The 144,179-nt window shown below is 37.1% G+C and overlaps 1 protein-coding gene across 1 annotated transcript; it reads left to right on the top strand.

Moving 5' to 3' along the window:
* The first annotated feature begins 32,772 nt into the window (after positions 1-32,772).
* Positions 32,773-124,048, top strand: PCDH17 (protocadherin 17). Its single transcript, XM_068395405.1, has 4 exons — positions 32,773-35,400; positions 59,826-59,884; positions 60,039-60,211; positions 123,366-124,048. Exons 1-4 carry the CDS (start codon positions 32,773-32,775, stop codon positions 124,046-124,048), a joined length of 3,543 nt encoding a protein of 1,180 aa, XP_068251506.1.
* Positions 124,049-144,179: the final 20,131 nt, after the last annotated feature.

The raw sequence follows: 144,179 nt of genomic DNA, 5'->3' as shown, positions 1-144,179 counted from the left end.
TGGAAATTTTAAACTTCAAATCAACCCCAAAAATTTCATGTGAATTTGAATATTTAAATACAATTGAGAAAGACACTTAGAAGATTTATATTTTACTCTCTCCCATAGCATATTCAGTGATTATATCCTATCTAACACATGAAATTACATGTGAAAATGGATAAGAACATTTTCTCCACTGGGCTTTTTGTGCTACAGAATTTCCCACCTTGTCCCCTGTCTCAGCAAATGACATCCTTATGAGCACCCCTTGAAGAGACAGATGAAGAACTGGGTCCTGTACCTCTATGTAAGGGGACTCCTTTAAGGAAGGGGATAACCAGTTGTTCGCCTTTTGAAAAATAAAGATGAAATAACAATAGTACATATTATAATTAATAATGATCACTTTCAGAATACCTTACAGCTTCAAAGCACTGTGAAACCATCAAGTAATTAATGTTTATTTAATGAAATTAGCATAATTCAATATGCAAAGACGCTGAAGCAACAGAAGAGTTTTAAAACACACAAGCCAGGTTCCACATAATCCTTGATGTGCCATGTATGCACAATGTCCAACAGCAGCAGAATAGATCAGCGGAATAAATCACTTCGAAAACAATAAAGTCTCAAAGGAGATTCAGGCTTTTAGATGGCTCTCCAGAGGTTCAAAATCACATACCTGGATGTTCAAGGTACTCATGCTACTAATAGACAGGAAATAAATGACCAGATAAAGGTTGGGGTTTTTCAGTAAACAGTATAAGATTTTATTGCTAATTGATTCTTACAGTTTATTCACAATATGATTTTGCATTTTTGTATACTTAGAAGTTCCATTGACTTAAATAGGAGTAGTAACTGCACAAGGAATGGAGAATAAGGCCTTTGAAGTTCAGTATCATTATTTAGATTTCAGGCATGCCTCGAGACTGCTCTCTAGATTAATAAAATGCTTTGCTTCAATTAGCTCTGTGTCTCCTGCATCCCTCCCCAATTCCCTCTGCCCTTGTTTAACATACTCCCTTATCCCTTTGCATTATCCAGACAGGTGCTCTCTGCTACCACAGACTGCTTGAAGTTTCATGGAGGAGGTTCAGTGTGGGAAGGAGGAGGGTGTATGTTGGTTTCTTGGCTGTGATGCAGGAAAGGAGAATGTGTGAGTCTGTATATGAGACTGATTTGTTCTCCCCGAGTATTGTTTCAGAGATCCATTAAAAATATCTCTGAAAAAAAAAGATCTTAAAAGGTCTCTTGAATGGATATGCTCACTTCCATGTATGGCAAGCACATTTTCTCAATCTAGCATAGAAAATGTAAATCAAAGGAGTATTACTTCTAGCTGATTAATTTTGGGGGAGAGGGAAGCCAATATAAAAGAAAAAAAATATATTCTTTTGTATATATGAAAGAAATCTTTAGTGTAGTAGAACTCAGATTTCGGCCATTATTTTCTCTGGTTTTCCACTATAATAACCCCCTCATTTCAGATTTTCTTGAAAGAGGCTTAGGAGTATAATGCAACAGCCACTGAAAACTGACGCATCCTGCAAAGCGGGGACAGGAAATTATAAGTTTCACATTGAGTTCAATGGGAAAGTCATGAGGCCCTGCTCCTTCTCCCTTGGGATATTTTCCTATTTTATTGTCAGTACTATAATGGGCAATCAGTTCCTGAAATGGTGCCCTGCTGTCTCGATGAAGCAGTTATAGGTTTTTTAAGCAGCCCATTTGAACACTGCAGAATAAAAAAGTCAGCCCTTGTAAGTTCAGATTTTAGGGCCCTGATCCTGCACTGAACTGTGTCGACAAACCTCCTGCCCACTTGGAATTCAGTGCAGGATCAGGGTCTCGATTTCTACATTTTCCGCTGCAATTCAGACCTTTATTTATCACAGCTGGAAACAATATTACAAGTAAAAATGCTTCTAAAAACCAAAGTGTCTATCCCTTTTAAAAGTTAACTTTCCTAGATTTATGTACATATATTTACATAGTAATCCTCTGAATGGAGATACTGCTTCTAATGAATTAGGGGATTACTACAAAAATATATAAATAATCACAAATGTTTTCCATGCAGAAACACTTTATTTGGGGAAAAAAAAATCTGTTCAAAACTCTAAGAAAAAAGTCTTTTTGAGAGCCTAACCAGATCCAAGAAAGACCTTATGGGCCTGATCCAATACAGGATTTAGGCCTAAAATAAAACTAAGATAATTTAGACATCACTTAAGGTCAGTTTAAATTAGGATTAGAAACCCAAGCTTGACTACAGCCCAGACCACTATCTAGGTCATCTCTTTTCAGCACTGCCTAATCCTTACAATACCTAAATCTATAAAATGCCTTCCTGTATGGCTTGAAGTTTCTTCTGCTGAAAGTGGCCATACTTGTTCAGACGTGGCTACTGACATACATGCCCATTGCCCAGATAGATTCCAGGTTTAATCAGAGGATAATAAGTCAGTAAGCTATCTACTTCTCCAGAAAAGTCTGAAAATATTGCCATGGGTTTTTTTTCCACATCTGCTTAGTGCTCAGAAGGCTTCTTCACAGAAGCTGGAGGCCCATTACCAGCCTTGAGCCAGCATTTGACGTAACCTTAATACCAGCCACAGGAAAGGGCATGTTCCACCCACCTGTTGAGGTGGGACCTCTGTGAAGCAGGAGTCACGGTATTAGAAGCAATAGCAAGTTTATGAGTCACTCTCTCCTAGTTGTTATGGCATTTAGAAGGTGAGAGATAAATCTGATAATTTTTTCAGGTCTTTATTCCCAGGACTATTGTCCTTGTAACCAAATGGCATAGCAAGTACACATCTATTCTGAGACAGAGCAAGAATATAGTTTCTGTCACACTCAAAGGACAGTTGGAGAATCCTTTCTATGGTCATTTGACTTTTCTGGATGCAATGGCTTAATTGCAAGAGCAAAGGAAAACATTTATCAGCAGCTCTCCTCACCAACTTGCTGCTCATGTCTCAGGAAGTCACAGAGATTAAGGCCACTGCTGTATGTGGGAACAGGAGGCATCAATTGCTTCAAGATTTGAAAATCTGCTTACTGAGTGAATGGCTTAACTGCCAGCCTACAGTTCAAAAGACAAGGAGTGCAATTTATCACCACTTTTCAAATTCATTCCCTTTGGTGCCTATTCCCCCAAGGTGTGTAGGATCTCAAAATCAGCATCTCACTCCTTTCATCTGAATTCTTTCACATCAGAGCAAGAATTTATTCATGGAACAAGCTTGCTCTCAGCTGAGTGACATATATCTGAGTTCACCATACCATTTTCATTCTTGGGCTCAATTAACCTTGTCTCATGTAAAATGAAAGAGAAGTATGATAGCATGAGCAGGACTGAATTTTCCATGAGGATTTTTTTTTTAAACACATTGAAAGACTGAGGACATGGCTCCATAGACAGACGTAAAGATTCATATGCCAACCTATCCCAGATTTCAGCTGGCCAGCTATGAGCTAACTCCAGTTCCAAGGCTTAGTGGTCGTGTTAACACGGCACTGAGCTCAAGTTAACCAAGCATCAGGAGACTCCTGAGAATATGAGAGCATTGGCAACTTTGCAATTTTGAAAGGCTTGAGACTGTGTTTTAGTCACTCCCTCAGCCTCAATGAATAGTTCTATTCAGTAGCAGGTGATTATCCTTAAGAGCAGGACCTATATGCACTCTGATAGAGAGCTAGTAGAGACACCCTACTGTGACTTTTTTTTGGCAAGCCTCACCAGAGACTTTGGCAGCCTCTCTTTCTCTAAAGTGCTACTGTGCTTTTGCATGGTTGCATTCTTCATGCAAACAAATATCAATGCCAACCCTAAGAACATGAAGAACTGATAATAATTATTGTTTTCACTGCTGGATAGCAAAGAACAACTGCAACATCAAGAAATATCATGCTTTCTGAGCGTTTTTTAGAAAATGTATCTATTTCCTTTAGCTTAAGTAATAAAATCCAGTTATTTGCCAACATATATGAATTGTGTTTTCATTATACGCATGTACATTTTGCAATGGATTACAATTTTTAATTAAGGCCCCATGTGGTTATCAGAATAATTAGTAACTTCCAATAATAATTTTATGTTACTTTTTATGAAATAATGTATTAGACAATTTTAGAACAAAATAAATAAATTAAAATGTGGAATGTCTTAAAGATCACATCGTTTGAGTCCAAATAAAATTTTTCTTTTATTCAAATATTTTACTCCATTCCATGTTTGACAATGTATTTTTAGTAGATATATGTTTCAAAGGTCAAAAATATTTACTTGCTTGGATTGAAAATATCTCTTTATAGTATTTCTAATGCTCGTTTAACCTTACTTCCTCTGCGCTACTTTCTGAAGTTTTAATTCTGGGAAGAAGGGCAAAACAAGGTCCACAAAAAATTGTGATAAAGAGATGAAAGAGAAAGGAATGCAAATGGAAAGAGACATAAAAAGACAAATGTTTTCAGAAATAGAATAGGAGCAATACATCATGTGTTCACAATGTTAGCAACGAAATTTATTTCCAACTTTTGTAGTCATGGTCTATTGTTTGCATGAAACATAATAGCCTAAAAAATCACCTAGGGCAGGTGTCTGCCTAACTTTTGCTAGTGTTAACAGCTGTTGGGGTGGGAATAAGCAGAGTTTTATTGCTTGTCCACTTGCCTACAGGCTGCAGCTCTTTGCAACACATTCCCTTTATGAACCTTGTTGGCCAAAATCAGGGAACAATAAGATCTGTTCACAAGAGGGAAAGTCCCCTGTCTCTGGAAAAGATAAAATGTTCTTGGCAAGATGTCTCCAAAGGTTTTTCTGAGACACTGAATATTTGTGCTGGCCTGAAGGTTTGCTCTGCCAAGCAAGCACAATTCATTCTGTCTTGTGAGAAAGCCACAGTGAGTATGTAGGGAGCAGTGAAGTTTCTGCGAGCCAAGGTGAGAGTTACCACCTTCTAGTACTCTGGGTTGTGATACAGGAACAGTTTAGACTGCCAACAATATGTGTGTTAATGACTAGTCTTGCTTCCAACATCTCAATAGCAAATGACTCATCTCATGCATCACAGTACTTCCTAACCTCTTGATACTGGCTAGATGCTAGAGAGACTAGAGACCTATTGGAGAAAAATGTTATTGCAGTGCTCTGAATTATGCCACGTTCTAGGCTGACAAAGCTGTGTAGGTGGAAGATATCACTCATACTACATGCATCTTCATTACTGAAATTCCCACACTAGCTCTTTTTGACTCCAAGTCTTTTGTTTACAAACGAAAAATGGGATCTCTAATTTGATAATTAATTATCACACCAGGTATTTTTGACTGTGTCTTTTGTTTGCTCGTAGTTGGCATGCAGGGGTTTTCTGGTCTAAGGGCCAAGAGACAAGAGATAAGCAAACAATGACATAAGACCTAACCACTATTTATGTTCATTTTTGGTGGCTGTCTCCTACATGTAACCAGAATACATATGTTTATTTTTTATTACAGTTTTAAATTATTTAGGCCAGCAACTTGAAAACAAAGGAAGATATGGATAATTTCTATCAGTGGTTCTCTTGTCATCCCTTTGACTCTAGCACAAGGTCTGTGTTTTTTATTCATCTTCAACAATCTACCAATCAAATATTTATCCTCCTAGTTGTCTTACCCTGACAGAGGAATGCCACTGGCATTTCCATGGGAAATTCTACTTCTTCAAAAGGAATAGAAGACAAAAGTTTTCATTATCCCAATGACAGGACATATGGTCTTAAAACTTCCCATTTGTTAACACCTTCTCCCCACAATTTCCAATTTTCTCTCAGATGGTGTAAATGAATAAAGTCACCAAACTAAACTCAGTGATGTTGTCTTAAAAATAATTTAAATTTGAATGTTGATATTTATATTTCAACACTGTAGAAGGTTTACATGTGTGCCTATAATTTTACTGGTTATGAATTAATCTATCGTAAGGTATCACCTAGTTCATATCTAGTCTCACTTACTCAGCAAGAATTCCTGTATTTTCCATATCAGCAGGAGCTTTCGAGGAGACACTATCTAATATTGGCAAAAAACTTAGAAGTAAAGGGATAGAAATTAACCAGACCCAAAAAATTTTGTTTAACAATTCTTCCAAGACTCCATGTCATCTCCTTCTCAGAAAGAGGAATCTGACAAAATATATATGTCTTCGAATAGAAGAATATTTTCAGCAGTTTGGAAGATTTCAACACAAACTAAAATTTCAAATTTAGAGTTCCTTATATGGAGACATTATTATTTCTCTGTTTCTATTATTTCTGCTGAACTGATTTTACCTGACACATACTAGGGTTGTAATTGCCTTCTGAGGGAGCTGCTTCATGAGGGAGTGTTGTTCCCTGATAGACTATTACAGCTAGCTCTTCTTTTTTTCACTCCCATCTGATTTAGCTTCCTGTTTATTGCTCTCTAAGATAATGATACTGCACTCAACACAAGTATGTTTCATTCTCCTTCTACACTACAGTCATCCATGTCATCCTTTTTTTCTCATATCATGATCTTCCATTGAACTGGTGATCCCTCCCAATGTTTATGACATTTATGCCAAGGTCATCAATGGAATATCAGTAAATTCCCATCAATGATGTTTCTGGATCTTAATATTTTTCCAACACAAAACCTTTTCTCTAAGGAATGAACTATTGTTGGTTTTATTCATAGAAGTATTTTCAGATGTTATCAGACAATGATCCAAATTGCAATAGAGATTTTCTTGAGGAAAAAAACCCTCTTCAGACATGCAAACAGGTGGCAGCTCTGATATGTCACTGAGACATCCTGTTTATCAGTTGTACCTGACATCAATTTAGCAGTTTAAGAAAGGAAGAAAACATAAACTTTTTTTTTTTTAAAGAAAAGATCCAAAACCAGTAGCAGCCCATAAACAATACTTGAAAATTTTATGACTTTAGACTAGTTTGATGGAAGACTTGGGGATTAGAAGGCATGTCTACATTAGGAAGCAGTATAGTGCAATAGGGGTGAATCTGTGGAGTTAAACTGTTAAGTCAGGTGATCTATCCTCTGCGGTATAAGCATTTTACATGGAGTACTTTAGAGAAGCTGCCGTCTTGTCTTATGCTGAAGTGCAGGGAATATATTCCTATGACACAATTCTTCACCTATCTTCCACGTAGACCATATATGGCATTAAAAGGTATTCTTCAGCCATCCCTTCAATAGCTACAAAGACTGGCAAAAATACAGGGTGAAAAGTCTCCCTAGAGATAAAGCGATTTACTGTGTACTTTTACATGTAACGAGAGACATCAAAGTAATTCTACATCTAAGAGCTCTCAATTTTTACCAAACATATACCAGTTACACCCACAACTCTTATGACATCCTGAAAAAGAATTGTCTTTGGATTTGTGTTAGCTAGTTATATAAGTTAGGAGAACTAACATATCTCTTTCTTTTCACAGAGACTTATATAAATCTGAATTTTGAATGTTCTTTAATTGACATCTTTCATATAATTACTATCTTGTTTAAATATCACTGTGCTATTGCCTGAGGTAAATGCAGTAGAAAATCACTACGTTCAATGTTACTGTCTTACAGTTTCATCCCCTCTGTCAAACTGAGTACTTTTTTTTAATTCTGGAGGGGAATTTTTATTTCATTTGTTTGTTCATTCCTAATGTGGATGAATAAGTTGCTGGCTATCTACTTACAGTTATAGAATATTTCCTGTGTCAGTTAGCCAAGCTTAAAATGGATCTGTGGACTTCTGTCATTGTCACAGATGTTTTTTTTCCCACTGCACAATAATGAAATGTAGAAAAAATACACATTAACTTTTTCAAAAATCTATTTAAATGATTGATAGTCAAATCAACTGCTGTTCATTCTAAGTCAGATTCTCAAACTTAATACAGATTAACTTTAGGAAAGAACTGAGCACATACTTAAATCAAACTTTTGCTTCAGAAGAGCTTGGAGTGAATTCAAAAGGTGGGTGCCAAGCAGGAATTCTACATTTCAATACAACAGATGTGGAACAATAACAGCACAGTGCTTGAAGTACTCAGTATCAGGGGGAACTGGGCACTGGCTTCCCTACCCAGTTTACACTAAACTGCCAAAAAAACTTATGGTGACAGCAAGAGTATGGACCAGAACGCAAGTCTGGCTCTTCTCTACTAAGTGCAGTACACTATGAAATAGGAGATATAGGTTTTATTCCAAATCTCCAGCTTCTGTGGCAAATGCTCTAACTACCAAGCTACTGTGTGAAAGGCAGACTCCTAAATGAGGTCCAGCCTCATCCAGGCAGCTAATTGTGTCTGATAGTTAGGTTCTCAAATTGGAAGGGAAAGGGTGTTTAGACACATATTTTTTATCATTTCTAGTTGTCTGATCTTGAAATCACCCTGCTCAGTACTCCAACATTTGTATATTCTGTTCTTAGTTGCCTAATTCAGCAAAAATCAGTTCTTGGGATACAACAAATAACCTACACTTGCTCATAAGCTTTCCTTTGGAGCTCGTCCTTAGACTACAACTACTGCTTTAGGTATCTACATCTGAAGGCTTTGTACCAGTGACATTTGCAAATCTCTGATATCACTTAGGAAGTGACTAACATTTTCAATGGTAATATCCCCACTATAACTAAGCTATTGCCAGAGGACATGCATGTTAACACTGAACTTCTGACAGCATTAAGTTGGTAGGTGTCTAGATCATTTGATTCAAAATTAATAAAATAGACATTACTCAGTGTCCCGGTTTGGCCTAAACCAGGCCAATTTTCCTTTCAGTGATTTTTACTTTCAGCTAAGTCTTTTCTAAGTAACTGCACTTTCTGAAACTAACTGCATGTTTTGCAGACAGTGTCTGCTTCTAGGACTGATAACGCTTGAAGTTTGTAGTTATCGCTGAGGCACCGGTAGGGATGTTATGCAGAAAGGCTCTTGCTGTACTTAGTCTTAGAGAAACCAAGGTCACTGCTAAATTCCTCACTGCTTACGAGTGAAGAGCCGAAGGGGGGTCACACCTACAGGGAGGAGCGGACGAGGCAGGTGACCCAAAATTGACCAACGAAGGTATTCCATCCCATACACGTCATTCTCAGTATAAAGCGGGGGGATCACGAGGGTCTCGCTCTCTTTCTGCTATGGCCGGTGTCCGAAGAGGACTCTGTCCGTCTTCCTGGTGCCCCCGATCCTGAATCCAGCTCTCGACCGTCACTAGGCCCAGCCTGGGCCTTCCCGGAGCCTGCCCTGCAGTGCCAGTGGTGACATGACCGACATAGGGGGAGTTCGATCTTGGTTTTGTATGTACATTTGTATATATTTGATTATTCCTATATTATTACTATACTCTTTTTCATTATTATGGTTTATTAAAACTGTTTTAACTTTCCAACCAGTAAGTCTCTCTCCTTTTTCCCTTTCCCTTCGGGCGGGGGAGAGGGTTAACAGAGAGCATCTGCCGCAAGTTTAATAGCCATCCCAGCTTTAAACTGTGACACTCAGTGTACTCCATAGCAAAGCCTGTAACACATTCTTAGTATTTCAGCCAACTGGAATATCTACAAGAGCTTTGGCAGGACCCCAAATCAGCCAGATCTTTGAGGTGGACCAGTCTAGACCTTTTCCCTAGAATGGTCTCTCTAAAAGAGACTGAAAACACAGAAAATCCAGGCTTTAACAGTCTTTCAACTAGGATAGCTAATTTTTTTTTTAGACAGAAAAACTGAAAGTGACTAGGACAGATAAATAAATCATCTATTTATGTATTTATTTATTTATAAACCATTTTCCCCCACGATCTTAAAGGTAGGTCCTTGCTTCTACACTTTATCTCAGTCAACCTGGCAGCTTCCCAGCTGGAGCAAATAGCACAGTCCTCTGCAGTTAGTAGGGACCTTGCTTCTGTCATCACTGAAGCCTCTAACAAGGCTTTCAGTTTGCCCAAGACCTGCAGGATCCCAATTCATTGCTGTACCGGTCACTGCCTCCTACTGCTCTCACCCTTAGCAATCCCCAGAACTTCTTATCTCCGTGCTTGTTCAGATGCTCTCCAGAAAAGTTCCAAACTCCCCTACAGAGGGAATCCACATGGCCCACTCATTTTGAAGGAATATAAACATAATTTTGAACAGTGAATTAAAAGAAATAAGAAAGTAAAAGAAATTTCTCTGAAGGATTTACAGCTCTGAGTCTTACCCCAAGAAAGCAAACTTTATAGCAGGCAAGTAAACATCTAGGTCATCCCATTTCTTCATGGCACCCTTATTCATGTCTCCTTGTTCAGCGTGCTGGCAATTTTGTATCCCAGGCCTACTAGTCCAACACACCCTCACACTGCAGAGCAAGGATAGCACCTAACTTTGCAACACTGAGGCAGCAGTTAAGGGCTGCAATATTCATTAGTAACACTGCTGCTGTCTTAAGAATGATGCCCAGAAGCCTGGAGTACCTAAAGAAAAATTGACATTACAGCTACAGAAATTGTTTGAGATACAAATTAAGCAAAACTCAGATTTGAACGTATATTCAAACTGGTTTGGCTTATTTGTTTGTTTGTTTTTTTCAAATTTAGTACTGCCAGCAACATTTAGAGGATTGGTTTCATAAAGGGAGTTTGAAGCCATTGATTTCATATGGGCATTACTGCATCTCATAGGAGTAATGAAAAAAGAAAAAGATTCTATGCAGAAGTGTTTATCCATTGCTATTCATCTCTTAAAGCCTTCTGTACTCTGTGATAACATGACCTTTGTATTTTCTGTTGACCACCAGACTTGTATTCAATATAATACTGTATTTAAATATTTATGTATTAAAGCATATAACTGTACCATATGTTACCTTTTTGTTCCATGTCTATCTTAATTTATACTAGAGGGTTTAAATTTGAAAAAAAAAATGAAATATGTCCTTGAAAACTTGTAACTAGATCTTTATAAATATTACAAAAACAATAATTTTGCATCAGTATGGTGAACAAGTAGCAAAGTGCCTGAAGAATATAAATTGAATGTTCTCTAGAAGAATCGGTAAAGGTTAAAATTCATCATTTTAACTGATAGGCTTTCTTTGGGAAACAACTGATGCGGTGAATATAAAATGCTATGATAATTTTGTGTTTCTCCTCAGTGGCTTTTTTTTTCCTTGAAAAACAATATCTCTTCAATAATAAAGCATACCTTTTTCCATTCATTCTAGAACTAAAGCTTCCTACAATGCTTGTCTTCATACACAATTGGTAGTGTTTTTCACTTTAAATGGAAACTTTTTATCTGAATAGAGTGAACAATTCTGTCCATTTCAGGACAGGCTGCAATCCTATAGGAAATACACTGTGGCTTATATCTTTTTAGGAAAAGATTTAACCTAGACATAGTATGAAGACTGGTTGCTAAATATCACATTTACTACCACAGTTTCCATAGTGATTTTCAGACTGTAGCAGGCTGGAGGCTAAACCAGAAAAATAGTCATAAATACAATTTATGTTAGAAATAGCAGTAGTATCTAGAAGCACCTGTTTGTCCCAGGCACTGCACCAATGCCGGTAACAGATATCTTTTCTTTTCGAAGTCTTACTGTCTACTAAGTGAAGTAGAAAGGTACTGCCATCTTTCTATAGTTAGGAAATTGAATTACAGAGAAATTGAATTACATTTTTTTCACAGTCATATAGGAAGATTGTCACAGAAATGAACCCAGGTTTGTTGAGTTTCAGTCCAGCTTATAAACCAGAGTTCAGCTTTCCATCAAGTAAATTTACTCCCTTTAACTATTATTCAAACTGGAGATTAACCTCCTGTGCTGATGCCCTGAAGCATCTGACTTGCATGTAAATCAGGGATCAATTTGTGGAGATTAGCTAATTCCAAGCAATATTATTTCTTTCTACCAGGTCAATAGTTCTGCCCACCAAAAACTGACAGTACAATGAGCTTTGTTAATTTGTGGTGCAAAACAGCCTTTAATGGCTTTGCCAATTTAAAACTTACTAATATGATTAGACTGTGGTAAAACAGGGGCTTACAGGGTCCAGATTTGTACTTAGTATTGCTGGCAATCTGACTATCACTAGTTCAAACATTTCCAGACTTTCTCCACAAGATAATCATTGCCCACCCTGAGTGTTAGGCATCCCATGATCCCCAGGAACAAACTCTGTGTCAGACAGACCCAGTCACTTGGCACAGAGCACCATTGCAGTAGAAAGGAGCTAAGAAATGAGCTGCAGGTACATGTACCCAAGTCCCATGTGCAGAAACTGCACTGTAGCACTGCGGGTTAGGGACAAATTTTTCTTTCTTAAATCACCTTCAGGCAGACAGATCTCCCCCGCTCAAATGTCTCTAAAAGTTCACCACAAAAGGCACAACGACTCTGAGTGTGTGTTTGTGTGAAGTTCACCCCTAGTCTTTACATGAGCTGAGAATTATTCCTGCTCCCTTTATATCTTTCTCTTTTTTTTTCCTTTTCTTTCTGCAGGCTAGTCAGATAAGGATTTTCATTGTCACTGTTCCCACTTTACTCTGAATAAGTGAAGTGTATGAAAAAGCAAAACTCACAAAAGAATGACTTGCAAACACTGATGACACCATAGGACTGGAATTTAAAGCTATCACACAAGGACACTGTTAACATTTATCCTCCTTTCTGTAGACTGACAAATTAAAATATTACTTGAAGTCTTGGATCAGTTTCTTCTACAGCGTTTCATTTTGACTGATGTCCTCTATTAATGTCAGTAATGCTAGTTAGCTTTAAGACACCCCAAAGAGTATTCAACTAGTTAAAACTCCAAATGAACCTCATGCCAGCTGTTTAGCCCCTTGAAAGTTTTGCTGAGCATTGACGAAAGACCTTATCAATCATTACAATTAAGTGCATTCAGACTGTCCCTTCTAAGGGGAGTCAGTTGAAGTACCATCTGCTATTGCTTCTAAAACTCACTGATCTCCTTCTCTAAGGCAGCCATTTCACTTTTGAAATTATGTTTCTTTTGCAGGAGAGTGATGGGCTGATGAAGAAAAATTTTTGTTTTAATTATCAGCAGTTTCTATGATGTGACAGAATTTTTGCAGTGCTCAGGACCTTTTACAAATCAAAAGGAATCCAACTAAAACAGTAATTAATGTCAAATGACTAGTCACATACAACCCTATTTAATTAAAAAGTTCTAATCTTTGATTAAACCTTCTCACATGTTCTTGTGACTGCAAACTGTTGTCTGAAAAGGGAAAGTAATTGGGTACATAATCTATTGTGTTTTCTAACTGACACCTGCTAATTGCCTCAGCAGCAAATGGCAACAATCTAATTTAGGAAGTTAAAATGTGTATTTTAAATATTCAACAGATTTTTTTTTTCTGTATTGTGTATTCCTTTACTACACTGGGAATATCTCTTCCTGAATTTAGCCCTCTAAGAATTTTCTGCTCTCTAAGAAAATTATCCCTTTTTTTTTCAACAACATGCTTTCCTATAGTAAACACAAAACATATGATTTACTGGTCCATTCTTTTAATGTGCAGTTAATGTTGTAAATGCTACTATTAATCTCTAAATTTTTTTTCCTAAATATTGACTAATCTGCACAGCAGCCATTGCAAATGGGTTTCTATACCCACAGCTTACAGGAAGAAAACCAGGAGGAATGAGCCACAGAAATTACCTCCACAGGAATTCTGACTAATTCAGAATTTCATCTGGGGAAAAACTGGCATCTATAATCCCCCCCTCTTCCTCATCCTCTTGGGATTTTAGCTTCAGCACTAGCAGTACAAAGATGACTGTTAAGGCAAGAGCACCCCAGATGAAAGAATATCCTTTACCAGCTTCATGCCTTTTTTTTTTTTCTTACTCATCAGTGCAGAGTCTAACTGTGATTTAGCAAAAATTATAGTCCCTATTACGTCTGTGTTTACTGCTGAGGTGCTCTTGCTTCATAGGTTTATGGCTAATCTACCAGCTAGATTTTTTTTTCTGTCTTCTATGGCATGATCATTTGTTGTTTGCAGTATTTCTGAACTAAAATTGTGACACTCCAAATATATTCATATTCCCAGCTGAAATTCCCAACAAATATTGCATCTGCTTTATGTCTTATTTTACTAATATTTTAAAAAGTCCTTTTGCACATTGAATGAAACATTCTCAGGGAAGAATACCACCACTGTCTTTTGACAGTACATGTTTCAAATCCACACATAATCTCCCAAGCCAACTGGTAAGTGAAGTGTGTCTATAAATACTTTTTGGTTATGATGGCTTCAGACACAGCTGAGGTCTCACACTTCCAGTCAAAACTACCTACTTAGGCACAGCCATTTTCGAATTTCTTGCAACCTCAAACACATCTGGACCCATCCCAGTATCTGGAACTGGTATGTTGCCACTGTAACATACCTTCACTCCCTTCACATCCCAGTGGTTGGTGTGAAGGTGTCCATGTGGGATGGCTCGGGGGTATCTTCTAACCAAGCTCTACAGAGAATTCTAAGCCCACTGAACAGGATCTATCGTTTTTCACCTATGAGTGTACAAAGAAAGGAAAGAACTGCTTTCATTGTTTTACAGATGGAGAAACTGTAGCACAGAAAACAGAAATAACCTGTTCAAGATCACAGGGCCAATCAGTGGTAGAGTCAGCAAAATAAAGCTGTGTCACCTGATTTCCATATTGCTGCTCTATGGTCAAAATATAAAAATAGCTCTCTATCAGTACATGTGAATGTGTAGAGATAGAAGAAGATATTTCCGACCTAGATAGCTTTGTGACTTTTACTACAGCAAGTTGGCTGCACCATGCCAATAGAATAGTAAATAAACATAGCAGAAGCCTTGAATACATTTTTTTAATATAATCATTGACTTTCAAATGTCCAAATTTGAGCTCCTTGGACAAATCATGTCTTTTCTCCATCTACAGTATCTTCAGTTACTCATCTTTTTTTCCTCCCTGCTTCATGCCTTCACTATCTCTCACCTGCTGTGACCTCTTAGCCGCTGTAAACTTCTTCCCTCTAATCTCCCTCCTCCAGTCCACTCCAAACACTGCGGCCAAGGTTATCTTTCTTGTTCACCACCCTGATCATGTCAAGTCATGTCTCAGTCCCTCAGGTGGTTTTCCACCTCATTACACAAGGTCAAATTTCTCTTCTGCAGTTTCAAGGCTTTGCAAGAGTCTGCCTTAGCCTACCACTGGAGAGAGTCCTTACTCTTTCCTGGCTCAGATACAGTCCTGCCTACTGTGTGTATCCATATCACATGCATGACTTCCTGTTTCTATTCCCAAAACTGTTTTCAGTGCCTGAAATATCCTCTCTTCTCTATCATGCCAACCAACCTCACTTTCATATTTCAAGTCTTTTTACGCATTCCATGTAAATTTGGTTATGAGTGCTTCGGGGCAAGTGGCTTGTTTTTGAAAAGACGAGGCATTTGTGAAGTTGCAGGTATAACAATGACATTGAAGAAATAATAATTATAAAATTTACTTTGTTGTCTTGCACCACACTGTAAATAAACATACAAAGTAGCATTTAAGTGTATTTGGACTACGTAAACAACAGAAATGTCTCCAGTTCTCTTTTCCTCTGGATTTATACTCAAGCAAAGGAAAAGGAATAGTGGTTACTATGTGTGAGTCAGATATATTTGATGAATTTTATTCCCTCACCAGATTGCCTTTCCTTTGGAGGTTGACTACAACCAACTGATACATATTTAAACCACAGCTTGGATTTCATCATGGACTAAAGCATACTTTTGACTCTCATTAAGACAAGAACCCTGACAGCATGCTATGAGCTCTGTGACTTTCTCAAAAGAAGCTTGTGCCATAGTTAATTCTGAAATAAATATGCTGCCTTTCAACCAAACAGCTCCTACTGCAAAAAAGCAGTAAAACAAAAAAAAAGAGGAAAGTGGATCATGGAAAGAAATCATAGGCAAGGCTTATATAAACTAAAAATGTTGGGGAAAAGTTTATGGAAGCAGTTTGATCTCTCTTCTCAAAAAAAGAAAGAAAAGTTGAGAAAGAAAAAAAGCTACAGACACAACAGAAGCTTTTATTCCCACGAATTCCCTCAGGCAAGGGGCATTTCAGTTTGTTTATCATACAAATCTTTCCTATAATTCAGCTATTAGGCAACAAGATTCTATAATCTATTGTCAGTTCAATTAATGTCTGTAAATCTTTACTGCTGATGATATTATAATATCAGAAGCATCTAAGAAAAACTGCTTTCAGCTTTATTGACAGAAGCATTGGGAAATGGAAGGAAAAACTTGCAGCAGCAAATCAGTAACTCCTTCTGAAGCAAATGTGGTGTATGTGATCTATTTCTTTTAGCTTAGCTACGAAAAGAACTAACAGAAGCTATTAAAAAAAAAAAAAAAAAAGCCTGGCCACACAAGGTTTCACTTGATATGTAATTAACTTGATTAATTAGCAATATGCTCCTTAAACTGTAACATGTAGATGAGTTAAGTGAGAAAAAAAAAATCCACTAAAATTTCCTTTATCTGATGCGACTGTGGGAAAACAGTCCCCCTCCCCAATTTATCAAAGTAATTGAAACAGCAAAAGAGATAAAAAATATGTCATCATAAAGTGGTATAGAAATTAATCTGCTTGAGAGCTCAACATGTTACACTGATCACTAGCTGCCTAAATTCAAACATGCATTCACATTATTTGTGACATATACTGCACACATCTGGAGATGTAGACTATAATGAAAACCAACTCTTCATCTATCTGCTCTAAGAATGTTGATAGAAGTTTGCTTATTCCTCTTTCTTTGAAATACAGTAACAATGCTAGAAACATTGACATCTACAATTAAAACACATCTTGTTAAATTCAATCACACCTGTTAACGTCAGGTGTGATTGCACTGGTCCTAGTAAAAACGTACCAGAGACTCTGCTCTCCCCTTTGTGGTGCTAGTGAGTCAGTGTTGATAATGAATAAGTCTAAATATTTTGATTGACCATATCTCATTTGGAAAAAAAATAAAATCAAAATCCACTGGAACAGACTACTTTTTCTTTTTCAGCATGTCTCTGAACAAATTACAACAATATTTCAGTGTGCTAGCCGAGTATATTTACATACTTAATTTTAAGTAATTTACACTACCTTTTACTGGGATAGATTTACTCTGGCTGCTATGGTAGAAACCTTATAAATTATTGATTACAAACTAAATCATTGTTGTGCTCACCTATATTAAGATAAAAAAAACCCTTTTCAGTATCACAATGTGTACTTTTGCTGCCATGATAATCAATGGCAAAATTCTATCTGATTTCAGAAGGATGAAGATAATTCCCCATGTTTAAATCTGGCTATCTGTCTCCTAGACTTTCCTTTCGAACGAATTGAACACATTTATTCAATGCAAATTCCTCAAAGTTGTTTATTTGACAGCAAATAAACGACGTATAATTGGAAGTGAATTCTCATTTATGCTTCTGCAAAAAGTGTTGTATGGACAGAAGCAATGATGTAAAGAAATTCTGATATTTTTACAAAAGAAAGAAAGAAAGAAAGAGAGAAAGGAAGGGAGTGAGGGAGGGAGGAAGGAAGGAAGGAAGGAAGGAAGGAAGGAAGGAAGGAAGGTAGGTATATGCCTTTCTTTAGGATCTGCCAATAGTCATCACTGTTTTTTAGCTCAAAGGTCTCAGTTTCCTTGCTGTTGTGGAACACAGAATCTTTCTATTTAACATTCCAATTTTGTCCCTGTGTGATTTTCTGTGCTGTGGCATTTAGAAAGGATGACAAAACCTCAATACTTGTTTATTCTGCAGGTCAATATTCCAAATAATTGTCTTGATACATTAGAAATGTTAGCTGCATTACTGTTACTCTTGACACCTGCTATTTAGCCCACAGAAGGGAAAAAGCACATGGTTTTATCATATTTTTCTTCCTAATTAATTGCATAAATATGCTTAATACCAGAAAATGTCTGTTAAATCCAATGAGAATTTGTACTTCTATTCAGTAGGGCAAGAGGTAGGCCTTGGTTATAATATAGCCAACTATGAAGTGATTTAATCATTTTAAGTTCATGCCAGTCATATACAACAGAAAGTCCCCCAGTGTTAATATTTGCCTAACTCTGATCATTAACCATTTTTGTTCCCTTTAAGTGACTAGGTGTGAACACTAACTATTGTCGTTTTTCTTTTTGGTCCACTGACTGGAAGGACAACATGTGTATTAGAATCTGCCAGAGAGCATCCACAGTGTCAAGTCTACATGAGCATACTGAAAAAGAATTCTTTCACCAAACAGAATAAAGAGATTAAATATTAATCTGTAAATGAACTTTAGGTTCTTAGTAAAGGCTATATACTTTGTGCATGCGGGCATTTAGTGATGTATTGCTTAGGTCTGCCAGCCCTAACTTTGTATTATTTCCGGTTTTAAACGCTTTGAGCTAGACAGCATAGACAACAATTTGATCTCTTTGAGGTCTTTCAAAATCCTCCTATGAACCTACTCTGTGTCTTTTACAATTTTTCTTTTATGCACTTACTCTATGATAAGTGGCTTTTCAGAGGTTTGGGCCCAGTTCCCAGGGTAATGTAGCCAGTTGTTTAAGACAGTTGCTGTTTACTACAACACAATAAACAATGGCCTCTGTTTGTGAACTCTTTCCCATAAAGACTGTAAACGAAAGAGCTTGCTATATGAAATGCTTAAGAAGAGTCACAAGCTAAAATTTAGAATTCTTCTCACTCATTGGTTAAAAAAAACCCAACCAAAAACCTGAAAGAAGTTCTGATTCAAAGTTCATTAATTAACTAAATGTGTTTCTCTATAACTTCAGTTGCTTGGGGACTTCTTTGATTTTTGCATCACACAGGCCAAACGATAACAAGATGATCACGTAGGTGAAGGCTTAAATTTGTCTGTGCTTTGATGAGCCTTTAGTAGGAAAACTCTACAAGTAGTTACTTGGTAAAGTTCTGAAAGAGAGCAGAATCAGGATTACAGCCATAATACCGCAGAGACAATTTACGTCTGCTGAAGAAGTGAATGCTACACTAACATGACCACAGCCTTTAAAGATCAGAGACGATGATCAGGAACTCCACTTTCTCTTAGAGAAGAAAATAGCAAAGCAATTTAAAATGCACTTCTTCAGCAGTTTTCTGTGTGATTATGTCTTGTAATAAGAGCTCAATAATGTCTGAATTCAGACATTTTGGTGACCTAATATATTTCATACAGCTTAGGTCCCTGACACAATCTATTAACAGTGACGTTATCTTTCTTTTGGTCATATGTGGTCTTGTCTTCTCTGATATACAGATTTTTGATAGACATTCATCACTGTAGCATGAAAACATCTAATATTAGTGTACCAAGCAGTACAAATTAAACTACTTTAATTTTGTTCTGCTATCCTTGCTTCAAAGAGAAAAGTGTGAGTTGTTTTGTCTTAATAAATTAAAGTTACCTACATATAAATTTTGCTATATATTTCCATTAAAGCGACCTAAGTAAAGAGAAAAGCCTTGCACCTAAAGCAGAAATTTTCTGAGGTATATAATGGTCATTGTTCCTTGTGAGATTTCATTCCACTGTATCAGGCCTGTCCACTGAAGGTGCCAGGTCCTTCTCCAGGTAAAATATATTTCAGACTGCTTTACTGGGACAAAAAAGTTAAATTGTCAACCACTGTCTTCATGAAGGACTCAGTCTTTTCAATACACTGAATCACTAAGCACCTTCAGATGAGGGCGAGATACTGAATTTGATGTACCCTGAGACAGGCTTCGTGCTCTCACACATCAGGTGGCAGCCAGTGTTATGGAGGAGTTACACTGTGACACCATGTCAGCTGGAGTTTCCCATGCAATGAGGCTGTACGGCCTCGCCACTGTAGAAATGAGGATATAACTGATGCTGGGTCGTTATTCACCATAAAAAAATGGCATGCTCTTTTACCCCAGAGGTGTTTACATACCCTTGATTTGGCATATAAATTAAGTAATTAATTAAAAGGTAAATTTTACTTCTTCAGTAAAACTTTAAATAGCAATCCTCCAAAAAGCATTTAATTTAGGTTTAATAGGATTTACTACACATTAAACAGCAGCTAGTTATTAAGAGATACGGAAGTAAAAAAAAAGGATAAAAATCAATTATATAGTCCCTACAACTGAATAAATACATTTAAAATAACTATCCTGTTTTAGTAACATAACTGACTCATTAGATCCAAATTAAACACCTGTAGTGTAAAACAAATCTTAATTTAAAATATTACCCATCTTAATATAGCACACTCCCCTTTACACACTACAGTGGACACATTTAGAGGAACAGGCAAATGGCAGAAGTTAGCCATTTAAATACTTAATGACTGTGCACACTAAATAAAAACTTCTGCAACATATATTTTGTAGTGATTTATTTGCAATTCAGATGTTATCTCTAGATGTGTGTAAAGCCATTAAGTCTGCTAACAATTTAAGATATTATAATAAAACAGAAAATTGTAGCAATTCATTGATGTTAGTTTATTGACACTATAAATTCCTCAGGGCAGCAGCCATGAATACACTTTCCTATGTCAAACTAAAAACTATTTTGGTACCTAACAGGCAAAACTTAACAATAGAAATACTAACTAGGATTTATATTTGCATGCATTTTTTTTCTGTTTCTCTTTCTTTCTCTATTTTTTACATAGCTAATCCAACAATATGTGCTTTTTTTTTAAAGACTTCCAGAGTAACAAGTGATTTTATGTACTCATCAATAAGATGCCCTAAAGGACCTAATTTCCCGGACACGGACACTTTGCAATTTTGAAAAATCAAGCCTCTTTAAAATGTCTTTTATAAAGACAGATAAATTCACTAAGTATTTTCTGTGGTCTCAAGGATACAGTATTTCATATTTTAATTTTAGGATCTGTTTTTGTTTTTTCAGCAGGTTATAGGATTTTTTAAATGTTAGTTTTGCATCTTAGTTATTATATTTGTTTTTTTATAGCACTGGATTCTGACTACTCACTTATGACAAGACTGTAAGACAACAGTTTGCCTGCAGAAAGGAGGATGCATAACAGCACCATCCCAAGAGCAAACATAGAAGGGAATTATGACTTTTAGAAACATAATTTCCTCTCTTGCTTGCCTCTGGCTCTAAGGGGGGCACAAATCCCTGCTTCTCTGTGCTGGCAGCCAACTGTCAGGTCAGCTCATCTCAGATGGCCAATGTGTTGAGGGAATAAAGTCAAAGCCCTGCATGTCCCTGACCACCGGCTGACAATGCCCCAAGGTGATGGGGACTGGTGGCCCCTCACAGGCTTCTGTCATCACTCTCCAGCTTTTGCTGTGGCCTGCGGTCCCACTAGCCCATGCCAGGAAGCAAGCCCTCAAGTCTCCCTTATTTTCCTGCACACTGGTGACAAGGACGTTTGACAACCTTGTTTGCTGATCATGCCACTGAAACCAGTATTGAGACCCCAATTTGGTAGGCAAACAAGGCTAAGCAATCATCTCCTACCCTGTTATCCACTTGTGGCTATACTGGACATATCAGGCAAAGAACCTCATCTTGTTATTCCTGTGAACACCTGCAAATTCATCAGAACTGGGGCCCTCCCCAGATCCTCACTCACCATCAGAAAATGAAAGGGATTTTCATACAAATAAATGGGTTGTGTTGCATCTACAGACGTGTCAAACTGAAAACCTCATGTTCTAGACAGCCTTGCCTTGCTGCTAATTGCTATGTTTTTCTTTAAAAAGTGAAGATTCTAACCTTTTACTTGACAGATATGTGGGTAAAATGCCAGGTAACATTTTGAAAGCTTATCTATAGTCTGCTGTTTACGAGTCTTGTTTATGTTGGAGCTCACACAAAAGTATACAAATGAAAAGTGTTAGCAGGAACAAAACAGAGTGGTTGGTTTCAAATAGATGTGTAAACTAGCGAATAAAGGTTTTCACCTACAGAAAGTCTAAAGATGTTGCTCCCTTTTAAAAGCAACCATACAACTGTGACACTTGCCTCAATAGATTTTTTTATTATCATTATTTATTCCTAGTTGTGTCCCTGGACTTTTGGGGTGGAGAGTAGAGGCAGTTTCATTACCTACTTTTTTTTTTGTTTTGTGTTTTTTTTTCTTTCTTTCTTATCTTATGAAATTGCAGCTAGGAGAGAGTAAATGGGATTCCATTTCTCTGTGAGATTTAGCAATAGAATTGTTTACAATTTTGCAATCAGTCATGTTTAATGTAGAGCTACTAACTGCATAACTGAATAAAGGAATACTTTGGAAACAAAAGGGTTGCGTAACAGGCAAATTTAGCTTGTAGAATCTTTGGCATGCAATGTATAAGAAATTTCATAAACCCTAGGGAGAGTTTGCAATTTTGTCAGTGGGTGCAAAATGCTAACTTAGAAAAACTAAAATGACAAAAATACGGAAATAACTGACAATCAAAAAGGTAGCTTAATTACTTTTTTTTAATATATATTTTTGTTTTGTTTCCAGTAGGAACTTCATCTCCTGCAAATTTATACACACAGATTACTTTGCACTTATAGTTCAGGCTTATTCTCTTCAGGAAACTAAACACCGCACTTAGAAACCAGAAGTTTCAAAGACGGTAATATCTTCATCCCTCTTTGGGAGTAACTGTAAGAATACCAGCAGAGGTGAATTTCTGTGACTGAGGAATACATAGTATTTTACATCTAAATTATTTTGGAGTCTTTATCAATCCTCTGCTTCCTGCCACTACTGGGAGGAGGCAGCACCAGCTCTGAATTTCCACAAAGACATTGGTCTTGCCTTTAGAAGCAAATTGGCGACCTGTCTGACTGATGTTACAGCTTTCAACCTCTAAGTAGTGCTTTGAGACGAAAAAGTGGTGCATTTAACTCTGCCACAATTCCGTGGCCACTGCCAGTAAACAGTAGCTCTGAAGCAATTGTAATACTGAAATACTAGAAGACAACGAACCACAAGAATCTACCATTCCATAAGAAGCAATACACTGATGCTTAAGATTTGGGAAAATGTTTTGAATAAGTGACTCAAACTTCCTGCAGCTTGAAGGTGTGAAATGGGGGAAGCCTGTGATGTTCCAGTTAAAAAACTTATAGGCTCTTCTGTGCTAGCCAGAAATTCAACTTGACTCAACAACAATACCAGCCTGCTTTCAATAATATTGCAACTTAGAAGGTGCAGTTATTTTCTTCTTAAAGGAGGTCCAGTGACACATTATACTGAAATTTCAGTGAATTCAAAATTATTAATTATTATTAATTATTACTACTAATAATATTATTAATATAATATCCTAATATTATTATGGATATGCCTGCCTAAGAAACATAAGAAATATCCAGCAGCTTCCTCAGACTCTGTTGGGACAGTAATCTTGTTTGTTTAATCTTTTTGTTTGGTTGTTTTTTTAATGAAGAGAAGGAAGAAGATTCATTCCATGCCTAACCTCACTGAGCATAACTTTAAAGTCTACTTTCTTACAGTTCCATGCAGCACATGCTTGTGCCTTTAGACTGCTCTCATGAAAAACTTTTGTCAAGACTTTTGTCAGGGCCCTCATTTTCTTTCACTTTCCTGACCTTTCATATCATCAGATATGTTCTTCTTGAAATATTACTTTAATTTTAGCTTCTCCAACTTTGTCCTCTATCAGTACTTTACCAGTACTTCTATCTGTACAATGTATGTCACTTAGCCAGATCTCTGAGCTGGATCTGCTTCTACCTTTTCCTTAAAGAGAGCACTACTAATGCTCCCAGAAAAGTTTTAAGCCTCAAAGATCAGATTTTACTCCAAAACAAAGCTTCATAAAATATCCGAAGTGAGACAGAACAGAAAAGGTGCAGATGAACATCCCCTGGCTCACCCTGCTGTAAGACGACAGGTCCGCTCGTCTGTGTACGGTCTCAGTCCAGCAACTCCACAGGTTTGCAGAGGATTATGCACCGTCCTCTCCCCAAGCCCAAGAGAACGTTTTCTTTCCTTCCCCTCTGAGACTTGAATAGCAGCTCTGTTCCCTGTTTTTCTCAGCACTTTCTGGAGTTTCTGCTCACTCTTGTCTTTTTTTTTTCCCTTCCTCCTTCTTTTTTATCCCGCACTTCCTTAAGTTTCCTCACTTGTGCATTCTCAGGGAAGGCGCAATCACCCCCCTTTCCAGAGTGCAGCCTAACCCAGACGGGAACAAGAAGACAAACATCTGTCCTGTCCTGCCACATAATCTTTGAAGGATATAGGAGACATTAACCTACAATAACTGCTAACAAACTAAACACCATCTGCTGAACCAAGTATTTAATAAATTTTAATGACTTCTACACATTTCTAAACAAAAATTTAAATTATTATAATAATAAAGGGTATATGTGCTCTAATCTCTAACAAACTTGTCACAAATAATTCACAAAACAGATTTTCATCAGTAAAGTGCTTCATTATTTAGTGTTACATACCATATTGCTGAATTCTATAGGGTTTAATGCAATTTACCACAAAAATAAAAATTGCCAGGTTTAAGAAAAATCCATAAAATATTTGCTTCAGAAAAGTTTCTAAATGCTTCAGAGAATATCCTTTATTTGAAAACGCAAATATTTTCTATTCTGTTACAAAATCTAGTGTATATATTTACACAGTATATTCCTATCTCACTGGTAATACCAGTGCATGCATTATGACAACATGCCAGGTCATATCATCATATTACCGTGCCATATCATACCCCCAGGATTAGCACCATGTTATATCAAAATGGTTAAAATGTTGTAATTTTTAACGTTCTAGGTTTTTTTAAAGGAGGCTATGTAAGTAAACAAACAGCCCACCTGACCATTACCTGAGTATCTCTGTCTCTCCATCATTCTGCCAGTAACTTTGTGACCTACTGATCAATTTCAGTCAAATTTGCAAGTGGGATAGACATTTCAAAGGTGATCATAGTTTAAATTTCATTCCAGTTGGTGGGTATGTATGGGAAATAAATTGATACCCTAGCTGAGAGAAGGAAAAGTAGCCGTTGTACCTTTCCAGGCAGCTGTTGACTAGCCCAGCAGCATGTCCCTCTCAGCCAGCCACTCATGTCTGCAGGGTAACCATCACTGAAGACACAGGAGGAAGCTGGTAGTAGTGACAGTGGGAAAATGAAAAGACATACCTGTAGGAAAACGGTTTTCATTAGTTTGATTGCTCTTAAACAAATTGCTTTATTTTTTAAAATCATTAAGAAAACTTTTACTTAGTCTGTTGGAAACACACTGGGTTTGATCTCAAAGTGTGCCCTGTTTTCACTGTAATTAAAGAAAAATGTTTCTGTATTCTGTGCTAAACAGTCATTAGATAACACGCCTGAGAAGAGGCATGAGAATCCAAGTCTAAAGCCACTTATCTGTGCCTAACAAGTCACCCTTTCTCTAAGCCTAATGAATCTTCGAGTGTGTGTGTGTGTTTGTTTGTTTCCAAAATGACAGAGGTGAAGAAGTAGGTATCAACTGTTTCTGCAACAACCTCAGGCTTATCTCCTACTTGCTAATTCCCTTTGCCTGAAGCCTTTTTAGATATTCTTATGCCCCACTTCAACATCTCTTTCCTATTTCTGTCTCTTCTTGGCCCCAGCCCCTCCATTAGTCCACTAACATCATTTGCAGACACTTACCTTCACTTGCCTTTACCTACTGTATTGTTATTTCTTGTTCCCTTTCTCTTCTACATGTCTTGCTGGTGTGGACTCACATTTAAATTGACATAAACCTGCTTACATACAGAGTGACAAAAGTAATTTTATTTATTGTTCTGTTGCGAATTTGAAACGATACTAATAAGTGGAAGAAATGTCCTTTTAATCTATGTAAATTGTGCTACTTTGCTATGACGGGATGAATCAAATCAGTGAAAAGGTTTCTATTGATTTCATTGAATTTCTGGACAGTACTTCTCTTACATTTCTCTAGATGCCGTATTATTTCTATTTTTAATTGTCATTTCAACTAATTTTCCTAGTACTAAAAGTAAAGCTTGGCACACTGTAATTCCTTGATCACCCTTTTAGTCCTTTTAAAAGACAAACAGATTTTGCACCTTTTAATCCTCACACTGATCTTAATGACTGCATATTTTTAACAGTTCATTTACCTCATTTTCAGATTCTGTAAGAATGCTTGATGACTACCATTTAGTTCGATGCTTTTCGCTCTTTAAGAATCTCTCTGTTGACACCCCAGTACACACCCACATCTCATCTCTGTTACTAAAAAAAGTTGACCTGAGGAAATGTCTTCATTTACTATGAGTGCTAGAGTACAGAAATTTAATTTCTCTGCAATACTTTTTCTTTTATAGCTGGCAACTAATAGGCCTGCCAGTTCTGTGGTGGCTTCCTCATATTGGTAAAGCATATGTTTGTTTTTTAGCAGGCAATTCATTCTTTTACATATGAGTTCTTTATTCCTCAAATTCCCTCCTTGGCCTTTCTAATTTTACTTCTTTCTATTGTTTTCAAGATGATTGGATTTGGGCTTTCCCAATGATACATTTTAGGCTCAAATAACTTAAACATTGAACCTTGACATTTAACTATATTGATCTTTCCCTCGCCTTCCTATTTTCTTTTATTTGTTTAGGGATATTTGTTCTGAGATTTTTGTGCTATGCTTAAGTATCCTTCATGCTGAGACTAAAGATTTGCATTTCAACACTTCTGATTGAGGATATTTCTTATTTATTTCCTTTTTTTGAATGTAGAAAGGTTTGCCTGTATTTGCTGAGGACAAAAAAATAAACTATTTTATTTTGTTATGAACATTTCCCCAAAAAAGTCTGAATACTGTTGTATTATATTCACGATTAATCAGCATTTTTTAAAAAGTTGTTTTTGAGATGTGCTCTGTTACTATTAGTTATTTTGGTTGATGTCAGACTACAGCTTCCAATAAACAAACATTTCAAGTATCAAAAGATAGTCTTCCAAAGTGTAATCTAACCCCTCCATATATAGGTTATTTTTAGGGCGGTTATACTGGACTTCGCTCCTTTGTTGAGCTTCTCCTATACAGTGTATTTAATGTGTTCTTCTTGATCTGTCAGATAGTGTAAGCCTTCCATGTGTGCATTCCTATTATTAAGGATTTGCATTTTGTCTGTGTATTAGCCTCTCCACAGTACAGCTTTCTTACCAAGCTGTTAATAAGCATTTTAAAATTTTGTTTTTATTTTTTTTTCATTTTGTCCCCAATAAATATAGACTGAATATTCAATACACAGTGACACAGCATAGCACATAGGTATTATTGGCACTCATTGGCATTACCTTCATACATTTTATTTCTGACTTTTCTCTGTGAAAAATGCAGCAATTTCCTGATGAATGTATAGAAAATTATGATGCCAGTCTAAGCTACAAACATGTAGTGTGCTACAAATTTGACAGAAAAAGCATTTTAGACATACTGTAAAATCATAGAACAAATAACATATTCATTACTTGCGCAGGTGGATTAAAATCAATAAATGCCATTTTGTTGTTACAAACTGTCTGATGTAACAAACATCAGCCTGGCAGAGGCATATATTCATAAGCAGGCATAATTTTTAATCTGGCTTTTTCCAGTTAGGCATCTAAGTCTCTGTTGGGTTTAAGAGCCACAATTTTTAAAGATGTCAAGATGATATGATTTCCAATAAATCATTAGAAATTGCTAATAATCAGCCATATCTGAAAATGAGTATTAAAAAGCATCTCTGTGTAAGTTAACACTAAAAACCACAGTAACTTGTAGGGCAAGGGGTAAGCATTTCATTTACGATCTAGTGCTAGTGATTCAGATTTTATTTTTCCTCTAAGTATTCCACGCGTGTTGTTGGTATCAATGAGATGTTGTAAGCTGCAAGATGTTTGATAAAAAAGGCAGATTTTACAAGCAAAGACTAGAGTTACCTGGATAAAAGGTTATATAGTTTTTCCCTTAATTCAGAGCCTCGAGTACTTGTTTTACAAACTGCAGAGTGCCCTCAAATATTTTGACTTCATTGTGGAGTCAGAGTATTCATTGTATAATGCTGAGTCATATAAAAAAAGAAAGGCATTCACTAGGCTGGAGGAAAAAAAAGTGATGGAGACACTAGCCTCCTGAAAAAAAAAAAGTCAAATTTGTCTTGGGTTTTGTGGTTTTTTAAACATAGGCAAACCATGAGAAACATTGTCAGGATTATATTACTTAGTATATGCCACTGTAATAGCGAAATTATTGTTTTATCCTGCTGGTGCTCGCCTGTTTCCTCAGAAAGGAAACTAGAGATACCGCATGCCTACACACTTAGGAGCACACATACACTGTATATACCCCAACTGCAGCAGTACCTCTAGCACGCTAGAGGGAGCCATTACACAATTGCAATGACCCTTTTTTCCCCCCAACTAGGAGAACTTGCATAGAAAATCTCTGGACATCCTGAGACATGCTGCAGGTTTGGCATAGGCTACGGAATAAGGAAAGGAAAGCACAGCACTCAAGTTACAGTGAAACGTAGTCTCCTGATAGCTCAGTGGCTTGCTCTGGTGTTTGCTCCATTTTTAAAATTATGCTACTCCTATAGGGGACTTCTCCAAATAAGTGACTTCTGTGAATACGCTGATTTTCATCAGCCAATCTGAAGCCCTCATTCAGAAAGCAAATCCCATTTTCTAAACATATCCTTTATCTCATCTGTCTGTCGCTCTCACACAGAAAGCTGGCACGTCTGAAAGTAGTGATTTTACACTGCCACTAATGTATGTATAGTTTATTTATATACTGCATTTTAACATAGCATTAGTTTCATAATGGTTACTAGAAGACTCGTTCTGCATGGCAAACTATCCGTTTCAAAGCTACAAAGAGGTCTTCAGGATGGGAAGATGGGTCTAGCAAGAATGCTTATTCGAATTTATACACTTAAAGATTTTCTCCAAGACAAATTATATTTATGGACATCATAACTCAGAAAGGGATGAAGATTATCCTATTGAGCAAGGCGAAAGAGAAGCTTCCTTAACTGAATCTTTTAAGAACCGCTCCTAAAATAATTGTTAGGGGCTCCAGAGTTGATTTTTCTTTTTTTTTCTTTTTTTTTTTTTCTTTTTTTTTTTCTTTTTTTATTTTCCCCCTAAATGATTCATGCTACTTACACTCTCGTCACTCACAGCTCACAAATGGCAGCTCCATTTCGGTACGCGCGGATCGAGACCGGCGCTACGACAATCCGAGCACTCACCTTTCCAGCCTCAGTCCTCCCCCCCCGCGCCCGCCGCCCCCGGACGAGAGCCTCCCGCCGCGGCAGGGGCGGAGGCGGGCGCCGGGGGGACGGGAAGGGAAGGGAGGGGCGGGCGCTGCTGCGGCCCCGAGCCCCGCACCGCGGGGCTGCCACCGCGCCCCCGCACCGCGGTCCGGCGGGCAGGGGGATGCTCCGGCGCTCAGGACTCGCCCCTCGGGGAGGGCCAGACGCGCTTGGAGCGACTCCCGCAGGGCCGGGGCAGGGTGGCGGGGGACTCCCCCTGCACCCGCCTCCCCTCCACATGCATCCCCGGGGTAGCGGGGGGGTGCGCTGGACCCCAGGCGGGACTCGAGGACCGTGCCGCGGAGTCAAGTCCTCGCCCACGCAGAGCTTTAGGGGAGCGTGGAGGAGGGGGGTCGCCTCCCCCCTCCTTTCCCACCCGTCATCACGGAAGACTTGTTAACACGTCTTAAAAATAAATAAATAAATAAGGGCGGGGGGGAATATAAAATCAATAACGCGAAGCCGGGAGCAGCCGGGAGGATCGGGGGCGCGGCGCTGCGGTGCGCGGCGGCGAGACACCGCAGCCCGCCCGAGCCCTTCGCACGTTGCGCGTCTCCCACCGAACCGATCTAATCAATGACACCCAGCGCCCGCCGCGGCCCCGCCCCCGCGCCCACCTGCCTCCTCCCATTGGCGGGTCGGCGTCCGGGGCCGGTCGCCGCCGCCGCCGCCGATTGGCTGGCGGGGAATCCGTATCAATGTTTAAGCCGCGGCGTGAGGTGAATAGAGGCAGTCAGCGAGCGGCGCTGGGCGAGCGCGGCGCGGCGGCCCCGCGAGTGCTGCAGTGAGGAGGAGGAAGGAGGAGGAAGGGGGGGAGAAAGAGAGAGAGAGAGAGAGAGGCAGAGAGCGGCTCAGAGCGGCTCCAACTGTTGAATTTGCGCCGAATTCTCCATTTACCTACGGGCGGCTGGTGGAATGGATCTGTTTTATCGGGAATCGGCGTTCATTTCGCGTGCTGTCTGGCTAAGACTGGCGACCGTCTGTTTGAAAGGGGCCACCCATCAATGAGGCAGAGAAGAATATTTATTTTTTTTTTCTTTTTCTTTTGAAAGCCTCTCTACCACAGGTTGCAGAATTAACTGTGTACTTTGGGTCCGGACTCAAATAAAGGAGGAAAAAAAAAAAACAACAGTGCAGAACTGAGACTCGGAACTAGATCTGTGAGCTATGTATTGGAAACCTATGCTTTGGTTGTGGTTTTTTTTTCTTTTAATATGAAAGATCTCTGATTTATTTCACACATAACACTGAGGAAAGGTGGTTAAAAACACTCAGCAAAGCAGGAGACAGACGCGCCTCTGTGCCAGTGAGTGGATAACAGCCTTGTTTGCCTGATCCTCAGTCTCCCGGAGAAAGAGGTATAGTAAAAGTGTAGCTGGATCCGACACCCTCCCCTCTCGCATTCTCTCTTTTTTTTTTTTCCCCTTCCCCTCTTCCCCCCCACCCCAAAAAAAAAAAAAAATCCGATTAATTTTTTTTTCGTATCTATAGACTGAGTCAGAGAAACGTTAGGAAGAAGCTGCAACTAATGTCTGTGAAGGGAGGAACATGAGGCAATAGTGAATGTGATTTGTTCCACTGGATCTGACTCATCCAGCATATTGAAACACCTGCATTTCTGGATGTGCCGTTCACTTATTTCTGGTTGTTAAAAGAACCTGAAATAAAATTTAGTTACCCTTCCCCAATATTTACCTACACGCCGTATCGCTGGGAAAGGTATATCAGATCTTATCCCCTGTACCGAGATGCCAAGAGAGACTGTTAAAGCTTAAAAGGACTGCAAAAAAATGCATCACACCAATCGGGGAACTGCATAGGTTTTAATATAAGTGAATGAGTCGATTAAAAGATCTCCCACTTTATTCATTGCCGGGATTGTTTTTCCTCTTTCCCCCCCCCCCCCCCCCCCCCCCCCCCCCCCAAATGAAGAGGACTAGGCGGCAGTGTCATTGGAAGGAGATGCTGAATAGAAAGAAAAGAGAGGCACTTGACAGCGCAGCCCTGTGAATACAGAGACTGTTTCCCTTTTAGCGAGAGAGAGAGAGTGTGTGGTGGCTTTTCTTTCTTTCTTCCCCCCAACCCCCTTCTCTCTCTCTTGCTCGCCTTTTTTTTTTTTTTTAAAAAAAAAAAAAATCTATGCCTTCCTGCCATGGGTTGCCTGTTGATTTCCTCTCGGCTAGAGAGAAAAGCAAACTGGAATTAAACTGCATCGAGAAAAGTGAAGCTCCTCAGACACGCATACGCACACACGCATAGATACACGGAGAGAAAGGATGTGGTGGCGGCGGCTACTGGCCTGTCTTAAAGAAACAGAAGTGTGCATCTGATTGAGCACAGCCTGTGATTTCTCTCAAAATATACATTTACTGCTAATGATGACGGTCAGCTGGTGGGTTTCTTAATTTTTTTCCCCACAAAAGACGCGTGCGAGGCTGGTAGTAGAGGGAGAGAAAGGAAACTACAAATCCGGACACTAGTTTTTGCTTGTTTTTTTTTTTGCGTGTTTTGTTTTCCCCTCTTGCCCTACAATCCTCATTCTCTCGCCTTCTGATTCGGAAAGGAAAGAGTGAGGGTGTTCGAGACAGAGAGGGGGGAAATACCGATGGCAGCGAGATGCAGCTCGCCGCCGCAAGCAATGCAAGATTAGATCTCTAAATGCAGCAAAACACTCCCTGAAAACCAACAGCCCCGCGGTGCAATCAGACATTTCACTGCCTCTCACTGCACACGAAGAGGGCTTCAACAACAAGCTGACTTTTTTTCCCCTTCTGTCTGTCTCCCACCCTTCCACTTCATCAATCGCATCACAAGCGATGAGTAGCAAATAAGCTTTTCTACCCCTGCTTACAGACCTGTGGCCACCCCCCTTTCCTATGTATACATAAGTACACATATTTAAAAAAATATTTTTGATCGTTTTTAGAAAAACAACCACTGCCGCCGATTTTTTATTATTGTTATTATTTTTATTATCCTTTGTACATCTGCGGGGAATCAAGGATCGGGAACGCTTCGCCTGCCCGGAGGAGAAGACCTTTTGCAAATTTTCTGATTTTTGAAATCCTCCCACTGCCCAAGTTGGACAGCCGAAGTAACTGCGAGAGGACTGCAAGCACGGCAAGTGCTTGCTGAAACGCTGCCGAAGCTGCTTCCCCCTCCTCCGGCCCCCCCGACTGCTCCCTCCCTCTGAGCTACATGGTCCATTTGCTGCCTCTCATCCTGTGTCTCTGCAGATGTTTTAGAGCAACAGGTTCAGGGACTTAAAATATAGGGGTGGGGAGAGAGAAGGAAAAAAAAAAAGAGAGAGACGACGGAGGAGGAGGAAGAACAAACCCAGCGCGGGAGGCAGAGAAGACGGGGACAACCCTGGTCGCCGCTGCAGCTGCTGCCACCCCCACCCCCGCTCGGGGATGTACCTTTCCATTTGTTGCTTCTTCCTCTGCTGGGCTCCTGCCCTGTCGCTGAAGAACCTGAATTACTCGGTGCCGGAGGAGCAGGGAGCGGGCACGGTCATCGGGAACATCGGCCGCGATGCGCGGCTGGCGGCGGGCGCGGCGGGAGGCGGGATGCTGCCCGCGGAGCGCGGCGCTCCCGGCGGCGGCCCCGGCGGCGGCCGCAGCCCCAAATCCAGTTTCCGGGTACTGGAGAACTCGGCCCCGCACCTCCTGGACGTGGACGGGGAGAGCGGGCTGCTCTACACCAAGCAGCGCATCGACCGCGAGGCGCTGTGCCGACGCAGCGCCAAGTGCCAGCTGTCCCTCGAGGTGTTCGCCAACGACCAGGAGATCTGCATGATCAAGGTGGAGATCCAGGACCTGAACGACAATGCACCGTCTTTTCCCTCTGACCAGGTGGACATGGACATCTCAGAAAATGCTGCGCCGGGCACTCGCTTCCCCCTCACTAGCGCCCATGACCCAGATGCCGGGGACAATGGGCTGCGCACCTACCTGCTCACCCGTGATGACTACGGCCTCTTTTCCCTCGATGTGAAGTCCCGTGGTGATGGCACGAAGTTTCCAGAGCTAGTCATACAGAAGCCATTAGATCGTGAGGAGCAGAGCCACCACACCCTGGTGCTGACAGCACTGGATGGTGGCGACCCACCACGCTCGGGCACAGTGCAAATCAACGTGCGCCTCATTGACTCCAATGACAACAGCCCCGTCTTTGAGGCAGCCTCCTACGTGGTAGAGCTGCCAGAGAATGCACCACTGGGCACGGCCGTCATCGACCTTAATGCCACCGATGCCGACGAGGGTACCAATGGAGAGGTGCTCTACTCCTTCAGTGGCTACGCACCTGAGCGCGTCCGTGACCTGTTTAGCATTGACCCACAGAGTGGCCTCATCCGTGTCAAGGGCAACCTGGACTATGAGGAGAGCGGCCTCATTGAGATTGATGTCCAGGCTCGGGACCTAGGGCCCAATCCCATCCCTGCTCACTGCAAGGTCACTGTCCGCCTCATCGACCGCAATGACAATGCTCCCACCATTGGCTTTGTCTCCGTTCGCCAGGGAGCACTGAGTGAGGCTGCCCCACCGGGCACTGTCATTGCGCTGGTGCGGGTCACTGACCGTGACTCGGGCAAGAATGGACAGCTTCAGTGCCGGGTGCTGGGCAGTGGCAGCGGGCCCGGAGCCGTCCCTTTCACCCTAGAGGAGAACTATGACAACTTCTACACTGTGGTCACTGACCGGCCCCTGGACCGTGAGGCACAGGATGAGTACAATGTGACCATCGTTGCACGTGACGGGGGCAACCCCCCACTCAACTCCACCAAGTCATTTTCTGTCCGGATCCTCGATGAGAATGACAACCCACCCCGCTTCAGCAAGAACCTCTATGTGTTACAGGTGCCTGAGAACAATATCCCTGGAGAGTACCTGGGCTCCGTCTTGGCCCAGGACCCCGACCTGGGCCAAAATGGGACAGTCTCTTACTCCATTCTGCCCGGACATGTGGGAGATGTCTCCATCTACACCTATGTCTCCGTCAACCCCACCAATGGTGCTATCTACGCCCTGAGGAGCTTCAACTACGAGCAGACAAAGCACTTTGAGTTTCGTGTGCTGGCCAAAGACTCAGGTTCACCCCACCGCGAAAGCAACGCCACGGTGCGTGTAACTGTGCTCGATGTCAATGACAATGCACCCCTCATCGTCCTGCCCGCCCTCATCAATGACACTGCAGAGCTGCAGGTGCCACGCAATGCTGGGGTGGGCTACCCTGTGGGCACCGTCCGCGCCCTGGACAGTGACTTTGGGGAGAGCGGGCGCCTCACGTATGAGATTGTGGAAGGCAATGAGGAGCACCTCTTTGAGATGGACCCCACTAGCGGTGAGATACGCACCTTGCACCCCTACTGGGAGGAACTCAGCCCTGTGGCTGAACTGGTGGTAAAAGTCAGTGACCATGGCAAGCCCAGCCTTTCTGCTGTGGCCAAGCTCATTGTCAGGGCCTTGGCGGGGCCCCTGCCTGAGGCTGGTGAGCCACAGGTGAATGGCGAGCAGCATCGGCGACCACATTGGGACTTGTCGCTTCCCTTGATTGTGACGCTGAGCACTGTCTCCATCATCTTGCTGGCTGCCATGATCACTATTGCTGTGAAGTGCAAGCGAGAGAACAAGGAGATCCGCACCTATAATTGTCGCATTGCTGAGTATAGCCACCCTCAGCTGGGAGGAGGGGGAGGCAGTGGCGGGGGAGGAGGAGGCAATGGCAGCGGAGGGGGCAAGGGCAAGAAGAAGAAGATCAGCAAGAATGACATTATGCTGGTACCCAGTGAGGGAGAGGACAGCCGGGGCCCCCTCAATGTCATGAACGTGGTGAGCAGCCCATCCCTGGCTACCTCACCCATGTACTTTGACTACCAAACCCGCCTGCCCCTCAGCTCTCCCAGGTCTGAGGTAATGTACCTGAAGCCCGCCTCCAACAACCTGACTGTACCCCAGGGACATGTGGGCTGCCACACCAGCTTCACAGGGCAAGGGACTAACGCCAGCGAGGCTCCCCCGAGCCGGATGTCCATAATTCAGGTAGGAGACTTTTAGAATACCCTGGACCTTACTTTAGACGCTGGTTTAACTTTACCTTTTTTTCTGCAGTGAAATCTGCTGTAAGGCACCACTGAAGGGACCAACACAAGTCACTAAAGAGAGGTGGACTTAATGAAAGTAGAACCAGACCACATCTGGTGGGTCTGGTTCTGCTGTCACGCTGGTGTTTCCCATGTGATTCAAAAGTAAATGCCCACTGAAACAACAGAGTTACAGCAGTGAAAAAGAGGTGCATGTGAGAGTGCAGGCAGACATTTAGCACGTTTGGGGCATGCAGGGGTATTTTCCCAGAAGACCGTCAGACAGAGGTGGGCACTTCCACAGCTTTCACTTCTCTTTGGTTTGGGGTGGAGAAGGGGGAGGGCTTTTCTGAAGCTGTCATGTCATCTGCAGTAACTAACAGAACGTGGGAGAAACTCTACACACTGAGGACATCTATTACAACACTGTATTATAGCCCTCCAATCCTGTACGTAAATATGAGCTATCGTTCCAAGATGTATGTTTTTAATTTTTTTAATTTCCTCCTTTAGAATATATATACATAAATATTTATTTTTTTGACGCAGAACAGTATCATTGGGGCCCCATTGCCTCCTCCTCTCCTCACAAACAACCAAACCTTCAGCGCTGAAAATTCTGCTTAGTCAAACAGAAACAAAATGTATGTGGTGATTTCCTCCTACCCCCAAATGTTAACAAAACTCACATCTTGTCGTAAACCAGCAAAACTAGTCAGATTTCCAGTAGCCTGAGTCAATATTGGTGATTGATTGCTTTATAGCGAAAGACTTACATGCTCTGTCTTCTACCAAAGCTCATTTAGAAATTACAGCTGGGCTGCATTCTGCTGCCAGTTATATCCACACCGTCCTCTACTGACTTTTGTGAACGTGAGAAATGGCAGAATTTGGACAATTTGGTATAGGGTGCTAATCAAAGAATTACTTAATTTTTAGCAGGTAGTTTAAAGTCCAAATTCAGAAGATGTATTCCAGAGCAGTGAACTCTCAGAGTGAAGGTGAGGGCAGAATTTGGCTCCAGTTGATTTAATTTAAAGTATTACCTCATGATTAATGCAGCTTAATGTTCAAATGCTACAGGTATGTTCCAAAGTGACTTTTAAAGTTTGGGTTGAAAGCAGGCTCTGGATAATGACTATAAAATATATTTGAAATGTCGTATCTGTTTTATCCTGTGGTTCTCCTAATATGCTGTTCTCAGTCATAGGGGAATGAGCTGAGTGTATCAGAAGTGACACAGACTCATTTTGTATATGCAGCTAGTGGGAAAAAAGTTGCACTGTAGACACTTGATGTACCAAAAGAAAATTCATAATACCTCTGAGTTATCATACCCTGCAGTCTGTGAATATCGAATGTTCTAGTTGCCAGCTGCATCTAATGTTTTAAACTAAATAGAAGTGGCCATCGGTAATTGGCAGGTTAAGTAACGAAAATTTCTGTAACTGATGGCCTGTAAATTGAATATTTATAACTGGAATAAAGAAAGAAAGAAAAAAAAATTAAAAAGGCTCTTTGTACAAGGTCACTGTGAACTAATCCTCAACCCACTATTGAGTTGTGTCACAGAAACAATTTCATTTTATGCCTATCATGAATTTGTGTTGCTATCAATTAGGTGAGTGGAGCACTACTTAAAATCTGAAACTGATTTTAACAAAAAGTGACACTTCAAGAAAGAGTTTAGGTTAGGGGACAACTGAAGATAATTTGATTTATAATTCATGCTTTGAAAAACAAATAACTTTCAATGACACTTGTTTAAGTAATGTCAACTTTTTTACTGTAGAATGGAGTTGTCAGAATGCTAAAAAAAAACAACACTTTTTTTTTCCTACTGACAAGTGTAATAACTACTAAAAGACAGAAAATTATACTTTCCTACAACCATGTAATGTCTATATAAAGCAATTAATTGATGTATCGATGCTACTGAGTAGTAAATTTTCAATTGTAGTGTAAAATCCCTATGGAAAATATGCTTCCTTTTTTTACAGTGTTCACTGTATAATATCAATCATGATTTTTTTTGAGATCTATATAAAGCTAAAAGAGGAATTTCCTCCCTTAAAAAGGTGTGTTGTGGTTTCTGTAACAGTTTGTGTTATGACAACTGTGGGAATTGTTAACCGTAACTCCTCATAGCATATACTGGTATATCTAGTATTGTTTTTGCTTTCCCTGAACATCTACGCAGAGTCTTTTGGATGTTTAGATGTTCCAGACAGTAGATTAGGAAACATTCATTTTTCCCTAGTGAACAACCTGTTCAAACGTACTTATTGATACTATATTTTGTAGTTGTATTAACAAAACAAATGCACAGTATGAAACAGAGTAGTTGGTTTCTATTTAGGAAAGGCCCAGACTTAAAGAAGCTAAATGAGAAAATCAGATCCTCTTCACTATAATTTTTCATTACTAAAATACATTTTATATTTTCCATCTCCATATCCCTGGAGTAAATTTTATATGAAATTAGCATTTAGAATGCAGATACTACTTTGTGTCTGGTCCTGTGCTTCGGCCTCATGTAAAATTCAAACTGCAAACTTAGGGAGAAATAATAAAGGATCAGCCCTCTCTCTGGATCTGCTATATTCTTAATCACTCCAGGAAATCTGTGTCTGGAAAAGTAAATTGCACGGTTAGTTAGGAATGAAAGGTATAGCCAGCGCAAAAAAAAAAGATAGAGAATCCAAACAGCTGCTTTATCATCTCCTTTCATTAGTCAATTAAGAAAAGCAGTTTTCTTCATTACCTCAGTAAGGGAAAGGTAAACCATTGTGTAAGTGTTCTCTAGCGAATATTCACTTTAGTTTTTCCAGATATATTACTGAGCCACGATAATCTCACACTATATAATTCATACAATGGAACAGCTTTTCTTTACTCTCGTTGTCTCGGCAAGTGTTTAATGGCAGAACTCTCTGTCAGGAGCCTGTTATCAAAACTTTATAAGTGTATATGTACGTATATATATCTCCATGGATATATGCACATATATTAAATATTATATTATTACTTAGTACATCCAATTGAGTCTATAAATATTTAAAATCAAATAAATAATTTCTTTCTCAGTAAGATCCAAATTTTCTCACTCTTATTAGGAGTGCATAACACTTTTTTTGCTGCACAGTAAGAGCTAATAAAGTCAACAGGCTTTATGTTTCCATCATTTCTCATTAATAGTATTTTATTCTACAGATAGCCCAATTTACATCAATGAGTACCTGTGGAGTAAAGTGTTACTTAGCGACTAGGGGTTTCACATTGACCCAAAATGACCAGCAGTTGAAGAAAATATTGCCTGATGTGTGTAACAGCAGTGTAATCTTACCTCTCTTTAAGTGACTTCTGTTACACATTAGTCACACAGTTTAACAACTTGTCTGTTTACTCACTACCTTATAGCATCCAGCTATATGCCATGGTTTCATGTGTTACTTATATGAATTGATGAACTTCTTCAGAATCACAAAAATTAAATAACTGAAAATATTTTGGATGGATAGCCAAAGATCCAGCTTTTATTGGCGCAAGAGACCTGCAAGTGCTTAGGGCCTCTGAAAATAGACCATTTGTGATATGATGCGCACATGAGGTTGATGTGGATGAAGAACAGTGTTTAGTAACATACTGGGAAGTCAGGATAGCTACACTTTAGCATGGTTCATTGCTTTTAACTTCAGCAATCATATTCTAAACATACTTCATAAACAGTGCTTTCAAACACAAGTCAGTTAAAAATATTTAAATATAGGCCAGTGCTATACAATTCTCATTGCCAGATTAAAAATTCTGTGTGATCTTTGAATCACTTAAGGTCCAAACTACCAATTTTTATTGGGAAGAAAAAAGAGGAGAGTAGGAGAAAATGGAAACTCTACATGGCTGAAAGAAGATTTCTGTTCACTCTAGACCTTAAAGACTACTGGGCAAATTCTGTTTGTCTCATTCTGGTGAGTAAATCAAGTTGATGTACTCACCTGATTAAGAGAAACAGGATTCTACCTTATTTTGAGGAGTAGACATTAGGAAAAGAAATATCATGTAAAAACGTACACATATACATTCATATCTCTCCTACCAAAAAGTTTTGAGTTAATCAGTTCGCCTTTCCCTAGGTGAACAAGTTGCAATTTCTTCTTGTAGGTTTCCAACAGATTAAAGAGTGGATGGACAAAGGGAAAAAAATAGTTTCTTTAAACAAATAGGTTCTAGAAATAGGTTTGACAAAGTGACGTAATAGTAGTGTAGAAAACTATCTACATATGCAAGGAGTGTCAGTCATCCTAGAGATTATTTTTTATTATTATCCTTGTGGTGTAACTTGGAGAGGTTTGTAAATATATCAGGAATGAGATCAGAGTGAATAAAGAAAACAGTGGTCACAGGTTTTGCTAAACAACAGCTAAAAAAGAATGACTGTTGCAAGTAGCTCTCAAGCTGGAAATCACTGTAGCTGCTGTACTAGGCAGTCCTATAGCATTTTAAGATAAAGTACAGATCATTCTTAATACTTCAGGCACCTGATGTTTATGATGTGTCAACAGATTACTGTCAAGTCCCAGTGCAGCTTCATTGCTAGGTGTCTAATAGTACCTAAGAAGAGAGAGTCTTCAGGGGAAACAAAAAACATAAGCTATATTAGGGCTGCTCTGTCTTTGGATTTACTATTCCACGCTTTACTTTGAGAAACTTCAGCTCAGAAATTTCAAGATTGCAAAAAGAAGTCTGCAGCTGCTGCAATATAAGGAGAAGCAGCTTTCCTCACAGAAGTTGCATTTGTTCTCAGTGGTTTAAATCCCTATCTGAAAACAAAGGTATTCATTCTTTTTATTTCTATGTCTTCTACTGCAAATGAGGAATATCATTATCTCTCACTAGAGCTAGTAGAAGTAACATTTTGCACCAAGAGGATACTGGGGCAGTCCTACACATTTGCAAGTTTGCAGGTTTGTACTCTATAATATATTCTCAAAATTTCACAGCTGCATATTCTAGGACTGTATCTAAGGACACTAAATTGTCATCAATTGAAACTTCAGTACTACCTGGCTAAGTTACATTATGGTAGTTTTTACAGTGTTTTACAAGGTTAGATGTCTTACAAAATAACTGCTGTGAGTGTTTGCATTGTGTAAGTACAGTCTGCAGATAGTATGATTTTGTGTTGCGTCATTCTGTAGCTTTAGTTTTACTTATTCGATGAAGTCAATACCAGAGTCGTCTGTGTAAGAATTTCATGACAGGATCTTTTCTATATTTTCATGAAACATTATTTCATTTTTCATCAAGATACACTGTATAGTACTGTGACACAGAGTACATATATTTTAGGACCGGATCTGGCAACATACTGCTCACTATGACATCTGGCCTGGCTGCTGAAATAGGCAGAGGAAGCAGAACTGGGCTCCTGTTTTTTGTTACGTCTGCTCTGGTCTTGATCTTGAGCTCCTTGCCCATATTGTTTATAGCACTATTATTTCAAAATGATCATTCCTGATATATAGGTCCATATGAGATCTAAAGAACTTTCCGAGATGAAACGCTGCAATATAGAACAATAAACATAATAGACAGAGAAAAAGACAATTTAAGAGTCTGAAGTAGAACACTGATATCATGAGAAAGAAAATGATATTGCCAGAACAGAAATTCTCATTAACCAATAAACTAAGAATAATAATGTCTCCGTAGAACTTGCTGTTTTATAAAGCATAAGAGTTGAAGAAAATTAGTGCAGTTAAAATAAAAGACATGAAGTAAGTCATGCAGGATTTATTGGATCACAGCTCTCAACAGCTCTTAAAGTTGTCTGAGCTTTCCTCATCTTAGTGCTCACTGTCACTGCCTAATCTTAAATGGGAAAATCCACATGAATTTTGATCGCTGATCCTTTCAAGAGTTACCTTTTAGCAATAGATTTGGTCAGGTTTCTGTTATCCTTACCCACGTAGACAAAAAGGCCTGTTCTTACTCATATTTCAGTCAATAGCATAATTTTGACTTCATCAATGATTTCAGTGGTTCAAGAGTAAATTGTGACTAAGAGCCTTACAGGGTGCAGCTAAGAATAGTATGATTTGGCCCTTTATCTTTATATTTCAGCTTTTGGTGATGTTTTCTTACAGCTTCTTTACAAACAATTAAGGAGACTGGAATTTAGAAGATTTTGTAACTATGATGTGAATTGTAACATAATCAGGTGGGCAGCTGAAAGAAGAAATCAGAGACTCCATTGAACATACTGCTGAACATACATTTTCACATGTTTTCGTATATTTTTCCAAGTGTGCATAAGATAGAATTATTCTTAAAATTCAGCAAATATTGTTACATGGAAAATTATCATGTAAAATATTCACAAATATTACTTAGTATTAGGAAAGCATAGATACAACCTGCCTTCTGTAATGAGGCAAAAGTGTCATTAAAAAATAATTTATTCCTGAGTCACAACATTTAGCCGTAAACCAGTTGAGATTTTGTTTTCAAATGAAAAAAAATATTTTTTTTCTTTTTTCCCCAGCATTTTTAATTCCTTTTCACTAGCTTCCTCCTCAGGAAACATTAACATACTGAGTAATATTTACACATGATGTTTTTAAAGATCCTGCTTGATTTCTCTTTCTTTTGTTGTTTCTACAGAAGTTAAAATACCTTGTTTTAGGTTTTGCTATACAAGATATTCATTCTACACATAAAAAGTGTATGTATATGGGTTGTTTTTTCCTTTCTGAAGAAAATATATAGGATGCATGGCAGAGGTCTTGAGATACCTGTTCAAGACTGAGCAGTGCCTGCACGTATAAAGAAAAGACATTTTGACACTAGTATTAGTATTTTCTAACAGGTAAGAATTTTCTGTGAAAAGAACTTAAACAATGATTTGTTGGCTGGAGTAGAAACACAGCTCTGTTTTTATCTTCAAAAGTACAGAAGCAATTCTTTGATGTCAAAAGGTCAGCATAGAGCTGTTGGGACAAATTTTTGCAGCAAATAGCCTGAGAGCTTTATACTGTCAATTGTATCTCTACTTCAGCTGCGAGAAGTGGTGAAATTAATGCTAAAAGGCTCAAAAATATAGGAAACAAGTGAAACTCTCAGGGGACTGTAGGCTTTTACCTAAATAGAAAAAAAAAATGAAAAAGAAAAACGTACTAGGAAGAGAGTGGCAAAATAGTTTTGGGGAAAATTTCCTTAAGTGTTTCATTTGTTATGTTTTTAAGGGAGCAACAAGGAGATTAACTAGTTGTAGCTGCTTTTGCTGATATGATGAGATGAAATAGAGTAGTGTACAGCCTGCCATAAATCTTAGCCAGGGTTCATTCTAAGCCCTAGTAATATATTTGACATGGTCTTTTTAGTGCAACCTTTGTTTTTTAGACTGCTGTAGACATTTTTTTTTTTAACAGAAGAAGATTATGGATTAATTGCTGTAAATCCTATGAGAAATAAAAAATAGATAAATTATTAAGAGTTTTAGATAAAATACTCAGTATTAAATACTGCATTCAAGAACAAGCAAATTCATGAGTGTCCCTGTTAATTAGGATATTAGGCAGTGCTTTAAATAACCTCCTTGAGCAGTCATATATTTTCTAGCTAAATCCCAAAGGCTGCTGATACAATTCCTACTTACTAAGGTCACACAAGAAGCATCTCTTTCTTCTACTGAATTGCTTCCACTGGTTAGTGTTTTTACATGTGCAAAAAGGATAGCATAAGACCAATTCATCTCTCACTTGCTTGAGATGAGAAGATAGTTCCTTTTTTGGTGATGTGTCATCAAAATTGAAGAGTTCCTCTCTCTCTATAAAATATCACTGCATAGTTTCAGTCAATTATTAGTGTTACTTGTACAGGATAGCATAAAGATCAATTTGCATCTCATTTTTGTGCAGTGAGGGGATATCTCCTCTTTCAGCCCTCAAGACAATCAGTCCCATGCTGATCTGTTTTCAATTTAGCATGCTGTAAGTGATCTGGGCAAGTAAAATCTTTCAAGTGAACAGTATTTTATTTTAGCCATGGACCTTTCTACTGGCTTTGTGATGTATGTATCAGATTAGAGTTCCTCTGGTTCATAAAATACTTTTACTTGTAACAGAAAAGTTTCTAATCGCATCCTGTTCCCTGCTGGGTGGTTGTGTGCTGCAGTCTCCATGGCATGCTAAAAAAGAACTCCAAAGGGGAAAGGAAAAGCCTTGTCACAAGATACAAATGCACAATTTCAGCTGTGTGGGTCCTCATCGATCAGAGGATCGATGCGTTGTAAGTTCTTGTAGTGATAGACATGTAAAATTAGTTTCAGACAGTGTTTCAGACCATGTATTGATATATGTGCGACACACTTGTATTTGCCTGTACTAGTTCTAGTGACACTATGAGTACTGGTATTTGCAGTCCTTGCCCTGGAACCCTTCCAGGCAGTTTTATTGTATTGAAATGGCTCTTACAGTTCATTGAGCATCCAGCATAACACTGCTGAATATGATTGGCGCGTTTGCATATATTTATTCAAAAAAAATCAGGCAGTTAAACTGCATAACTATGGGAAAACGAATCATAACAATAAAAGACCATTTAAGTTAACAAGCTTTGTGATCAAAGGATAAATACAGGTTGGATAAATGAGACTCTAGATGTAACTAATCTACATAAATAGGCTTTGGTCTGAGTAAAAGAAAGGAATATATTAAAATAATCTAAAGGTATTAAAAAAGTGTTTTACTTCAGTACTTTTATAATATCTAGTTTTATTTAACCATATTTTTAACATTTCCACTAAATAAAAATAGCTGTGTTCAGTGATAAACTACTTTTATGTGGTTTTGTTTCCTGATTAACAATGTTTACAGTGCAAAGAAAGTCTAAACTAACATAAGTAAACAAAAGTAAAATCATAAGTTTTCATTCTAGTTTGAATGCATCGTGTCAAAAACCTTAAACATTTTTTAATGTCTTAATTTAAAAGTTTTTAATGTTGCAATGTTTTTTGATTGATTTTTAATTAAAGAAAAACATTAAAGGAAACATTTAAAGGACAATTTCTTGTTTACTGTCTTTATCAGCAGAGAGCAGCCTTTGTAGTTTTTGAAAGCTGGTGCATTAAAAATCAATTTCAAGTCTTCAAAGCTATAAACTCTTGCTTGCTTTGTAGATATATACTGTTTTTAAAATCATTGGAAGAACACTTGACAATTGAATTAAAAACAAAACGTAAATAATAGCTTCATCAGAATTTGAAGGATTTTAATGTATTTTTAATAATAGCTAAAGGATTTTTTATAGAGAGCAGACATGTGAATCACATTTTGTAGCTTTTACATGCATAATTTCTTCCTAAAGTCAGTTATATGTATTCTTTTATTAATAGAATTTTGTTTCAAACTTCTGTTGGTGTTATTTTCTTGTTTTTAATGAATGTCATGATTCAAACACAGTTTCTATACTTACTATAATTCTGTCTCGTTCTTTGCTGATTGCTAAGTAACCACTTACGGTTAAGATTGTTTAGCTACAACTCAGTTTAAAAAAAAGGTGAGCTGAAGTGGGCTAAACAAATTTTCATTAATTCTTAGTGAAAATATTTAAAGTCTATAAAATTTTAAAAGTGACAAAAAAAGAGAATATTGTTTCAATAATGCACCTCAGATTCATCACTTGGGCTTTGTTCCTACTGGTATCGAGGAAAAGACTGCTTTTCCACAAATGTAGAAAGAGCAGGATCATGTCCTTAATCAGTGCATAAGTAATTTCCGGGCCTATGGAAACTTATATATGTATAATTGCACTAGTGTCATGTCTTTCAAGGCATGATCCTAAAAACACTTTTTCAGTGAATATTTTAATTTAGGTCAATAGCACTACTGAATTAAATAGATCACTTACAGGAAAGGAGTTGTTGATGTGCGTAAGCATGTGCAGATTTCAGCCCGGTGTCTGTGAGTCTGTGTTAGCTGAACTGCTCCCTGTTGCTTCTCTCCTTTGCTTTAAAAACACTGCAAAGTTGCAAAAGCTGTTTGTTTCACTTAGCCTCCAACTGCATTCTCTGGTACACTACTGAGATAGTCCTGATGTCTGAATATTTGATATTTTTGCTTTTTTGCATAGACTTATGTAATTTGATATGCAGATGTGAAGTTCATAAAAACAATCCTTCTTTGATGATCATGATCAAGATTATCCAGCCACAGCTGTAAAGCACCAAGTGTGTCCTTTTCTGATCCCTTCATCATTTCAGTGGATCAAACGACAATAAGAATATAGTGGAATTTAGAGTGCTTGGGAAATAATGAATTTAAAAGCCTTTTAAAAATGGCAGCCACAAAGCCTTAGAAACTTCTTAGATTTCTAGACTGTATGTCAGATAATAGAACTGTGTGTATGAATGTGTATGTGGAGATACAGAGATAAGAAAGCAGCATGGATTCAAAAGAACTGTCTAGCTGGATGAAAGGCATTATTAACAAGCAATATGCATCTTTTTTTTTTTTGATATTGTTTATGATCTGTACATAGCTGTGTAACAGTGTTTTGGAAGATGGTGTCAATCTGCACCTTTTGCTGCAACCTAGAAAGCATCAAGTTTAGAGACAAATGCTGTTGTCATTTTTTTCCCAAGGCAAGAGTATAGGTAAGGAAGGACCTCATTTTCTGTTTCATGGTAGTAGTTATATATCTTGCTTAAAACTATGTATCCCGCTATCAGACTTCAGGATTGAGAGTAATGATGAAAAGGAGGTATAAGTCATGTGACACATGAGAATAATCAGCACTAAATTGCTTCCATCAACTATGTTAGGTATTAAAAAGCACACAGGAATTTGCATCTCATAGCTCCAAGGCAGGGAACATATCAGTCAGGTTTGTAGCCATCGGGTGAAAGAGAGGGGAGAACAAAATGTTTTATGTTACTTCTTTCAATGAATAGTCTTTATTTTACCTAAATTTGTAAATATATTTTGTTTGTTTAAACCACCTGTAGCTTTTTTTCAGGCCTAACAGGATATAATATTGCAAAGGCAGAAGTAACTGGCTGAATTTATTTATTTTATTATTTATTCATTGGCCACCATATATAAGATGTCTCCCAATAGTATGTCTCATTATTGCAAGAATGTGATGGTAATGAAATGATAATTCCTTCAAGCATGATATAACTAATTTTAAGTACTTCCCTGTGCTCATTTCTTTCAAACAGGCTTCCAGAATTCTGAAGAAAACTGTAATTTCAGTTCATTCAAAATACATGTATACCACACACACTCTTTTCTTCATACCTTGATACTGGCAAAGGAACCTTAGGAACAAGTAGTTAGATTTCCAGACTTGACCTACCTGTTAGTCTTTTATTTCCATGAAAGTAAAGCAAGAGAAAGCTGTTTCTATTAAGCAAATCTAAGCTTCAGGAATTTTGGTGAGTATTGGCAAAGATCTTTAGATAAAGCTATATTGCTTGCAGTCATACTGGTCTTGCTGATACCAGTAAATGAAGAAATAGGTATACATGTTGAATAACCATGGGAGGAGAAGACTTTATTTAAAGGAAAGGTGTTGTTCTGATTTGAATTTTGAGCCATGGGTTTTCTATAGTATTTTGTAATAAAGACAATTACTTAGTAATTTGAGTTAGAATGCATGCCCAGTTCCCCATCTCAAAACCCAATTTGTTACTACCTGTGGCTATTTCTATTAAAAAAGAAACATAATTACTATGAGTCTCAGCAGTCTAAGAGTAAATTTTTGCAATTACAATACCTCCCTTGGGCAGATGTGTGAAAAAGGCAGATTAATTCCTGCCAGTATCTGTCTATTCCCTGCACATTCTTAAGGTTGCTGGTAGCTTGGATTATCATTATATTGGTACCCTTTGTTGTGCTGTGGTTAAGGTTAAAGCAGCAATCCTATTATAAATCTTTAAGAATAGGGCTCTATGCCATTACCTTGGAAAGTACCTGCGCTGAAGTTTGATACACAAGGTCCTAGAAGTAAAATCCTAATTCTATTTTCATGGAAAGTGAATGAGTTTGCTCTTGATTTTATCATATTTTAGAAGGGCATTTTGCACTTTATTACTTTGTGCCTGAGAAGATGTAAACAAAAACAACCAACAAATCCAAGTTTACTCATTCTCAGGAATTTACGGTGAAGTCAATAAAGTTGCATGTGAACTGAAGGCCATATAGTAGTTCCTCAGTATTGTATGGCTTTTGTTTTATTCCCAATGGCACAATGGTGTGTTTATTTAGAAAGAAACACCAGTAAGTTAAGATGGCCCTGAAATTATGCAAATGAATAACTTTCCATGTAAATAATCTAATTCGTTTCATAATGAGCTTTTCTACCTGAGAACAAGTTTTGAGAGCATAAGTGAGGAAGAAGTGCATGCAAAGGCTTCGCTCCTGGAGATTACTCTCCGCAGCTAAGCACGTAACTCCATGTTGAATTCCAGTGAGGTTGAAAGTTGGTGTGGTTTCATGTGGGTTCATGGTCCACCTGCAGGGAGCAGCATTAGTCTGTGTTACACATTATCCGGTTTGAATATTCAGGAAGAGTGGTATGAACAATCTTAACAAGTTTGGGTTTTTTTTCCCTTTCGCATGAGTTTTTGTTTGGAATTTCTTGCACTGTACCTCTTGTATTTTCATTTCTTTTCGCATTTTGAAAAAGACTTCCTCTAACACACACTTCTTCTGAATGTTGACTTGGGGACTTTTGTGATGTGAACATTATTTAGAGAAGGTTGCATTAACTTTTTTCTTTGAAAGTTCATGACTGAAAAAAAAAAGTAAAAAATTAAAATATATATGCAACCTTCAGTTGCCGTTGCACGCATTCTCTTTGAAAAAGGTACTTACATGCTGGGTGAGCATCCTGCTAATTAGATACAGTGGCAAACCCATAATTTAATCACTGTATTCTAACTAGCCCCTCAGTCAAACATTCATGTTCAGTCTCTCTATCCCTGGTGAAACTTGCAGCAGTGTCCTAGAAGTTGACAAACCAACATTGGTTTGGAACAGAACGAAGACTTTTCCTAACCCTGGAATCTTTGCAGAGAACATTTCTTATGTAGATCTTCCTTATCTTAACAGCAAAATCTCATTTCAGACTCTTGATATGGCAAGATATAATGAGAGAGGTAAACCAGAACATTTTTTTTTTCCCCAAGCTGTTAAGAATTTACAGGTCAAAGTCAGCCCTTAAATACCTACGAGTTTATAGATTACCTGTGGAGATGCGTAGATAAGTGGGTGTTGTGTTCAAGATGAGGTGATCCTATTGAGAAAGATAACTACTTTTTTATCCTTGTTGTGAATCAACTTAATATGGAGTCCTGTATGAAGACATTGCAGTAGGTTAACACTGAAGTGACAGAGTTGTGAATGGTTATACAAAGCCCTATAGCCAAAAGGCCTTGTTTTTTCTGTCCAACCCTTCTTGACCACTGCTGCTATACTCATGGTATATTCGATCAAACTTTCCATTTTATGAGGTACCTCATCATAGGCACATGACTGTTATGGCTTTAAAATATATTTAGGGACAGAACCTCTTGCTAAATTTGTGCAAGCCTAAAATATTTATCTTATGTCACAAATAATAAATCAACTCATCACCATTTTACAGTTGAAAATCTCTTTGCACAGGCATGTGAGGCTGTAAAGTTTGATGATCTACTGTACTGTCATAAATTCAGCCATTATTTTGGCAGCATATTTAGTGGTGTGTCTTTTTCTAGTGCTAAGAGGAAATAATTATGCCAAGGTATTTGTGTGAAAGTAGGGCTTTGTATCCTGTCACAAAATATTTATAGAATACCTTGTTGGGGATTTTTAACAAAATGTTGAAATAAATAGTAGCATGACTGAAATAAGAAATTAGGCGGAAGGTAATAATGTAAGTTTTAACATATGTGATTTTCTTCCTAATTCCTAAGGAATTTAAGTGAATCATTGCTTTTCTGGGGAAGGATTTTAAGAAGAGGAAAGGGATAAGATTGCAGCTTTAAAGGAAAGGAGGTAATCCAGATTTACCTCTGTTCTTCTGATTGTCACCTAGGAAGAAAGCTTCAGAGTTCCTCTTCATGTGTGTTTTCTGTGCAGGCAGCATGGCTTCAGAATCAAGTCCTGCTTTATCTTCATTGCTAATTTTTTCACTCTGTAGGGAAGAAACATAGAATCGGAGTCTTGTGCCACATACAGTGTTTGCTGCCTAGCTAATCACCTTTCCCTGTCACTGCCATTACAAATCTGTTTAAATGCTGTCCATAGAGAAGACCATATGCTGGGATAAAGGAATATTATGTTTAAGAGTTTCTTCTCATTTTCTATCACTATTGTAACCTTCTTCCTGCTCCTTTGCAGCTTTCTTCAGCATACAACATATGTATCTGTGGGAATGTAGCATGCTATGTAAAGACTCACTTATCCCATAATTGAAGTAAGCAGACTGATCCAAGGGCTATTGAAATCAATTTGAAAACATCCATTGATTTCAGCAGACCTCAGGTCATGGCTTGTGGGAGTTTTATTGTTGCCTGTAGTGAGAGTATGCGTTGGACAGAAGAAGGTAAACATAGTACATAGATGTTAACATAAACTTAACAGATTTAAAATACCCAGTGTCTCTGTTTCCCCTCACTAAATATTGTGAGTACAGAACAATTTGTCAGTGTTAAAAGGCCATAATTTGATCTCCTCCACCATATAGTACTGCAGTGTTATAAGCTTTTATCTGTTCAAAAAACATTTGTGGTATGTTGCTCTTACAAACAGCAAAACAGCAGTGGTAGGAATAGGACAAATTCTTCAACACTTACTGGCTTCGCTGGGAATTCCTGCTGAGTAGGAGCTTTCAGATATGTCTCAAAATTAAAAATAAAATGCCAGGGTCTCACAATTGCACTGCAGAATCTGTGTGCATAAAAGAAAGGATAAGGATGTTTCCATACAGAAAAAAGGCTTCTAAACACAGGAGTGAAAAATATTTTTCATATTATAACAAATACTTCAATCATCTCCTTAAATTTCAAGGCACTATTTTTTTAATTTTCCATCTAATTTTAATGTCTTAATTTCCAGACTTTGCATTTAACATGTAGATTGGAATGAAAAATAATAAAAAATCCCCTAATGCTATCAAAGATACACTCCCAAATGTGTTGTTATTTTGATTTCATGGTATGATAGACTTAGAATATGCTGGATATTGTGATAAGTGCAGATTTCATTCTAGTTAGCTAATTGTAGTTGAATCTGTTAGGCAGTAAACATAATATCTGTTAGGAATACTAAGGTAGACTCAACATGGTGGGAGCCATAGATAAAAGATGCATTAAAGCGTTTCAAATTCAATCATTAGGTTTCATTGCACCCATCTGCTACCAGAAAATATAATTGACAACTTGATTCATTGACCTTTAACTGTCATTTTAGACCATGTTTTTTTAAATACATATTTTCAAGTTAGACCTAGAGAGTTAATTTGATAAGAGAATGCCCAGTATATTTTAATGCAATTATTTTTTTATTTTTTTTAAGCAAAAGTTTTTTTTATATAATCAGGTTTGATGGTCTGTTGTATATTCTGCTAATCCAGTCAAAGCAGTTATTTAATATTGAATGTGGTTAAAAGCAACTAATGTTCAACTTCATTAAGGCTTCTATTAAATAGAAGGCTTGCTGAACTTCTACTGGTTTTTTATGCAAGAGCTACTACCTCTTATTAATTATTTCCAGGGGTTTCGGTTGCACTAGAATTATACTTACAAGCTTCAGTTCCACCAAGATTATACATCATAGTACGAGAGCTAAATAAGCATTGAAATTGTGGAGTGCTTCATATTTTGTTCCTGAAATGTGTTTTCTCTCTTTCATCTTCTGGAGTAGATGTTACCTTGTGCAAGTGGGGTGGAGTGCATATATCGCTTAGCAGTTCTGTATGTGTGGCACACAAGTAGACTGTCTTACAACAGTGTTACTTAGAGCAAGCAGGAAATATAATGTGATAAATGAGGATGATTTAATGTTTTCTCAGCAACGGTAAACAATCATACTTTTCTGTCATTTGAAGTTTATGTAATTGAAAAACATGATTATATGTGTTTCTTTACACAACAGGATATAATTCCTGAAATATTTACGTTAACATAGAGACAGATGTATGTAACCTAACCTTGTAATCCCATTTCACAGCTTTCCCAAATACTGGGGATCTCGATAAATAGGAAGCCGATTATATTGGCAGTGTAAACTCCATTAATAGGATTTGGATTTGCCTTATTGACAAGCCAGTACTGTTAATATGATCCAGTATATTAAATTGACAGGAAAATTGGAGCGATAGAATGCATCTGCAGACTAATTGACAGGGAAGCTCTTTCAAAAGGTTTTTAATGTGGTTTTTATTGACAGAGTAGCTTCAGTAAGTACATATCATTGGTAAACAGTGTAAATATATTGGATGCAACTATACTAGCAGATTCAAGTAAAGTAGTTATTGTTCTGTTTTCCCATACTTCCATCTTTACATTGATATAAGTCGTATCAAGCTCTCTCATAAGATCTTCACGAATGTCTCTTAAAGCACTAGTCTAACTGCACTACTCACAGGCATCTGACAAGTTGTGAACTATTTTAAATGTGTTCGTCATTTTTAAATGAATAGAGGCAATACAGAGCAATGCAATAATGTGTCATGAATTTCATTATGTTTATTTATTGACACTGTGATAGCAGAAGCAGAGCTATTGTACTTTCAGCTCGAGCTCTTTATATGGTGTGATGTTTGGCACAACTTCCTACATTCAGATCTTGCACCTTCTCCAAAAAGTAGTTCATTTTAAGAGCTCGTATTGCAATTATGTTTTCCTAGTCCTATTTGACAACTTTCCACATTCTCTTCCAAGACTATACTAATTTCATTAGATGCTTACATGTCATGTTTCTCCAGTACAAAATAAAATGAGGCTTAGAAACCTGAAACCACTATGAAACAAACAGCAATTTGAATTTGGTCCAGAAAATTTTCATGTTTCCCTTTTCAGTAGAAGGAATTTTTCGGCTCAGCTTCCACACCTTTTCCTAGTCCCATCTTCCTTAGGGAGAGGTCTGCCCTTAAACACATATCCTGCATCTGCTCTGGCAGAGGAGTTGAAGGCTTTTTTTTAAACTGACTTCCCCACTGATAAAGAGGCAAACCTGTTCCTGAAAGACTTCAATCTTTTATTTCATATAAAAAATCTGATCAGTGACTGGTCTCACCCCATCTTTTGAGTATCTTTCAAGTCTGCTTTTTTGCCAGAGCCACTTAAAAATATGTTTCTCTGTAGTGACCTTTTTAGCTTCTTTAATCTTCAGGCTTGGTGCAACAATCAATGAGGTGAGAGGAAGCTTGACTGGGCCTTGTGACTTCTAATCCTTGCACTGTATTGAATCCTTACAGTCTAGGCTTCTGTCTTCTTTTGTGCCTTGTGCATTGCAGAGTAAGCTGTTGTAAAAGCTTAAGAAATAATTGTTTTCATTAAGCCAGTAGTACAAACACAACTGAAATATTTACAATAACTTAATATGAATGCTTAAGCAATAAATCAATAACAAAATATGGTACTTGATAAGAGAAAATAGTACATGGACCAGGCATTTATATGGGGAGACAGGAAAAGATGGTAGTCTCTGTCCCCAGAGTTTCACTTCTCAGAAGTCACTCCATGCATTTGACTGAATGGCTCAGGACCTCTTTCTCTCACAGTTTTGCTTTTCTCATTGAAGAGAAAGAGAAAACACGAGCCACCAACAGTCTTCAATAAAGAGTGCAGCAGCCTGATGAACGATATTGCCTTGTGGATATGACTGTTTCTGTTGCCGTGTGTTTTTAGTGTGCTTTTGAAAAAGGTTACATATGTCAGAAATTCACATAAACACACTGCAGGCCTTGTAACACCAAAATACACATTTTGCAGCAAGTGTGAAACTTCCCAAATATGTATATGTCATATAAATTATGTCTCAAAAACATTTTCAAAATAATGTGAGTGGAAAGTACATATTAGGACAAGATTTGTTAAAGCAGCCTATTTAATTTTGTCCTTCAAAAACATAGATTAACTACTAGAAGTGTATGCCCAGTTTGTTGTGGTTTTTTTTGCTATTAGGCTAACACATTTTCTTAATGAAGGAAGTCTGGTGAAACCAAAAACTACTACTTCAGGCTAAGTGTATACGCTCATTGGCAGTCTTATACTGAGGAGATGTGGTGAAAAATTGTACTATGTTGAACGCAAACTGTTCTTAACAAAACAAAGAAAATTGTCTGTTCTTTCAAAACTAGCTTTGGCAGAACACAACCCTTTTGTCTTGAAAAGTGATTCCCATTATACAAGATCTTTGTTTCATGGGTGAAGGGTGAATACTCGGAATTAAGTTTTTCAAGAAAAGACACAGAAGATACTTGAGTTAGACATTAACTGGCAGTCTGATAAAGGGGAGAGATGTTTCGTTTCATTTTTGCATTTAATGTTTAATTAAAAAGAAGCTAGAGTCAGCAAAGACATTTTGCTTTATTATAGTTCCAGGTATGAACACCTACATAAAATGGAGTCGCATTGAATCGTTTCTGAAAATGTGATACTTGTTCTTGTAATTCTGAGAAAAAATTATGAATATTCTAGTAGCCTAACATTCATAAATCTGATTAATGTTTAAGTCTTTTTTTTTTTTTACATTTTAGAGTACATCTTTCCCTAATATGACAATTATTTCTGGGCATAATTTGTCAAGAATATTTCAATATTGCATTTCTCTCTCTTTTTCTCCCCCTCTTTTTCTCTCTCACTGTCCCCGTCTTTTTCTTGTAGTCACATTGATTTTAAGATTATCCTTTTAAGAGAGAGACCTGTTAAATTGAAAATGTTTTCTTTTATTTTTCTCTAATTTTATTCAAACAGTATGGAATACACCAAAGATTGCTAGAAATCTTCAGAATTGTGGTGTAACAAAGATTTTGATAAAAAAAAAAAAAAAGGAAAATAGCTAGGAATCTCTAATTTTTAATAAACAGCCTGCTTTTTATAGGAATTATTGAAAGCAGAAGCCTTGTGAAGTCCTTTACCATTATCTTATTGAGCAATAGTAGTATCCCTGAAATCTGATTGATTAATATGGGGCTCTAATTTTAATACTGATTTTTTTTGAAAAAATATATATGTGCAGAGCCACAGTGAAACTCCTTTTTATTTATAAAAAATATCAAAACATTTCAACAAAAGTAAACACATGCACCTTGTGAATATGAACTTATTGAAAACAAAGAAAAAAGAGATTAATGTAGCCCATTGGTAAATATATTCCTCATAATTCATTTTATAATGCTTTGCCCAGGCTGGTTCAAAGTGTTGCCAGTGATGAAGCTTTCACTTTTTTTTTTTTTTTTAAATCTTATGAGATTATTTAAGGTTAATGGATCCTATGACAAATTTGTTTCTGATACTCTGTTCTTGGCCATATTGTTTTATTTTCCTTTCTCTAAATGAAGATTTTGGAAATCATAACCGTTTTAGAAGTAATTAGTAGAACCTTAACAGTTGACTTTCAAACTTCTGAATGGTTTTATTTTGAGTTTACAAAATTCAGTATTCCAAATTCACCATATAAGAGTAATACTTAGCAACAATTGTAGTTTACCTAAGCCTCTGTGTGGTCTTAATACACAAGTCGTAACACCTGTAATAGAATGAATGGTTTCACAGACAGTTGACAATGTAGAAACATGTTGTTCATGCAAACACTGGCCAGTAAATGATTCTTCAAGTCACATTATTAAACTATAGCAATTATACTGTCACACCTGAAACCCCATGCCAGTAAAAGTGTATTTTGCACAGGTTTGATTTGCCTGTTCTTTTACTTTTGTCCTCCTCAACTCCCTCATGAAAAAGGTAACAAAATCAAACTGTAAGATATTTTCTGAAAGGTAGTAACCCTCTTTTTTAAATTTTAGCAGCTTTTGAAAGGTTTATATGCATTCTGATCTCATTCAAAATGGCATTTTTTATGAGCTTCAACCTTCTGAGAAAGCTGTATTAAATGTGTGTACAGAAATCCTCAGGAATTTTTCTGCAGCATCACAGTAATTGCTGTGTTCCTAAAATTTCAAATGTACTCTAGGGTTACACATTGGGACAGATAGATGGAAGAAAGTATTTTTAAGGGGCCATTGTAGCAATGGTGAAAAAGTGTATCTGTTGAATGGTTTAGCAGCATACTCTCATAGGAAATTAACTGATTCCACTAATACGTGAAAATAGGCCATAAAACCAGGACTTCTTCTCTAGGGGACCTATGGACAGTTAGGTTGACGTCACCGACTTTCTAACTCTTTGTTACCTAACCAGGGCAGTGGACAGTTCTGCTTTTGCTTTAGTTTTACAGACTATTTGTCCCAGTATGTTTTCTTCCTACTGAAAAACTTGTATCTTAGTAGTTGGTGACCTAATTGATACTCCAGCCCTCAACTTTGAATCACAGAGACAGAAAACATGTCTTTACTATTTAACTCTGGTGACTTTTAGACATGGATTGCTTCTGGGTTTTTTTTTAGGGGGAGGGTGAGGGTGGAGCTTGTTTTATTTTGTTCTTCGAGAGGTTAATGGTGATGGCATTTGAGGGATCTTTGGTTGTTTATCAGGAGACTGTAATTGTAATTCTATGTAATTAACTTCTGGTACAATGCATCTTACTTAGCTTTAGCTATTACACTGAGCATCTTGCTGGTCATCTAGGTTCCCATATAGTTCTTGGGGAAAGTAATCTCCATGAAGAGTGCGTACCTTAAGCTAGATGACTAAAATGGGATGAATTACCTTGTATGTTTCTAATGCTTATAGAGGGATCTTAGATGATTAGCTTAGATTAGGTGACTAGCTTTTAGATGGTTATCTGCAGGTGAACTGAAACCTACCTTAAAACTGGAGGCAAACAGAGAGACACGGTGGTTCTGATTTCCTATAAAGGGCTGTATACCCAGAGAAGAACAAAGACTTCATTTGCTGTTGATAGATTTTTAAAGTGGCACTCATTTCTTAGAGTTGCAGCTATGCAGTGTAAAGAGGAATGATTAATGCATGAGCTGAAATGTGTAATATCACTTCCATAGATGTTAAAATGTAAAAATTTTAAGAATATGACCTCTCACTTCAACTAGGATTAAAAAAAAAAGTGTTTAAGGGAGTTAGTCATTCACATCTCTCTGTAATCCGTTGTGAAGCAGATGCTTACCTTTCTAAGATTCCTCTAAATTGCCTAGCCTTAAAATTAAATGTTTGTTTATTATACCAATTTTGTATAGATATTATCATACATGAAGCAACTATCTCTTTGTTGCCTGTATCTCGGAGTGCTCTGTTACAGCTCAACATGATCATCATACTTTCATAGTGAATAGGAGGAGGTCTAATGCTTTTAGAGCAGGAGGAAAAGAATCCAACTTTGAGCTCTGTGGCTGTATATGATTATCAAGTATTTATATTCGTTCTTTTGCAGCAATGAACTCACTGTAACATAGCACCCAACTCTTTGTATTGTTGCAAAATACAATATGAAGGAAATTGGTCAAATTATTATCGAGTTCAAGTCATTAATGATTACCATAAATACAGAATTTCTCAGAAGCAGCTCCCACTTCTAGGACACCAGCTAAGATGTGGTCATAACTTCTGCTTTAAAATTTGTATCTTGTGTAGTCCATGGTGTGCAAAATGCTTTTATTTGCTATGAAAAAGCAGAAACAAAAGGTATGACCAGTTCTTACTGTGGTTGAGCTCATAGGTAAGTTCTTAGCACCAGCTTTAAGGAGATGATGTAATTAATTCCAGGGCAAAAATCAGACTTTTCTAATGGCAGAGAAGTGGTGAAAAGGCAGCTTACAGTTAGCATTTTGCCTGACAATGACATGAAAAATGGAAATGTTGATTCTAGTAACAACTGTGTTTAGGAGGAGGCATACTTTTTACATAAGTAAAAGCATAAGTTCAGTTTTCCTGGGCACCTATAGTTGAGGTATTAGATCTAGAAAATAGACGTGAGTTCTACAATTGTAAAGTTTTATTGGATAGAGAAGTATCAGGCTCTGTGAGTGTCATAATGCTTATATGATGTGGATTTGCTGCACTCTAGAGAGATACTAACTTACAATTTGCAACAAGGAAAGAATAAACGGCAGAATTAAGGCAGATTCCAAAATATGATGTGCTACATTTAAGAGATTACATACAAGAATGTTGAAAAATTTATCTTTACCCTTCCATTTCTTCTTTTTTTTTTTGTTTTCAATGTTTGTTTTTATAACTTGAAACATGTTAAAACTTAAGACAAGCTTTTATTCTTATTGCATGTATTAAAACTAGGTTCTTTGCTGTTTTTAAGCGCAAAGCACTGAACTGCTCTCTAATTGAAGTGACCAGATTTTAAAAAGTTTGGATACCTGTAGCTGAAATCTTCTGGAATGCTGACTTGGAAAAGCAGTTGACACAACACTGAGTTTGATGTCCCAGATCTTCAGAATTCTCCTTCTTTAATATAGCGTATTGTTTTCATTTCTTAGGCAGTATTTAAGAACTTTGTAAGTCCATCTTTTAATAATGCTGCTGAAGATCAAGTCTCTAGTTGGACATAAACACCCAGATTTCCAAATTACGTGTAATTTTGATATGATAAAAAATAATTTAGAATTATAAGTCAAGGTGGTTTATGCTATATTTTGAAAACAGACGAGTAAAACTTGATTCTATCATACATTTTCTCATAAAAGAAAATTCACTGATAAAACAACAGATTATTTTTGTAATGACATATACAATGCTATGTACTCCACATCTTAAATTAGAAACAGCTTCAAAATGTGAACACAATGTGTGTTATAATCCTAATTTTTGAATCAAAAGATTTAACTAGAAACAAGAAGTACAGTATAAATTAACTTCATATATGCCAAACAGAAGATAATTTTTTATCTTCCATCCCTTCCTTAAATCACACAAGATATCCAAGGTATATAAGCACATCTATTTCACATGTACCTTGAGAGTGGCACGTGGCTACCTACTTTCTGTTGCAAACAGAAATAACTGTTAAATTTCAGATGTAAGTTTATGCATCTTTTCCAAGCTCTAGTATTCCAACCATAAAAGAAGTAGCCAATATTTCTAACTACCACCTACCTATAAAACCAAAGCAAAGCTAAAAAAATGGAATGGGGAGTGGTGGGGAAAACCAAATTTCTGAGAGACCAGTCACTTATGTAAACACTTGTTGTGTGATATTAAACCTTATCTTGGGCCTTTTGCTCCATTAATTGAGTGCTGCCTGTGTTACTGATTCTGATACGCTAGATGCTGTTGCAAAACTCATAGCTGCTGCGAAGCACAGTAGTGTGATATGAAGTGATGCAGAAAACAGTAGAAGCTCTGTCACTAGGTCAGCTGCAAGAAGAGGTGACGTGTGTGAATGTACAGCATATGGAGTTTTGTGAAAGATGCAGTCTCTCTTTCTCCCAGAGAACTTCAGCTGATGATACAAGGGGAATTCAGTTCCCTTTGGCAGGACTCCATGTGGGTCTGGATGCTGTAAATACTTCTGCTTCTACAGTTACTTAGCTCATGCTGCTAAAAATATACTCATGACAGACTTAATGAAAGTATCTTCTTTTAAAAAAATACTTGTCTACATAATCATTTAATGTTCTTGTTTGCCTGTGTGGTTCTCAGTATTCTGACATAGCTATTAATACTGATGAAAATTAAAGAGAGAAACCCCAATATTTTCATACTTGCACTTTTCCAGTAGCATTTAAAAAAATCCCACAGCTAATCAACCACAAATTTTCTTGGGTTTTTTTGAGCTTTTTTTCCATTTCAAGAGTAATATAGCAATATATGAAATTGTATTGCAGCAAGGGCCTCAGAATCCCAGTAGATGATGTAATCACAATTAAAAATTAGTATTATTGAATAATTCACTTTTGTAATATACAAAAGTAATTTTTTTCTCTCATTTTCAATAACCATCAGTCTTAATATCTAACTAATGAAAAAACATAAACAGTGTCATTTGTCAGGTTACTAACAGAGAATGCCACTTATTAGAGTCTCATTGTTTACTTTAGCAGGTAATTTGTGGACCGGAATCATTTAATTGTTCTGAGCACATAATTACATGCCAGCATTTTCCAATTTAATTAAAATGTACAAATCTGAAGATTAAGGGAATTTTTGAATTATTAATCATTTCTCCTCTAGGAAATCTTGTTGCTCTGCAGGAGATTTGTCCAGTGTACAACTATACGTATTTTTTTCCTTCTCTTTCACAGACAGACAATTTTCCCGCAGAGCCCAATTACATGGGCAGCAGGCAGCAGTTTGTTCAAAGGTAAGGCCTATTAAATAACTTTCTTGGCTTCCCCATTTGCGTTCTTGTCAAAATTGCTTTGCCAGAGAGTACAATTCAACTTAGAACAAGTAAATACAACTCTCTCTCTTTTTTCTTTCTCTTTTTTTTTTTTTTTTTTAAATATGTATTTCAGTAGCTCCACGTTCAAGGATCCAGAAAGAGCCAGCTTGAGGGACAGCGGGCATGGGGACAGTGATCAGGCTGACAGTGACCAAGACACTAACAAAGGCTCCTGCTGTGACATGTCTGTTAGGGAGGCACTCAAGATGAAAACTACTTCCACTAAAAGCCAGCCACTTGAACAAGGTGAGTGAAGCCTCCAATGCTTACAAAAGCGTAGAGTTTAAGCCATCATTATAAACCTGTTAGTATTGCAGTTGCGGTTTATCAGGGAAGAATAGCCCACTGAAAACACTATCAGAGAAAACAGTCAATCTTGTAGCTAGCCCAGAGCAAAGAATTCTCAGTATCTTTCAGAATGAACATGAAATGAAACCACAAGTATCCAAAGCAGATTAAAAAAAAAGAGAATGAAAAAAAATTAATACTTTTCTAAAATTATTAGAATATGTTTTATCTCTACTGGCATTGCCTGTTATATATTATATACAGTCCTGCCAAAGCATGATTAGGAAATTCAAACTAGACGTGACTGCAACAGATAAAAGAACACCAGTCATTTACATTCTTCATGTAGTTTGGAGAAGAGGAAAAGAAAAGAGGCTTGGGATATCAGAAAAGAGTAAAAACGGATCAGAAGATGTTTTTATTTCATGGATGTATTTTCCTATTTGTAAAGTTGATTTCACAATTAATAGTAGTGTGAGAAGTGTCAATAATAATATAATCTGATTTTCAGTATAATTTCATTCACATTCTGTGAAGGTACCAAAGATGAGTGTCTGTGAAACACCTAAAATTACTTATATCAGGACAATGACAGTGCTCTCTGTAAGCATTCATTCTGACAAACAAGTATGTTTATTTCCTTAACTCTGTGACCAATTCTTTTTTTTCCAGATGTGTTTTATCTAATTATGAGGTCTTTTATTTCAAAAGAGACACCTTTTTTTTTTTAAAAAGCATCAGACAGACTGAGTACTCTAGCATTGTGTGTGTTTGTGTTTTTCTTCTAGGCTGTAAGCAATAAGGAAGTGAACCACTAAATTATTTTTAAATGTTTTGCATGTATGTCTACTATTATTTTAGTTTTTTGCGGGGAAGACGATTCAATGTTAAAACATTTAAAAGATTATTCAATAAGTCAGCCTTAATAAGAAGCTATATTTATAATTAAGCAGAAATATATTATAATATCTTTATTAATTGTTGATTAATTTGACTTAGGTTTTTTGCCTCTTAGCCTAGTCTGATCTGTAGTACAGTCATCAGGAAATACATGTTCAACCTCATTTTTCTGATTATGTTGAGACTGCAATATTATTTTTCTGTGTAGAATATTTAAAATGCTGCAGTATAATTTATTCTGTATATATTTGAAGGTTGACCTCATATATGACCTTATTTTCCAAGTAATAAATGCCAGAAAGATTATTTTTTCCTGACCTTTTGCCACAGCAACTCTCTGCTTATAATTGGACATTGATCTGTATAAAGATGCAGTACTGGACTTTTTTTTTTAAGAAGCTGTTTGAGTATGTGTCTAATTTTCTCAGTTTTGTGTAAGAAAAAGACAAAATCTCTACATTTCTATCAAGTATAGCCATGAAAGAGTTCTAAAACTTTAAAAGTTTCATTAGAAAAATTATTTACTCCATATATTAAAATGTGTTGTTTTCTAGAAACGGGCGATATGGCCAGAGTTCATAATATTACAGTTTGTCCACCAGCATCAAGCGCAATACTGGTCAAAATATAAGAACTCTAGTAAGCATATCAAGCCAACCATTCCTGTTGCTTTTTTTCATTGTAATGCAAGGAGTTATATAGAGGTTTGCACTTGTCATTATATCTAGATGAGGGGCCCTATTCTTCAAGAAACTACTTATTCCAGTGGCTCATATGAATTCCTCACATTCTTATTAAACATATATTGAACTGTGAATGTTAAGTCCTGTCAGTCACTGAAGTGCAGCAGTGGGTTTTTATGTGAATTTTGCTATGGATCAAAAAAAAAAAGGAATGAGGACAGAGAGATAAACTACTTTTTTTTTCTCCCCCCCCCCCTCCCCCCCCCTCCCCCCCCCAAATATAATTACAAATGGTAATGATATCCATTTGTTTACTTGTACAAACTCTTCCATCTCAAAAGTGCTGTAATGAAATCATTGGCATATTATGAGAACTGAACCTGCAGTGAGCACCTTATGGGGTTACAGATCATTGCAGTAACAAATGTGGTGCAATGTGGTGTTCCCAATTAAATCAATGATTGCTTGTCATTGAGCTTAGTACGACTGGGGGTCTTAAGCCAAAGTAACTTTTCTCTTTTAAAAGAAGATAAACAAAATTACTTTCTTTAGTAACAAGCCAAGTTGAAGGAGGGTGGGAAATATGATATATGTGATTAGGATAGAAAAAGGATTGCATTTTCTTCAGAGAAAATTTTTTTTCTGGGAAAAAGAAATGGACAGCTTGCTAGAAACAATTGTCTATGGCAGTGCCTGAAGCAGTATCAAAAGTTGTGGTTCTGTCGTCATTCTGGGTTGTGCGCAGGGATGGGAATTCACTATTTTGTAGCAAAGTATCAGGCATGATTATTGTTGTTTAAAGATATTTAAAATAGTTTAACTTCTGCTTTTAGAACAGTGCTAATTATCAGATCTTCTAGCATTTTTGAAAAATGATCAGGATTAACTGTGAATTCAGGATCTTGACTTGAGATTCCTAATTTAAAAATGAGTTAGTCTGAGTTTGACATCCTCTGCATGTAATTCCAAACGTTATTGTCATGGGTCCAATTCTACCTAATAAGAATGCTTGAGGTACCAGTAGCTTAACTACAGTTTTGAGCAACTCTAGCCTAGACAGCTTGAAAATTAAATGATCATATTGAGACAAAAATTGTGTCAGTAGCACTACAGCAGTTGTGTTTCTATCAGTAATAGAGATGTAGGAAATTTTATGAAAAAATAATTTTTGTAGACAAGACATCTTGTGATTTCAGCATGGGATGGGAGGCAATCAAGCTTACTTTATGATTTGCATTAAAATAGTGAAAACAGGGGATGGTAAAACCTCAGTAACTTTATTATTAAAATATTTGATTTCCATTAAAATATCTAGAGATAGCAAGTTTTGTCTGGTGGTGATTGTAAACATTCACACAAGTGGAAAAGATTAGATATCATTATGAAATATTTATGAAAGTTCATCACTTGGCCTTGATGGATAGAAAGTGGAGAAACCCCATCTCAATAAAAGTTATCAGGACACTAAGTCTTGTGTTAAAATAAGCATGTCCCATTTTAGTTACCTCAACCATAAATCTTCTTGCTGTGAATTCCAAGCCACTTTCTGCATGAAAATATCTAGCTGTCTTTTAAGCTTACTTATGCCACCTGAATCATCTGTCTTACTGAGCAGCTTGTTCCATATGCTTATTACTCTTTCAATAGAATGGTTTCAGATAGATTTGTTTTGTTTACCTCTCTTTTTTTTCACTTCTGTTGCTGAGACTTTAAACCCCATCACTAGTTTAGACACTTTAAGATGACCCTACTTAGAGGTGTTACGAGAATTAATAGTTCTGAATACATCTGCCAAGTTGCTTGTTTGTTCCACCTGAAGTAGCATATATTATTCACATTTTGTATTTAAATAATAAAATAATCTTCTTGTTTGGTATGGTTTAAGTATAACAGCATTAATCTGTATTTCTTGAAAAGATAACCAAAGCCGAAAATGATAACATAAACCATAAATGATGTCTACAAGGAAGTAGTGCAAAAGCAAGATGTTCATTTTATACTTTTCTTAGTGAATCATGGATCTGTTTACCTTATAATCAGTGAAACAATATAGCGTTATGGACTTTTTTGTATTTACTCATAAATCATCATCTTTGTTAGATTTTCCCAGGAATTTTTCCTTCCTTTTTATTTTGGTTTTTGCTGTCTGTGTTTTCTTGCTTTAGCACAAATCTACATTTTCATGTCATTGCCAAAAATACCCAAGGGATTAAGCGTCTCCATATTCTGTATCTTTGTTGTTCAGTTTTTGCTTTATTATTGTGCTTAGCATCTTTCTTTCAACACTTTTTCTTGCCGTTCACACCTGCATCCCACAGAGGGGGCATTTCTGCATGTGCTGTTGCTTCATTAACAGTAGCACTGATCCTGAGAATAAAGGAAAAGCAGAGGCACCTCCTTGGAGGAAGAATAAAAGAAAACTCTTCAGCATTGGTGGTAGAGACTCCTCTAGGACTTGTACTGCTCACCAGGCTTCACTGTAGAACAGCACAGTTTTAATCTAAGGTACAGATGACTAGTATAAAAGGACTGTAATGTGTCATCACGAAAAAAAAGAGATATTAAATATAGCTTAAAAATATAATACTTCTTTCTTCTTTGTCACAACAAAAATACGTTTGCATCACAACCGATGCAGTGCTCCATGCAACAGTCTTAGGAATAAAAACAGCATCAATGTTATAGAATCTCTATGAATACTGTTAACAGTTTGTCCACTGAACGCATTCACAGAATGAATCTATAGTAACTTATACATTTATATTCTCAATTTCTAAACAAGAATGATCCCTGAAATCAAGTATCCTGTATTATCCACCTGCAGCAGAGCAGAAACCATCAGAATTTTTTACCAAGATTTTTTCTGAACTATCCATTGATTTTCTTGTCATAATCTTGCTTGAGTCTGTAGAATAATTAAAATCCTTTCTGTTTAACTGAGTGAGAATCAGTCTAGACTGATAAGTGCGGAAAGTTCATCAAGCAAATTTCTGCTGTCTGACATCATCACCAATGCTTTCCATGCCATCAGGGATGATGGGTTCTTTTATGAGTACATCAGCTTAATGAGATAAGGGAAAAAGAAGATTGTGGAGAAATATTTCTTTTTAAAGTTCTCAGAGCTGGCAGTGGCCTCTGCTGAGAAACTGATGGAGGCTGGGAGTCCCCCCAGAGCTGACACAACCTGTGAAATATTTTGTTCAACATGGCTTCCTCCCTCGTAGGTTTTTTCCCCTGGACAGAACATCTCCTATCACATTCTCTCTGTGCCCAGAATGTGAATAGCTGTCTCACTGCACTACTTGTTCTGAGGCCATCTAAGAGTCTTTATGTCCAGGACTATCGTTCCTTCCAACTTGCTTACCCCTAACATAGTCAGTTAAGATGCTAACTTGCTGTTGTATGTCAGGACTTGCACGCAGTACTACCCATTCTTCACTTTCATCTGATTAATTGTTATCCAGACAAGCTACAAGAGCAATTAAATTGTACTGAGAGTCTCTTTCCTTTTCTTCATATGACTTAGTAGTAGTATCTGTTTCTAGAACTGTAAGTTCTGGAAATGGTTGGATGAAGCCCACACAAATGAAATCTTTTTTTTCCCCTTTCATTTGTTCTTTTCCACGTATTTTTCTCTTTGCTTTTTTTGGCTTCTGTGCTTTCTGCAAGCACATGTGATCCTAGATGAAGACTAGCATAGGTCAAAGACTAATTTATCTGTTCTGTATAAGCTTCCAATTGACCACATTTGTTATCAACACCCAGGAGATATTTGATCTTGGCCTCATTGTAATAGTGGGATTTTTAATTTAACAGTAAAAATGTATGTAGAATTATAGGCTTTTATGAAGAATAAGGCCATATTTATATTCATTCGATGTCCACTCCAGTGTGTTTAACAAATTCATTATGACATTTAAGTCACTGCCAGTACTTGCTTTCTACTTTTATGCTGTGAGAACCTTGTTCAGTGAAACAGTACTTCTAAATTTAAGAGAATTAGCAGCATTATTATTGATCTCATAATTCTTATGAAGTCCTTGTTGAATGGTAGTATTGAAACTTCTGTTGGTATTAAACTTTTAAATTAATATATTTCACTTTTAGTCGGAGTACTCATAAAAGTATCAAATGTTCTAAGTGCCTTGTTCTCACTCATTTAAAGATGATCTAGGTAACACTTTTGCAAGACTTCCTTACCTAGGCTAAGCTAAGTTATGCGAATGTTCTGTAATGCCCTTTTTTGAGATATAAGAATAATATTCTCCCTTTGAACTTAAGTTAATAAACTAGTAGAGGAATACAGGTCAGTTGCCTTTGCTGTACAGAGGATTGTCATAACCTTTCTCATGTCAATATCCAGCAACCTATGACATATCTGTTGCTCTATTATGTATTGAGCAAATTATATGATGGATTTGGGCAAAATAAAGATAAAACTCTTATATCTACCAACATTTATTTACTCAGGGTATTAAAGATTTTTTTCGCTCTGTTGCAGTTATGTTGAATATCTTTCTGGTTTTAAGTTTTAATTTTAGACTGTCTACTAGTCTACCAGTCAATTTAGGTTCAGTTTTTACATTTCATTTTTTTCAATACAGAGCCTAGATTTGTGAGTGACACTGTGTGATGTCAGTTGAATGATAAATCAGGTATGCTTCGAGGTAGAGTCCACTTTGTTTGGTGCTTCCTCATTAGAAGAGACAGGAGTGTTCCCAGGCTACTGAGCACTACTTCCCTCTGTAGTGCATTGTTCTCATAAGCATATGAGCAGCTTTTGATTTCAAGCAGGGCTATCCAGGTGAGGAAAGAGAGGTTTGAGGAAGCAGGTGTTTGTCCTAAAAGAAGTCAGAAAAGGAAGTGAAGTGGCATCCTAATGGAGAAGGGATGGATTAGCTTAATGCCTGAACTACTTATCTGCCTTCATTGATATAAAATAGAAAAGCAGTGCAGACATTCTGGCAGCTGAAGTGACAGTGAATATGCTTTGCATCACAGTATCTTAGCCTATTATTGCCGCCTGTTATTGCATATTATCCTGCTTTTCAACTGGAGTTGAGTTCTGCCAAACCAGGTTTTTAATCAGGTGCACGTTTCAGCATCTGGCAGACTATTATCATCGTGTATCTGGTAGCAGTGAAGTTTTGTGAATAGCATATCCCACATTTAATTAATGTATTTAGCCACAAATTAGGGGGGAAATTTCTATAACTGACTTTCAAAACATGAAGAAAGAGCTTGCTGCATCTGTCCACACACAAAACGTCACTGTGACACAAAGAACGGATTATAGCCATTGAGCACAGCTTCATTTATGCATCATTTGGTGTGTTATGCTACATTTTTCAGGTAATTTCATTTCTTCCCCCATTATTTCTACTTATCTTATAATTACAAATTAATTCAGTGGCTGAAAAGTATCTATATTTTTGCCCTGTTTTTTCTTTTCATTGTAAGCTTCGCCATCGAATCGATTTAGATGTATCATTACTAACACCTTAAAAGTTCAAGACTGTACCAATGAAAGTATTAATAAATTTCAGAAGAGTTTTCTTTGATGAGCTTATTTGCAAATTAATGCATAACCTGCACTTCAAGATCACAACTCTGTTACCATAAGTCTCGTATCTAAAATGTGAGTGCAAATTCTAATATTTGGGTGCTGTATCTATTGGTGCTCATTTCTTCGTGCTTTACTTTAGAGGCAAGAAAGCAGAATATCTCTCCCCTGTCACTAGTGTAAATCTCATTACTTCCTTTCTGTACTCTCTGTCTTGACACTGCCTTTCCCGGGGCTGAGAACAGTCATTATACTGCAGTTTGTTCTTGGAAGGCTTAGAATCCATACGTTATCTTTTTGCTTTATTCCCACTAGAAGAACAAGAGAAGAATTTGCAGTTCTCAAGATGAGGCCCTTCTATGTCAAAATCATTACCTTCAGCTAACATTTCTTCTTTTCAGAATCTTTTTATAAATTGAAAGAAAAGTGGGGGCATAGAAAGATCAACAACTTTTGAAACAAGGAAATCAGAAAATAGATAATGTTCATTGTTTCAGGCTTTATGCATTTCCCTGGGTGGTAAATGAATGTTCTCTGCCTGTGCTTACTTCTGTTAATGAAAATTTTAGGGCATATATTCATATATCGGATAGATACTTAACATCATGGAAACTATTATAATGGGACTAGAAAGTCTATTCCTGCCTCTTAGTCTGTGTCTGAAAACGCCCTTGTGTGGTGTACTTTCAGTTTTCTTTTAATTAAACTAGCACAGAATTCTAGTTTAAAAAACATATATATGTGAGAGCATTGTGTTTATCCAGTTATATAGAGGAAGCAATTAAAATAAATGCAACACTTTCTCCTCTCTCATTTTAAATCATCATTGGATGATTATATCTCCTCTTATTGAGTCAGCAGAAAATACAGATATGATAAACAGCGATAGCAGTTAAGCTTTAACATAATCCTCTTGCATATTCCAGCCACATTCTTGTTACCAAAAAGAAGGAATATTCCGCAGATGGAGTAACTGTAAACCTGATGCATCTTAGTGTAAAGCTGATGCATCTTAGTTGGAAACCTGAATTTGGACTGTAGTTATCAATATTTTTATGTCCAGCTGGGGAAGACAAAACAGAAGTGTCTTAAATAAGAGACGGGAGTTAACTATTCCGTTCAGCAATGCTTCAGTTGGAATAATACCAATTGTATTTTGTTCTTCTGGAACAAAGAGTATCTCCTAATTTCTGTATACAGTAATCCTGTCTATCCTCTTCCTGGCCCCTTTTCTGTGTACATACTACTTTTCTCCTATGCCCTGGTTTCCAGAGGGAGCAAAGTGGTATAATTTAATTTGGGACAGAGTTGCAGCACACTCTAATTAGTGACACAGCTGCCATACTCAGTTTGTAGGCATATTTTTAAGGAAGATCTAGACAAATTCAAAATCAACAGAGGTAGAATAACAGCAGAAAATAGAGGTTTACGAAACATGGCCTGTGGATGAAGTTTGAAAGAAGTTTTTGTTTAGAATTTGTTTTTATTAAAATGAACAAATACTGGGGTGAAACATAATAAAAGTCTTTGTGTATATAAAGTTGTTATAAATAGGGTGGTGATGGCTTTTTCTTTTCTTTTTGTTTAATTTACTAGGAGAGCTATTTAGGTTACGTATGAGAGAGAACTTTGCTATAAAGACAGGTAGGCACTGAAGCAGGCTACCCATGTAAGTTAAAGAATACTCCTTCCTGGTGGTTTTTAAAACAGGTTAAATACACGTTTGGCAGCAATAACCTAGATTTATTTTAACCTACCCAGGGCCAGAGGATCCACTCAAACCCTGCTTTTTATGATGCCATAATTAAATGTGAGGATGCAATACACTCTCTAGTCCTGAGTAAAACATACTGAAAGGGAACATTTGCACTGACCTGTTCTGCAGCCTTTTCTCTGCTAATATCTTTTACAGGAAGAGCTCACTTATTAGAGAATTGCAGAGAATGTGGATTATGTAGTGCTTCACAATAAGAATCCTTGATATAATATAATATACTTAGCATTTAACATGGACTTTGCTCAGAGACAGACCTGCAGCATCATTAACTAATTACTGCTTAGTGAAACTTTGTCTAGTCTCTGTACATCAGTGATACCCGCATGCCGTGTATCATCCTCTGTGCACATACTGGCCATCCTGATTTCCAGAATGACAGAACAGCTGGTTTCCATTCCCTGCTGCTGCTTTCTCCTATTCCAGCTGCCGCACTCAAATAACCTCCCTTCCCCAAGTGGTTTCATATAGTTTGGAAGGGACTTAATGTACCTCAGTGCATAGGGAACTTTTGATGCATATTTCATCATGTTTCAGTTCTTTCTGCAGGGAACACTGCATGTATAACAGATGTTCCCTGACTGCTATCCTTTCCTGAAGGTGACATGCCCTTTTTTGTGTTTCATCTCTAATATATATGGAGCTGGTAGTGCCTGTGTGGTACTAAAAAATACTGCTCCATGGCTAGCCCTGTGCTGCATGCCAAGCTATATTTAATTCCATCTGCTCCCCTCTGCAGCATGAAATGGAGAGGAGCATATGCCCAGTATAACCAAGTCATACTGTGGCACAGGAAAAAAAACACCTTTATTTAAGACAAGTAAATGAATTTTTTAATTTAGGACCATATTCTTCCAGCTTTTTATACATAAAATGTCTCACATAAATCGTGGGGGGGGATGTTCATGTGACTACATGTGAAAAATCCTTAATTTCCTAATATATCTTTTAGTATTAATATTGTATATGTAGTATGTGTGTGTTTATATATGTACACACACACATGCGCAAATATAGAAATAAGACATTATTAACTGATGTCCCTGAAAATTTGATTTTGTTCTATAAAAATCTGTATCTTAACAGTATGGAAAACCGAAAGTTTTAAAACATTGTATGCTTATTTTAAAACTGCAAATATGAGAACAATTCACAGGTTTGTTTACATAAAACACTTGTTTTCATGATAAAGCTTGTTTTGGGAAAGTACAATAATAGTGAAGCAAAAGCTGTCAATCAAAAATATAGTATACAGTTAAAAAACAGTATTTAAAAAATGAAGTTTTTTATGTATGGTTAAACTAATATTGTACATATAATGTACGTATATATGTATATATAATGTTATATATATAACAATATAATTGCAGTGTCTGCCCTAAATATTATAGGAATGTGCACCTTGGATTTTTAGAGGGTAGTCTATTAACTTAATTCTTTCTCGGAGTTTTGCATTAAATTCTTCACACAGAATTTTATTATCCGACCCACTTTGTGCTTCAACAAATAAATGTAGTTCTTATATACAGAGTGCAATTTTTTTTGCACATTGAACATGATCTCTAAGCAGTTACACAGCCTAAACAACCTTCCAGGCTCTGAGTCGAACATAGAGACTAAGAACAACAGAAACACAAGTGTCATTGTGTCTGTTCTGATACTATGAAGCGACTTTTGGAGCACATCTGAAAACTCTGTGGCCTAGGGAAGTGTATATTGGATCTTTGTGCACTACTGAATAAGAATAATCCTACACTTCATGTTAGTGATTAGTTTTAGCATGTGATATTACTTTTCTACTTTACCTGTTTGATTTGAAGTGAGCATTCTGTCCCTTATCCCTATGATATTTTGTTGTTGTAAGCCAAGACAACAGTGATCTATATGTTTATCCAAAATTGCTTCTAATTTAAAGAAGAAATAACTTTTCTTTTTTTTCTTTTTTTTTTTTCTGAGGTATATAAAATTCATACTGCACGTTTATAATAATTTCAGAAAGTACCAACTTCATATCTCTTTTGTAGGAATATTTTAATTACAGTAGAAATTTTGCACATGTAATGTGGGAAATCACATTATGTGGCCCCAATAATGTGTTATTTTTGGGTGGCTACTCCTAAAAACGACCAATATTTTTCTCTGTGAAAAAACTGCAAAACAGTCTATGAAATCAATTTCTGTCATATTCCCAGATGATTGACTTCTTTTGTAGACTTAGTATTTGCCCATAGGCAAATAATTTTAAAAAAGGCAAATTAAAACAAATTTGACTAAAATATTTGTAACATTTGTGTCTGTGTTATAAAACACAGGAAATTGAATGTGACCCTGAGTTATGTCAGGTACCACTTTCTTTTCTCTCTTTTCTCAGTTCAAAGTTTTATAACCTAACAATACCTGGCTGGTACCCAGGTAGGAATACCTGGGTGTAGGGGAAAGACAGGCTTTTTTGAGAGGAAATGCATTGAGTAGAGAGGAATGGAGAAAGAAAACTACATGGAACACTACAGCCACTGCTGTGAGGAAAGTTTTAAATCCAGCTTAATTTGCCAGTGTGTTGTAGCTGCTTTTTGCTTCTCAAGAATACCATAGAGTAGCCAGAGCACACTACTGAACTGGACCGTGAAAATTAAAATAAAAAAGATCATGTGAAGTTGACACTGCACATCCTTAAATCACTGGAAATACCATAGTAATAGCATAAACTATTTTTCCTTTGGCATTCAGGATTATAATAAACAAATAAGAACTTTCTCAAAACTATTTGGATGGAATTACGCTGGAAAGTCCACATAGTAATGTATGGTAAAATATATTACAAATTATAACTGTCCCCAAAGCAAGCACTATTATATTAACCCAGGACACCTACATTTAACATTTATTATGATTTTCAAACAATAAAAAAAACTATAATAAAAATTAAATTTTGAACAGAAATATCAAAAATGTTGAAGCATGTAGTAAAAGCTATCTATCTCAGTTATCATTGTATGGTTATTTCAAGAGAAGAACAAAATTTAAACAGTTTGGACTGCCAAAATAAATCTTAACTCAAAATTTTCTGGCTTCATGATATTTATTGTGAAAATAAAATCCCACAAGAAGTTTAAGCCTAGTTATTGATATATGGTTATAAAAGTTGTGAATTTTGCCTATGGATACCTTTTATTTATATGGAACTGTTGATAACATCCATATTTTTGTTACATTCAGAGTATGTTTATTCATTTTTACTATTAATGTTTAATTTTATTACTTTATTTTTAATTTTATGTGTTTTATTTTGCGTACATTCACATTTTTTCTTAGTGTGTGGAGAATAGCAGAAATATATATGCTGCTAGAATTTTGACACAAGAACAGAGTATATCAAAGACAGCTTAGACAATCAGTGAAAACTGGGAACACACCTTCCTCTTGTTTTTAAGAAATCTTACCCCATCGCTGATTCACTGTTATTTTACAGTGATCTTGGGAGATGTGTAACCTCTTTAAGTAAATAAGACAAAATAAGCTACTACTTAAAGCCTAAAAATTTGTTTACTCTTTAAAACCTAAAGATTTCTTTAAATTCTTTAAAGACATAGCTTGAGATGTCAGTAGATTTACAGATCATTGTAAATTTATTACATTTCTGCAGCTTTTCACAGGTATACATGGCAACAGTAGCTGGCTCATTGTTTATTAAAAAGATGACTCTTATATTTAAAATTTTTACAAGCACATTTGAAAGATACATACCATAAAGCTGCTTTCCTTGTTGTAAACTTGATTCTTTTTCTGATATGCAGAAGTATGGAAAGACAGACAGAGAGAGAGTTACAGGAAGAAGAAAGAGAAAATAAGATTAGAAGTTTAAGGTGTGGGAAGATAACATGTAACACAGAAGAAAAAAAAAGCAAGTAATCAAAACACTCAGATTTCTTATGAAACAAGAAACTTCTCTACTGACAGAGGTAGTGTGCTTTTGTTGAATTTAATTCTCTGGCAAAAGTGATCAAAATCTGTATTTTTCCTAGACACTAGCTGCAATTAAATAATCCTAAATTGGAATACATTCCATGTCAGACAGGTGTTTGCAGTTTTGCAGTGGAGGTTCATCAGAGTCACCAGAGTTGTACCATCTTGCTCATTTCGAATGAACACAGTATCATATTTATTGTTATAAATCAACAAAATATAACTTTATTTTTAACCCAATATTAGGTAACATCATTCTTTTGCATAAGTTTTATAGCCAAACAAAAATAAAATACTTCCTCAAAATATAAATGATGATATTTTTACTTAGGATTTTAGTGCCTTTGTTCAGTTTACTGGCAAGATCTAGGAACAGAGTACTCTGGAAAATATAACAAAACAAAAAACTTGTTAAGTTCAAGACAGCTAAAAATACTGCACAATCTTAGTGAAATCCAGGAAATACAAGTTCATGGCACCTTCATTAGAGTGAATTTTACCTTTCCAAAATAGATTCAAAACTAAGGCTCAGATTTTCTCCTAGATATTTAGTCCTTTATAAGTACAAAAAACTGGAAAACCTAGACCTCAATTTTTTGTTAGTTAAGAAAAGAAAAAGAAAAAGAAAGCTTAACAACTCAATCCTCTACCTTTTAAACCCTGTTAAAGGAAAGAACAGTCCACAAGTTCTTAGGAACTTTGTCCCTACCGTTTCACCTACCATCTTACCTACCTCTGAACTAGTTGCCCTGATTCTTTATAGTTAATTAGTTAACGAGCACTTTAGAATTAATGAGGAGAGCAACAGGTACTTCTGGAGCATGATTCAGTTGACCTCTTTTAGATGAATCATACCCTCAAATCCTCATTCCTCTCTACTGTCAGTAAAAGATGACTAACTCAGATGTAGTTCAGTAATTGTAGATATCTAAAGTTATGAAAGATGAATTGCAGTTCAGTGTTTTTGCAGGAACCTGCTTTTTGCACACTGGCCATTATTTATCCCAACTTTTTGGTTTCCGTGACTCTTATTCATGTTATAGGTGTTAATGGTTCCAGCCCAAGTTTATTCTGAAGTCATCATCATTAATTTATTCAGTAAATCTTTCCCATTTCATCAGAGTCATGATGTGGAGGTGGTGAATCTTTCTTCCATGTGAGAAATATGATTTCTGTTTGCACAGCCGTTGTTCCCTCTTCCTTGTATTTCTAGTTGTGAATTGTTTCTTCACTCACAAAATTTAGTGCCTGTGTAAGATTTACATTTTTAAATGCTTTGCTTAAATATTAATCCGTTTGGCTTTTCTTTTGAATTCATATGGCCAAATTGCTGGCGCGAGAAGCAATAAAGAATAGTGTGTTGGAGGTTTAAAATTAGAATCTGAGATCGACCTGTATTTTGGCTTCTAAAGAGCCCTATGCTCTGAAATGCTTTACTGAAATGACTCACAGAAAAGGAAAGGGCTGGTATTAGATTACATGGACCTCTACTTAAAATAAAAATAAATTAACATATTTATCTGACTGCTGGAACTATTATAATTTAAGTTAATTAAATACCACGGGATGAATAAAAAGTTATTAATTTAAGGATTGACCTCTGTATAAGTTATCTGTACCTTATATAGTGTTAATCTTCAGTAGATTTTTATAATTTAGTGAGTTGAAGTAATTCATGATCTTATTAAACCTAACTTCTTATTACATCTAAGGCAGTACTTGTATGTTCATTAAATGGCAATGGATTCTGGCATAGCTGTTAATCCCTGGCAAATACATTTAAGAATCAACTGGCAATTCATAAACATACAGTAACAATCTTATTAAATCTAAGTAAATATTTATTTAAGATACTTGGAGTCTGTCCTGTTGCATCACACCCACCGTAATATGCGCCATTATTGGTGGTAAGGTGAGGTTTATCTGCAGGATTACACTTGCCACTCTCATCTCGACTCCATCACCAGAGCCAGCTGCTGGAGACATTGCACACACTGGCACAAAGAGGTCTCTTTCTAAGCTTTCTGCACTGTGTCCCTGAAAGAGATAAACTAAACTAAATATATATTTATATAGCTAAGTGAATGTTAGAGTTTTCTGCCAAATAGCTGTGTGAACAAGGGTGGTTGATTTTTTCACACTTCTAGATGACATAGCTTTGCCAGCAATACTTCACAATATAGATTTGGTCTCACAAGTTGTTATTCAGCATCAGTGTTATTAATAGTGAGCACAGACTGCTTTCTTACAAGGCTCATACAGATAAAGATTGAACTGCATTTTTGGCAAGTTGAACAGGATCGTCAAGAATGTGTTACATAACTTCTCATGTTCAGAGTAACCCGAATAACACTATTTAACTCTATAAGTGCCCCTCAGAACTATCTCAGAGAGTAAATCCTATGTGTTGTACATCAGTCAAATACCTTTGTCTTTTGCTTTTGTGTTTGCTCTTTCTACTTTGTTAATGATAAACAAGTGTGGAGTAAACATCTCATCTGGATTTTTTAAATTTTTGTTTCCCCCTCAAGGTAGTCAGTTTACTTTTGGAAATTTGAGTGCTTTCTTCTGAAGGTTTAATTTCTGTTTTTCTTATCCACAGCACAACCTTTATTTTTTTTTTTTAAAAAAAAAAATTACTTTTACAGAGGAAGAGAAGATAGAGAATACATTTATAACAAAAACAAACAAAGAAACAAAACCCACTTGTTTTGTAATTGAAAAACCCAAGATTTTTGTGAAACCCTTAAGTAGACAGTTTTTAATAACTATAAATTTCTATTTCAGAGATAATGGGAAATGTAATTCAGATTAAGATCCTATTATACTATTATGCTTTGTTATTCACAGTTAAATTTATAGTTCACAAAGCATTCCAAGTTTATCTAGTTTACAGAATGGGAAGGCAAAAGTGTGCATTACTGGAAGTAGTACCAAACTTTCTTTAATTTACAGCTTTACACAGTTTTCATATCTCTGTATGTTGTCTTATACCATTATACATCAATAGAGTCAATAATGACCAGTCTAGTCCCTTGATGTTGTTTCTGATTTGAGCTTTAGACCTCTCAGCTTTTTGAAAGTTAGCTAAGTTTTTTGTTTTCTTTCACAGAAATGCATCAGAAAATGTCATTCTAATAAATGAAAGAATTAAATATTATGATTATTCAATTGCTGAAAACAGTAGAACAGATCAGATTTTGAAAAGGAAGGAAGTTCAGCTTAAAACAATAATTTAGTAATGATAGTAATCGTATTAAAAAACTGTTGAAAGGGTAGGCAAATTTTCTATTGTATGTTTGAAATTTTTAACTGTATACTTTCTGTGAGTTTTCATAATCGTGGTCCTATCTGTCTTTTTCTATATCACTATTCTAGTGTAGACTGTAAAATGTTACTCCTGTAAAATGTATCGTGTCTGGAGCAGTCCTGAAGTTAGCTACATATGCATTTGATTTTATGAAATGAAATTCTTAATAAGGAATCCTTTTAATTTTTCTGGTGCAGATATTTTAATATCTTTTATTAAACTGAACTAAGCTAGTACTTAAAAACAGCTCTCTGACATTCAGAATAACAGATATGAAAGCAAGAGTAATAAAAATTGCTGTGAAGGTGCAGTGCAAGCACTGATTCAGCGACTACCACACTGATTTAAACATTTTCTTTAGTATGTGAGATATTAGTCTGTAGGAATTTAAAAACATATAAAAACAACCCTGTCTAGTAAGGGTTGAGACGTGGAAGTTACTGTGAGGTAACAAACTACAATTTGTCATGTAGTCTAGGGCAACTGTACTATATGTATGCCCTTCACTTATACCAGCTGAAGGTAATTCAATCATCTACCTAGATGTAACATCTGAGTCACCTTGCGGAATTTCCTGTCACTCTCCAGCGGTTGCACAAAGACTTTAAGGCAATTACACCCATGTGAAATTAAGGGTCCTAAGAAAAGAACGCAAGAAAATAAAAAAGACATTTTTCCATCAAACATGGGTGGACTTTTATTCCATGAATTTGTCTAATTGTGTTATGGACCCACTTACTCAGGTGTGCGTACAAACATACTGCTGTTGATTGAAACCTGCCACCTCATAATTTCATTGGCAGTGCCTAGTTTTGCTTTAGGAGAAACAGTAAATAATTTTTTCCTATTAGTCTTCACAGTGACAATCATGTTTCAAAAATATCTTCATATTTTCCCTTTGTTGTGTTTTCTCCAAGCTAAAAAATCTTAGTCTACTTAATCTCTTCTCTTACAAAAACCTTTTCGTAACTTTGATCGTCTTTGCTGCCCATTTTTATCTTTTCAGTTCTATTATATTCTTTTGAACATGGCATGAGCAGAACTGCATACAGAAGTCTAGACATAGCAGCTGTGGATTTAAACAGGGAAAAGTTTTGTGTTTTAATCCCTATTCCTTGTCTAAGATTTCTTCTTATTTGAACTGATCTCTTGATGTGCTATGAGCTGACATCTTCATTTAATTGTCCAGATTAACATGAAGATCTTAGAATCCATAGTTTGTGTATTGAGAGTTGTTACTGTTTGTCATCATATACATCACCTGCATTTGTTGACACTGAATCTCACATGCCTTTTTATTGTAGTCATTCAATAGCATGACATCTATGTGCAGCTCTTCACAATCTCAAATTTTACTACTCACATTTGTTTGGTAGCAAAGGTAATTTAAGTGATAGTACTACAATGCTCCAGTTTCATATTTGGGTTCCATATGGTCTGCTGATTTGTTAGGAGTAATTTTACCCATTTTCTCTAAAATTTTCTCAGTTACAGGCAGTTTTCATGACTCATTTCTATTCCCAAAATAACTGCATTGTGGGAATCTCCCTAGTCTTCTTTTCCTTCTTTTCTTTTTCCTTTTTTTTTTTTTTTTGAGGGGTGGGTACTTGTGATCTTATCTTTTCAGTGTTGTATTATATGCTGATTTTCTGTCAGCCCTACTGATCCACTGATCTTCTGGCAGGGTTTAATTTTTTCTGATTTTTTTTGTAAAAATTCTCCTTATTACTTTCTATGTCATGAACAAATTATCTTTAAAACCTTTTGCATCCTTCCCTACAATATTATAACATTTTTTTGTTTGACTTTATGCATTTTTCTCTTCCTAATTTGCGCACAATTACGACTTTTTTAAGAGTATCTTTTTAAGTCTAATGGCCTCCGTTACTCTGCTATTTCATCATGCTGGCTATTTTTCTGTCCTTTAAAAGCGTTTTAGATAAATGGTATACAGTTACTCTGAATTCCCAATATAGTATCTTTAAGCAATCTGTCATGCTATCTGCAAGCATTTAGTCTTTCAGTTGTCCTTTTCAATTTCCTTTTAAAAAGCTTTGTCATGTTCAGGTAGTTCCCATTTTTTTAAGCTAAATGTTACTGTAGTTAATTTTTTTCTTTTCTATAGAGACATTGAATTTGAGTGCTTTATAGACAGCATTACAGTGTAGCATGTAGATAATTACATTTTCAGCCTGATCTGTTGAATGCTAAAAAGTAAATCAAGTAAGCGATGTTTATCCTCTTGTGAACTCTTTGACTAGTTGGTTTAAGTGCAGTGTACTTCATCATACCTATGTAATTTGCATCTTGACATTATAATTACACTGGATTCCGCTAGGTATTTTCTTTCTCCTGCCTTTTTTTTTTTTCCTTTTTGAGTGTACAGTTTGTGACTTCACTCTAGCTGACAAGTTATCTGAGATTACGTGCTTTTCTATGCCTGTCACTTATCTTTAATTTAAAAACACTCTCTTATAACCAACTCAAGTCACCAGCCTTTTTTCTGTGCTGGCTTGCATGATGCCTACCCTTCTTGGATGTGTTCCATTAATTACAAACATTTCCTTAATTGCTAATTAAAATATACTCTCGACTTAGATAAGTCAATTTTCAACCCAAAAAAGTATATGTGCTTTAGCATCTAAAATCAGAAAGTAGAAACAGAATCTCTTAGAAATGTGGAAATGTTGCAGAAATGTGATGTGATTTTCGATTCTTTCTTAGGCCAGAACAGACAGACAAAAATAACCCCAAAATCAAAACCAAAAAAACCCCACATTTATTCCAAATCAATTATAGACAGATCCATACCTGTCTCATTTTCATCTTGAATTTTATCTTTCACTTGTGATTCAATTGACTCAAGTTTGTCTCTTCATAATGAATTTTTTATGAATGAAAGACTTGTTAGTTACACCTGTTACTAACATGCAAGTAAAAATGCAATCTTTTTCTTCCTTTTTCTAAAAAAACCCCACACTATATTGGTAATGTCCAACAACTGGCACCAACTTCCTATTTTCAGCTCCTTCTGAATTTTTTTCTCACACTTCCTGGGTATTTTGGTAAATAGGAATAATGTTTTCAAGTACATATAGTGGCAATGTCCATTTTTGCTTGGTATGTTAGTAATAATGCATATCAAAGATATATTTTAATGATATCTTAATTGTTTCTTTGTTACACAATTTGCCAAATGCCTATTTTAGGCTTGTTCCTTACCCTATTGTCATTTTGACTTTCCTCACCCTTGGAAAAATTCTTGGACAGATCTCTCACAAGTTATTGTTGCAGAATTCCACTAGGAATGCAAATGTCCATTATTATTACTATTTTTCCTTATTCTAACACAAGTCAATGTATTTTTCTTTTTCTACACTGGAACAGCTGTGAAAATATGTCCAAATTATTATTACAGGTTGATTAGTCAAATCACTTTAAAAATCTATGTAAATATCTTTTTTGGGTCTTAAAATACACTTACTTTAGCTGAGTTTAGATCATCTCCAAAGTGAATAAGAGTAAAGTGAATCAGGAGCATTTTAGTTCTGAAGAGGAATAAGAGTTAAAATAAGGAAAATAATAAGAGTATAACAATAAGAATATAGCAATAAGATTATAACAATAAGAATATAAGAATATCCACATAGTGGTCTAATGCGATTGAATAAATCTTCTTTAAATTCACCTGTTTAATTGATAAGGTTTAATTTTCCAGAGTGCGTCGATGTAGCCTCAGACAGAAGTACATGTGATTTTACATGCTGTGGTGTTCACCAATGCGCTGTGTAGGTCTTTCATCAAAGCAATACCTTAAGCTGCTTGTCCACCCAGTGTCCACTCCTGCTTTATGGACTGCGGTGGGATCCATTTGGGTTGCTGTGGCTCCTAACTAGGCTGCCACACTTTCACAGGGTTTGCTGCATCTTCATGGACGGGTCTGGTAAAGGGAGAGTCAGAAAACATGAAAGCAGCATATTGGTAATATATCTTTATTCACCATTGCTCAGATTCTGTCAGGTACCACCCTCATAACCTTACTTTGTGCAAAGAAACCCCAGGCACTATGACTGCAAGGGTTCTCTGACCCCAAAACCGAGCTCCATGGTCTGGCCACAGACATACTTGTAGTCTCTTCCACCCTGCAGCACAGAAAAGTCACCTGTTTTTGTAATTACCGAGGCTCTTTTTCATAGAATCATAGAATCATAGAATGGTTTGGGTTGGAAGGGACCTTAAAGATCATCTGGTTCCAACCCCCCTGCTACAGGCAGGGACACCTTTCCTCTAGACCAGGTTGCTCAAAGCCTCATCCAGCCTGGCCTTAAACATGGCCAGGGAGGGGGCATCCACATCTTCTCTGGGCAACCTGTTCCAGTGTCTCACCACCCTCACAGTAAAGAATTTCTTCCTAATATGACATCTAAATCTCCCTCTTTCAGTTTAAAACCATTCCCTCTCTTCCTGTCACTACTTGTCCTTGTAAAAAGCCCCTCTCCCGCTTTCCTGTAGGCCCCCTTCAGATACTGAAAGGCTGCTATGAGGTCTCCCCAGAGCCTTCTCTTCTCCAAGATGAACACCCCAACTCTCTCAGCCTGTCTTCATAGGAGAGGTGCTCCAGCCCTCTCATCATCTTTGTGGCCCTCCTCCAGACTCGCTCCAACAGCTCCATGTCCTCCTATGTTGGGGGCCCCAGAGCTGAACGCAGTACTCCAGGTGGGGTCTCACGAGAATTTTTGTGAATGTCCAAGGTAAAAGAAGAGCATTATGCTAAGCAGAAGGATCACACTGCCATGATTCCTGACTATGCTGACTTCTGAATCATGTCTGAAACAGCCTGGCAGAATGATAGCTGGCCCAGGCCAAAGATATGCTCGGTGTCATTCCCACTGTATAGACTTTATAGGTAGAGTAGTTACACGATTTAGAGAGTTTCCTGCTGTGGCACTTTTACATTTACTAACCCAGACCCAGCCAAAGAATCCATAGAGAAGGTATCAATATTTTGAGCTCCACAGAGTGTTGTTCACATCTTCTTAGACAAAGACAGGAGTCTTTCAATTTATCTGAGAGGTTTTACATTTTTTTCTTAGATTCTTATTCAATTACAATGTATATGTATTTTAAATTCCCTCATCTGAAACCTTAGGAAAAGCAAACTTCTTTCCATTTCTGTTTTAAAAAGAAGTTATAAAAAACCCTGAAACTTGTGGAATATTTGACCCAGTCATTTCCCATTAATAGCTTGCTTGCTGATTCAAACGAGCAATGCCATCAATCATGTATTCAGGATTTCCTTACTGAAAAGAACAAAACAGGTCTGAATGTAGAGCTATGGTACACTGCACTGCCAGGTTGAACAGCTCGAAGGTAGACAAGGATACCTGCAACTCTGTTCAGCTGAGCTTGAATTCCACCCTGATGCGTGCTGAGAATTAGCATTATATACTTTATTCTCAGCGGTGATGGCCAGCGATGTAACTCTTCAAGCACATCCTGCTATTTGTTCTATCCAGCAGAAATGGTTTGATTCCAAAGTAGCTCTTGCAGCTATTTCATAGGAATAGCATGCAAGGAGAGTGAGTTTGGGCAAATAATAAACAAAATTTTAAAGCAGCGTTATGTGAAGGAAAACAAAATGACTCCTTTTTCCTTGTAAAAAGCGTGAAGATGTAAAAAATATTGAAGTCATATTTCTAGTGAAAAGACAAAGAAAGATACAGCACATTAATTTTGTTAAGTACAGTATGCTAAAGTCCATAGGATTCAGATCTTAGCTATCCCTTAATCACATTTCCAGGTGCCTCTTATCACAGCTTGTGAGAACCAACAACCTCAATCATTTAGATATCGACAGGACCAAACTGTGAGACCTGCTTGTGCTCAGCTGCTTACTAGGACAAAATCCTGGATGGGACCCCACACCTCTGTTGAATTAGTTTTTATCTCATTACACATTCATTTCCATTAAACACATAGGAATTAGGTATGTAGATGGGGAGCCAGAGGCAACATGTACATCCCGGTAGATCCACATCACACAAATTTGCTGTACCCTTGGAGATGTTAATGACAGGCTCGTCTTTCCAACCCTTAGCTTACAGATGTGGCAGTTTTTATTTACTGCTGTTTAGCTTCTGGTTTTGTTTACTTTCATTATTATTCTTGACTTTGATTACTTCCTCAGTGTAGGAGAATCTGACCGAAGCCCCTGTTTATTTCTTGTGATGTGTCTTTTCCATCAAATGACAGCCATCAACTGAGAACATTTTATTTCCTAGTCTTGAGAGCTTCACACTCGCAAGAGTGGCCTAGAGGGACACAGCTGTCTCACTGTGCAGTGAACAGAGAATTATTCTCAGATGCATCCTGCTCAGCAAAGCCTTAAATATTGTGGCCAGGTTCTTGAACTGGCATTGAAAGTAAACTGAGAACTAGTAGAAAATACGAATTGTTGATATAATAGGTTGTGGTATATTTTACTTTAAAATAATTTCCTCATTCTGTGCATATTATGCTTGTGTCCTTGACTCTGATTTCTACATAATGCGAACTACAACAGTATGAGCGGGAAGAGGTTGCCACACTGATGGTTGCTATCAAATCCAACTTAAAAAAAAAAAAGACAATAATTATTGAGGTAAAACCAAGGAATTCCTGTTCCTTTCTCCGTGTGACTAATGAGATCTTGAGACTTAATACTACCTGAGTAAGCATATTGTATATAATTTAAGGAAACAGAAAACATTCCTAGTATATATTCAGAAGAATCTTTTTTCTTCCATCATCACATCCTTCTTCAGCTGGATGACCTTGAATCAGATATTTTTTACCCTTTAGATTCTGTGACACCTTTCTGATGAAGTAGATGTAAGGCTAGAGTCCATCAGTTTGTGTCTCAGAGCAGCTATACTTATACTGTCTTTGCAATGCATGTGGCAATCATATAACTTGTGGTCCCAGCTTGCATGAGGACACTCATGTCCTCTCTGTGAAGAATTCACATCCTAGAAATCTCTTCTGTGACCAGCTTTCATTGGCAATGGAAGCAGCTATTTCTTAGGAAGGACAATTCCTAGGAAGGTATTAATGTGTTTAAAACAACACATTACATTGTTTTAATGTAATGTATCTCTCTCCTTTACATTGAAAGGAGAGATAAAAAGGTGAGCGACTGTCCATGAGAAGTGTTAGCTCCTGATAAGCACATGGTCCATCACAGTCTCTCTGATGTTAGAAAGTTACTTTCACAATTTTAACTGATCTAAATCAGATAAAACAGCCCTGGTTCCATCAACCTGGTACATTCCCTTTTCTCCAGCTGGAGATTTTAAAGGAGAGAGGGCTCATGTGGTGCTGCAACAGGCCAGTTCAGGAAGCTGAACTGGCAGAAAACTATTTGATTTCTTTTTTTTGTTCTTTTAGCCACTTGAACCTACTCACCCTAACATTAAAACAGGGTAGAAACTCATTCAGACTGGATGCCAGCCAGTACTAGTCTGGCTTAGCTTTACATGTTGTGGAACCACAGCCTAAAGAAAAGAGAAGCTTGCTTCTGTCAGAACTGGGTCTTTTCTAATGATGTTTGCTAGCCTGAAAGGTCAGGAATCCACACTGCAAAGCTGCTTAAAGCAAAACAAAAAGATGGCAACTGCCATGGTTTTTTTACACCTCTGGGTAAAAATCTTATTTTTGACCAAATGAAGATATGGACAGTTACTTTAACCTGTTGCAGTTTATACAGTTTTCTGGAATTAGGCACAGAATTTTTTATGTGCATTTTCACAGACGCTGCAAGAGAAAAAAAAAGGTCTTCATTCGTCTTCTAAAAAATCACATCATTTGAATAAAAGATCCTGATAGATATAAGCAAGATGTTGCAAGATAGTCTCAAAACTATTTACAATATCTGTTCCTGCAATTTTGTCTTATTTTATTTTATCTTTTTATTGTAAGCTACTTGTTTTGCGTGCAGCACAAATGAATGCCTGTTCTGAGTATGCAAAGAATGTAGATCTTAAAGTTTAAGCAGTAGGTTAGTTTTTCAAATTACCAAACCAGAATTACAGCAAGATGGAAACTATCATTGTGTCAGGTATGAGACATCAAACTCTTAAACTGAATGCATTCATATTACATCATATTTTAAAGGTGACATCTTAATTATAACTCTTATTTACAGATAAGAGCTCAAAAGTTCCACTATTATTCATTATTTATTGGTTTATGTTTGTATTATAGACCTAATCAGATTACAAGTCCCATTTGGTAGTAACTACCCAAGCAAATGTGTCCTTTCATCATTCTGGACTGAGCGAATGGTGCAGAATTCTGTTCAGTTTTTGCTTCTGTTTAGAGTAATGACATTATGCTCTCCCATTTTAAATTGGACAATTGTAAGAAAGATATCAAAGAATAATGTCTTTTTCTTGCAAACCATTAATGGCTACTATGAAATAATTCATTTCCCGACAGAAAGATCAGACTTGTACTACAGACAAACAAATTTAAAAAAATTGGAAGATTCCAACACCTATAGCAGTCAGATTTTGCAAATAAAATATAAATGCAGGTATAAGGCAGCTAGTCAAATGTGTTAAAAATTCCTAAGGTGCTAATAGCGAACTTTAAAATTATTTATATTTAATTAGTCTAGATAAAGAAGGTAGACATTCCAATTCTAGAGCAAGAGGTTTCTTAATGTTTCTACTATTGCAGAAGATATTTTATGAAAGAATTATACATGAAAGTCTATATTGGGAGGAATTTCTAGTTCCAATAGGAGTGCAAGACCAAAATTTTCCCCTTAGTAGAACAAGAAAAAAATCAGGCATGAGGACTGCCAGTACTTGCATGTGTTTAAATTCTTCCCACATCTCCAGTTGATTGACGTATTCAATAAGCTGTTAATAACCCACTCCATTTGCTTTAAATGAGCCTTAAAATTTTAGAACTGGTGTAGTTTTGTAGGAAGTTGTAATTAAGTAGATTTAATTGCCTTTTTCAGTTTTTGTTTCTGCTTTTGCAATTCATCATTCAAACGAACAGTATGCTTTGCCATTGTAATAAAGTTTCTCAGTAATCTTTTCTTTGATTTGACTTCTTTATGCAAAACTGTGTACTAGTTATAATGAATTAGTATTCTTACCTGAGCTAGGCTGTGTGTGTAAGGTACAAGTTATTCATAAAATAAGAGCTTTTCTCATGCTGGCTTTCAGTGTTTTAAAGTAGCAATTTAGCAGCTGTCTTGGATAGGGCTATGAGCACATTGGAAATCAAAGGTGACTCTGGTTCTGTTCATGAGATGAGTTGGTACTGCATTTTTATTAACGTATTTGCTTTCCTTGTACTTTGAGGGTTTTAGTCCCTGGGGCACAGAGATGAGAAATATAGATTGTAACTATCATGCCAGATAAGGAAAACAACGTAAGTGATGATGCAAAATGTATTGTCTCTGACAGTGAACAAGCAGAGACTGGCTTGTGTAAAACAAATTTTTACAGTCTGATCGCGATGGGCTATTCTCACCACAGTGATACCTGCTGAGGAGCTGTATTATATTTAGTTGCACTGTAATAGCATTTCTTTCAAGAAATGAATTACATATCTGTAGAGAAGTGATAGTATAGGCAACCATGGCTGTTAGTATGCAGTCGGCATTTTATATTTAGGCTTGAACACCTATATTGGTGCCAGACACTAGCTAATCTGCGATTGTGATAGAAGAAGAATATTGGCAAGAGGACTGGGAAGTGGGGAGCCAGACATCAAAGTGCCTATCAGCATAAGACTTTATTGCTTCAAAATGAACAGCATGTGATCTTTCCCCAGTAGGAATGAATAAAAACTTAGAAGACATGATAAGTAGTGAGCTATTCTACTTCAGTTCGTGTTGGACATTTATATGGGCAGTACTTCACGATATGAAATCTGAACTCAGTCTTCTAATGCAGGCTTACTAATAGTATAGTCCCTGAATCCACATGCAATCAACTTTCCAGAAATACTTATGCTAGATCATATTTACATAATGTGGAGTGTATACAACTGCAAATTTTACATATGCGATATGGGAATGGTAGTCCATATGATCTTCGGTCTTGAGCACAGAACAGATCCCCTGTGCCTGTCTGGATAACCTCTGCAGTCTGTACCTCGCTTCAGAAGGAGGATAGCCATGGTTTGCACTTATTTAGTAGACCACACTTTAGCCACTGCACTTTGGAGAGAAGGGAGTATGCCATTAGCTGAGTTAAAATGAAATACAATATCTGGTATAAAGTAGTCACCGTGCTCTCTGTGACCTCATCCCTGCAAGGCAGCAGCTAATCAACGTTATCTGGTGGGGTCTTTCTATTATGTCCCCTCTCTTACAATTCCTATCTCCTCAACAAATGACATCTGATCTTTCATCCGCCTTTGTGCCTCCAATAAGCATAAAGTCTGATGGAGGGGCAGGAGGAGAAGGAGACTAACCTTTTCAGCTCGATTACAGAGAGAACAATTTGTTTTTGTAATTAGAGCTCAGCAGTGATCTCTGTTTATTTCATTGATACTCAGCTCGGTGTAAACAGAACTCAATTTTGACAACTGTTTAGCTCACAGCACAGTTTTAAAGTATGAAAGGATAATGGAAGACTTATTAGATTAGCTTTTGCCATGATCTTTTAGTGTCCCAGATAATTATTATTTGTGATACAGCTGAATGGTTTAGGCTTGTATTATTATTACGCACGCATTTCTGTGTAATACTTTATGAACTGTTGATGGGCACTAAAAAATGAATTAGGAAGTATACATTTAGTCAGATTGCACAGATATTAGTGGTATTTTCAAGTGACTCAAATTGTTCTTTTTGTGAATTGTATTTCATTTCCATCATAGTTCTGTTCCTGGCTTTTCTTTTTAAAACAAATCAGTTCAGTCATCATCATCATCTTCATTATTACTCTTAATCACTCTTAGTAACACTTGTGTGAATTCTACCACACTCCTTTGATCCCATAATTACATTATATTTCTCCCCCAGCATTTTACTTTTAACATTCCTTCTTTTTCATGTGTTTTGGTGTTCTTGCATATTTTTTTCTTGCACCGTCACCCTTTCTATCTTTCTTATTCAGTATGTTAGATCATTCCTGCTAATCACGTACTGGTTTTCACCTTGCTATTTGATTTTTCCTTTTATTACCTCTTAATTATGGTATGTTGCTTCTATCTCTGATCTTATAATTACCTTTTTACCTTTTAATCACCTTTTTCCTATTTTGCATAAGGCATATCTGTTTAATCTTTTCACTACTTTTCCCTGCACAGTTTTCCCTTTCTTATTCTTTTTTACTGGCTAACCTCATTCTATTAGTTTGACTCCCTCTGACCAGAAACATTGCTTCTAATATTGTTTTTTATTTCTATTAAGAATTTTATATATTGTTTTGTCCTTTTTTACAGCTATGTGATTTTTTTAAGTCTAAGTTTGCAACTTCTTGGCAGTTCTCTATAGATTAGGACAATGCATTTGAAGGTGATTACAAGATCATCATGGACACAGCCTGAATTACTGGAACACATAAGCAAGAAAAAAAATATATGGAATTTTCATATTTGAATAATTGCACTTTCTCTTACGGTACATGAGGAAAGTGAGTCTATGTCAGTGACTAAGTGGATACATTTAACAAAACATGAGTACTAGTCCATGAGTGAAATACAGTTGTATTTCATCTCAGTCTCCAGATGAACATTGGTGGCTCATGTTATGAAAGCACAAAGATTGCTTAGGGCAAAGAGAGCTCTGCCAAGGTTAATGGCCCCAAATCCTTCCTGCCCTAAACATCTTTTAATGTTTGTGTTTTTAGATTATTTTTTTAAATTTGCTCTTCCAAACAAGAGTACAACAGGAAAAAAGTGTAATAGTAACTGCACTCTGTGATCCACCTCTCTGTTTATCTTTTGTATATTAACCTTTATGCTGCACTCATTCCAGTGTGCTACCATCCAGCAGAATGGTTTGTTGCTAGTTCTGTTCATGTTAGTTATTTCGTGCTTATGATTAGTATTCTTGTTTGTTCTGGCAAAACACGGTAACTTAAAAGCATCCAGGCCTTTCAGCCATATTTTCAATTTGGAAGTGAAAAGCATGTATCTCCTTCTGAAGAAATCAGAATTGTTGCTTGTCAAATGAGCATAGCACAAAAGAGGAGATCACTATCACCACTGTGTAGTAGAAAAAAAAGAATTATAAATATCTATGCATGTCTTCCATATATGCTGCCAAGTTACCATGAAAAGATCAGGTAGATCTCTGAAAGTCAACCCTTTCCCACGTTGCTTTTATTATGTATTAGATATTCCTATTCATTCTGTTGATACTCATCACAGCAGTATCTGAGTACCTCCCAGTGGTGTATTAAGCTCTTGACTTAAGATCTCTCATTTTCTCTCCAGAAGGAGAAAACAGCTGAATGCCTCAACTTTAAATTAATGCATTTTTTTTGTAGACTATGTCCCAAAGGACTTCAATTCCAGTTAAAATTTGTAGTTCTGGTTGAGCTATGAAAAGTCATATCAAGATATATGACATTTCATCTGAGAAATGAAGACCTAAGCAAGGGCAGATCGCTTTCTGCTTTGCTGAGACAGTTTTGTAGCCAACCAGCAAAAATGGAAAATATTATTTATAGGTTGTCTTTTGTGACAACTTCATACTAACAAAGAACACAAAAGTTAAGATACATGATTTATATAATCATAGAAACATAGAGTGGTTTGGCTTGGAAGGGATGTGTAAAGATCATCTAGTCCAACTATCCTACCATGAGTAGGGACTCACCACCCTCATCGTAAAATATTTCTTCCTTATATCTAATTTAAACTCACCCTCTTTCAGTTTAAAACCATTGCCTCTTGTTCTGTCACTACAGGCCCTGGTAAAAAGTCGCACTCCGTCTTTCTTATAAACACCCTATATATATTGATAGGCTGCAATAAGGTCTCCCCAGAGCCTACTCTTCTCCAGGCTGAACAACCCCAACTCTCTCAGTCTGTCTTCATGGGAGAGGTGCTCCAGCCCTCTGACGATTTTTATGGCCCTCCTCTAGACCTTCTCTAACATATCCATGTCTTTCTTGTCCTAAAGACTCCAGAGCTGGATGCAGTACTCCAGGTGGGGTCTCACAAGAGTGGAGTAGAGAGCTAGAATCACCTCCCTCAAACTGCTGGCCACACTCCTTTTTATGTAGCCCAGGATACGATTGGATTTCTGGGCTGCAAGCGCACATTGCCAGCTCACCACCAATTTTTCATCCACCAGTATTCCCAAGTCCCTCTGCAGGATTGCTCTCAGTCCTTTCATGTCCCTGTCCATATTGATATCAGGGATTTCTCAATCCAGATGCAGGACCTTGCACTTGGACTTGTTGAACTTTATGAGATTGACTCTGTTTCCTGATTTTAATAGCCAAACAAGAGAGAGAGCTTACGCCAAAAATATTTTAGTCTCTACGTTAAGAATTTAAACTGAATTTCCCTCCGAAAGAGCCTATCTTTTTCCACTGAGTAGGTAGGGAGCATGAAAAAGCTAACTTCTTAATTTACATATCTAAGCAATGTAGCCTTCCAAGAACACAGATTATTTTATTCTTTACAGTGGTACAACTTCAGCCCCAGGAAGCTACAGTATAGTTGTGAGAGCTTCACAATACTTCTGTGAGTCTTTTAGGACCATTTACTCTGCGGAACTAGTAAATATTACTTCATGAGCTGATCTTGTCCAAGTATCCACCTGGTGAAGGTAGCATTATTTTCCTGAGATAGAGAGGTAAAGCTGCCTGCTATGTGCAAGCTGTAGGCTTTTCAGTCCATATCATGTGAATTGCATCACCTAATATACATAATATATAATCTAGTCGTGATATACAGATAAGACCTGAAAGTACACTGATAATTATGCTGTTCACCACAAGTGCGAGTCTTAGTCGTAGAGGATAAGTTCTATTATTGCTCATTTCTGACAAAAAAAAGTATAGCACATTCTCCCTAGATCAAACAAATTAGACAGATCTCACAGTTGACAGTATTAAATAAGGCAGACATACAGGAGTATGAGAAAAACGAATGTCATATCTTTCTCTTTAAACCAACCACCAGTGTACCATCAAGTCTACGCTGTGACCCAAGTCCAGACTCAATTTTCAAGAATATTAAACTTGCTTAAATTTTTTGTATTAATAAATATTTTCCTGAGGTTGCTCAGGATTTAGATGATTGGGTAGTGAATGTCAGTTTGTTGGTGAATCTCGTAGCATTTATTAGTATATTGTTTTTGCAAAGAAAGGAAAGTTGACATATTTGTCTGTTCTAGTTAGGATCAGTACCAGCCACCTTCCAGTTGTCATTGTTTGTCTTCCTAAGCTGCAATGGACATAATTCAGATTTTTTGGATCACCATTTTCTCAGGGTATGATCCTCTTTTTTGGTGAATGTCTATATTGAATTTTGGGGCTTTTGGTAGATACATAGCTTGTGCTTATTGCTGAACTATATCCAACAGTATAGGAAGCTTTCTGACTATGAACTATGTTTTTAACAGAAGTTCTTAGTATGGTCAGCTTGAGGCATTTGTAGGTTAGTACCCTCTATCTTGACACAGAAGGCCAAAGGTCAGGGCAAGACAATCTGTAATTAAATGGCTTATGCAAAAAGGCAAGGGTAATGCTGGACGTTGAACATATTTATGTCAAATTGTCCCACACCCAGGATTTTTCCATTCCTTTATAAACAAGGTATCAGTGAACTCCTTTTTCAATTTTTTAATAAAAGATCAGTAAATAGAATCATAGAATTATAGAATGTTTTGCCTTGGAAGGGACCTTAAAGATCATATAGTTCCAACCCCCCTGCCACAGGCAGGGACACCTTTCCACTACACCAGGTTGCTCAAAGCCCCATCCAATCTGGCTTTAAACACTGCCAGGGAGGGGGCATCCACAACTTCCCTGGGCAACCTATTCCAGTGTCTCACTACCCTCACAGTAAAGAATTTCTTCCTAATATGACATCTAAATCTACCCTCTTTCAGTTTAAAACCATTACCCCTTGCTCTGTCACTACATGCCATTGTAAAAAGTCCCTCTCCCGCTTTCCTGTAGTCCCCCTTCAGGTACTGGAAGGCTGCTATAAGGTCTCCCCAGAGCCTTCTCTTCTCCAGGCTGAACAACCCCAACTCTCTCAGCCTGTCTTCATAGGAGAGGTGCTCCAGCCCTCTCATCATCTTTATGGCCCTCCTCCAGACTCGCTCCAACAGCTCCATATTCTTCTTATGTTGGGGGCCCCAGAGCTGGACGCAGTACTCTGGGTGGGGACTCATGAGAGCAGAGCAGAGGGGCAGAATCATGTCCCTCGACCTGCTGACCACGCTGCCTTTGGTGCAGCCCAGGATACGATTGGCCTTCTGGACTGCAAGCGCACATTACCGGCTCATGTTGAGCTTCTCATCAACCATCACACCCAAGTCCTTCTCCTCAATCTATTCTCTGCCCAGCCTCTATTTGTGTTTGGGATTGCAGGGCCTTGCACTTGGCCTTGTTGAACTTCATGCGGTTTGCACAGGCCCACCTCTCCAAGCCTGTCAAGGTCCCTCTGGATGGTATCCCTTGCCTCCAGCACGTCGACCGCACCACACAGCTTGTTGTTGTCAGCAAACTTGCTGAGGACACACTCAATCCCACTGTCCATGTCGCCAACACAGATGTTAAGCAGCACCAGTCCCAATACTGACCCCTGAGGAACGCCACTCGTCACTGGTCTCCACTTTGACATTGAGCCGTTGACCACGACTCTTTGAGTGCAACCATCCAGCCAATTCCTTATCCACTGAGTGGTCCACCCATCAAGTCCATGGGTCTCCAATTTAGAGACAAGGATGTCATGCAGGACAATGTCAAATGCTTTGCACAAGTCCAGGTAGATGACATCAGTCATCTATCTTGATTTCTGTGTGCCTCAGTATAGCTTCCACGAGGATCTGCTCCATGATCTTGCCAGGCACAGAGGTGTGACTGACTGGCCTGTAGTTCCCCGGGTCTTCCTTTTTCCCCTTCTTGAAGATGGGGGTTATGTTTTCCCTTTTCCAGTCAGTGGGAACTTCACCAGACTGCCATGACATCTCAAAAATGATGGATAGCGGCTCAGCAACTTCATCCGCCAGTTCCCTCAGGACCTCTGGATGCACTTCATCAAGTCCCATGGACCTGCGCATCTTAAGGTTCCTTAGATGGTCTCGAACCTGATCTTCTCCTACAGTGGGCAGTTCTTCATCCTTCCATACCCTGCCTCAGCCTTCTGCGACTTGGGTGGTGAGGCTAGAGCTCTTGCCAGTGATGACTGAGGCAAAAAAGTAATTGAGTACCTCAACCTTCTCTGTATCCCAGGTAACCAGGTCTCCCATTTCCTTCTGGAGAGGGCCCACATTTTCCTTAGTCTTCCTTTTATCACTGACATACCTATAGAAGCATTTCTTGTTGTCCTTGACATCCCTGGCCAGATTTAATTCTATCAGGGCTTTAGCTTTCCTGACCTGATCCCTGGCTGCTAGGACAATTTCCCTGTATTCTTCCCAGGTTACCTGCCCTTGCTTCCACTCTCTGTAGGCTTCCTTCTTGTGCCTAAGTTTATCCAGGAGCTCCTTGTTCATACATGCAGGCCTCCTGCCTTTTTTGCCTGACTTCTACTTTGTTGGGATGCATCACTCATGAGCCTAGAGGAGGTGGTCGTTGAATACTAGCCAGTCTTATTCAGCCCCTCTTCCCTCCAGGGCTTTTTCCCAAGGGACTCTCCCAAGCAGGTCTCTGAAGAGACCAAAGTCTGCTCTCCTGAAATCCAGGGTGGTGAGCTGGCTGCGTGCCCTCCTTGCTGCCCTATGGATCTTGAACTCCACCATTTCATGGTTGCTGCAGTCAAGGCTGCCCTTGAGCTTCATGTCCCCTACCAGCCCCTACTTGTTGGTGAGAACAAGGTCCAGCATGGCTCCTCTCCTTGTCAACTCCTCTATCACTCGGAGAAGGAAGTTATCATCCACGCATTCCAGAAACTTCCTAGATTGCTTCTGCCCAGCTGTGTTGTCCTTCCAACAGATATCAAGGTTGTTGAAGTCCCCCATAAGGACCAGGGCCTGCGAAAGTGAGGCTACACTTATCTGTCTATAGAGGGTCTCATCCACTTGGCCTTCCTGGTCAGGTGGCCTGTAGCAGATGCCCACTATAATGTCTCCCGTCCCTGCCCTCCCTTTAATCCTGACCCATAAGCTCTCCATCGTCTCCTTCTCCATCCCCAGGCAGAGCTCCATGCACTCCAGCTGGTCATTGACATAGAGGGCAACACCCCCTCCTCGTCTCCCCTGCCTGTCCTTCCTAAAAAGCCTATAACCCTCCATTTCAACACTCCAGATATCGGAGCCATCCCACCACGTCTCCGTGATGCCAATAAGGTCAAAGCCTTGCAGGCTTGCGCACGTCTCTCGGTCCTCTTATTTGTTCCTCATGCTCTGTGCATTTGCATAGAGGCATTTTAGTTGGGCCCCCAACAAAGCTGCCTTACTCCCTAAAATTCCATTCTGCTGCTCTTCTAGCACTCTCCTGCTGACCTGCCATCCTTCCGCAGTCTCTGGGCACCTGTTGCTGGCCCTGGCATTGTACTGGCTGAATTGGGATGGACTGAGGTCCCCCTCCCCCGGCAACTCCAGTTTAAAGCCCTCTTTACCAGCTTGGCAAGCCTATGACCCAAGACACTCTTGCCTTTCTCTGACAGATGGACCCTGTTGGCTGCCAGAAGACCAGGTTTCTCGAAGCGAGTCCCGTGGTCTAAGTAGCCAAACCCCTGGCTGTGGCACCAGTCCTGTAGCCATGTGTTGATTTGCCTAATTCGACTGTCCCTTTTAATCCCCTTCCCTTTGACCATGAGGATTGATGGGAAAACTACCTGGGCCCCAGAGTCCTTTACCACTGCTCCCAGGGCTTTGTAGTCCTCCTTGATACACCTCGGACTGCTCTTGGCTGTATCACTGGTGCCCACGTGAAACAGCAGCAGCAGGTAATAGTCTGAGGGCTGTACTAGGCTCGGTAGTCTCTCCATGACATCCCTGATGTGAGTCCCCGGTAAGCAGGACACCTCTCTAGAGAGTGCATCAGGTCAGCAGATGGGCACCTCTGTGCCTCTCCATAGAGAGTCACCTACCACTATCATCCATCGCTTTTTCTTGGTAGCACTGGTCTTTACATGGGGAGCACACTGGGCTGCCTTACTGGGTTCCTGCGTCTCTCCTGAATAGGCACTATTATTTTAAATTAAGTTATCATACCTGAAGTGTGTTCTGTGTATAAATATATATTTTATAACATTAATATCATAGGTGCAGAGTTGCACAGAATTGTAAATTTACAAGACTACAGATTCAAGCAGCAGATACTGGTTAAAACTTATTTTCTGAGAACTTTTACAATGTCAGAAAACTCTAAGGTGATGAAATATGGAGAAAAGAATACAAATTAGATCTCATGAGGAGGAAGACACTTATCACAGTATGTAGAACAGCACAATTATTTAAAATAAAGAAGAATTTAAATGAAATATCAGAAAATAAAGGGGAAAAAAAAGTTGAAGATAGTTCAGGAGGAATTTCACCACTCAAATATCAGTCTGCCTGTGAACATCATGTGGGTATCCAAGAAAACAAGATGGAAATCTCTCTTTAGAGGCCTCTAGTGAACTGCAAGCTCAGTATAGAGCAGACTGGCAGATGGAAGAAAAAACCAAAAAATATTGGTTTGTCTTATCGAGGTTGTCAACTTTGTAAATAACATATTTTAAAGCCAGGAAAATTTCCCTCTGCAAAGATATTAGGACATTACTTTCTTCTGACAGCTATCATGTCCTGGTAGAATCATGAAGTGATGTTATGTGTATATAGTAATCATATCTTTACTGCTGAACATTAAACATTACTTAAGAGCAATTACAAAATCTCTGTTGTTGGTGAATAGTAGGAAAAAAATCTTGAATTTCATGTATAGAAAGGATTTTTTTTTCCAACAAGAAATAACTGTTCTCTACTCTTGTACTTTAAATCTAACAAGAATTGGTTTTGCATAAAATTCGTTCCCCAGAATTACTCTGACATGCATGCAAAGAGTATGTAAAGTTTAAAAAGTGGACATCCACTGTCAGTAGCAGTATTGTGTACTGCTCCTGCTGACTTCACGAAGTCATGTCCTCCTGATGTCTTGAAGTAATGGTTCTGGTGATATTAGCCATTTTAAGAACATATAATAGTGTATCTTTTTCAGATCAGCATAGGGAGTGGTGGGCCCAATATCATAAAACTGCAAATTACATCATTGTAGTAACTTAGCATAGTAATTTGTTTAGGAGAATTCCTATCAGTAAATGCTGAAAATGAAGAAAGTTGTATGATGCTTGAAAGAGGTTATGTTAAGCTAACTGAGAAGAATTTAATTTGCAGTGCAACAATACAGTATTGCTTTATTTTTTTGTTCGTACAAACTATGATGGTGTGCAGAAAAGCTTTACCATAAACCATAGCACAGTTATATCAATCTATCTCATATAAAAGAGCTTTTTGTGTTTGTATTGAAGACACTGCTGTATTTTTTTTCTTTTTTCTTTTCTTTCCTTTTTTTTTACTTCTTTTTTTTTTTTTTCCCCTCTGATGATCTAATAAACTTCATTCTAAATTGCAGTCTGGCTGGATCAGTTCCAAGAATCCCAGTTTTCTAGGCACACACGAATGCACAGTAAGTAACAACACACTACATGGCAGGTAGTTCTAAGCAGACTTCCAAGGTAATTTCAGGATATACCAGATGCAGGGTGTCTTTCAGTTTCTTCTCACATTCTTTAGCGTTTCCTGCCTGCTTCCAAACTGCCTCTTCTGCTTTCACTCCTTTGCTGGGAGTAGGTGAAGATGGTGCAGAACAAAAGAGTTTTCTGCAACTTCGATAATTTAAAAGTGAAACTACAAAGGTAGTCCTTTCAAACTTACGCTGAAGAACTCCTTCATGGAAATATTATTTTTTCGCAAAGAAAAGTTTTGCATTACAAAAGAATTTTTCTGTTATGTATGCACATATTTATGGCTAACTTGACTGGGCACATTACAAAAGCTATCCATGTAATCTTTCGTTATTAAAGTAGTTTCTAACATTAGATACTATTGAAAAAAATCAAACTTTTTTTCTTACCGTATCACAAAGAGGAGTTTGAAATTGGAGTTTGGTTTCAGTTGGATTTTTTTTTTTCTTTTGAAAATGATTTTTAACCTTTTGCGTGGGAGGGAGACGAGACAACTAACAGAAGACAAAGCAAAATGAATAATCTTATAATCCATAACTATTCTACATGTGATTTTGCCCAAAGAAAAATATTAACCTTTCAGATTTTTTTAAAATTCATATTTAAATTTAAGAAAGATTATTTTATTCCTCTGTGTCAAACCTACTTTTCTACTGCAATGGCATAATTTCTCTCTTACTTCAAACCCTGCAGGTTAGAAGCTGCAGTTTTGTGACCCTCTTAAAGAACAAATGTTTCATAGATAAACTAGGAATTTACATGTGTCTTCTGCAGTAATTTTTACCTATTCATCACCTCTTGTGAGACAAATGAAAGCAGATAATATTATTCCTCCAGCAGGAGCCATTGGATTATGTGGTGTCTCATTATTAAAGGGTAGTATCTCGTCCAACTATAATATAATAAATATGTGAGTGAAACTCCATATAAATGTAAAAACTTCATGCAGCAGGCAGGCTGGAAAAATATTAAAATCTACAGAAAATCCAGAAAATATGCAATAGTTGCCTGAAATACCAAGAATATAAAAATAAACCAGTGAGAATATGAAAAAAAAACGGGTTATTCAGTCCTCAGAATGCAAATGTTAGGAGTTGTACATTACTAAACCCACGGGGAAAACATTCACCCTTATCAGGCTTGTTTGGATTCATCTTTTATAAACCAATTCAACATTTATGGGTAATTCTTGTTAAGGTATTTATGTGAACCTGAAGATAGAATCCTCTAATTACAAAAGGTTGTACATTCAAGTACACTTACTGTGCTCTGTTTGTTTACATGTATCACATTAAATGAAATCCATTTTATTTCTGCATAGTATAGTCTTTTGTAGTTTTTATCTTCCTTTTTTTTCTGGTGCGAACTAAAGTGAAGATTTACTAGACTTTTAGTACTTTTTTCTCAGTTAATCCCGACTTCTTCAAACACTTTTTTTCCAGATGAATTAGGATTCTTTATTTATCTTAATCAGTGAACTCTGGAAATTCAGGGCAAAACATCTTGTACCTGTTTCTGCATGGAGGAACTCTTATATTTTAGTGGACCTTTTGAACATCTGTCAGTGTAACATTTTTCCATCTCTTTTAGGCTAAACGTCAAGTACTAATTACTGAAATGAAGTATTGCAAGATGAGCAGTATTTATCATGGAGCCATGATTACTTTTGAGACGTGTAGTGAGTTTATGTCAAATATAGAAAAGCAAAATGAACCTATTATTTTGGAGAAAAGCGAACATATACATAGACATATACTGAAAGACTGTCAAGCTTTATACAGAACGTCTTTAAAATGTCTGAAACTCTCTCTGGAGCGAGTGTGGTGAGAGACTATCTCAATCAAATTCCTTCTGCTTTAACTGGACAAACTGTGAATTTCATTCTCTCCCTTTAAATGAGCTAACAATCACAATAAGGGCCTTATGAACAAGTGCATTTACCAGACTTATTTTCAGGTGTTTCCATAAGTTGTGAGAGCATACTTCAAGATCAGGAAAGGAGCATATACAAATTAAAAGGCTTCTCCTTTGAGAAGCCACAGGAAAAAAAGAAAAAGAAAGAAACATCTGCAGGGCATCAGTGTGAAAAAAATATTTCAGCTTCCTGTTATTAACTGCCACACCTGTTTTACGCTGGATTTCTTCATAATTATGTTACAGAGAAGGGAGGAAAGAACAGATGTTGAATAAAGACTGAAAACAAGAAAATAAGATTGTTGTTAAAAAAAAAAAAGGAGTTGTGGTTGCTCTCAGCTAGATTATTTTTTGGCAAGACTTTTAGACAACAATCTATTTCTCAAATTCATTGCCCATTTCTGCAAGATCAATGTAAACCAAAATGTTTCTTTTTAAGTCTGATCAGTTGAACAATTATACAGCTCCAATAATCCCCAAGTCAGTCTTTCAGAAAGCAACTGAATGTTTCCTCGAGCAGTTTCATAAATTAGATTAAATGAATATGATATCAGGTCAGAAAACCTATAAACTCTTTCCATGGGAAGCTGTTGACAGCTTATGTAATTAACTGTTTTTTTCATATTTTTGCAAATATCCAAATAATCCATACAAGATACATTTTTCACAATCTTTACAGAATAAATGCCACTAAACTATACTTTTGTGGTTTTCTGTCCCCTTTTCTCACACTTATGTCATGCTTTAAAGCAAACTGAACTATCATTTTTTAAGAATGTCTCAATTTTTTCCCCACTTAGTTGATATTTTCTGGCACTGGGTTTGAATGCATTATGAAATTGCTGTCAGGATAGAGCTATCTAAAAAAGGAGGCTGAAGCTACATGCAGAGCTACTACAGAAAATCGTTTGCATCACCACTCCACTATACTCCCTTTTACCCTGAATAGATTATTCACCTCAATGGGAGTTAGTTATTCCTGAATATGCTCTGCACTGGCCCTTAACTAAAAGAATTGTGTGTTTTCATGCAACTGCTACCGCACTTTTTCAGAGATGGCTATTCACAAGGTTAAGATAAAATCTCAGAGACCATTCTGGGAGACGGATTCAGATGTGAAATGAATCCTTCCCCCAACATTTTAATTTTCTTCTTGTTAACTAAACATATTTTATTTTTCAAGCATTCCCGACTTTGCTTTCCTTTGCTATCCTCACCCTACATACCATCACAAGTAGACTTCAGTCTGTTGAACTGCTTCTTTCAGGTGAGCAAATACTTCATCTGCTAGCTGTCTTCTCTTGTGATCCAAAATTTACATGTGAGATTATAAAGCTGTGTAGGGTTTGTTTTTTGAAAAGTCACAGCTTGAAAAGTCACAGCTCAGAACTCGATAGACTGTGTTATTTCTTGAAGAGCTTACAAGTAATTTGATGAATAACCACATATCTGTGTGCATTTTGTATTCAAAGGATTTGAACAGAAGTTTCCACTGAAAAAAATATTCAAAATTATATCACTGTCTTATTCTATTTTCTTTAGTCCTGATAGAGCTTTTAAAAGAAAGTATGCTATTTGGAAGAGGTATAGATATGAAAAAATTACCATGTGAACCCGTATTACTTCGGCTGCATGGTGTGTGCATGCACGTTTTCTAGCTATATTCTTATTACAGATCCTTACTACAATTGCAAGTGAATAACAGTAGCTCAGTGTTATAGTATGTTTAATACAGCAACTGCACCATTACCACGAATCTCTGTAGGAAAACATGGTTCACAGGTACCAACAAGTTGATGGATCTGTCTGTGGAATCAGAACAAATCTTTCCTATGATTCATTTTTGCCACAGATGAGCCATAAAATTAAGACAGCAGATTGATGGAGGTTTAGTTTTTCTGCTCTTGTTTTACACAGTAGATGTAGAACAGGTTCTTCTATTTCATAGCCTGAAGCTGAACTGTCAACGTAAAAGATGTACAGACTTAATACCTGAGAGCTGGGCAGAAGAATTTCTTCCCACTTTTTTTTAGAGCAGATTAAACACAGCACAATATAGCTCATTACTGCCTAGTGTAAATTCATTGAAAAGGCAGTTTTTGCTAAAGCATGAAATATTTTGTCTTATTATTACCTGCTTTACTGCAAGACAGACTTCAGCTGAGAATGAAAAAGTTTTTCATTTACAATCTGCCTGTCCATATTGTGAGCATTTCTATTCCTGACCAAAAATATAAAGCTTGAAGCATTATTTCTGCTTTTTGCCTGCGTGAGTGCATGTGACTGACTCCTTGTCCCACTTGGTGTCATGTAGCTGCAGTCAGTATACAATTGTGAGTTTATTAAATCTGTACTTCATGAGGAAAAAAACAGAACTGATTACAATATGCAAATTAAAATAACCAAAGGTGATAATCATTCATGTTTTGTTCAGCTTTGGAGATTAATTCTGTGGCTTATTTTTAGTTCTGGATATTTTTATTTAATAAAAAAGTAAAATTGTGAACACCAGAAAACCATATTCCCAGTATCAAAACTGCATTGTAGTAAGTTTTTTGAAGGAGGAACAGAGAAAGAGAAACATGAACACATAAACAGAAAAAGAAGATGAGAAACTAAAGACTGGAGAATAAAAATGAAAAGAAAAATAATTATTAAATAATATATTGCTTTTCACATATATGGCAATAGCTTAAATTTATTTCATGAAAGTAAACATACTTTTTGGAAGGTATTTCTCCTGTTCATCACTGCAGATATATTTCTAAAAGGAGAGTCTCTAGATGTGCATAGGAGGAATAAGTCCCACTGTCTTCATTTCAGCTCACATCCTTTTGAGTAAAACCTTGGAGGTGTGGAGCACTTAAGTTAGGGCTTAGCTAGAGTCCAGTTTTAGATATCTTTTAAAATTAATCACAATTCTTTTTCCCACAAAGCAAAATTAATTCTTAATTTTAGGTTATAGAACAGGTTACTGTTGTGTATTTTTGCTATATATTTATAATAGAACCAATACTGGTAAAACAATCTTCAACTAAAAATGTTGTGCTGAAATGCATCCTGGTTTAAAGCTTACTGGAGAAAAAATTTCTTTTGTGTTACATAACATTTTTTTTCCAGCTTTGCTTAATACCAGTTTAAAGGAAAAAAAGCAAAGAAACAAAGCCACACCTAATACAGCTGAGCTTAACCACAACCATTGAAATAAGCTAAAAGTTAGGCTTAAGGGATTTGTGATTTAGTGAGGAATCACAGAATCACAGAATGGTTAAGGGTTGGAAGAGACCTCTGGAGATCATCTAGTCCAACCCTCTGCCAAAGCAGGTTCCCCTAGAGCATGTTGCACAGGGTTGCGTCCAGGCGGGTTTTGAATATCTCCAGAGAAGGAGACTCCACAACCTCCCTGGGCAGCCTGTTCCAGTGCTCTGCCACCCTCAAAGTAAAGAAGTTCCTCCTCATATTCAGATGGAACTTCCCATGTTTCAGCTTGTGACCATTGCCCCTTGTCCTCTCAATAGGCACCACTGAGAAGAAAACTGTGGCACTGAAAAGAAACTGTTTTAAAAGCTAGACTGGAAGTTTTTTTAAATCACTGAATTTATTTTTATTTTATTTTGTTTTTTAATAGGATTTTGCCTTTAATCAAAGCAGGTATATACCAGACATTCCCTCTTACTGTGTGTTCACCAACATGTGTTACGAGTGTACTTGTAAATTTTTGTTTGTGCTTTGAATTCTTCAGAATGATCTATTGATAGATGTTCCATTTTAAAATACTTGTTTTCTACTCATGTACAAAATGGTATGCTTAAACTTGTTAGATTTAAAGTTTGTTGACCTGAAAGTTTATACTCATAAATTTCCCTTCCTTGTGTGAACTGATCTTGGATGTTACTTAAAACTGTATCCAAATAAGTGATATTTATTGTGGCTTGAAGGTTTATAAAAGAGTGCATGCTGGAGAATGGTAAGTCTAAACTTGCAATTCTGATTTAGAGAAATAGTTCTCAGCAGAAATATTACCTCAACTTTTTGCTTTTTTTCCCCCTAATCTTTATATTTTCATCTGATAGAAATATGTTGGCCTCCTATGGTTAATTTTGTCCTGTAATCTCTTGAAACTTCTCCTTTCTTGTCCTTTGCTCAAAGTGCAAGAAGCTAATCTGTTCAATTTTTTAAAGTAGCACTAGGGGATCTTTACCCTTATGGAAGGGATAGGGATATAAGCAAGTTAACTTAAATTAGTTTTTTCTTGACTGGTGTGGGATGATATGGTTTTCATTAATCACGTGTGAGTGTGTTGTGTGGTGTAACACAGCTGGGCACAACAAGTTGGAGTGTGTCTTCCAAGAAATTTCAAAACAGCTTTCTTGAAAACTGCAGTGAAAGAAATAGCACGTTTTTGTGGCAAGACTGATTAATCAAAATAGACCTTTTCTAACACAGAAACAAAAAGAATCCAATTAGATGTCTGTTCTGCAGGTCTGCTCATAATCACTGCCAAAATTCTGTGTAAAGTCCCTTATAGAAGACTAATCATACTGTATTTAGGGTAAGGAACCAAGTATTTTCAAATATTTCTACCTAAAGATGGTAACCTACGTCTATATTTAGACATTTGGAGTCCACATTCATACACCTAATTAGCAATGGTATTCAGATCAGCTGTAAATATCTACATTAGCATGCGCCTTGTGTTGACTCTCTTAAGTAGGTCTCCATGTACTGTAATGGGAAGTTAGAGACCTATCAGGCATATGGACTCCTTCTTTGGAGGCACACGAGTGTCAGAATCTGAGTCTATGTCCCACATACATTCCTTAGTTACGTGTAAATGTATGTACCTGTCTGTGTGAACCGCACAAAATGGTAGTGCGTGCTTAGTGGAAGTGTCTAAGTTAGTTCAGCATTAGAATCACTCTGGACACATTAGTGAATCTTTTTAATCAGGCTAATCTGCTTCTCAACGAGAAATAATTTAAACATATTTTACATTGGTTTGCCCAGAAAGTGATATTTGAAAAAGCTAGCCAATAAGTAATTTATGGTAACATTCATGATCTTCTAGGTGTTTTCTAGATATTCAAGGAAAAAAAAAAATCCTCTGTAAGGAGGTCAGTATTTCAGCAACAGTTATGGAAAAAAGAACTTGATTTTTAGACACATTTTCAGGTTTTTTTTAGGGATAACTCAATGAAATTGCAATCCATGTCTGACTGCTTCCCTGATTACCTGTAACTTCTGAACCAGTATCTATCCAAGGACACAGACCTCAGAAACAAGTTTCCACAGATTTTCTGGATATAGAAAGCTGCAATAGACTATATAAGGTCCCAATATAAGTGAAAAACTGATGTCACAGATTATTAGACACTGAAGACTCCTGACTGAAGAAAGTCATTAATAATGCCTGTTACTGAGAAGCTTCAAGCAGACTGTGCCTTCCAAGACAGGTTAGTCAATAATATAAAAATGTGCAGAAAATAACCTTTAATTAGTTCCATTTCTCATGAAACTATGGGTTATTTTTAGCATGTTCTTTGTAGACAGATAACAAAAATAGGTCTAGTGAACAGAATTAAGCACAGAGAGACTAACAGCCCTGTGGCAAAGCCCAAGGAGGACAAAAGTATCATGACCAGGAATATTAGTGGAACAAAGATGACAGAAGACCAGTGGATGTGTAAAACTATCCCGAGTTTAGAAAAAGTTTAAATTTCCTTTGGTGGTAGAGGGATCTGGACAGGTTAGATAGATGGGCTGAGACCAACAGCATGAGGTTCAACAAGAACAAGTGCCGGGTCTTACACTTCAGCCACAACAACCCCATGCAGCGCTACAGGCTGGGGGAAGAGTGGTTAGAAAGCAGCCCGGTGGAAAGAGACCTGGGGGTGCTGATCGACAGCAGGCTAAACAGGAGCCAGCAGTGGGCCCAGGTGGCCAAGAAGGCCAATGGCATCCTGGCCTCTATTAGGAATAGTGTAGCCAGCCGGTCTAGGGAAGTGATCGTCCCTCTGTACTCGGCACTGGTGAGGCTGCACCTTGAATCCTGTGTTCAGTTCTGGGCCCCGCACTTCAAGAAAGATGTTGAGGTGTTGGAGCGAGTCCAGAGGAGGGCGACCAAGCTGGTGAAGGCTCTGGAGGGTCTGACCTACGAGGAACGGCTGAGGGAGCTGGGGTTGTTTAGCCTGGAGAAGAGGAGGCTCCGAGGTGACCTTATTGCAGTCTACAACTACCTGAAGGGAGGTTGTAGTGGAGTGGGAGTTGGCCTCTTCTCCCGGGCAACTAGCGATAGAACAAGAGGACACAGCCTCAAGCTTTGCCAGGGGAGGTTCAGGTTGGACATTAGGAAGAATTTCTTTTCAGAAAGGGTTATTAGACATTGGAACGGGCTGCCTAAGGAGGTGGTGGAGTCACCATCTCTGGATGTGTTTAAGAAAAGACTGGACATGGCACTTAGTGCCATGGTCTAGTTGACAGGGTGATGTCAGGGCAACGGTTGGACTCGATGAACCCTGAGGTCTCTTCCAACCTGATTGGTTCTGTGATTCTGTGAAAGTCAGAACATGGAATTGTCAGTGAGATGATGCTCCAAAAATCAGTGACAAGCAGTCTGACTTCTGAGGCTCCTGAGAGTCTGGCAAGACATTCAATTTGTAAATAGTGAAAGAATACACATGCCTTTAACGCAGGGGGGAGTTGTCATCTTCTTTCCCTTCTCATGTTCTTTAAACATACGATTTCTATTTAAAAGAATAAGTTAGAAACAACTAATAGCTCCTCAGCTTCTCCTGATCTGCTCCCAGGTTCACTTCACTGAGCGACGGATCTGCATGCCTTTGGGAGGTCTCTGTAAGAGAAAGGGAAAATGCAACCACCAGCAGCGTGTTTTGAGAATGCTACAGATTTTGCTCTGAGCATGAGAAATAAGCATATGGTTCTTGGTATAATTATTAATTACTCACAATTATCACCAGTTGTATTCATGGGACAGGATACACTTCTACAATAAATAAGATTAAAATATATGTCCTTTCTAATACCTTAGAGCATCTTGTCCTCCATTTGTGATTCTTTACCTGCTTTTGCTCAAGTATCTCTAAAGCTGCTTGTTAAGAGAAAGCATTTTAACAGATGTCCTTGCACTTTGGGATGAATGCATCATGGATATCGAAGTGTTGTCACTCTTCTTACAATCACCTCTTTTCACCTCCTCATGCAGTGAACACCTCCAGCTTGTTGTCACTGCACTTGATTGCAGCATAGGAGGTTTACAGGGTCAGAGCTAGTCTTGTACCTTTTGTTCTGTCATGCGAGTCTTGCAAGATTTACTCTCATATTTTCCATTTTAACATGGCTTTTTTGTACTTCTATAATTCCTTTTATAATTAATAATAGGGTAATTATGCGTTTTTCACACATTTGTGTGACAAATCTATGAAGATGTATGTATTATAGACATAGCTTTCTCTCTCTAATATATATTCAACAATATCCTTGTGAATGTTTATGTTTATGTATGCATATGACAAAGTGTCAGTGGGATAAAGTAAATTGCCTTTGTCCTGTAACTTTGCCAGACTCACCCACAGCCAAACCAGTAGTCTCTTTTGCCAGGATATGTTCTACAATTCCAAACCTGTATATACATCAAAGAGGAACAATTAAAAAATAAAAATAAATTCTCAGATAATTATCTTGCAAAATTTTGGGCAAGGTTGAATTTTCACAGATAAAATTAATGTCTGCACTCATCGCAGCTTTTCTGTGTAAACAAGTGTCACTATTACATGCAGTAGCTCAGGAAGATAATTCGTTCGTGTCTCATTTTAATCATGTGTTATCCCACTGAAAACGAAGGAAGTTATATATTCATTCTGAAAAACTATAGAAAGTGAAAGGCTTAAATATATGCTGTATCTATATCCTGTATCTATATACTGTATAATATATCAACTGTAAACAGTTGAACAACAAATTTGATAACTTACCCTAGTGAGCACTCAGCACACCTGAAGACATTGAAAGAGGACACAGAATAAATAAGGTGTTTTAAAATAATTTTATCTTTTTCCTGTCCCAAACACTTGACATTTCCCATAATGTTGGTGGGTAGAGAGAGGTTTTAGGCAGGCAAAAGAAATCTCAAATTTGGGTGTGTTTTAGCACCCAGGCTATTACTACGTTTCAAGATAATCACATGGCACAAGCTAAGGATTTTATCTATATTACAGATCTGTTCTCAGAAGGCTTTACATTCCCCATTGCAGCCTTTGATAATTCAATTAGTCTCTCAAAAAGTTGGGAGTAGCTGATAAATTCACTTTAATGTTAAATCAAGTGCCCCAGCAGGTTTCTCGTAATATGATCGCTTTTCAGGGAGCTTAGCTCTGGAGGTGATACCTCCCAAATGCAACTTTCTGCAAGGAATATGTGGGCCTTTGGAGCAGATTAAAAGAACTGTCTGTACCAACATAGCTTCTCACCATTAATAAAGTCACTTCAAATCATGAGAGCAATCTCATTCACTCAGACGGCTGTCCATCTAGTTTAATTTAATTTAATTTATTTGGCAGCATTGGGTCCCTCCATGGAACAGATTCCATGAATATGATGAATGATCCCAGGAACAGAGAACATCATTAAAAAAGCTGAATTTAACCCTTCCCTTTAAACATTGTCTTTTGGGATTCCTAAATCCTACTGGCAGACACTGATTGCTGAATAATAAGTAGGAGGGGATTAGCTAGATCTGCATTGACTGTGTCTTTGGAGAATGCTAACAATAACACCAGTTCTGTTTGTCTACCTCTAGGAAATGAACAAAGAATTTATTAGATGCAAAAGATGAACAGCAGGATTTAGTGTGGTAAATAGATGCATGTCCCTGCAGAAATCAGATAGCAAAGCAGACAGAGAAAAATCCTAACAAGAAAATGCAGCTTACTACTTACAGTTAGCCTTAATAGGCAGATTGTCATTGACCTTCTGTACAGGATTACAGTTTTGCTAGAAGGAAGACTTGGATTTTAGATGTGTTCATCCGTGTCATCAAAGGTAAATTGTCATCATAGTTAAAGCAGGCTAACTGTGACACTGAAAGCTTATAGAAAATGCTGTATTTTCCTCTCCAAAGGTAGAAAATAAAAAGTGACAGAAATATACATATCCCTCTCTGTGTGAAATGCTTTATTCTGTATTTTTACTCCACCTTGATTTCCTGCTTGAAATTAAATAGGCAATTATATTCAAGGATAAAAATTTCTGACTGTTTTATAAAACAGATTCTCACAGTAAGCAAAAGAAATATATTACTTTAGATATGATTTTTTCAAAGAAAGATTGCAAATAAATTAATTTCTAGTGAATTAATCCTAGGAAACTTTAGGGAAGACATTTTATATAAACATTTAGATTTAATATATGATTTCTTCTCTTTTGTTTTTGACTTGAAAATCAGACTCACATAATAACTTCTTTTTATGCATTGATTAACCTGTTAAAGAGTTGCCCTTTATTTTCACATGCTAGTTCTATATTTTTTCATAACATTAATTATTATTATTATTTTAATAGCCCTTAGGTTTTTCTTACCAAAAAAAACATTCTCTAAAACTGAAAATACTTACCTCATACATGTTGTATTGCAATATATGTTGCGAATATTAGCCTTACTACTCTGTCCAGTATGGCTCTGAAATTTTTCTTGAAGTTATGCAGGTGCAATAAACTGCAGATGAAAATGTTGAAGGCAGTTTGTAACATCAAGCTGCAATTGAATTTATTTGTATATCATGCAGACCAGTAGGCCGTAGTGGCTAAATGTAGCTGTGATAATATATCACGGGAACTTTTGATAACGCACATGTACTCTACAGGATTACCGTCAATGGTTTTCCACTTGATTATGTTTAAAGAAAAATTAACTGCTAAATAACTGTGTCAGCTTTGCAGAGGACTGTGACTGATGTTTTATGAACAAAGTTTTTGACAGTTTGGGAATTCTTGTTTATCATCCCAGTCTGACTCTCTGAGAAATACAGATTCAACATTGTTGAATCAAAAAACACATGCCAAATTTAAACTGAGAATTTATTTAAAAAGAAGGAATATTAAGCCACAGACGTAATGAATGGAAGAGCTCAGTCCTACTCGACCTCTAAAATAATAATTTTGAGATCAAAATTATTTCTGAGAATGGAATAAGTGACTGGTGGGAATTCCAGGCGTGCTGCTCTGTATCAATAAATTTTATTTTGTCCTTGGAAAGAAGTGACATATTATGGTTTACCTTTGGGCATCTCAGATAACTTAAAGTCTGATTCCAAAATCAAAGGCTAGCAATTCTGTACTCTCAGGATAGACAGATAGGCATGAAAAATCTGGTACATAAACATGAGCTATGATTCGTGAAGGTCCCTTACTTTTGTTTTCCTAGTTAAGCAAAAGCTAAACATATGTTTTGGTAATATTTGCAGAAGATCTGTAGGTTTGAACTGCAGATGAAAGGGAAAACTGGCATTCAGCATCTTTGCAAGGTATCCAGTACTCTGCCTTGTTTAGGATTCAGCTAAGTCTGTGAGCCAACAGGACCTGGGCTGCAAAAGCAAGGTATGGCTGGACAAAAGAGTTGGCGAGAAGGACATATTGGCTCTCTTCCACTTCTGACTCTAATTTCCAGCAGGAGCTAGGATGATGTCCTGGTCATACTTAATGTGACAACTTGCTCTGCAGACAAAACATAGTTGATCAGCTGATCTGGATTTCTCTTGATAAACTTCTGGAAATAAAATAAAGCAAAACAAAACAAAACTAAACCAAACTAAATTAAATTAAATTAAATTAAATTAAATTAAATTAAATTAAATTAAAAAAAAGGCCACTTCACACCATGTCAAACATCTTGCTTGTGTAAAGGTAGCAGTACCTATACATCAGCAAAACCACTCCCTTCTACAATTCTAACAAGAGCTTAGCTGGAGCCAGAGCTGAGGCTGCATGAAGGGAGTGGATCAGCTACAATTTGCCTCAGTGAAGAGCAGCAGATCCCAATGTGTTCCTTCGGGCATTCAAAATGCTGCACTGTAGCACAGTATTAGGGGAGAAGGAAAGTTGTATTGCTTTTGAAAGAAAATAGCTCAGCAGAAAAATACCAGGAATCATTATCTGACTAGATAGTGAATGAAATCTGTGGAAATCCTGGAAGTTATATGTGCATGTAATCACTACGTTATTAGTTTGCAAGGAGTCAATTTTCCTACCAATAAGAGGACAATGTGCATTAGGAACACATCTTGGAAAAGGGGACTCATGCTGCTGAGTTACACACCCAAATCCCATCTACATTAAATTAAGGAACATTGGGCCCTTAGGCTCAAAATGGACAATTTGCTGACCGCTGAAAAGCTTAAGACAACTAATAGCAAAAGTCAGATCAATGGGTGTATATCTCTAACACAGAGGTAGATAACTTTCGGACATCAACTCCATGCATATTCAGTGAAGAAGTTTAGTTTTAGGACATCCTGCGAAGAGCAAGGAATGGGATTTGGTGATCCTTGTGGGTGGGTCCCTTCCAACTTGAGATATTTTATGGTTCTAAGATAAGTAAGCCTATCTAGGAAGTGTTATAGATCTGGAGCCTATCACCAACATACTGAATGGCTCTTTGAGTCCATCCTTCTCCATTGCCTCTAGAGACAACATAAGAATTCTAGCCTAATTTTAATTGCCAGAAATTAGATTATGTGGCTATCTCTGTTTCTTGAATGAGATTATTCTCTCTCTTGTAGCTACTGTTAGGCAACTCATGGAACTAATATTCAGCATCAGAGTCTACTTCCTGTGGGCTTTTTTTCGTCCCTTGATTAACAAGAACTCTCCCTTAAATAGCAGATTAGATGGAAGCTCTCTCTGGTTTGCTTCCCTGTTTCAGGGTAGAAAAGCTTACACAGGAGGGTTGAAAAAGCTATGGCCTGTCTTCCTGCTCACTAGGAATTAGTGTACATGATAGGAGCAAACCAGGCTCTTGAGAAGACCTCAGCTGTAGGAATACCTTTTCCCTGAATCCTAAATAGACTTAGAGTTGCCCTAGGAAAGACCATGCTTTATAGCCTTGCTCAAAGAAATAAACCTTAATAAAAGAAACACCTTGAGCATATTTCATTTTTGCTATAATAAATGATGTCAGATGTCAAATCGCCGGCATTATTTTATGTTGCTTTACAGGAAGAACTAATTTCTGTGTGTTTTCCCAATTAGAAGCATCTTTTCACTTTGCTGGGGATGGAGGGGGAGGGGGGAGTGAAATGAACATTGACACTAAGGTTAAAATAACTTCAAAAGGCCTTCAGTTTAGTATTAGTTCTATGCAGCTACGTCCATCTTTTAGAGTATTACTGTTCTGCATCGTCTGCCTAACAAAAGAACAGAATTTGCCATGCTCTTTGATCTTTTCAAAATATATTGAAATCTGAAATCAAATACTTTGCCTGAGTTGACTTTCCTGGCAACAGTGAGCTGAATAATATACTAACATGTAGAGTCCCCCTAATTTCACTTAAAAAAAAGAAATTACATATCTTTAGAATCGGCCCATCTATGTCTGGCAAATGATTAAATGCTCTGAAATACGACGTGGATAAAAGAGGAAAGATCAACAATTAAGAAAATTAAAAAAAAAAAAAGGGAGAATAAATGGAAAAAGGAACTCCAGCTAAAACAATCTAATTTGATTAAGAGGCTGTACAAAGTACCAAATGTCATGCTAACGAAAGAGCACAATCTCTATTTAAAGTTATTCAGAAGGCAGAGCTAAAATATTTTGCTGATAGCCAAAGTAAAGACCTCTTTGCATATCTCGCCAATAATGCAAAAATAATTCTACAATATCAAATACATCCTTTCATTTATTTCTTTTGCAACAACCATCTAGGTGAGAGGCTTTTTACATAGTAATACTAGGGACAATTAAGTCTGTTTAACACAGAGACAGATGCCAGATGTATGCATGTAACAGTTACAAAGGAAGCATATGCATAGTATCAACTCTACAAATAGTCAGGCTCCCTAGGCACTCAACAGTTTTGAAGCTAAGGGAGGGAATGTTTTTATGTTATAACATTTTCCCCTGGTGGTAGCAAATTAGCTGCCTTGTATCCATCTTCAGCTGCAACTGCAGAAAGTCACTTGAGAGCTTACAAATAAGTTTAGAGCTCTGCTAAACTGCTTCTTAGATACCTGAGAAGTGGGATACATACCATGCATGTGCTATAACAGGCGGACTTAAAAAAAGAAGTTAGTTTTTTCTTCCCATAAGACAATTTTTTCTCACCTTAATTCCTTACCGAATTTGTTAAAGGTCAGACTGCTTTCAGACACGGTACTTCACACAGAATTTCTGTCTCCTTGGGAATTAAAGCAATTCTTTTCCTAAAAGAAAAACAAAGCAAAGCTACGTTTTTATTAGGGAACCCAGAGGCTGTTTTTGAAAAACCATGCAGTAGATATTGGGGCTCAGTTTTCTCTGCTTCCCATTATCTGTGATTATAACAATTCAGGCCAATAATAACTGTACAGGCCTTTTGCCTTTTCTTTCCAAAAGAATAAAAAGGCTGAAAGGAGTGGGACCCATTAAAATCAAGTCATGGTGGAACGCATATATGAAACAGTAAATCAAATGTTATAGTGATAAGTTCCAGTAAATGAAAAGATCTCTTTAAAGACCCTGAGAAAGTTGATCATGATCCATGTCTAGAACAGGTTTTACTGCATTTTTTAGCATATCTGCCCCATTCCTAAGCATGTAATTTCTTCATCATCTCTACAGAGTAAAGATTTTCTTAAAGGAAGTCAATAGATTGACACTGAGTGACATATTCTGAATCCCTCAGCAGCTTTAAAGGTAGCACTGCATCTTTTACTTGCTTTGCCAGAACAGTATTTAACTTATCTAATGCCTCACAGTTGGATTTCCTTTGTAGGGTGCTCAGATAAGTAAGCTGAGGGCACAGCTAAGAGAAATTACCCTAACTGCACCTTACTTGGTGGTGTTGTTTGTAACTAGCCTTTAAGTCTACATCCAAGACTAAAATATAATTTTTTATAAGAACATGGCTCAGATGAGGAGTTGCTAGAGACCAGAAAAACAGCTTCTAACAGTTAGCAAGATTAAAAAGTGAAGATATTCATGAAAACAATGAACACATATTGACAAAATCTTTGGAAATTTTTCCCAAGTTATCAATTTTTCTTAAAGATATGTTTTGTCACATCACAGTACTCCAACATCAATACAAAAGTTGAAGCTATAACAAATGCATAGCTGACAAGTAAAAAGGTGACTCTCAGTTGAGCAGCTGCTCAGCTGCTGCAAGTAAAAGTCACTAGCAGGAGAGATTTTATGTATTAGTGTTGTTAATATCTATAATCTCCTTGATCCTTGAAATATAAGAAAGCAATGTGGAACTTAAGGTTCTTGATGAAGGATCTGGGGAAAGGAAGATGTGAATATTCTGAAGTCATCTTCAGTAAGTGTCTTTCAGAAATTCATTTACAGTTCACGGAGAACCTGAAAATACGGTATTTTTTTCTGTTCACATGTACAATACTTTTTGCCAAACAAGTTATATTTAGAGCCAGTTTTCAAAAAAGCATCCTTAATTATTCTTTCTGATTTATCTAATTGGAGCATTATCCAGGCAGAAAGCTAAGTAGGATAACATTATGAAACTCGAATTCCTAAGAGAATGCGGGTGCTTCGTAAATTGTCATAAGGGTAATCCCATTCTGCAAATCTCTTTTGAAGGTGGTAATAAAAACAACACCAGCAATCTACTAAACAATAGTCTAGGGCATAATCTAATCAAGCAATAATGAATATGCTACTTATCATAGCATAGGGGAGATTCTATATGAAACTCTTAAATAATTTCTTCTTTTCTAAGAAAGTATTTCTGTATCTGTATGTACAAGTGAGAGTTCCTTAAGATGCCTAGACAACTTAAGGGTTTATCTGAGAGCAGCATCATGAGAAGTGTTCTTCCTCCTCTGTCAGATGCATTGTACCTCCCATGACGTCCAAAGTATATGACCTGTATACGCCATCAACCTTTTGAAGCAGAGCATGATACCCAGTGGGCTTTTCCACCTATTAGTATAAAACAGACATGGTCTCATTATGTCTGGTAAAGGAAATTTTGCACATAAATCCAGGCATGCTGGCAGGAATGTGGAAGAAACTACTCTCTTTCACCAAAATGACCAGATTTTGAAGGGTTCAGCATCTATGTAGCCTTTAGGCATTTTTTGTGAGACTTTGTCAAGGAAAACAGATAGCATTTGAGAAGCTTTACTGCATTGATTCTGTTTTGGACAAAATCATGCTCCTTCAAAGAAACTGATAGACTTCCATTCAAGGGAGTCTACCTGTAGTCAGGATGTAAACAGAGACATCGAGAGGACATAGAAACAGATTTCTTCAGAAGCCTGTCATCTCTTTCTCCTCTGTGGTACCCTCATCAGTCAATGTCTGTAAACAAGTTGTCATATCCAAATTTGAGACAAGCTTACAAAGCAAAAAGCTTGGTGCCTTCTAATTAAAGATTTGTATACTGAGATAATTGGCAACCAGTGAGGAAGGCTCGGTAGTGTAATATATAGCTGATCATTGGTAACTTGACAATGTGACAGATGGGGATGTCTTCTTTAAATTATGGAGCTTTTATATTGGTATTTTCAGGAAATGTCAACAGCATGATTATATTTTCATTAATGGTGTCTTTCCTTCCCATTCATTGCTTTTGTTAGGCATAATCGTTACCTCTTGTCTCTAACTGTACAATGTATTAATATTTGTATAGGATGCTACACAATGGGCTTGGTTAATGACTGGATTACTAAACATTGCACCAGTACAATATACAGTGTTAGTATTTACTAAATATTACAAATTAGGTATGGAAATTATTGATATTATAATTATGACTAGCTCACAATAAAGTTAGCAAAAAAGAATGTGAATATCATGCAAATTCTGCAAATGATAACACAGATTCAGTTAGGTTTCAGATTTAAGAGTCGCCGCATTTTTAGATGCCAGTACTGAAATAATACCACTGTAAAATCTGTGGAACTGCCTTGATCAAGATTAGGAGAATGTGTTGTACTAAAAATGTTATTTCTAACAGATCCACAAGCCTGTTTTCTTCTGCTAATTACTGCAGTTTTGTTTATCTTCTTTTCCAGGAAACAGCTTTTGAGCTCTACAACAAAGATTTACAGTTTTAAACTACGAATATGTCAGATTACTGAAGTTTCTCTGTGGCTTCTCAGCTAAGTGCAGGGCTGACACAGCTAGCTCTTGTACATTTCCTCCTTGCAGCCCTGGGGTAGGAAGAGTTTTTTACGGTGAGATGAGGAAGAGGCCAAAATATCTTTTAATGACTGTCATATGGTCTTTTTACTGCAAGTTAGAGTAGGTGCCAGTCTGACTTGCAGGTAAATGTTGGAAATCAAAACTGAGTGTCCATTCTCAGCCTCTCCTCTTTCTCCTCTGACAGGAAGAAATGTGACACCGTTTTTGCTAGTCAAACATTTTCAGTTCATTGCCACATACAAACTTCTGTGTTTGTACCTTTGAGAAGCATAGTGAAAAATTTCAAGGGCCATGAGCTGTGCCTGGACCACAGAAAGAAGTTGTTTTTCTGCTGTGGAAGTTTTGACATTGTTGTGAATTTTGGAAGCAGAGCCTATCCCTGTCTATGACTCACAGGTCTGATTTGCCTCCAGAACAGCAAGGCAGAGGCCAAAGACCCATTGTTGGGATCTGTGGACCAGCCCGCTGCGAGGACAGAAAATTTTCAGGTAACAGAAATGTTTTCTTTCTCCTACGCTGTCTTTAAATAAAAATATGTGATTGCTGTTAAATCATAAACATGAATTTAAAGCAGTCTTCCATAAGCAAAACGTTAAAAGTTCTGTAGTGCTCCATGTAATCCTGCAATATTCCTCCAATGTTTATGGTTTGGGACAAATGTGGACTAGAATTACATCCATAATCCCACCAGTTTTTTACTGCTTTTGAAGTGGTTTGTGCCATGTCAATATAAAAAAAAACCCTGTTCTCTTTATCCTGTGTCCACAAAACATGCAAACAGACAAAAAAAACCAAACAAAAACCCAAAAACCAAAAACGGGGAAATGCTGTGCAAGGATTATAGACCGCAGAAGCTTATAGTTATAATATAGGATTATATAATCATAGAATCATAGAATCGCTTAGGTTGGAAAAGACCTTTAAGATCATTGAGTCCAACCATTAACCTAGCTCTGCCAGGTCCAGCACTAAACCGTGTCCCTAAGCACCACATCTACACATCTTTTAAACGCCTGCTAGGATGGTGACTCAACCACTTCCCTGAGCAGCCTGTTCCAGTGCTTGACAACCCTTTTGGTGAAGAAACTTTTTCTAGTATCCAATCTAAACCTCCCCTTATCAGGAAAAGACAACGAGATCCAAGAGGTTTAAAAAGGTGGCAGTCCATTCTCATTTTACTGCCAGTCATTTTGCTAATCTGAGCTACATAATTGCTTTGCCCAGCTGAAAGGAGCCTTTAAACAGACAAGCCAATATAAATACTCAAATTAGAGACAGCTCTGTTTAATAACAGCAAGCATGTGTATAGAAGTATTTGTTTATGTCTGCTCATTTATGTCAAAATCAATTGTAATTAAACAGTAATCCAAACACAGAAGCAGTACTTTAGCTTATTGTTCTCATCAGAAGTGTCATATAACCCCAGTGTTTAGGACGTGTCAAAGTAGCCCATTATTTTTCTCCTGTAATAAATACCTACTTAGAGTCTTTTCTAGTTCTTTAGTAAAAGCAATTGCCTATCTTAAACAAAAAAGTAGGACACCATTTCATATCAATTCTGGGATGTTTTCTGGTCATATTACTAATATTACTGAAGTTCTGAAAGACAGTTATTTATATTCTCTGTTAGACATTAGATGTCATTTATTGTCCATCTCTTTACACATATGTACAGAAAATACAGATCTTTCATATCTATTCAAGGTATTAAAATATATAAAACATACCTTATTTTATTAAACTAAAGCAAAGACTGGTGGATTTTTTTACATAATGTGTTTGTGGTGAGACCAGAGAAATATAAGCTACAGAGGATTTTACATCTTGTTTCATTATTGAGTGAATTTGAAATGGAAATATTTTCAATAATGAACACAAATTCACAACATCAAGGGTGACATGAATCTATCTCCCAGGGAAGTCAGTGTGAACTCTGTGCATGCATTCAAAGGCAGATCTTTTTCTTCATAATGTGAAACAAGGGTCAGAAAACATATGCATGGCTGTTAACTCTGCAATGTAATGAAGAATAGAGCATTTCAAGAGTGAAGGTAGATCGTATCAGCAGTGTGAAACTGCATACTTCAAAAAGAAGATGACATAAATTTTGGAATGCATCCTCCAGTGTATTTTACATTGGGAGCTGTTAGTTGATAACCATTCCAGTCAACTGAGTCAGCCAATGAGCCATCCCTGACAATTAATGATTATTTTTTAGCTTCCATATTTATAGAAAAGAAGAAAAAAAAGTCAATTAGAAAGAGGTGTTTATGCAATAGTAAAAACTAAGTGTCAACTGTTGAAAGAGAAAAAAAGAGTAAACAAGTAAGATATCTGAAAGATAGGCTAGCATTTCCTAGGACAAAAAAAATAACAAAAGTTACTGACATTTTAAAATACTCAGTGTTATTCATGTACTTACCTAGCCATGTTCTTATTTAGCTTTCATCAATGAACATATGGTAATACAAAGCTACTTTTTTTATATATTTCTGTGAGTAAAAAGTTCTTGGAAAAGAATGCACTTGAATGGCCATTTACTGGATCAGATCTTATAAACTATAATGATCCAAACTCTGTCTGCCTTGTTTAACTTCAAATAAGATTTGATAACATCATTTACAGGTTTTGGGAGGAATATGATTGTTTAGGTCTAGGTCTAGGTCTAGGTCTAAGTCTATGTCCAGACGTGTATACGGGAAATCAGATTTTAAATATATGTGAATATACATATATACATATCTATAAATACATATATGTATATGTGTATATACATGTATCTAAAGTCTGATTTCCCCTATACACAAACCTGGACATTTACTATTACATTATGTGGAGTACTTTGGTGCAGAGTATAGTGTTCTTCATCTTATAAACATAGTACATAAAATATTTCTTGAAATCTTTGTATACTGATGTTTTATGTACATGGATTGTTTACTTTTAATTTGCTTTTCTGCTTAGTATGTGTATGTGTTATTTAAATAATGTCTAATTAAATAAGAAAAAATATTGTATTTATTAACTCAGTTTGGCTACATAGGGTCACTGTTTAAAAAAAAAAAATTCTTGAGTTTCTTCTTTGTTTTCATTATGCAAATTTCACATAATTAGTGAGTCAAACAAAGATATCTCAGTTTTAGCCACTGAAAGGAACCAGCTATCTAAAGCATTAATTAATTAACTTTGTAGTGCAATATATTTAGGGTGAAATCAGTACCCATATCTAACTCTGTTCACAATATTTATGAGGAAAGCATAAGAAATTAAAGATAACACAATAAAAGTATCTCTTGCTTTAAGCTTGCTACAGAAGGCAGATGTTAAATATAGCTTCTCTGGTAATATAGAATAAAATATGTAAAATATCTCTTATGTTGCACCAAAATACATACCTTGCATTGAATTTTATACATTGCCAACACAACTTTCATCCCACACCATCTTAAATTTCTATCCAGTATACATTTCCTACCTAGGTGACTGTTGTTTCCAGAAGCTTATTTCCTTTTCTTTCTATGGCTGATAATTTAGCAGTTCTATTTTACTGTATGTTCTCCCCTAAGTGCATAAAGCACTTCTGACTGTTTACCCTTAAAACTCCAGAGAGTTAGGAAAACCTCTAGGCTGTTTCTGTTTATTGTACACACTTGCGCTGTTAAGGGTTTATTTTCAACAGGACGGAGACAAGTATAAAGACCGATGGTGTGTATCACTCTACCAGCACATCTTGCTGTACAGCAGAGTGAATGACCTATTTTACATACACATATTTGTATATTTACCTTTAAATTGGTTCTGTTTTCTCATATATACTAATCTGGCCCTTGTGATAGTTTACTTCATGTTTATAGTTTCTGCTGCTAGTACAAAAGTGCCTGTTCTATTTTGTTCACTGTCTGTTAGCTGTAGCAGTCAAAATTACAGGCTAAAGGTGAGAAGAGCAGATTATAATGTATGATAATCAATACTCAAAATCCATTTCTTATGATGGGACATAAAAGAGTGAAGTGAAAAGACACAGATTTTCAAGACTAGAACACCAAAGCTCATGCAATGCAGGTGGTTTTCACTTCAGGGTCATTCAGTATTTGTTTCTTCTTCTTTTTTGGCTTCATATTTAATTCAATCACTGCTAGCATGCCCAGTGAGCAGAAATGGAAAGTTAGTCGATACTGCAACTATAAATGCAAGTACAAAAACTGCTTTAGCAAATGTAGGAAATGAGAAGAGGAAGGAAGATATGGCATGCAATATATATATAACATATATATGTTATATGATATATATCTCTTTTCCTTAGGGTTTGCCAGCAAATTTTGTATTTTTATTGGCAGTAATAAATAATGTAAATACTGTGTAAGAGTTATCCTCATACCCAGTATATGTGTACGCACGTGCATAAGAGTTAAGAATTTAAAATCTTAGAACATAACTTGGTTATTACAAAATCAAGTTAATCAGTCTTGAAAATCTCAAAGCACAGTTTTTGGCACAGTACTGAATACCTAGTGTAGTTAACTTATTTCCAGTGGCTGATAACTTCTCTGGTATTTAGTTTTCATCTAAAGTTTGTTCATTCCAATCTCAGTTCAAGGAATAATTTTTTTTTTTTTTTAAACAAATATAGTTCAAAAGTTTTAGAATAAAAGACAGTGTCAAAATAGAATTTCCCAGTTGTCTATTTCATATACATATATATATATGTTGTCAATGTAGATATCAGAGAATTGTGTATAAATATCAGAACATTTATTTAATGTATTTTAAGATAGTATGACTCAGAACTAATACCTTAAAGGCAGGAAGAGTTTCCCTTCTACAAATGGTCCTTTTGTGGTTTAATTAAATGGGCTGTATTGAAATCTTCCCAAGTGTGCTCACTGATGGTCTTCCAGTACACTATGAACTCTTGACACATTAAATATGGTTAGAAAGATTTACAGGAAGTGATACTTTTTTTTCCGTGAAAAAGAAAGGAGCAAAGAGGGGTCCTGCTTTGATGGAATAATTGAAAAGAGAGAGAGCAGCAGAGAGAAGTGTAGTCCATTAATTGTGCAATTCTGAGCATTTTATGGCAGCTAACATGCAGCATGTTTTTATTTTCATCTTTTGTTAAAAAGGGACCAAAATTATTCACAAAAATTGATATAAAGGATAGTTAAGTTTACAAAATAAAATAGTTGGTTGGAAAGCTGATTAATTGCTTAGGGAAACCTTTAAAAGTGCCAGAAAACTTTTACTCAGCATTGTCATGAATTACATATAAGAGAAAAATAATTTTTGATATGGTTAGAGAAAATCCTAGATAAAACACCTATTATTTCTCCTTACTATATAGGTCCACTTTTAAAGCTAGAGGCTGAGTTTGTCACAAATCTACTCTGTAGGATTAGGAGGAAGAGAAAAAGACCAAAATTAATTAATAATAAGCATTTGCAAAATCTAAAGTTCTAGAATTAATGTTGAAAGGATTGCGCTTGAGGCATTTTGTTGTTTGTTTGTTTCTGTTGGATTTCTGTGGTAAAATGTAATCAAAAATGACTAGTATTAACTATTGCCCATCCCATGGAAGATTGGAACCTTCCTCTTCAATGGTCTTGCCCCATGTGGCTTTAACAATATCTTGATTTGGTTTGGTTTGTGGAATTTTATGTTTCCCTTTTTTTGAGAGAGAGAGTAGCATTTTCACTTGGCTGTTTTAAGCAGCAACTGTGTGATGATGTAGAAGCTCTGGAAAACCAGATACAGCAAACTTTAGTGGAGGTGAACTAATGAGTGGGATGAGGTGTATAGCAATGTCCTTTATTTGTATCACTCCCTTTTCATTAAGCAATTGTCACCGTATACATTGTGTCTACAGTTATGCATACCAACACCATCTCATCAAGTGAAGTAAAATCAAACACCAAAATCTTAAATCTCTTCCTTAAACTCTTCCCATTTCTGTGACTGTGTGACTGTCCCAGGTTTGGGATTATCTTTTACTCTTGTTGAACTTCACGGCCTTGTTGAACTTCATGAGGTTCGCATGAGCTCATTCCTCAAGCCTGTTAAGCCCCCTCTGGAAGGCATCCCTTTCCTCTAGCAAATCAACTGCACTACTCAGCTTGGTGTAATCTGCAAACTTGCTGAGTGTGCACTCAATCCCACTAAGTCATTGATGCAGATATTAAATAATATTTGTCTCAATGTGAATCCTTGACACTACTCTTTACTGGTTTCCACTTGAACATTGAGCCATTGACTGTGACTCTTTGGATGAGGCCATACAGCCAATTCTTTTTGCACTTAACAGTCCATCCATCAAAACATATTTCTCCAATTTAGTAGCAAGAATATTGTGGGGGGAAGTATCAGAGTACCAAAAAAGTCCAAGTAAATGACATCTGTAACTCTTCCCTTGTCCACTGATCCTTCTCCATCATAGAAGGCCACTACATTAGTCAGAGACAATCTCCCTTTGGTGAAGCCATGTTGTGTGTCTCTAATCGCCTCCCTGTCTTCCATATGTTTTGCTATAGCTTCCAGGAAGATCTGTTCCATGATCTTACCAGGCACAGAGGTGAAGCTGACTCACCTCTATGAATTTCGTATTTAAAGCCTTTCTGTTACATTCTTTTCCTCAAAAATCACTCTGTGTTCTCCTCTCTCTGTACCTCATTCTTTCTTGCATTTGTTATTTTTTTAGAGCTTATACCAGTCTTAGATTTTAAACTCTTCAAGGAAGGGAGCATGTATACAGAATGACACTTTTCATAGAACTGTATAACTAACAAGTATCAATTATGAATAAATTATCTCACCTCGATTTAACTGACTGTTGTGACATAACACAATTTCATTTAAATTTAAGTCACATTTATTCATGTCTTTTTAGAAATGTTAACAGTCAAAGCTGTTTACACTATTGAATTCTCGTAGATCACCTTTGGTGTTTCTTCTGTGTCAGGTTTCTGCAGCGCAACTACCCATTAATCTGGTGGTGATATTATAAGATTACTAGGAATTTATTTTAGAAAGATGATGATAACTTAAATTTTCCCTGTCTTTGCATCAGCAAGTTTGTTCTGCTTTTCTGAAGACCTGTTGTGCCTGTCTCTGTGTGTGTTTCATTCTTTCATTAAAGGTATACTCATAGTTTTTTGTCTAACTGGAATTTCAGTCATTTTTAAAATATTAAATTCCTCAAACAAAATGAATATTTGAAGTCAGCTGCCTATTTTGTGGAAGAAAATGCTTAATAGCTGAAGACCAGTGTACAGCTGATTGAAACCTAGAGATGATAAAAGGTTTTATCCTATCAGTATTGACTAGAGATTACCGAGAAGAAGAAGAAAAAGAAGGCAACTTGGATCAGAGTTATGTTTTTCTAAAAAAGAGACTTAAGAGGTATTTCTGGAATTTTCCTTATCCCTGTGTCACGGTTTGCTCAGGGTGGCTCAAACCAGGCCAAATAGCCTTAGAGAACCCAAGGTCACTGCTTACGAGTAAAGAGCCGAAGGGGGTTGTACCTGCAGGGAGGAGTGGACGGGGCAGGTGACCCAGGATTGACCAGCAAGGTATTCCATCCCATACATGTCATTCTCACTTTCCTGTTTATCACTAACCCACTGCCTCCTGGAGGTGGGGCCCAGGAGGGAGGGGCCCTCCTGTCTCCCACTGATTGGTACCAGCTTTGCCAAATCTCCAGTTAAAAGCCTGCAGGTGTGATGGCAGGGGAACTACTGCATTTTGCTCTCTGTCTGTGCTGGGGGGAGGCCTGAAATAGAGTTATAGTCATGTGTATAATTATAAAATGGTAAACAGTGGCCCAAGAATATTCTATTATTGCAAAATGACAGACAAGCTAAGGTTTTTAAAGCAGAAATTTTTCTTTATATCTTTGAACTCTAGAACAGGAAATATCAAAATTTATGTTCTAAGAATAAAAAATCTTATTTAACTAAATTCTTTGAAAGGAATAAGAATATAGAAACCCTATCTGAAAACATTATCAGTTCAAATAGTATGTCACGGTTTCTCATTCTTCCAAATTGTATGTATTGAGCAAATCTGTTTTCACTTACTTGCACCAAAACAAAAAAGGGGAAAAGTGATTGCATGATCCATACTCATGTCTAATAAAATTGCAATATGCACTTTTTGACAAGCTTATATTTAATGCATACTGATAGAAAATTCTAGTTCTCTGTTCTCAGCAGGAAAAGTAGGCTTTTTAAGAAAACCTTTTTATTTTGTGACTGTCACACAACATAACAATTACAAATGAAATGGAGGTGACAAAAATGAAAAGCCAGCTAGCTGATTTTTATGAAGTGTTTGTATTTCCAGAAAGGCAGTCATTGCTCAGTTATTTGATTTGAAAAATTAATCCTGATAATGCCTTTTGAGTTCCTTAAGTACTGTTCACTCTTTTCCAGGATGAGTTTTACAGAACAAAGCCTAACAGATTTCTGCAGCAGATTAGTTTACAGGTGAAGCTCAATTCCACTGAGAATGGTTCTCTAATGACCCCTTTACACTTCCATTGGGCTGTGTGAATGCTTTGATACCTAGAGAACAGAGTTAAATAAATCTATTGTCTCAACTAGCAGGTTTATGCAATCCTTCTGAAATATTTTAATTATAGCTTCTTCTTTTTCTCCATAATTAAGAAACCAGATGTCAAGTAAGCCCATCACGTGTTAATCATAACCTATGCATTAGTTCAAAGAAATCCACTTATAATTAGAGTTTTTTCTCTTTCTCCTTTGTTTTACAGAGCAAGAAGAATGTGTTAACTGCACAGATGAATGCAGAGTGCTTGGTCATTCTGACAGGTGTTGGATGCCACAGTTTCCTGCAGCCAGTCAGTCTGAGAATGCAGATTATCGCACAAATCTCTTTGTACCCACAGTTGAAGCTAATGTTGAGACTGAAACATACGAAACTGTGAATCCCACTGGGAAAAAGACTTTTTGTACATTTGGGAAAGACAAGAGAGAGCACACTATTCTCATTGCCAATGTTAAACCTTACTTAAAAGCCAAACGTGCCCTGAGTCCTCTGCTTCAGGAGGTTCCCTCAGCATCGAACAGCCCAACCAAGACATGCATTGAGCCTTGCACCTCTACAAAAGGACCACTGGATGGTTGTGAAGTGAAATCAGGAGCCTTGGCTGAACCAAGCAGCCAGTACTTGTCAACTGACAGTCAGTATCTATCTCCTAGTAAACAGTCAAAAGACACTCCCTTCATTGCATCAGATCAGATGGCTAGGGCCTTTGCAGATGTGCATTCCCGAGTAAGCCGAGACTCGAGTGAGATGGACTCTGTTCTGGAGCAGTTAGACCGTTCAGCCCGGGACCTAGGCAGGGAGTCGGTGGATGCCGAGGAAGTTGTAAGAGAAATAGACAAGCTCTTGCAGGACTGTCGGGGAAGCGACCCTGTGGCCGTCAGAAAGTGAGGGGGAAAATAAGGACAGGCTGGCAGTTACATTCCTCTTCCGATGATTAAAAGTAAATAAATAAATAAATAAATCCCCTGTTTGTCACAGATTTGCAGGAATGAAGGAAGACCAATGCTGCTTTAAGGCTTTTAGTGAACATCTGAAGTGCTCACAAGTATGTTCTTTTCACTGCTCTTTCTTTTTGACAGATAACACTGGTTTCATTTTGACCAAACTTTCATTAGGACAGAGTCAAGTACACTAAGAGCAAAATGAAATAAGGAAAGACGGTGCCATTTTGACAATCTGACAGGAAGGTGTGAGAAAGGTGGAATGGAAATACTTCTGATACTGTCCTCAATAGCTGATGCTGACTTTACTGTTTACGCATAAACCCCAAGAAAAACAGGGTTGAATAATTTTGATCTGTGGTGGATTTCCAGCAGTCACTGCAGGCTTCTACTGAAAGTCCTAAAAAGAGTTCTTGTAGTAGTCCAAGTGACACTAAGCATTAACATTCATTGTGGTAAACATTTATGTACAAAGTTATCTGCCACAAATATGAAAAAAACCCACAAAAACAAAACAAGAAAACAAAAAAACCCATTCCAGGTCATTATTCAACAAAACATATCCTGATCATTAGTAAACCACTTCACATCATATTAAGGTTAAATGTGAAATGATATAGTCCATCTTGTCCTGCACATACATAAGCTAATTCACTTGATAAAAAAGAAAAAAAGATTTTAATATGTATTTAGCATTTTAGTGTCCAACAAAACTATAAATAGTTAGTGGCAAGTTTTAAAAAAACTGAAGTAAAATAAAATTTGAAAAAAATATAGTTACCTTAAAGGGTAATACACAAAAGAAATTAACATTATTAACACTTTTTTATTCATTTGTGGACACTAAAATAGCTCAGGAAAGTGAAAATGTCTTAGACACCCACAAAAATCACATGATCATTTAAATGTGCAAATGTAAGAAGATTCAGTGTGTTTACATCAAATGACATATTTTTATTGATTTATTGCAGATTCAGTGCATATGAGCCAAATTGTTGAGTGTATAAGAGCTATATTGTGTATTTTATTAAATTAATATATAGTTGTGTTGCAAAAATATTTGGGCTTATATTGTAAATGGCAAGTGTTGCCTCGGTAGCTGTCGAACTCTATGAGTTTTGTTTTCTCCTGCTTCCTTTTCCCCATGGATTTTGGGAAGCAGCGCCTCAGAGCAAAGTCTCTTGTTTAATGTATGGTCTACGAAGTACTGCAGTACATAATCTGTTCAAAATGTGTTTGAGTGAGCTGATGGAGCTAACTGAATGGCCTACAAATATATCCATCAGTCATGGTTATGTGCAAGTCCTTGTAGAAGCTTCTGTTGCAAACCCATGTTTAATAACAAAAATTACACTCGAACCAACATCTGGAACCTCCTTGGTTTCTTTTTTCCAAGCACATGCAGCCAGCCTGTTTAATGTAGGCTATTTGATTGACTTCTTAAGAGATGCCACCATTTTCAAAGTTTTGCTATTAAGTTCACAGAGCTGAAAAACATGTCAGTGCCAATGTGGCATGAGCAGTATTTTATCTGACTCTTTAGAATGTGCAACTGCTTACTGCAGTTCTAGATATACACTGTTTATTTTGGGAGGTGTTTTTAGTTTGGTTTTCATTTGTTCTGAAAAGTGTTTGCAGAATAACTTGGGATAGAGTTTCTGCTTCTTTTATAAGGGTGCTTTTATTGCATTTGAAACATTCAAAATTGCCTTCAGATGAAAGTTAAAAACCAACCCACATTCAAAATGAATGCAGAGAACAAGAACAAGAGGAAGAATAAAATGTTTAGCTCAGGATTCGTCCCTTATATACTTCAAATACTCTGTTGGAAATACCACTATGACACATTGTTTAAAAATGGTGTATTGGGTTTATTAAATTTAACCTGTACTATACAAACATAGATAAAAGAGGCTGGCAATCTCAAATCCTACAAAGCCATAGTTTTCATCTGTTCAAGAAAGAAAGTTGACCCAACAGCCTGTTTTGATGTTGGGATTGCTGTTAAACAGTGATTTTAGCTACTCAGTCTTACAAAGAATTGTCTTTGGCAGACAATCGTTCTGACAGTTTGCTTTTAGCTCCTCTTGTTAAAAAAGTCTACAATTACATGTAAACAAAAAGGATCTTGTACATGTTTTATCAAGCTACTCTCCATGTTTTGGACAATTTATGTATCTAAAATGTGGTGTTGTCTGTGTTATATATATTTTTTTGGCCAGGAAACCCAAGATTGGTTTTGCTTGATAGCTTGATAGCTTGAAATTCCATAGTGGAAAGGATTTCTTATTGTTTGATCAGTCTCTTATACGTATTTCCGTGGTGCCCATCACTTCAGTATCTGTGCACCAAGTCTTTAGCTCTGCCAGTGAGATCCATTATTCAGCAAAATCTAAGCCAGTATGTAAATGCAGTCAAGTGATGGAGATTTGTGTATTTTATAAATGATTTTAACACTGAGTAACAAATTGTACAATTCATTGTATGTTTCTGAAGACATTAAACCACAACATTCTGAGAAAGGGCTGTGCCAGTGTAAGAGGAATTTACCTTAAGGCTCTCTGTCACTAGTGATTTACTAGCTTTAGCTGTTTAACACATTATCTGTATTTAGTAGTGATTATTTATTTACCACTCTGAGGTAATTCAGAATTCATGACTCATAGCTTTATAGAAGAGTTTAGGAAATCTTGCTTATATTTAATTTGGCTGACAACTGAGTTGTGTTGTAGATCTCTGGCATACTGCTTCCAATAAGGATATCCCAGGTTAAAAAATCTGTTGCACAATTTAAAATGGATACATAATGAACCAATAAACCAACAGAGTTTATACAATGTTGAGTTTTGCTGGCTCAGTCAAAATTAACATGTTTGTGTGTGAAGGAAGTACTACACACAAAAGAATAAAAAACCTTTTTTTTCTCCATGGTATCTCTACTATCACCACGGGAGAAAGAGACAGTAAAGAAAGGTAAAGTTTATGAGTTACTTCTCTCATTCCTTATACTCCTTATAAGAAAATATCTGCCATGTTTATTAAGAGAATGGCTGAGTTAAGGAAGGCAAGTTAAGTAACTAATAAAATTGTACTGTACACTGTGGATAGTAAATAAGGCATTCTATATCTTTTTTCATTAATGAAAGCCAGCAACTGGGAGTTCCTTAAACAACTGGCCAATCAAATCAGGAGTCAAAATCAGACTTTATTTTTCTGTTTTTTTTTCTTGGCATTTTTATCAGGAAAGTTCAGGATTCTCCTGAACTGTGATCTGCCACTTGAGAATATGGTTTCCCAGTCCAAGTTACCCCTAGAAGACAAACATTCTCATAGTGGAGCAGGGTACATCATTGAAACAAATTTTCAAGCTGCTTACTATCTAATAGAAGGGAAATTGCTGAGGTCAAGAAGGATCTGAAGCCTAGCATAACATATACCCATTCACTATTGTTTAATTACTTTCTTTTGACATCAGACAGTGATTATTATTGCATTAATTCAAATGGGAGTTTTGGCTATCAAGATTTGTTGATTTGAAGTGTAACTGAACGAAACCTGATTAAGGTTTTGACTTCTCTGGCCCAAATGTCATACAGGTTGGCATTCGCATTTATCAGCCCCCGTCTCCTCATATGGCTCAAAGTTACACCAATGACTGGTGAATAACACAAAAAACAAACAAAAGCAGCATACATTGTATGGATTATCTCAACCGCTATTGTTTAATGGCTGTGTTTAATGTGACCTATCTGGAAAATGAGGACTACGAATAAAAAGCAATTACTAATAGTGGTGTTGCCTGCTTTTGCATTCATTAACACAGAAGAAATGTGTTAAACACTGCATACCACAGGGAGCCTGATGGTAATTACTTTGGAAAAGCAACTTGTGGCAATGCGGCTGTTACAGCTAGTTACCAGTTTGCCAAAAAATGACAGTTCCTGCTTCATTTATTAGAAACGTGTAACTGTTTTCTCTCAACAGGAAGGTGGTGAAGACTTTTCATCAAGCTGGGTAGGTTTATCTTTTAATCAGCTGATGTGCTGAATCCCTACATGCTGTTATTTGCTCATAGAAACATGGAGCTGAATAACGGATAGTTCGGTTTAGTACACTGGCGTGGGTTCACCAGAAGCATCATAAATGAGGGTATATGTTCTGAAGGACTGTCACTCCAATATGAAAGATCAAAACACTGCTTGAGTATATAAGTGGAGAAAAAAATCTGAAGAATGTGAAGGGTTGTTTTTTTTGTTTTGTTTTTTTTTTTTTAAAAAATGTGTCTTTCTTAAGAGCCTGAGTAATAGAGGTAAATAATTTTATTCATGTTGCTGCAAACAAAATGACAAAATAGTGGGAAAAATATGACTAAGTTCTATGTCTGGTTGCTTGAGTTTGTTGTTATAATTTAACACTTTCGTTAACCTCTTTGTTTTGTTTGGTTTTTGTTCTGTTTGAGCATCATGAGCAATCCCTCAGAGTACGTGGGCCTTTCTGTCTGCTCCTGTGTGATTGTAGCAATGGTGTTTTTTTGGGATATTTGGTTTGGGTTTTTTTACCAGTAATTAAGTAAATAGGCATTGCTTTTGACAGTGAAATAAAATTTTAGTTTGTTCAGAATACTACAGGTAATGATATGTGCTAGTCTTGCAGGCAGAATTATCTTTTACTCATTGCATGTTTTCTGCAAGTCTCTTTGCCAGAAAAAAAAGCCTGCATCTAATTAGCTAGCTATCCTAGACACAGAAAACATCCATTGTTTTCTTCCCTTTTTTTCTGCTACATATATATGTCTTTCTACAGGCTGAATTCCAAAATCTAGCAACCCACTGTCTGTGCAGTCCTGCCAGAATGTACCTTATGCTGCTGAAGGCCTCATTGGACATAAGATGTTGCTGTCTTGCTGTCTTCAACTGTGTGTAATTCAGAGCTTGTCTGGATCCACAGTGTATGTAGAACAAGTCATAAACCATCCTGGCTTTTCTTTACCCAGAATACAGAGTCATTGATTTCTCATTTGGAAAATGTCCGGTCTGTCAAACAGAGATTCTTAGATCTCCTTTAAGCCAACCACGTATAGCTGCTTCAGGGTGTTCACTCATGGGATAAATACCCTGTCCTCATCCTTTATTGAGCCTAAGACATGAATACAGCTGAAAGCTTATTTCTTCAGTTAGTAATGTTTCCCTAAAAATGAAATTTCTTCAGTAAAAAGAAGAGATGACTCTCTGCTGTATGTATAGCTTGATTTGTGAAAGGTCACCTTAGTATCAGTAGTGCATGCAGAAATGGATCAGGGAATTAATGAGCCATCTAAGAATTTTCTGAAATGTATATTCCATAATACATATGTTATGATTCAGGGAAGAGAGCACAGTATCTTGATTTATTTATTGCTGATAACTCCCGATAATGCCTGGCTCACAAAAACATTTAGTTCAAGTTTTGGGGAAACATTTTTCTCTGATTGGGAGACCAATTCATTTTAATGTATTTTCTTAAGTTTTATCTTTATTTTTTTCCCTAAATATATGCTGGTCAAATTGTGGGTTCTTTGTTAGTTTTAAAATTAAAAATACTGTTCTGGCATGGTTCCCTCCTTTAGGTTCTTTGGGCTAGAGATAATACCTTTTATTTGGACAAGACTCCAAAATGTCCATAAGCATTCTGCGATTTACCTTGGTAAGATGCAAGAGTATAGACATGGCTTGAAACATAGATTATTGAACAACAGATTTAGGTTTTGACCTACTGAGAAACGGAATAATTAAAATTCCATTTCTGAAAACATATTGCATTTAGTGCCTTGAACACTAACTCTATGGAAATCTTATTAAAGGGCACATACTGAACTGCTGCCAGAGAACTAAGGGATCAATCAGTCAGTTATCCTCAACTTTTTCCAAGTTAAAACCAACACTGAAGTTGCATCTGGAAATCAGTGATTGCTAGTGCAGTACAGAAAACATATTTGTAATATGTTTGCAAGAAGAAATACTACTTAACAAATTTGTGATTACATTTTGTAATAGCTGCAAATTTTCCATCATTTCAGAGGCAATCACATACAGAACTCTCTTCAGTGGTTTGATTTGAAAGTGACAAAAAATGGATTACTGTGCTAGCATCAACATTAAAATGGAAACACCATATCTGTCTGACCATCAGAAAATGACATTTATCTATTCCTGTTATTACTGTCTTTAGGAAAATGTTCCGTGGATCTATTTTTTTAACCCTTTTGCAACAGGCATCTTTTATGATTCTACATGCTGTAATGATTTCTGCAACTGCCCCTTTTATTAGTTACCATTCCCTCCTTTTCATATGTCCATTTAAAATACTTTACATTGCAAATTTATCTCATGTAGAGAATTTAGAGCAAATTCCTTATCTGTCTTCAAAGGTGTTTCACACTTCATACCATATAATAAAAGAAATAAGCATAATATTTATAGATAAGGCCTCCATTTATTTCTTAAAATTCTTTGTTTTAAAATTTGATCATATTAAAGTTGCTAAGATACATTAAAACAATATTTTTATTTTCCAATTAAAATACTTATCTTTTTATGAACAAATTCTTCATTTGCTATTATGAGTTCAGTAAGAGATCCTGTTAAGAGGAGTATCACACTTAGTAAGCTAGTAAGCTCTAAATCAGGATGTTTCCTTGATAAATTAACATATAGCTATTTCATCTTTAGTGAAAATTTTTTCTTTTTAGGCTTCTTTTTTTACTGAAATTATGAGAAAAAAATCATCTGATATGTATATTCCAGATAACTAACTAATGCATTCAGTATCTTCTAACTGTAATATGGTTCATAACGACGTATTTCGTTATGAGTACACATTTAGGGACTGTCTTAGACCAGCTGAGAAATTGTATTTACTCTGAATATCCTTTGAGTTTCTATGATTAAAGCCATATTGGCTATAGGAATGATGTTCTATTCCCTTGTGTGTCATTCTAAATTGAGAACAAAATTAATATAAGCCACTGCTATATTATTTAATAAGGATTTGTATAACACCGAGTGAATATAGTAAATACAGCAGAAAAGAATACATATGAAACTAACTTAATAGTGTTAGAGTACCATTGTGCTATAAGAGATTCAGAACAGAGATTAGCAACTGTTAATAAGCCTTTATCATTGACCACAAGATAAACTGCTTAAAACCATTGAGGCTTTGCTTCAGTTCAAAGTCTGTAGTAGTGGGAAGCTCCAGAATACGGGTGCTGTCCAGACTCTGTGCTTCTTTCGTGCTCTCTTCTTCTGGAAGAGACTACAGAGGTTGTTAATTATGCCTCCATAACAACTTCGGCACTTCCATGCACCAGTGTAAGTGAACAAAACTCCCTGGTATGCACCAACTCTCTGCCACTCAGTGCTCCAATGCTACCTTAGCAGAGTTTGTTTAGTTGACTCGTTTAGGGATGCAAAGTGGATAGAAAGTGGATTTGTTTAGTTGACTTAATCTTTTTGTACATGTCAAAGTAAGACACAGCAACACTTTAAAAGAAAAAGAACAATTACCTTTTGAAAAAGTAAGTCTTTGACAAGTAGTCTCCAGAATCCAGAAGGAAAAAAAGGAAAAATGGCGAATACAACCTTGTTAATGGACACTTTTTCCTCCACAACTCAGTTGAGTAGCACTGTTGATCACTACAAGTACACCACCATTCTTTTCTAAATACACCTGTTCCAGGGATCTAAAATAGGAGAGAAGAATGGAAGATCTAGAAACCCAGGTAAAGCCTGTAGAATGCTAGTATGCTTTTAAAAACATGCCAGCATGTTTTTAAAAAGATTAATTCTCCAGCACTTATTAATAATCTTCTCTGGATTGCTAAGACTTAAAATCACTGCAACTGCAAAAGTTATTGTGGTTGGAGGCAGAAATCAAGACAAAGGAGGAAAGAGAATATGATGCTTTGGGGAGACTCTTATTCCTATTACTTCTTATCCCTTTAGCAGAGGTGAAATGTCAGGGAACCACCATATTAATGCAACAGTAGGAGAAGCAGGAACAATTGGAGGACGTCTGAATCAAGTGCTCTTATTCAAAAAGCTTTCATAGAGATTTGCCAAGCTTACTGTGGGATCAAGAACGTAAACCTGAGACAGCTCTGCTGATAACCAGTAATTCCTCTCTAGTCTAAGGTGCTGTTTACATCACCTCCTGCCTGGAAGAAATTCAAGCTTCTATGGGCAATGACAGCACTCAACTGTGAGAAGCCACCAGGTACTGCTGCCAAATCCCAAATCCCATAGCTTCTTGTAAGTGGATGCCAACTCTCCTCATTCACTTTCTTATTTCCTTCATCCTGAGTGTTTGTAAGGAATACTAGAAAATGCTAGTCCACATTTCCAAGCCTTGAAGGGTGGTCTGGAGAAAAACCAATACTTGTTCAATGCACATGTTGGTTAGCACAGAATGCATTTTTGCAGCCAGATAAAATTCAGTTAGAATTGTATTTGAAGAACCACCTGTTTGCCCAGTTTGGAGATTTCTTTAATTATTATTTTTGTTTCATTTTATAAATAATCTAGAAAATCTTCAACATCAATGAAGCTAAAAGCATTCTCACATTTAACAGCAGCATAAATATTAATCACAATCACCAGCCCAGACTGAGGATTTTATTTGGCATAACATGCACAACTATGCAACAATTATGTAAAAATGGAAGATATTATGAGCTGTAATTAATATATTATGTTACCAGATGACTCAAAGCATTGCTCAGCATCCTTAGCTTTAAAGACTGCATCAGAGTGGTGGTAAAATATATACTGGATTCAATAAAGCACATCAGAAGCCCTAGGATTTCTCTTCTAGTAGTGACTAGCATTACCATCTACAACATTTGTTGCAGACTTGTTGGATTTTATTTGTGCTGGAATCTTGCTACTTAAAAAGAAAAAAAAAAAGCAGTATAATTGCTGATTTACCACCACTGCGTAATCTAATTCGGTTCTTGAAGGTTGATTTGCATAGCAAAATTTGCATTTTATTTCACAGAAAATGTTATGACTCCACCTGCCTTAGTTCAGATAATGTATCAGAAAGGGGAAACAATGGTACAAGAAGAGGAGTGACAAATCACTTACCTTTACTAAAACAACTTAAATATTGAAGGGAAAGGGAGTACAGGTGTACCATCTCTGCAGGTGAGCAAAAAGCACACCAACCCCCCCACTTCCCTCAGCTTCATCTCTCAGTTTCCATTTTATTTGGTTTCCACAGCTCAGAAGTAGTCATTTTTAAATGTGCTGCTATCACATGACACTATCATTGACAAATTTTATTCATTGTGAAGACTGTGAGAGAGAATGTGCAAAGATATATGGAGGCGTATAGTGCCTTATCCAACTGTAACATCACTAAACATAACTATTGTCCTATTGACTTGGGCCTAATCCAGACATTAGAGATCACAGACAAATTACAATTACACCCTGCCCACAATGAGGTGATGAAAACAATAACAAATTAAGGAAATTTTTTGATCGACAGTTTTTATGTATTTCATTATATTTTTGCACTTCCTTCAAGGCTCAAATCCTACAGGTGACAGCTGCATTTTAAAGGTGACTCATTACATTCATTTAGAGAGTCCCCTAACAGATGGAAAGGTCTTTGTTTTCCGGGGAACACTGACAAGTTATGATTTGCAGAGCTTTTAATCATTTTAACAAAACTTACACACGTCTGTCAATTACTCTTTTCAGTGATGTTAATAATACAGCAATCTGAGAATGACAAACACTTTCCTTTTCTTGAAACCACAACTTTTCCATCAAGACTGGAAGAATGAAACAAAATTCTTTTGAAGAGCTGTTTTCTTCCAGAGAAACGAATATAAGTACCAGTGTACCGGGTCTGGCTGAGATTGAGTTTATTTTCCCCATATCAGCCCTCATAGTGCTGTGCTTTGTATTGGTAGCTAGAAAGGTGTTGATAACACACCTTTATTTGGCTACTGCTGAGCAGTGCTTTCACAGCATCAAGGCTGTCTCTCCAACATTCCTTCCTCACCCAGTAGGAGGGGGATGGGCAAGATCTTGAAAGGGGACATAGCCAGGACTGCTGACCCAAACTGACCAAAAGGATATTCCATAGCATATAACGTCTTCTCAGCAACAAAAGGTAAGTGAAAGGGGAGAGGGCATTCATTATTGCAACATTTGTCTTCCGGAGCAACTGCAACACATCCTGAAGCCCTGCTTCCTGGAAAGGGGCTGGACATTGCCTGCTGATGGGGAGTAGAGAATAAATATTTTGTTTTCCTTTGCTTCCATGTGCAGCCTTTGCTTTTGCTTATTAAACTGCCTTTATCTTGACCCACAAGGTTTTTTTCCATCTTATTTTCTCCCTTCTCTGTCTTGCTGAGGAGGAGAGTGATAGAGGGTCTTGGTGGGCACCTGGCATCCAGCCAAGGTGAACCCACCACAACCAGTATTTATAATAATAAAATTTTATTTTCTTGATACCTGTCCACAGAACTTTCTTCCTCTTCTCTTGAGCTACAGTGAAGCTATAAATCATTAAAGCATACAACAGATAAAACATGACAAGCTGGAATCATATGAATAATTAAAACCAAAGTCACTGTGCAGAACTGATAATTTTGGTCAGGTACAGAATAAGGGCCTTCACTGTGGTGCTTTTTCTGGTCCTGATAGCAAGCACTCAAGATCCCAAGGCTTCAGGATAGAAACAGCAGATATATGTGTACTAGTAGATGTGGTGGCTCTGTCTCATGACTAAAACACAGCTCATTCATACATTATAGACCTGAGACCGCAGTCCCCTTAGCAAACTAGATTTTTTTTGCAATAATATTACAGGTCAATCACATAGCAGTAACATACTCTTTACAGAGCAATGACACTGGGGGTTTTTTGAGATATATAATGTTCAATATCAGCAGAAACCTAAGCATTTAAATGAAAACTTTTTAGCAAAAGCTAGAAAACATTTTAGTAAAAATATTTTCACAACATCTTATACTTTTATTTCTTTTAGAACTAGAGGGGTTTTTTTTATACTGATGACTACTACAAAAACTAAAATAGCCATAATCCTTTGCAATGTAACCACAATTTAACCGCACTGTAGTAACAGAATCCTTCCAGCTTCCAAAAAAGCTATGTTTTTAAGATCTCTCAATAGAAGATTTTTGTCTCATCAGGCAGTTCTTAGTACTATTTAATATCATTACAATAGAATTTGAAAACCCTAGAGAAGGAGTCACAGATTCTTTTTAAACACTACTTATAGGTAGTGAAATATTTCGTATTGCAAAGGAGTGAAATATTTGGTATTGCAAATGTATTACAGAAGAAAACAAACCAAACCAAACCAAAACAATTCAATGTTTTGGACAGAGAAAATCTTATTATCTCCAGACCAGTCACAGTTGGAGTAATAAGACTGAGAATTTATAGGTTACAGTCTGCACAGGCAATATGTGCTGGAGCCAGGAATTTAACTTGGATTTCCCCAGAAGTCTAATCCAGACCCGGAACTACTACAACCACATTTTTATCTTCTTCTGGAAGCCCAGATAGGTTATGGATCAGAAAGGCAGTTGCTAGAATTTAACCATGTTCCACAACAGTTTAACCCCAACCTTTAACCTCTTCTCTGTATATTCTGGATAATTTCTCTGCTGTTCTTCCAGTGACAAAATAGTCGGTAAGGGTGTTTCCCAACATTTTCTTAGGGGCCTTAGACTTCTAAGTCCTTGACATCTCAGTATATATTCTCTTGGAAAGAGTATTGACTACATTCAAATGCTATTCTGTAAAGTAAAATAAGTGGCAGCTGGCACCATACAGTTTTGTTATAATGAAAACATGAGGTGGTTGCCATTACACAGTCCTGCACTAATGAGAACAGTAGGAGTCTAGCATTACAATGGTCTAATGAAAACAGGAAATGGCTGGCATTAGATTGGTATAATGAAAACAGGAGGTGGCTAGCTTTACACTTATACAATAAATAAATTAAAATTTCTGGCCCTACCAATCTCATCTACATTATATATGATTCCAGTGTGCAAGAGAGAGGCTTATGCAAAGTCAGGGCAGTGACAGTAAAGAGCATTCTTTCTTTGTTACAACATTTCAGAAGCAGAGGGGTGTCATTTTCTTGCAATTTTTAATTTCTTTTTGGTGGTTATACATCAGTGAAATAGGGATATGGTTTTAAAAATTGGTACATAATCTATACAGATTCTTCTTTTTATTTAAAAAATAATAAAAAGCAGTATATTTTCTGGTGCCTGTCCTGCCGCTATGTGAAAGGCTAAAAGTAGCTTCTTGAAAGTGAAATTCAATATGACAAGACTTTTTAATTAGCCTCACACTTACCCCTCTCCCATCAGGGCTAAGTATCCAATGGATAAAAATATTTTGGGGTGTTTCATGTAATGTAAAGAATGAGACCAAGAGGAAAAATACATGCTGAGGAAAAAAGAAAAACAGAAAAAAGTTAAGCGCAAAATCAATCATTCAGCTAATGGGCTTTCTTCTAGGAACAGAAGGGTCAAGTGTTCTTGTTCGTTGTTTTTCAAGCTAACCTGGCTAGTTGAGCCTTTTTAATTATTGTTGCACAAGAGGGTCTTTTGTGTAGCTCTCAGACAATAAATACACAACCATCTTCCTTTTTATTGTGACTTTTAGAGCCAGCAGAAACTGATTGATTCTCACTCTCCTAAATCTGGCTGAATTCACCATTAAGTTCGTATAGTTCAAGGCCAGTACATTAAGACACTACATCAATCCACTTGTATGGTACCTTTCAGCCCCTCAATCTCCCATTTCTCATCTTCAAGCTCAACCACATCATTTCTGGGCATTTTCCATTGAAACCAAGAGATGAAACAAAGCAAGAAAATGTTTAGAGTACTATTTTCAAAGCAGCAATTAGCGTGCCAGAATGTTCCAGCATAAAATGCTGTGCTTCCTGCAGCCTGGTATTCTGCCGATAGCTTCAGTTTCCACGCTCGGATTGCAGTGAAAATATTCCAGTCAGGTAGCTCTGAGTGAAACAGCAGTGTGATGCAAATCAGGAACAGATAATCAAATCAAACTTTCTAATCGAGTTTTGCTATGTTGACTCTCTTATTTCCCTCTAGCCTGCAGTTTGCATGTTGTTTTACAACACTGCTGAATTAGCTTAAAGAGTAAATACTTGTGAGTTTATAGAATCCTGTCATGTCTCACATATACTGAAGAACGAATGAAGGAAAATAATCTTCCTGTGCTGCTTCTATTATTACTTTAATTTCATTGCGTCTCTGGTATGGTACAGATTGAATCATTTGGAAGGAGGGGAATAGGAGATGAAGAAAAAGCCAGAGGGGTAAAACAGGGTGAGTGCTGTTAACAAATTTTTACTTTCCTTTTCATTTTTTTTTTATTTCTTCATCAAAAAACTGAAGAAAAAAGAAAAGAAACAGTCATACCTTACAGACCAGATTTTAAACTAAGACGTATGGCACTGGAAGCAGCATATGCCTTAGAAAATCTGCTGCTATGCATTGTGTGCAAGCCACAGACGTGGCTTAATCGAGATAGGAGGCGACACGTGCCGTGCATCTGAGATTAGTGTCTGGCCCTCAGCCATTAATGCTGGCATCCCAAGAACTGACTCAGTCCTCTGCCAAACTTCTGCTGGGGTTTGGATTCACTGAATCAGACTCAGTCTTTAATCCTCCCAAGCAGTATCTCTCTGAATTGCAGAGCTTGCAAAACATCCAGGTGGTGGTCCAGCCATGACAGTTCCTGCATAAGCTCAAGAAGCAGCATGCTCTGTTTAAGAGTTTCACTAGGCAGAAAGCTTCTAGCCCTCCACCGTGTAAGTCTGAATGTCAGCGCTCACTTTTCTTCTTTTTCATGTGTTCACTATACTGCAGAGACAATAGTCATATCACCCCTTGCAAAAGTCTTTCAAATTTTTCGATATATTTGAGATGTTACAAAAGTTATATTCTTGATTTTACTTGATGGGTCTCCTCATTCCATAAGCAATATTTTTCATTAACTTTGCAATAAAATGGCATTTTGCCCTATTTTCAAACTAATAAATTTTGTCAGGGTTGGCATCTTTATTACATTACCAAATATATCAGTCAATACCACCTGGTGTAATTGGGTCTTGTTATAGGATTCAGATAGTTGCTTAAACTATGGATTTTTTCAAAGTCAAATTTTCTGGCAGAAAGAATAATGTTTTAATAGAATTTTAGATAAATAGGTAGTGTATCATCACTCTAACTGCTAGTCTTGATTTAAGATAATGGATTGACCTCTCCATGTATTATATTCAAGATCATTTATAATTGTGTTGCAGCAAAAAAGCTGTATAAAAGCCATTTGATTATGCTTGATTTCTATTTCATGCTGCATACTAAAACTAACACCTGACACTCACAGTAGAACATGAATGAGTGCCACAGTGAAGTCCCTATAGGAGCCAAAGTTTTTAAGTTTTTTAAATAATAATAAGGAGTATGCTCCCTTCTGTGTTTCTAAGAAGTAAGGAAAATGGCGACATGAAAAAGGTGCATATCTTTTAATGGAACGCGGAAATTAAAATTTAAACAGTCTAACAACACACACACACAAGGAGAAGAATCACGGGAAAGTAAAAGATTTAGAACTGAGCCACACACATTCAGCTAAACTACATTCTGAGCCAAACATTTTTCCTAGGCATATTCACTTATAAAAACAGAATAATTTAGCTTATTAGTTAGCTAATTAAAAGTTTACCATTTTTATGTGCATCTGTAATCTTGTTTTGGACAGTCCATTAAATTACAAATATTGAAATAACATCTAAATGTTATTTATTTCCCTGTGATTGTTTTCTGCTTATATTTGTGGATTTAAGAAATAATACTTGTAAAATCTAGATAAGTATTTAGAACGCCCTTAACTTAACCAAATATAAAGACTGGATTATAATCAACACTTCCGCATAACAGAACACTTTCTGTTTTTCTCCACATTACTAATTCAATTTAATTTGTAAATTATTCACACATATTACATTCTTATAAATTTCCTGCCATTCCCAAGGCAGATAAAATACAGGTTTACTTACTTTAAGGTACTATAGTTTCTTTGATGATAGACACTGAAAATTTGTAAACTATATATGACCTTGAGAACTTCACAGCTTAGATATAGCCTGAATTTTCAACATACACAAAAATTATTTTACTACAGTATGTAGTTGTGCCAGTTCCAATCAACTAAGTGGAGCTCACCCTGGCCAATTCTTGGGACATCTCCAAGGAAAACATAGTGAGATCTACTAAGTAAACTGGACTGTTTACCAGATGATTCTGTCTTTTTCTTCTAAGCCAACATTAAACTAATCAATATTAATCTAAATTATTTTACCTGATTAGTTCCCTGCCTTTTCAGAACTTATGGCAGGAGCTCTGCTCTCATTCTCTCTCATTCTCCCCCTTCTTCTCCTATGACAAATTGAAAATTTTGTACTAAGTTTATATGGACTGTTTCCAAATGTTCTCTCACCTGTGGTATTCCGTGGCCCTGAACATCTATTACATGACTGCCAGAGGTAGCAGAAACTGATCCTCTAAGTGAGCTTGTCCAAAGCCACGTTTCTACTGTCATCCTGGTTTTGGGAAGAATGGAGAGCTTGTCTTGCCTTGAGCTTCTTCTTTTTGGATTGGAGGTAAAAACCATGACATTGATTATTAATGGCTCAATGGCAGTTCTTGCAGATAAACTGTATTTACTCATGGGTATTTTTGGACCAGACTTCAGTTTGGATTATTATATTAGCCAAGGAAAGATTTCATATCCTCTGGGAAAAGTTCAAGCTCTCTGGGAATGGTGTAATTGTAATTCTACCATTGTTAAAAAAAAAAATCCAATAGCTGAATACAGTTGAATAAGATAATAACAAAAATTACTGATTCTGTCCATGCAGGTAGTTTCATGATAAGCAATATTTGTGCAGTTACAACATGAATGAAAATTATTTATAGAATATTACAAAGCCAGCACAGACTTTTCAAGAATTGATGTAATACACACACTGTCTTGTGTCAGACATAGTTGGTAGGTAAAAAATTTCCTTGTATTTGGGCATGAAATGTATTTTTAGGAACTCTGGTAATGGATAGAGAATAACAGTTGTTTATAACCACATAAAATTTTGTCTCCCATTAGGCATACATTCTTATTACTCGCAATCATGTAGGCAAACACTTGGGATCAGACAATTTTAATGTTAGAAATAGTCTTAGGGCATGTCCATAGGACTTATGGCTTTTGGCTGCCAAGCACACTGTCTGTCGCTAAAACAGTTTTACTATACTATACTATAAAGTTTTACTACTATATTATAAAAGCAAAAGAACACTTTTGGCTTTGAATTATTTTGGTCCATATATGTCCAAAGCATTTATGTGAATCATATATCTCAAAGAAGAAGAGTTGACAGCATCTTTATTTTTTAATATATTTTGTAATAAAAGACTAAAGTAACAAGCTTTACAAACAAACAAACAAATTCACAGTTCTGCACTTTAAATTACTCCAAGTCAATCTAAAAAGAAGTCTAGTTCTTAGAATGTTTTCCCAACTGATGTGCACTAAACTGATGTGGAATAATCCCTCGTCCTCTTGATTGCTCATAATTAAAAATAAAAACCCCACCATGGCCTAAAAACATCTGAAATCCAGGACCTTGAGTCTGGCTATGATGTGGTAAAGATCACAGAGATTTTATGGGACAGCACCCGTGATTGGAACACATTTACAGGTGGACGCAGGCTACCTGTGTAGAACAGAGGGAAGGGGGAGTGATATTCTGTGTTAAGGATCTCCTTTAGGCAGAATTCAAGTATGAAACTAGAGGCCTGCCTGTTGAGAGCACCTCTTTCAGGATCAGAGGGGGAAGGAACAATGGAGATGTGGAAATAACACCCAAGAGGGTGTAGTGAATGAGACTTTCTCCCTCATCCCACCTAGCAAAGGTGTCTTACTCAGAGACTCTTGTGTTTATGGGGGATTTCAATGAGCTGGGCATCTGCTGGGAGAGAAACACAGCATTAGGCAGGAAGTCCGTGAGGTTCTTAGACTACTCGGATAACAATCTCGCAATGCAGGTGCTGACAGGGATGACCAGAGGTAGTGCTCTACTCATAAATAGGGAAGACCTGGTGGAAGTCTCAGAGGGCAGCTTGGGTTGCAGTGTCTCTGAGATGATTAAGTTAAGGACCTGGAGGTGAAATGGGAAGGCAAGCAGCAAAGTTTAGATTCTGGACTTTACAACTGTATATTTCATCTTATTCAGGATGTTGCTTGGAAACTCTTTGTGAAGCTGCCATGAAGGAGACAGAAGTCAAGGAGAACCAGCTGATTTTTGAAGAGAGCTTAAAGACAATTCAGGATTTAACCATAGAATCATAGAATGGTTTGGGTTGAAAGGAACCTTTAAAGGTCATCTAGTCCAACCCCGCCTGCAATGACCAGGGATATCTTCAACTAGATCAGGTTGTTGAGAGTCCTGTCCAACCTGACCTTGAATGTTTCTAGGTATGGGACATCTACCGCCTCTCTGGGCAACCTGTGCCAGTGTTTCACCACAGTCATCATAAAAAATTCCTTCCTTATATCTAGTCTGAGTCTATCCTCTTTTAGTTTAAAACCATTTCCCCTTGTTCTGTCGCTACAGGCCCTACTAAAAAGTTTGTCTCCAGTCTGTCTGCAGGAACACTGGTAATTTTGGCAAATTACTTGTTTGGTTAAGCGTGCAACTCTCCAATAAACTTAAATAAAAGGAGTCCACAAGAGCTGGAAAAAAACAAAATAGGCAACAAGACAACAAGGCAACAAAGAAGAAGTGTGGAGAAATTGCTTAGGCACCTAGGGACAGATCAGGAAAGCAGAGGTCCAGCTGGAGCTAAGACTTGTGAAAGACATAAAGGTAAACAAGTAGGGACTGTATAGTTATGCCAGTTGCAAAGAAAATTTCAGGGAAAATTAAAGGAAGCTGATGGAGGAGGAACACAGCCTAGTCATGGACAATACTGAAAATGCTGAAGGGTTCAATTGACCTCTATGTGTACCAGCAAAGTCTGGGAAGGAGAAGGGATTCTCATTTTTAGAACAAAAGGTTATAGAAGTGAAACGTACTCCATATCATGGGGCTGATAATTTTTATAAACAGATGCTACACGAGTTGAATGGTGTGTTTGTGAGGCTGCTGCCTATCATGTTGGCTGGAAGAAACCAAATAAAACAAAGTCAAACAAAATGAAACATTAATCTTTAAGACAGGCAAAAAGGAGAATCAAAGAAACTGCTGGCTCCTCAGTCTCTCATCAGTCCCTGGGAAGGTCAAGAAGTGCATGCTCTTGGTATTCACTTCCAAGCAAGTGAAAGGCAAGAAAAGTAATCAGGAGTACTCAACACGGACTTTCCAACAGTAAAGTGTGCATAACAAATCTGTTACCTTTGTACAATTTAATGACTGGGTATATGACAAGAGAAAGTTGTCTATGGAATTTACCTTGACTTTAGAGAGGTTTTTGACATTCTCCCATGGCTGGGGAAGTATGTGCTGGGAAACCAGTCAAGTGGGTTAGTTATGTGGGTTGAAAATTAACTGGATTCAGCCACAGCAATGATCAATGGTTAAATGTCCCTCTGGAGAGCAGTGAGAAGTTCAGTACTGTAGAATTCTATGCTGGGATCCATAATGTTCGATGTCTTCAATGACCTGGATAATAGCACAAACTGTGCTTAGATGTAACAAGCTTGTAAGGAATTACTGTGGCCATGACAAATGTCACAGATCTACCAAAAGAGACTACAATAAACTTTATCACTAGACCAAAAGAAAGCTCATGAGGTTACATAAGAAAAAGTGGGAAGTTCTGAACTTAGGGAGAAATTATTCCATGTATCAACACAGGTTAAGAAGGGAGTAGCTGAGTTAAAGCCTTGCTGAAAAGAGCTTGAGGGTAGTGGTGTACACCAGGCTGGACATAAGCCAACAGTGCACTCTCTTCCTGAATAAGGCAAACTATATACTGAGCTATATGTTAACAGACTCCGGACACAAGATGAAGGGAAGTTATTCTTAACATCAGTGAGGTTGTATGTAAAATACTGCATCCAGTTGGGGACTTCACAGTTTAAGTGAGATAAGAAATTGGAGAGGATCCAACGGAGGGCTACAAAGATGATCAGGGCCACAGAATGTTTACTGTGGATGGCATCTGAGGAAACTGAGGTTATACAGCTTAGTGAAGAGGAAACTAAGGGCTTCTGTTTATATCTATTTGGAGGGTGATGCAAAGGTGATGCAGTGAAAGTCTCCTTGGTAGTGCCAGATGATATAACAAGGGGCAATGGCGAGAAGCTATAGCTTGGAAAAAGAAAATTGTACATGAACAAAAAATTCTGGAGGAGGGTAGTGCTGCACCTGGCCAGGTTGTACAAGGAGGTTATAGAAACTGTGTCCATAGAGGTGTTCAAGATTTAGCTAGACAAAATGAAAGCTGATTGACCTAATATCAGTGATAGCCCTGCAACAAGGAATGGGTTGGACTAGATGTCCCCTTGAGGTGCCCTCCAGCCAACGTTTCTGTCATTCTATTAAATTTCCTGCAATTTACAAAGAGGAGCTGGCTGAAATGTGAGTGTTGATAAAGTGAGTCCAGCAAAACTTCTGAGCTAGGGCAGGGACATGAGGCTAGAGATATATTATGTGGGTAGGTAATAGTTATGGCCAGGAGATCACCCTAAGTTTTACATTTCACAGAATGACACAGAAACACACAGAAACACACAGAAACACACAGAAACACACAGAAACACACAGAAACACACAGAAACACACAGAAACACACAGAAACACACAGAAACACACAGAAACACACAGAAACACACAGAAACACACAGAAACACACAGAAACACACAGAAACACACAGAAACACACAGAAACACACAGAAACACACAGAAACACACAGAAACACACAGAAACACACAGAAACACACAGAA

The sequence above is a fragment of the Nyctibius grandis genome, chromosome 2, assembly GCF_013368605.1.
Source record: "Nyctibius grandis isolate bNycGra1 chromosome 2, bNycGra1.pri, whole genome shotgun sequence".
Lineage (NCBI taxonomy): Eukaryota > Metazoa > Chordata > Aves > Nyctibiiformes > Nyctibiidae > Nyctibius > Nyctibius grandis.
Note: the sequence above shows the minus strand (reverse complement) of the source record. Positions and strands in the feature narration are given on the sequence as shown.

What these genes read in the sequence shown, in the direction of transcription:
- PCDH17 (XM_068395405.1), top strand. Translation starts at nt 32,773, where the DNA reads ATGTACCTTTCCATTTGTTGCTTCTTCCTCTGCTGGGCTCCTGCCCTG. An exon ending in GCCGGATGTCCATAATTCAG is followed by an intron (nt 35,401 to 59,825) that starts GTAGGAGACTTT and finishes TCTCTTTCACAG; the next exon opens with ACAGACAATTTTCCCGCAGA. An exon ending in AAGCCAGCCACTTGAACAAG is followed by an intron (nt 60,212 to 123,365) that starts GTGAGTGAAGCC and finishes TTTGTTTTACAG; the next exon opens with AGCAAGAAGAATGTGTTAAC.